The sequence below is a fragment of the Vigna umbellata genome, chromosome 8 (assembly GCF_029865625.1).
Source record: "Vigna umbellata cultivar VRB3 chromosome 8, Vumbellata_1.0, whole genome shotgun sequence".
Lineage (NCBI taxonomy): Eukaryota > Viridiplantae > Streptophyta > Magnoliopsida > Fabales > Fabaceae > Vigna > Vigna umbellata.
Genome location: NC_142172.1, coordinates 37,307,241 through 37,435,456, shown reverse-complemented (window position 1 = coordinate 37,435,456; position 128,216 = coordinate 37,307,241). Strand labels below are relative to the sequence as shown.

Genomic DNA, 128,216 nt, shown 5'->3' with positions numbered 1-128,216 from the left:
ACTACATGTTTTTAAAAAGTATTTTATTTATTTTAGTTAAATATATTTTCATTAATATCGTTCAACTTTAATTCACTTCCGCTTAAAACCAGAACCTTGTCCAATTCTAAAAATATTGTCTTAAACACGCAAAAATAACATCAATTATAGTAATAATTTTAGTAATATTGACGTCTTTTTGTTTTTTTTGTTTTCTTTCACTTTTTTTTTTATAGTTATCATTGTTAGAAATCTAATGCAATATTGCAATAACTTATCACTTTTTTAAGGGTGCCGTGACATAAAAAAAATTAAATTTTTTCCCTTTTATATATTATTTTTCTTAAATTTAAGATAACGATAACTTTTAAGTGTTATCGGTAAAGGAAAGGAGAGCTTCATCAAATTAACTAATATTGAAACGAAAAATTAATTAAATATTATAATAAATCATTTGTATTTAGTCTAATAGTGAGGATCATGTAAAAATTTAAATAGTTTTACACTATTATTTAATAAAAAATATACAGTCGGATGATAATCAAATATATAATTTTTTGAACATGATATCTTAACTTCGGATAAAATAATATTATTTTACTTATATGTATTCTTTATACCAATATAATGTATAATAGAATTTTCTTTATTTAAAATTATTTACTTTTTTAATAAATATTAAAATTTTCAAAGAATGGTCGCATCTACAAAACTATCATCCATTAACCGTGCATTTTATTTCTTTAATGATGAAATCTTTACTAACTCAAAAACCAATTAATAAACATAATTGGGTTTATAGATATTTTTTTCTTAATTGAATTGATTTTTTAATGTTGCATTATGATTTGTGTTATAAAACATTTAAAAGGTGTGAAATATAAATGCCAAAAAATGAAATATATCTTTTCAAAACAAAAAAATTAAACCAATTTTTAATATTTTATGAAGTATATTTAAAAAATCTTCTAAATTAACTCAACTAACTATTATCAGATTTTTAAATTTTTGATATTTTTTAATTCTATGTGTATCAATTAAATGTTTTTTGTAATTTCCATGATTGTCATGGTAATGCATGTTATTTATAATTTTTAATGTTGATAAATGATTGTACAAAGCAAATATGATAAATATTTAATACTTTTTAAGGAAATCTTTTATTGCCCAAAAGGCTCATATAACTTCATTTAAGATAACTAGATAGATATAGTGTGGTCTGCAATAGAAAAAGTTAGTAATTTTCATAAAATTGTATTGCTCTAGCAAGCTAGTGAGCTATCCAATTTGTTTGTATCCAAACAAAACTTATCTCAAAGTTGGGAAATGATTCAGTTTTTATATATACCTAATTCATTTTAAAAAATGGTGAATCTACTTTCATTATCATATACATCAACGTCATAATCAAGTTTATAATTCATATTTTTTTCTCCTTAAAATTCACTATTAAAAAATTTTATATATATATATATATATATATATATATATATATATATATATCCGGATGTTTACTTGAGTATAATGTTGGATTATCAAGCAATGAAAGTGAAAAATTTAGCAATTATATCATTTAATGCCATTTTATCATAATTCAAAATAGCATTTAATGTTTTTTAATCATATTTATACACAATTTAAATAAACGTTTAATGAATTTAAATTTGTATTTGATGAAATTTTATTAAAATGCAAATGCATATTAATGAGAAGAAAGTTAGTTTCTAATGGTGTTTTCGTATTAAATATATTTTTAATTTCAATAAATGTGAGGTACGTTTACTTTTAGTCCTCAAGGAAAGGTGTTACTTTTAATTTAGTTATTTATTAATTTATTTAGTCTACACACTATTACTATTACAGTCAGGGGAAACGATAATGGTTATTTTTTCTCATAGACAGCGGTTCACGAATCGAAGCATATCCAGGCGAGGCAAAAAGTCTCGGGTGCGAATCGAGGCATAAAAAGGTAGGATTTTGTCTCAGTTCAGCCTTAACCGAAATAGTAAATTTTTTGATTTTTTTTCGTAGGACTTTATGCCTCGGTTCAGAGGGAACCGAGGCAGTATGTCTCCCTCTATTGCCTCGGTTGTAACCTGAACCGAGGCAGTAGAGTCCTTTTTTATTTTTTTTTTCATCCGCCAGACTTTCTGCTTCGGGTGTGACCTTAACCGAGGCCATAGGGGGCTTTTCTACCTCGGTTCTGACCTCAACCGAGGCATATGCCCTTGTTTTTTTTTAAATGAGGTCTGTTTCTGCTACATTTCCAACTACAGAAACAGACCTGGATATATATCTACAGCCAGAATAGTTCAGAATAATCCAGAAACATATATTTTGAATGAAAATTATATTAAAACATAAATATATTCAATGGAATCATAAATCAACTTCTTAGAAGCATACATTAATCCAATGTAATCATAAATCAATGCAATGTACAAAGTTAAACTAATAATAATGTAGAAAAACATAAAACAACTTAGAAGCATAAACTTAGAACTTACTATATCATAATATCTACTACATACTATTATATAATTGAATTACATATTTAGTCAGTGTTTTCCTCACGAGTTGAAGTGACTTCTTTAGAATTGGAGCAGTCCTATTGAATATCTGCATAAAACACAATGATTTCAATTAATGTATATGAAATCTAAACTATAGAGAAAATAAAATTCAAACCTAAATATTACAATTTGTCATCCATTGGTGTAATGTGCACGAATAATGGTCATCATCCAAAACATGACGTAGTAACCACATTCATATGACCCCGTTTGTTTATTACACTACAATATATCATCATAATTATAAAATGTTAAGTAACATCATTTCAATGGAACCAAATGTAACAAAGTATGGACTAAAATACCAAACCTTAAGGGCAACCCATGCAAGCATTTTAGTTGTAGCAGTAGATCTCCCAGATAACATCATATGTGTTGTAAGGGAACTATTAAAAAAATTGTTTTAGCATACATTTATATAACAAAGAAAGTTGAAACATTGAGGTTCTTACCAATCTACTACATGTCTAAGAGGGTTGGGAGAAGACTTATGCAATGAACAAAACCAGACAGCAGTGTTCTCCGGTATGGAGATCACAAGTAGCTGCCAATGACACCTGAAAATAGTAATAACTTAATTGTCATATACCAAAATTAATAAATGAAAATTTAAAGTTAACAAACTTCACTTACCCAAGTAGATAAGGGAAAAAATATATCTCCTTCCCCATTCCAAATTAGGTGGTGATGTATGTTTGGATATCATCAAATTTATTTCTTTCATGAGTCACAGAGGGGTCAATGAACCCATATACATCGTTGAACCCCTTCTTGTTACTAACATCAAACATATACCTAAAATGAAGAAATAATCTGATATAAGTAACTTGATAAAAAATAATTATATAAAAAAGTTTTCATAAACTTACATCATCTACAGCTGAATGAGTGTAATATTAATTTCTTCTCTCCCCGACGCAAGCTCCCTAACATCTTGATGATGCGAGTACAATGGGATCTGAGCTTCTCTTCCAAATGTAGTAGAATCCCAGTGTACATTCATCGGCGCATCTGAAATGATTTTAGCAAGCTTGTCTAACGCACCAAGAGGGTCGTCCTCAGATAAATGAGTCTTCTTCGGTGTAGGACTTCCCTCTTGACCTATCTGCTGTTACATGAAAAAATGGTTATGTTATAACGTCAATTAGAAATAAATATTAAAATTGAGAAGTATATAGTACGAGTGTTTACCGGGGGATCAAATACATCATCAACCAAATGTCTAGGTCAGGCGACAAAGGACTTAAATGCCTCTTCCACAGTGAAGAACTCATCTGTAGGCACAAGAAGAACAACATTTGGTAGGACAACTTCATTCACCCTGACCTTGACCTCATCTTCTGCAAGTTGTACACCATGCACTACAGTGGCTGTCTCATAACTGTACCACGAGAGATAAAAATATCAATGATATATTTTTATTTAAAAATAATTATTATGATTGTTTTGTATATTGCTTTTTTATGACATAATTTTGAATTCTTGTTATATAATTTATCTTTTAATTCTTCATAAAATTTTTTAAGTAAAAAGTAATAAATAAATAAATAAAATATGACTTTAAGTATATTAAAAAATACGCCTAATGAAAAAATCAATACTCTTTTAATTTTTCTATCGTTGATCAAAATTAATATAAAATATGTTTTTGCTACTAATAAAAAAAAGATTTAATTAACTTTTTTAAATTATATTTACAATAAAAATACTATTATTTAATAAAATTAATGATAACAACACGATTCAAAAATGTATTAAAAACAAAAAATAAGAAATAATAATATTTACATTAAATTGTAATATATTAAATATTAAAATAATTTTAATATAAGTGATTTAATGTTTTATTTTATTATTTAAAAAATTATAATAGGTATAATTTGTGTATGTTTTGTGAAATATAAATTTTATCTTGAGTTTAGTTTGTAATTTTTTATTTAATTTGTTTTCTAGTAAAATTTTATGTACAAATGATTCATAAACTTTGAAGTATAAGCATAATTAAGATATCAAAATTCATAATATCTAATACAATTCTAAGAAGAAAAGTAATAAAATAAAATAAGAAATTAGAATTTAAAAATGCGTTTATACATTGTGAAGTTATATTAAATGACGGTTAAAAAATATTAAATATGAATTGATCACAATCACGTGTTTAAAATAAAATAAAAAAATCTTATATTTTAATTAAATGGTATGTAAAGTAAAGTGTTTATTAATGAATTTAATATTTCACATATTATATATATGTGTGTGTTGTGTGTGTTCATAACATCCATATGTAATTTATGGACGTGTATATCATAAATATTAATAACTTTCATTATAAAAGATGCATAACAATACATGAATACATTGTTACAAGCATTCGTCACTTGAACTACTTTATCTCTCTTAAACCACCATAAACTAAACCTTCCATAAACACACTAAAATTCCACCCAACAATCCATAGATACAAGGTTCTTTGTTTTCTAACATTTTCTTTGGGATTCTCAGAGCCCAATGGAAAATATCCACCTTTTTCCAAACTTCAACAAATACTCACTTAAAAAAAAATTGTCAACGTTACAAAGGAGATTCTCACATGAAAGGAAAAAGGGAGAGAGAAAGTTTATTTGAGTGGAATTATTGTGTCTACCAAAGAGAATTTGGGTTGGGAATTAAAGAGAAAAAAAAAATAAAATAAGTCACAATGGATCAAGGTTTTGCAAGAAAAAAATTGGTAATATTAATGGGAGACAAAAAAAAGTAGTATAAAAAGGACTGCTATAGTGGAAGAATTTAGGAAGAATATCTTAAGGTTGTATTGTAAGTAAAGTAAGAAGGGTTTATCAAACATGCATTACTTTCTATTCTATTGAGTCCTGACTCCGTGCTTCTAATAATATTTTTCTTTTGCTTATTAAACAAAATGACCATTCTATGCTCTTTGAAAATTGAAACTGAGTCAAATTAAGTAAATGCATTAAAAAAGCAATTTAATGTTTTGGTTTTCTTTTAACTTTGTATTTTCGTTTTTTGCCTTTTTATCATTGTTTGCAATTTTAGTCTTTAAATTTTAGAAAACGTAAAATTTTAGTTTAATAATCATTTTTTTATGTGTTTATCTTATTTCATCTTAATATGAATCATAAATATAATATCTCAGTTTAAGGTATCACCGTTAAATAATCTAATAATATATATATATATATATATATATATATATATATATATATATATATATATATATATATATATATATATATATAATAATTAAAATATATAAAAGAATTTAGGCTTAACTATTATAACTCCTTCAAGAAATTTGCAAAACTATCTCTCGTTGTGTTTTCTTTATTATGTTTTTTGTTTTTACTTTCTTTTCCATCTTTTATGAAAACTTTATCCAATGTCCGTTACGAAAATAAAAAATGTAACATGTTACTTTTAATAGTATTTAACTACCATATAAATCATCACACATTAATAAGAAATAATCAACTCAAAGAAATATATATATATAACACATACATACAAAGATTTTATACCATTCAGAGGTGACATCACAATGAAATAAAAGGTGTAATTGAAATCTTTCAAAAACTGTTATAAAAAGAAACTAATATCTTACTTTATGTTTCAGCACCATCTATCATATACCTAACCAACATTCTCGTTTATTTATACCATTAAGAAAATTATTACAAACAAAAATAAAACGATAAGTTAATGTTCTTTATTCCATGCTCCTCTTACCACATATCTCACTTATTCTTACTTGATTAATAGATTTTTAACATTATATAATGTTTTGTTTTCTTATTTATATCCAATGTAAAGCTTAGACTCACACTTTGAATTCTAATACGTATTAGTGGCGTGTTGGACACCGGTTCAATATTTCAAAGACAATGAACATTTTGTGTCCGACAAGCACTATCATTTATGAACGAGATCAAAGTAAATGAATAATATTTAAATACATGAAAAAAATATAATACTAAACATTTTATAAGAGAGTTCTTATACAACATAGATTTCATAAGTAGTTAAAATAAACGTAGTTGTAAATACAATATGAAAAAAAGAATAACGTACCAAATCTTTATTTATTGATTCTTATAACTCAATTCATCTTGGATAAAACGTATATCAATCATTAACAAAAAAAAATCAATCAATCTATTATAAATTCAATATTTTAGTGCTGTCAAGATGGGTTGAAACCCGTGAGCCAACCCGGCTCACCACGGGTTTGAGCCGGGTTGGATTGGAGAAAAATGCAAAATTTTTTATGCAAGCCAATTTTGACCCGGCTCACATGGATTGAACTCGTGGTGGGTCGGGTTAGCTCAAATTAAATTAATTATTCAAAACGCACAACCTGCGTTTTGGGCTGCTATTTTTCCGAAAGTTCCCCTCTACAAATAAAACCCTAAGATGTTTCAAGAGAGCATGATACTGTGGATTTATCCATTAAGGACTCTAATTTAATAGATGGATAATATTATAGATTGGATAATTCAAGAATGTATCATTTGTTTTATCTTGTTTTTAGACCTATCTACAAGCATGACAGTTTTATCTTATGCTATATATTTTTGTTAACGGCTATATGTAGTTTCTTGGTCAAACGGTTGTGTATGTTTCATTAAACTAAATTGGCAAAATTTCATGCTTGATAGCTTAGAATATATATAACAATATATTTCTTTTGTTTCATTTTCTTTTATATCAACTGGTCCAATTATTACTATTTCAATTTGATCGATCAAAGTAACATGTTATAACTATTTCAGAAGAAGAGGTGAAAAAAAAATTAATTAAGTGAGCCAATGAACCAATCCGTTTAACCCACCAACTCGTGGTGAGTCGAGTCGGGTTTGAATTTTTTCGGCTTGCTAATAAATGAGTCGGGTTGGGTTAACTCACTAAATGACACCTGATGGGTCGGACCAGGTTACCTGTTTTGACAGCTCTATAATATTTGTTATTCTTTTCCAAAAATTAATTGTTTATATATTTAAAGATCGATTGTTTTAAAAAAATATATAATTTAGTTTTATTTCAAATTATTGTAATCCAATTTAATGAAAGGTTTATGTACACTCACAAACACATACTTTGCACGCGCACACACCTACACGTGCACAGTCACAAAGAAGCTTTTGTCATGGATAGAAATCGTATACAAGAAATAAAAATGACACACATTCAAAATTCAACAACTTATAGTAAAGGATTAAAAAAAACCTTTTCCTTTTTGTATAATTTTTGTAATTTAATAGTTGCCCAAATTGTACCTCTTTTGATAGTTGATCATTATTCCTCGCATGTGCATCCCAGGAGAATCTTTTAACAGGTATGCAAAATTTGGATCATACATAATTCCACATTATATATTTAATAGTTGCCCAAATTATAAGTGACTTTTTCATTGCATTAGGCATTTTATTCTTAACAAACATACAAAAGGTCACAACAATAATATTAATATATTTTACATATTTTAATATACAATTACGAGACAATAAAAATTATATATACCTTTTTCAACTGAAATAGAGTTACGATCTTCTGAATAATCTCACTATTTGAGGAAGTTTTCATCATTGAACCACATTTATTTCTTAATTTCATTTTAACCTTAAATTCCAATGTTCATCCATCAATCTTCATATTGACTTTAATTGCAGTAGCAATAGTTACACAACATATTTCCTATCAAAATTAACCAAAAACACCATGTGAATCCTAGTTAGATATCCTTTGCATATATATATATATATATATATATATATATATATATATATATATATATATATATATATATATATATATATATATATTTTTTTTTTTTTTTTCATATCAACATTTTTTAGGCTTGTAACATAAATCTTTCTGGTTTACTATATGTTGATAAATTACCTACTTGACTTGGATGTTGAATCTCACTCGATTTATTTGAAGACGCTGTACAATTGAAGTAATTGTTAACTTAACTTGATAGGATAAGAACTTCAAGTATTTAATTATATATAAGGGTTAAACGTGTAAAAACTAAATAGATATTTGATAAAAAAAAATATATGGATGATTTTTCTTTCATTTCTTCCATCTCTGGTATGTCATCATTCATTAACAAATTTTTTCTTCGTTTCTTCAATATAGATTTACTTGAAGGAGGTTAAGTGTTTTTGCTTGAGTTAAAATAATGACTATCATCTAAGATTTTTGTTCATGGTTTTAATTACTGAAACTTTGGGCCATAACTATCCCACAACATACAACTAATTATACCATAAGTACATATTAACAAGTATATAATCAAAACAATTCAATAACAAAGACTCAATCATATAAATATAAATCAATGTACTCACCTTTGATTTATGACATTAACAACAATATTCCGTGAATGTGACTTTGTTCTATCATTGTCACCACTCAAATTTTATCTAAACATAATAGCATAATAATTACTTAGTATACTATTTTTAAAAAGCATGTGCTTAGACGGTAAATAAGCACATACCAAATAACAGTTTAGGAGAATACTTTTTCATTCTTTATTTTCGTAATGCTTGTAAAGGTGTATATTTTGAAAGACACATTGAAAATTGATTGAGTTTTCATAATAGTTGCACTAATAAACAATAATAATATCCAATAGTTTCGTTATTTCTTTAAGATTTTAAAATTATGCACGACTTAAGTGTTACTCTCTACAACTTATCCTCCCACAAGGCTAAATCTCCCATTTTAATCATAACAAATATCATGTCACTCTACAAATCACACGTATATAATAAGTACATGCAAAATTGACTAATGATAACTTTTTTTTCATATCACATGAAACATGTTTTGAAATATGAATGGTATACATTTCTTGGTCTATCAAAATCATCATAATATGCTTATAGCAATTGGGATTTTCAACAAACCACACATCAATGATTCTAAGACCAAGTTTCTCTTGGAAATTCAAGTGTGAGTCTAAGTCTCACATTGGATATAAATGAAAAAGTAGAGCAGTATATAAAGGTGAAAGACCCATTAACTCATTGCCTTAAGGTTTTGGGTAAAGAGTGATGTCAATCCCTTATATAATTTATTTATATACTTGGTGAATCCAAGTTGAGTTTAAGTCACACATTGAATATAAATGAGAAAGTAAATCAAACAGTTTCAACATCTCCCTCTTACCATCAATATTTTTTTTGATATCAAACTTCTTGATTGTGTTGTACAATGTATATGAGTCTAACAAAAATACACAAATGAGATAAATAAACACTTCTCAATTTCTATCCAAATTTAATTTAAGAAAATAAATAATAGGCAAATATAAGTAACATGTAATATAAAAAAAAAAAAAAACAATGAAATGGAGCAACCAACATATTATGACAAGTTAGACATATTCAGAAATCAAATTAAACTTCAAAAATCACAATTACCAAGTTAAGGTACATAATAACGCAAGTAGTCAGTAAATGCAAGAATTTAACAAACAAATAAAATGCTATGTTAACTTAAATAAAACTGTAGATTAAATAAAGTCTAACGGTAACCATACAGACATGTTTTGAGACACTAACCTGCAGAGTAAAGCAACTAAAGTTGACCGTGACAATAAACACATTGCGAAACATGTTTTCTTATATAAAATGAAAACAAAATTTAATTTATGTCACAATCCTAACAACAGAAACACTAAATTATGTTAAAAAATAACAGGAGTTTTTTTTAACCTGCAATAAAAACAATGAAACAAATTACCTCACGCGTTAAGGTTATTCAATAACCACATATAAAATCATAAGAAAATGAAGCGGTAATATGCAAAAAATGAGAAACTTAAATAATAAAAATAACAATAATGATAAAAATAATCTCTATTCTTACTAGGGCAAACTTATTCTACAAAGTTATATTCTCTTCACGACTTCACGACTTCACGACTTCACGACTTCACGACTTCACCACTACCAGGTGTCTTTTCATCAAGTCTCCTTTTCCTATCATCAAATAGGAAGGCCTGTACAAAAACTCAAATCAACCATTGGTAAACATTTTTGGTCAAATGTGTGTTAAATGTAAAAGTAAAATTAAACTATTATTAAAATAATATTTATAGACTGATTGATTATGAACTTTCATTTGAATGTGTCGCACTTACGAGTTTATTAGTTTGAAGGCCCAATGATAAATTCGCTTGTTTTTGGCTAAGTCACATGAGACTTTGAATGCTTTCAACATGCATTTGGAGATGACGATAGGTGTTATCCTATCTTTGGTCTCCCACCCATGGTCTATGAAATATCTAAGGATTTTCAAGTTTGTTGGGAATCCAAGTATGAGTCTAAGTCTCATATTGAATAAAAATGAAAAAGTAGAACAGTATATAAAGGTGAAAGACCCATTAATCCATTGTCTTAAGGTTTTGAGTAAAAGAACGGTGTCAATCCCTTATATAGTTGGAGAAGACTTAGACATGAATTCGTATACACATATGATATACTTCCAGAAACCTTTTAGAATGGTACCAAAAACATAAAGTATTTCGAGTCTTGAGCCATATGTAATACAATCTGTCCATAAAGTATTAAAATTTTAGAATATAAGCACATGTAAATATAAATAACTTAAAAGACATAAATATATCCAAAAATTTTGACATATAGATTAATAAGCAACTTAAAATAAAATATAAACATATTATAAAACCTATTTTCGATACAAAATTACGACAACAACATTAAGTTGAGCTTAAGGGTTTTAAAAAAAAAACACATGCAATATAGAAAACTCAAAGCATTTTAAACAGAAGTAATATGTTAATATAAATAAACAAGTTAAAATAAAATGTAGACTTAGTATGAAAATAATCCATGTACAAAATAAAGAACATGAAGTTTATTTCTCTTTCTTCTATTTGTATGTTTTTAACATGTTACAAACTGACAAAAACATGTTCTCTTGTGTAAAAAATACGATTTAAAATATTTTACCATAATTTCAATAAAACAATTATTTTTTTTTATCATCCAACAATTTATAAATTAGTTTAAATAAAAAAATTGTATTTCAAAATTAAACTAATGTAACATTAATCGAAATTAAAAATAAACGACTTTTTGTCAAAAAGTAAAATAATTATTTGTCAAATATACTAATTTACATAAAATAGCCTATTGAAATTAAAAAATAAAGTACTTTTGAAAATTTTAAATGAAAACCACATAATAAAAATAATAATAATAATGATAATAGCATATATTTTTCTTAAAAATACAATTTTTATTTATATAATAAAATTTATATCATTTTATTACTCTATATTTGTTGATTGATTTATACAGAATATTTCTAATCGACGAACTAATTAATGGTTAAGAGTTATGAATATTTTCTCTTACTTTAACATGGTAATTCTTATACACATATATTATGGATAGTTTTGAAAGAACTTTTTTATTTTTTTCACTGCATTCCTATAAAAGGCGATAAGATAGAACGTTTGAATAAGATGAGAGTTAGGGTGTAGGAGAAAGGAAAATAAAAATCAGTTGGCGTGACAGCGAGCAGAACAGACGAGGGAATGGAGCAGGAAGAGCATGAAGTATACGGTGCAGACATTCCCGACGAGGAGGTTGACATGGACGCCGACGCCGACCAACAAGACGACCAACTTCCCTCCAATCACACAACCAAGGTCAGCTAGGGTTCGCAGTTAGGTTACGCTGTTTTTCTTTTTTCTCTCTTTCTCCGAAAAGTTGCATCAAGTATTTTCGTCAAATTCTCAGGAATTGGAGGATATGAGGAAGAGGCTGAAGGAGATCGAGGAAGAAGCTAGCGCGCTTCGCGAAATGCAGGCCAAGGTTGAAAAAGAGATGGGAGCTGTTCAAGGTAGGTTTCTTTGTTTTATTCTTTCAGATCTCTCTGATTTTTAGCGCTATTTTTGTGTCTTGACTTCAATTTTTGTATTGTTTGTGGTATTTCGTTTAAAGATTCGTCTGGTCCATCTGCAACTCAAGCTGAAAAGGAAGAAGTGGATGCTCGGTCAATCTATGTTGGTAATGTGAGGGTTTATCTTTTTTGTTCTTCCGCTTTTTTCATTTATACGTTGCTTTTTAATCACTTCGAACACTGTATTTCTTTGTTGGTTTGGCTGTTTGTTGGTCTGTGCTCTTCCATGTTGATGCTCGCTAGTTGTTGGTCCTTTGTTCCAGTGCTTTGATAACTTTAGGGTTTTTAAGGACTTTTGTTTTTTTTTTCGTTGCTAACGAATTCACCTTGTTGATCAAATTCTTTGACATTTGTCTTGTTGATGACGGATTATGAAATTTGGATCTATGAGGTATGGTGATGATAAATGTTGCTTAAGTTGTAGCAGCTTTCCTGCCGCATACTGATAAAAATTTGCGCAGCTTGTTGTCAAATGATGGCAAATTCATGGGGTTGTTTTAACCCATCACAGAAGTCACGGGAGACATATCAATGCATCTGGATCTTAAGGGAAACATATCAGCTATAGTCCTAAAAAATTTCTCAGGATCTCGGTTCTTAATCTAATTTTAGTCTGTAGTAAAGGAAAGAAAATAATAAGCGGAGACCAGTAACTGCACGTTGTGCTGTTTTTTCTTCTTGAAATGCAGGTTATACATTCCTGGATATTAATTGTCTCTTTTAGAAGGTGTGTAAATGGCGATCTAGATCCTTTGTATAAAGGCTTAACATAATCTTGTAATTTCAGTAAATAGTATATTGAGACAAGGATTCATCACCTGCCTCTCTTTTTCTCTCTTTGGATAGTCCCTGCTAAAAGTGAACCACTGTGATAATGGTTGTTAAACTTGAGTTTTGACTGGTAGTATTGCACAAATTTACTAGCTCATTCCCCCAAATTGAGCTAACACAGATGCAAAATCATTTTCAAGTAAGCTTGAGTAAAATCACGTGGATTGTATAGGTTTGCACTAGCTGCAAATTGGAGGACCAGTTGTGTGAGTCCATCAAGGTTCTCTTTTCAGACCAAATGACCATCTTAACTATTTTGAGGAATGAATGAAACTGAACGTGAATGTTTAAAGGCACGGTTCTCTGCTTCATTGCTGTTAAATAGCTGTTATATTGCTATTGTGTTGCAGAATTTCTCAGATTAATGACTGTAATTCAGTCTGCTGTTGTTTCTGTGATAGATGTCTTGGTTGCAGCATGCACCTTATATGCTTTTTCCGTCTGTGGGGCGAATTCTTGGCCTACTGAACTTTTTAGTTAATATTAGGCCATTTTTTGTGCATTTTATTTTTATCTGAATTTTGATCCCAGATTTAAAATACTAGTCAAATTCACTTTCCTCTAAATTTTCAATGAGTACTTAGTCAATTGACATTGCATCTTACTTATTCCCGGCTTGAAGACATGCTAGGGCATGTTGTTCACTTTTGGGTTGTGTGAAGCTCTTCACCCAAGTGCATTATGGTTCATCCATTGTAATTTCCAAGACTTTGTTAATTCCTGTTCCCAAAGCTTGATTCTGTGAATCTATTCAGTGAGTCCATTAATCCAACTACATGCCTTTTTGTTCTCTGTTACCAATGTGTGATATTATGCTCTCGGCCTCTCTCTACTGAGTTTTCTCTATTCTTGGTTATGAAAAAACTGATAAATTTGGTTTTCTGGTTGGACAAAGCATAGTATTTCGAACTTGTAATAGTATTTATAATTATCCCATCTCTTTGCTCTATAGACATGCTGTTAAATCTTTAAATAAATATTTTTTTCAATCCTACTTCTTTGTAGAAGTATAATGTTTTGAGCGCAGGTGTTCAATGTTTATCATTTAGATTTTTTGGCTTTCATGCCAATGACCAGCTGAATTAATGAAATTGATTTCGTCCAAAATTCCATTCATACCGGACTAATATTTTTAGTGATATCAGGTTATACTAACTAGCAAAATAATTGGTATAATTAAGTTATTATTGGCTTTATATATTAGAAATTTTGATGAAAACGAATTAGATTGAAACACTGGGAGTTTGAGTTATTTACAGGAAGGAAAAATGTAATGTAACCTTTAGAAAGTGGACTTTAAGCTTAATTTGTCTTTAACAAAATCGACTTGTTAGATTAAGTTTGCTCTCACTTATTTACTCTAATTTGATCATATCTTTGATTAATGTGGGGTCGTCAATATACACCTTCATGTTGATGACTGGATATCCCAAATGCAGAACTAGGTATTTGTGGACAGTTTGATAGTGGTCTAACGGCAGGTGATACTAGGACATGATATGATAGTATATTATAAAGTGAAGTTTAAATCTAATTCAACCTCATAAAATCACAAAATCGGATTTGTGTGAGGCTTGCATCCTCTTATATATTATAGTTTGACTATATATCTATCTATCTATCTATCTATCTGATGGATGTGAAGTCTTTAATACTAACAAAAAAGAAACAAACAGGAAAAGGTGCAGAAGACATGGTTAACTTAATAATAACCATACCAGAGTACTTATAGTGTGATATAATGTAGAGTCATGAGGCACAGCCTTTTCATGAATGGAGTGCATCACGTTTTTGTTGAGCAGCAATAGCTGCATGAATATGGGCAAATCCTGACCATGCAGCCGCTATGGTTAACAGACCGTTAGTCCTTTTTTTGCAACCAACATTACATTGGTTTGAGTGGAACTGGACCTGAATTTTCTAAGTGATGTTTTGGGTTCGAGTCCTCCAATGAAATAAACATGGTTCGAAGAGTTATTCCATTAAAGCTGGCTAACTAGATTTTTTGGCAGAGATTAATTATTTGTTAAACTTGTTAATATTTTTTCATATAATGTGGAAACAACTAAAATATCCATGTTTTCTCATCATTTTGTTTGATCATACTTAATATTTCTTTGGAACTTTTTGAAATTTCATACTGTTTTCTTCATCAGAGTGAAAAATGGGTTCAAAACCCTTAAGTCCTTAAAAAATGGTTCAATATGCGACTGCTCTGTTCCGCGAACTACTTCTCTTTCGCTGATGACTCATTTTCCAGCAAAGCTTTTGCTTTTTACTTTTGGAAGACCCTTGACTGTATGAAGTTTGTTCCTTCTAGCAGACTATATTCATAGTCCATAAATGTTTGTTTTGCCATCATTTGGTTGATTGTACTTCAGGTTTCTTTAGAATTGTTTTGAAATTTCATAATTTTTTCTGCATCATGTAGAAGAATGATTTCAAAACCCTTTAGTATTCAAAGAATTATGCAGTAGGTCATCAATAATCTCTGATAAATGACTCATTTTCCAGACTTTGTGTTTCTGAGACCCTTAACTTTGTCAATTCCACTTCTTCTCCTAGTATCTCTATCCATAGTTTATACATGCATGTGCTTCCCCCTTCTATTTTCTCTAATATCTCTTCCATGATTCACATCAAACTTCAAACTATAAAGATAATGAGAAGCATTGAACTGAAACCTTGTGTTTCTGTGACATGAGTGGCTTATTTATATTGACAAAAAGAAATCAATACAATAAATATTAGGATATTTGATTTCCTCTAATAGTAAATATACGATCCTAAAATATTATACATTTTATCTCGATATTTCTTATTATAAAGATATTATCCTTATTTCTATAGTTATAACACTTTTCCCCAAGCTAGGACATTTAAGTCGTCCTCAGCTTGCCTCAACTGTGATTGATCCTTGGTCCTTTTAGAGATTTAGTGAATGTCTGCCAACTACATACTAGAATTGACAATTCTAGTAGTGATATCTTCAAACATCATGGGTATCTCTATATCACTCATTAGGGCCATGCAAACCGGCCAATCAGGTCACCCATCTAGTGCCTACCGATGCGTATACATGTATATAGCAATATATCTAGGATCCACCACCCACGAAGAGTCACCCAAGAAGGACATATGTCATGCATCTCAACTTTAATCATATATCTATCCAGAGAATATATAATTAATCTCACCTTTTATACATCATATCATCAATAAAACATGTATAGAAGCATACACCAAATATGCAAACATCAAGCCTGACATAACGTCACACTTGAGCAACCTTAGCAACATACACAAAGCATTAACCATTTTGATTGAGCAAAGGTCTAACCGATTGAGCGAAGTGCAATTTGAGAGCAGCACCCTCCCAAAGCTATCCTTGCTCCAATGGTCGTCTTATCACTTAAGTGTCCATAGCTTGAGTGTTGCAGCTAATGCTTGAATGACATTCATATGTTGAAACATCATCCAACCATTTCCAGAAGGCCATTCACTGTCTTGTAATGTTTGAGTGGCCAACCAATGCTTGAGGACCAAGGCTATGTGTCATGTAGTACTTTATTCTATGACATGTGTACTTTGCCTCATGCCACACGTAAGCATTGAAAAACAATGCTTGAGCCACATGCCACATCGCACAAGTGTCTAGCCTAATGCTTGAGCGATGATCTTTCAGAGAAGAGAAAGTTGTCTTCTACAAGCCCTCACTTTAGCTATATACCATGATGCTTGAATGACCAACCCATCACTTGAGGAACTTAAGGCTGTTAGTCCAATTAATGTACAATGCTTGGCCTCGCCCAAGTGAGAACATGTTGCTGTAGTGATACTTTGCCTGAGAGCAACCCAGACCCAAATTTCACGTGAATTCCTTAATGCAGAGGGAATGTAGTGTGAGGAGTTTTAGAAGACTTAGATGTCAGAATGGACTAAGAAATAACTGTATAACTTTTATTTATGGATGTCACGTCTAATTCATTATAAAATCTAACATTAAAATATTACTGTGTTTTACAATATATTCCTTTTCATACAACAATAGTATTGTCAATGTCAGAAGTGGGTGAACCACAAGTATAATGCATGTGAGTAGTATAAATTTAATATGTATAATATTATCTTCAGTTTAACAGCCATATCTACCTTGTTACAGTGTTGTTGAAGTCAGCCACTATTCATAATTTACAACTCTATGCTTATGACCCTCGTAGCTGAAATGTGATGACCCTAGACATCTCTGAAAAATTAGACCCTTTCCTAGAAAGTTTTAAGGCTGCAAGATTTGGTGAAACCTATATTGTGTAGATTCACTGAAATACTTAAGTAAATTAAAAAAAAAAAACAAATTTATGCATCTTCTTAAGGCTGCAAGACCTATCATTTGCAATTATTATGGAAATCTTATGAATTATAACGGGACCTATTATTGATTATTCAGACCAACCTCATACGGACTTCATGTTGATGCTAATCTTAAAACTTAATCCATTTTCTACTTTTCACAAAATGACATTAATGTATTTGGTAACCTGAATGTGATAGGACTAGTGCTTCTTATGGTCACTTGTCTACCGCATGTTTAACTTTTCTGTTGGATGCTTTTAATTTAATTATAATCTTATATAGCTTTAATAGTGTTTTACTTTTTTTGTCTGGTTTCAAAATTATGTTTCAGGTTGACTATGCATGTACGCCTGAAGAAGTCCAGCAGCATTTTCAGTCCTGTGGAACTGTGAACAGGGTTACCATACTGACAGACAAATTTGGTCAACCAAAAGGGTTTGCTTATGTAGAATTTGTGGAGATTGATGCAGTTCAGAATGCTCTCCTGTTAAATGAATCAGAATTGCATGGTCGACAACTAAAGGTCTTCTTCACCATCAATTAATCTTTGTAAATTCAAATTAATCATTCCCTGTTTCTTTGGCTATACTTGAAATCTGTTTTTCCCTTCAGGTCTCAGCCAAGCGTACAAACGTTCCTGGAATGAAGCAGTATTATGGCAGAAGGCCTACTGGTTTCCGATCTAGGAGGCCTTTCATGCCTGCTCCATTCTTTCCACCGTATAGTTATGGGTAAGCAATTATTAAAAACTGGATAAAATGAATAATTTATCTTTGATCCATTTTCTCTTTCCCGTCTATGTTTTGTGAATTTTGATGACTTAGTAAAAAGTTTTTTCATTTAAATGGTGCCTTATTTCTGTTGTTTCAAAGTAACGAATATATTTGCTTGTAGGTGTTAGGCTATAGGAACCTCATGTTCAATATGCAATCCTAACAGCAAAGCAAATGCTTCGTTTATCTATTTGTTTTTTATTCTTATGGGCACATATACATACGTACACAGAAACATATAAGAAAGTAATACAATTTTTTTAGACTTTTTTTAATTCTATTAGTCTTTTTTTTAGACTTTTTTAACGGGCCCTACCCACATGTTGGGGCAAATTATAATTATTGTGATTCTTTCTCAACATTAACTTACGTATTTCTTACACGAAAGGATGTAAATCCAATTTAAAACTACATAGATTTAAGTTCCATATTAGTGAGCTTTACTACTCAGTACTAGAGTTTGAATACTGCCGACAGCACTTTGGCCAGGATAATGCCATCAGATGCTAAGTGGGGACTAGCTCTGCACCCAAAAGACGTAGCAATACCATGTGAGAGAACACCGCACTCCCAACCCACTGAAAAAAAAACGAAGAAAACCATAGATGCACGCAACACGTTATTGAGTCAAATCTGTTCTCACAATTAGAGGAGAATAAATCATATCATCAAGTGAGAATAGATATCACTTGATTTGAACTCGATAATGTGAAAAGGTTTAATTTAATGACAATGTATGTTTTGATTTCTCTGATCTGTAACTCTTTCTGATTTTTGGATAGAATGCTATTCTTTGTTCCCCGGACCTTGTATAATTTATTATTTTTTTCCTGCAGAAGGGTTCCAAGGTATAGAAGACCCACACGATACAGGCCATACTAGTGCACATTCACAGTTTGATAGGTGATCACATTTATTTATGAGAGCAGGCGTTGTTAATTTGCCATTGTAATAATTTTCGTTGGTGAAGCAAGAACATAAAGCTTCCTTTTCACAGAAGTTTGATGCCCTCGCCAGTTAACGCTGTAGAATGTATGATGCGGATAGTTTGATCACTTCATTACCCCTGTTGAATGTTAAAGCTGTAGAATTTGGCACTCAAGGGATGAAGGCAAATTTCTGTAGTTTATTAGATTGAACATCAAAATTAGATTTAGTGATGTTGGATTTTTGGAAGACTTGATGTTAATTGTGTTGGAATTGGTTATAGCTAGCTTTAAGTATGTGTGCTGTTGCGTGAAATATCCTTATCATGAAATTGAGTTATTAGAAAACGATATTGTTTATGAACTTTCATACGTTGTGCCCTTCTAATGCGTTTGGTTATTGTCGTGATGCAACAGTTTTAAGCTTTCTAATGATCGTCAAATCAGAATATAGCGATCAAAAATTAATTTAACAATAGTTTTGAAAGTCTTTTTCTTTTTTGTTGAGAAACTAAGGATGGGTTCGGGATAATTGCAGAAAGGTGACTTTAAGGTAATTTATTTTGTTTGGACATAAATTTGTTTTTTATACATGATAAAAATGTGTAGTTGTGAAAAGAAAAAAGGAACTGTTAAAAATATTTATGAACGATGATCTTTTAATTCATCAAATGTTATCTAAAGAAAACCTTTCGTAAAATTGTAACAGATGTTTCGAACATTCAGCATATTTTATAAAAGATTATTTCAATTTAAATCAATTGAAAACAATATAGACCTATCCAACAGGTCTTTCTTACACATTTCAAAATAAATGGATGATCTGAGAATATATCTAGTTGTAGAAAGTTGAATACTTCTCCATTTCATCAGTGATAGCATCTAGATGGACCATTTAAAATGTTTGAGAACTGAAAAGTTTTTTAATTTTTATTCCGGTAAAAAACTGTAACCAAATAATTTGTTTCTAATTCGTGCGTCACGTCGTTAAGTTAATCGTATTTACACAATATATCAGTACAGTTTAATAACGAAGTTACAATACAAAATTTAGCAGTGTCAAATTGAAACATCTTCAATTAAAAAGCCCCTTCTTTAGAAGTTTGAAGATTATTGAAACCTAAATATTCTTTTACTTATTATTTAATATTTGATGTTTGAAGGATAAAAATATTCATAATTTTTCAGCAATATTCACCCCCTAATAACATCTCACACATTGTGAGCAATTCTAATTCAGGTACACTCATCTGTTTTCCGTTCCTTAGTTGATTTCGGGAACAGAGTCTCTAGTCGTGATATTTGAGGCGACAATGTTTGCTCAATAAAATAATAAGCCCCTAAAACTTTATGTTCTGTTAAAGAATTGTAATGCTTCACAATAATTAATGTACAACAATCTTCAAAAAATGTCATTGTGAAAACAGCTGGACCCTGTTAACATAGCAAGAAGATGCAGGATCTTGGAGGCAACTACAAAATGCATCCTCATCCTTAGGAAATGACAAAGGCAGAGGATGGTCAGGAATGACGCCAACCTACATGGAAATGGTGGGTATTAGTAGGGGGAAACCATTTTAAGAGGTGTAAAATCAAGGGCAAACCTTGTCAATATCTGTATGTGCAGGTGTCTCATAGCGAGCAACTGTAACAACTAATCCAGAGCCATCTGAGAGCTCAAAAACTGATTGGATCTTCCTGCAATGTGTATAGCTCACATTAGGAAAATGACATAAAATTTAGTTTGTCGGGTTTGAGTTTAACCAAAAGTAGGTACCCTTTTCCATATGTTGGCTCTCCAAACAATATGGCCCGTTTATTGTCTTTCAATGCACCAGCTAATATTTCGCTGGCACTTGCAGTTCCCTTGTTTACCTGAAACAGGCACCAGATATTTAATTACTCTTAACTATACAAATGAGTGAATAACAAATTGGAATTCTGGAGGAATGAACCATGAACACAATAAACAAATTGTTTAGGTAACAATTACGTAATAACTGCATTATGTTTACTCCCTACTTTGACATCTTCATAACGTTTATAAACCTAGCTGACATCAGGTAGAACAACTCCCTAAATATTCCCATGACTGGAAAACAATAATCAAGCCATACTTCACAGTGTAGTCTACAAATAATCCTGACAACTATTTGCCATCCTCAAAATTCAAACCACTCACATCCCTAAAATTCCTACATTATCTCGATCTCGTTCTTTTCTAAAAAGATCCTTAAACTTGTACATTAAATTCTGACAAGATGCAGTCTCAACTTGTACAAAGCACATGTAAGTACAACACAAGCTCTTTGAGTATTTAAGCAACAGGTAGGAACCGTCCAACGTCTCAATTATGGAGGAATCAAGCCTAATGCATGGAAAACTAGTGTACAATATAGATGCATATTGTTAATGATAGAGTTTCAGATGTTGTGCATACTATGTTACAGGAAAAAAAAAATGCAAACAAAACTTAGATAGTTTGAAAAGTTATCTGTCGACCACAATGACATGAGAGAATATTTTAATTGTGATGTAATGAGTCAATGGAATTCTCAAACACCCCAACTAATTATTAGCGTTGCATCTCTGTTCAATGCCACTTGACTCTCTTGAAAGCTCCTTCTCATGCCAGACACAACTAGACCTCAGTACTTGCAAGGTCTGTAAAATCATGTTTAAGAAACTTGCCCATGAAAACCTACGAGACCACAAGAACTATGATATCTCTCTACTATTCATTTTGGCCAACTCTTTACTCGATACTGATGCAACAGAGGAAAGACATACCAGTACAGCCAGGGGTTCTGATGTTGCCAGTGCACTACTTCCATCTGTATCAAGTATATCTCGAACACCACGACTATCACAAATATACACAATTACTCCTTTGTCCAACCTGGTTGATAATATCCATTAGAACTTATCTTTTTTAACTAGAACTCAAAGCTGAACGCAAGATAGTTACGTAAAAGAAAATTTTAAGATAATGCTGGAGGGTGTCTGGATTATTGATAATTTAAAGAATTTCACAACCTATTTTAGTTAGGCAAATAATTTTAAATATTACGAGGTGTTTCTGATAATATTGTTTGAACACTTCTGATCTATAAAAGATAAGAATGATGGAGTGACCTATACAGACATGGAAAGCCTATAACCCGTAGCATCAAGCATATTTTCAAGTGCCACCAAAGAAAAATGATACATAATATAAGGTGTAAATTTGTCAATAGTTGATAATCCTATCTTACCAAATTTTGGCAGTCTCAATTCCTTCTGGGAAAAGACCACCACTGCAACAAATAAAAGGCTTCAGAAAGCTAGTGATTGAAAGTACATAATGGGAAATGTTCATTGCCGAATCACCTATTATCTCTTAGGTCCAAAACAAATGCATTAACATTATCGCTCCTTAATGTATTGATTGCTTCTTTGATAGCACCTGCAGGGAGGCACATCCACCAGAAAGAAAGGAAAAGTAAGATACAGAAACCTTTTTCATCATCAAAGAAAAAAAGAACCAATTATCAATATATTCAATAATGTAAATCATACTTAATCTAAATTGAAAGTGAAGTACAATGCAACTTTATAAGATATCAAACATAAACACAGATAGGATGATGAAAAGCATGCATAGAATGCTCAAGACTAGTTTTGGATATCTTCACATTTATTGCTTCACTTCAGTTCAGTGATGTATACTCCATAAAACAGTGAAAATTCTTATTGATCTTAATTTATGAAAAAAAAAAGTAAATGGTTGAACTGCATATTCCTGAAGGAGAGGAGTACAAATGGTTCACTAGAGACACTTTGTAGCTCTTACCCAGACCAAACTGCTGAGCGTAGTAAGAACTATGCCTTGAAATATTAGGTTCAAACAAATGTCACATGAATAAAGCATATATTAGTTAAAAATGATCCTTTTCCATAGCAGTAAAGAAGCAAGACAAATCGTGCTTAACCCTCCAATTGGTACTTACTTGAAGCCTTTTGATTAAAAGATGTTAGTTTGATATAACCAACTGTCGGGGGATCATTTCCTGAAGCAGGTAGCTTGCACAGTTTTGACTTCACTGGATTCACAGAAACTTTCTCACGCCTGATATGCAGATACTCTGGCGTTAGTTTTTTAATTAGAAATAATTGAAATTTTGGAAGAAAAAGTAAACATTATTTAAGCTTACCACCAGGTACGATACTACAGCTAAAACAGAAAAAAATTTAGGAGGGCTGACAACGGTAACAAAAAAGAGTTAACAATATAAATGTGGCTAATCGTAATAAAGCATTATCAAACTACAAGCCTTCTAAATCATCACAAAAAACAAAAATATGCTCAAAGGCCTACACTTCGAATTTACTTCTGTTTGGAAATGAAACTAACGTTAATTCCAGGTGTTTTATGTCCAAACCACTCCGAATAGTCAAAGCTATAGAGGTTCCTTCCGGTCCCCTGCAATTAATTTTAAAAGGTAAGGCAATCAATTGATAATTTCAAGGCAAATAATGAAAGCTTAAATTTGCATTTTTGTTTCAATCAAGTAACTAAAACCTTACAACTGGCTCTCATATTAGAGTAACAATAAAAAGACAGACAATGAATGAGGGTCAATCTTGTAAAATTAAGATGGCAGTCAGCAGATAAAAAACAGAATACAATATTTATAGTTATATCAACATGGTGCTACAATTTTAACTTGTTGGAAAAGTTTTAAGAACTAAATGCAGTCCTATTTCTCAGTCTTTCTGCACAATATTCACGATAATTTTTTTAATCTTTTTATGCCCCCTCCCATTTGTGGAGGAAAATATTTATTTGAAGGCATAAGTGAAATGTAGAAGAAAAACCCACTGTAAGCGCTCAGCTGCATCATATAGCCCCATGTTTTCTGTGCTTGTATCATCAATTTCCAGAATAACATCTCCAGATGAGACACCAGCTCTATATGCAGGACCTCCTGGAGAAGCTGAAATGACAACAAGTCCACCAGTTTGCACATCAGTCTTTGATGGGTAGCCTATTGATATCCCCACTCCTGTTAAAGCGCCTTGAGTTCCAGACTGCCTTCAATAAAACATTAGTGCTAGAGATTAATGTGTAGGGAAGCATATATTCTGCTAGGTTGGTCAAACGTATTATGCAATATGCAGCCAGGACAGTGAGTAAAATAAGTAAAAGGAAAACTTAAAACGAGAGAATTCTACCCTCAAACTTCTAAGCTTTTCAGGCTCCAAAAATCTGGTGAATGGATCATCCAATGTGGCAAGCATCTTTTTTATTGCCTTATCTGTGTTCAAATGCAATGACATCAATTTGAGGTAAACTGGTGCTACAACGAATGGTGCAATCGTACTAGATTTGAGATATATTATCATAACCATGTATGCAACTTATTAAGAAACAGTGCAACCTTCGTTTATTGAAGATAGAAATCAACATTCAATGGTTAACAAAAATTTCCACAGTTATGTTGATCCATCTGGACAATGAAGGCAAGTCAATAAGTTACCAATTGCGTAATTTTAGTCATTATTCACTCATGTTTGATCCTTCAATTTTACAAGAAATATAAGTTGTTTATCATAATTCACGTATAAGTGGCTTATCTACAATTAGTTCTCAGCATTCAAGAAAATTTTAGTGGCATTATTTTTCATCACTGTGTCCTGAGAACCATTTATTGGAATCAATGGTTAAGCATTCTACCAGTCTTTCTGTTACTTTGTTGGATATATGTGTATAAATTAGAGTTACAAACCTAATTTGCAGACACCAATTAATACAATTTACTGAATTTAGTAATGTAGGAATCAAAACTTGAGGGAGAAAATCAGAAAACATAGATACACATTGTAGGCACTTACAAGAATATAACCTACCAGAGGAGAGAAAACCAGGAACTTGAGTAAAATTCAAGATGAATGTATTTAATATCCATGTTATATAAAACTTCAATTACTCTACTCTGGGTCTAGTTCAAATAAACATCTCATTAAGAACTTACGAGAAAAAAAAATAGGGAGGTGAATTAAACTTCTCCTATAATTTAAAATCAAGTTTCACACCTCATGTTCTGGAAAAGTTAAATCAAGTTTGCAAGATTCCTAGACCTTGGAAAAGAAGGAGATGGAGACCAAGAAGGATATGGAAGGACGTTGTGAAGAGAGATTTCTTCGTATATACTATCCTTGAAGCCTTGATCTTTAACAATAATGAATGACATCATGTGAACCATGTAGTTGACCCTTACCTAATGAGATAAAACTTTATTGTTGCTGCTGTTGTAATGGACTAGTTTGATTTATTAAATTTTCTTATTTTCTTCTCTTATAAGTGTTTATCAATTAGTATCCAAACTGGAACCTAATCAAATTAGGTCTACTTATCTTCAAAACCCAGAATCAATAAAGTGATTGTGTTCATGATGCTATCAGAGCAAAAGTAATTCTGAGCAGTTTACTTGGAGGTTAAATCATCAGATATCAAGTGCATTTCAAAACATGATGTTTATAGATAAGTATAATTTGTATAACTTGAAAACATTTTCAATCAAATTTTCATTGTCTGAGCTAAAATTTCGCCCAAATTTAATTAAAACCTCGTACTACTTATAAAGTAGACACAAAGTTATTCGAAGAAAAGTTAATAACAGGCAAGCATGGCTGATTTCCTATCTCGAAAACAGAAAATTTACCATCACAGAATGTTGTTACTATGCAGCAAGTTGAAAAAATATGAAAAAAGGTTGAGAATGAAAGCTATACATGTTTCTTCTCGATTGTTCATTGGTTCATTGCGAAGTGCATCTTCTCTATACCTAAACCAACTTTGTCCATTAAAACTTTTATCAATATACGCTCGGTCAATTGTTCTCCACGCCTCCAGAAAGAGAAGATTCTCTTCAGACAGCCCCCCTAGAAGAAAGAACCAAAAAAGAAAAATACAAGGTTAAGACAAAACTAAAAAAATTCTATAAAAAACTCACTGTCCAGATATGTTTTGAATTTGAACCGTAGCTCAAAATCAAGGTGACTCACATGATGGCTCAGTAGAAGCCAGAGAAACAGACGTGACCAACATCACTCCAGTAACCAGCCGCACAAATAGAATAGAAGCACGCTGTCTTATGTTTTCTGAACAATCCTTCAGTCTCAGAAGACTATTATATTTCGTCCTTTTGGCAAAGAAACCCCAACTTGATGGAAAATAGCTACACTGAGGATAACAGATGCTGCTTATCCGTGACACAACTCCAACTGAAAATTCTCTTCCAGAATCCCTATTTCTATAACCAACACATTTATTCCTGCTATGTGCCAACGGAAACCGAGATTCCAAAACCCTTAATGAAAAACATTTCCATTGTGACACCTGCAGACAGTACAAATTACAATTCATTATGTACTTGTATTACTCAAATCAAAATAATCATGTCCTCTCATTGATCATATATCTATAAATTGGCTTATTACAGAGACAAATAAGTAAAGGGTAACATTAAAAAACAATTTTTTTATTCTCAGAAACCAAACAGAATGTGGGAATGAAACAGGGAAATGGATTAGAAAAAGTGGTGAAAGTGATGAGAAGATAAGGGAACAGTGAGAAATAGAAAGAGAACCTTAGGAATAGAGATAGCAGGAAAAGGCGTATTATGACAGCAACGAAGAGAAGAAGAAGCATTCACAGAGCTTGCAACAAATTCCATGGAAGACAGAAGGGTGGGTGCCACACCTCTGGTTCAGCCCTACACTTTTTCTTCCTTACATTATCGTTCATTTTGAAATTAAGAAAAAAAAATATATTAAAAATAAACAATTCCTTTTAATAAACAAATTATCCCTTTCTTTAACAGATCTTATTAATTTTATTACTGGAGATGATAATAATAATAATAAAAATATCGTTCGATAAACACGTAGTAACATTTATATCTGAAGCATCTTATATTCATAAAGAAATGACAATTTCTATTGTGAGTTTTTTTATACATATTTTTCTTATAAAAATAAGTAAATTTTAACTTTTTATGTGTTTGTTAAATATGTTTACTTTAGAAATATGTACTTGTTAATAAATAAGTCTTATTTAAAAAATAAAACTATTTTAAAAATTACTTAGTGTAAAAACACTTATTTTAAGTTAATCAAACTAGCTATTTATGGTAAAATGAACAAATAAAAATTGTAGCTTTCCCAAATTCTACTAAATTGTAATAATTTTCTCTATTAATTGTAATAGTTAAAGGGATGTGATCATTTCAGCTGAAAGCAACATTTTGAAATAGTTTCCTTTATTAATTAAAATTACAAGTTATAAATTATTTTTTGAAAGTGACAATTGCATAACTTTTTTTTTCATCCATACTGTTTACACTGCTGCTCAATTTTGTTAACTTCAATAGTTGTATTAAGTTTACAATTTATGTTTTGTCTACAAAAGAAAACTTGGTCAGAAAGAGTTTTTTTATTGAAGATATGTAGTAATCTTTTTCTGATGAAAATCTACTCATATGGAATATATATATATATATATATATATATATATATATATATATATATATATATATATATAATTTTTATCTTCTTAAGTTCAAGTATAACTTTAATCTCTTCTATTAACATTAGATTTGTCTATATCAACTAGAACTTTTATAGATAAAAAATTATAACAAAAAAAATAACTACAAATATGTTTTTACTCCTATTACTTTTACAGTCTATATGTTTTCATTTGGTTTCAAATTAAACCAACAATTTTACATAACATAATCAAATTATATCATTTATAAAAAATATAAATAAATACATAAAAATAAAATATTAGGCTATTTATATTGTATTAAAAGCACATGAAAGCATACTAAGCTTATAATAAAATTCATATTTCATTAAACATAAATAAATTATATTTATTATAAAAATTTAAATAAATACATAAAATAATTATAATACTTATATTATGTTTTATAAATAAAAGCTAAATTATCTAACTTATTTTATTAACTACCAAAATCCACTGACACAGCATTAAACACTTTTAACTACTTTATTATGTAAACATGAAAACTCTAATCTTGAGTGAATGAAGAAAATTACAATGCAGTAGTTCTCCTTGAACAATACTCACCTCATCAAAAGTTAATTTTAATCCAAAAAATAAAATTAAATATGTGGCAACCATGTGCTATTATATCCAATAGATTATATGACATACAGTTAGTCATGTTAAAAAAACATTAACCTTGTATGTTATGGAGAATTACATATGAGATTTTTCAAAAAGAGAAAAATAAAAGTAGATCAAAATTTTGAAGTGAAAAATTAATTTAAGATTTTCTAAAAAGAGAAAATAAAAATAAATCATAATTTTAAAGGAGAAAAACTAAAATCGTAGACAAAAACATGTTTAATCCTAATTTATTTAAAATAAATGATAAAGGAAAATAAGTAGCGATATTTTTTTAATAATGAGTCACGCTGTAATTTAGCCATGTAAAAAAAAAATACTTTTCTTAAACTCATATACTTTAATGGATTTTGTGTTGATACTTATCGTATTGATTATGATTAAAATAACAAAAGAAAGACACAAATGGAGAGAAAAATAAATAAATAAAAAGAAAAATTAAAACAAGAATAGAGTTATTTTAATTAGATTAAAGAAATTTAGTGAAAAAATTGTATATGGAAAGAAATAATAGTAAATTTTGTTTTTTCTGTATAATACCCTCGGGGCCTATATCCTATATATATTATTGAAACTTTTTATCCACAAAGATTGCATTTATATTTGAAGAAAAAATCATTGAAACAAGAAACCAAAAGTAACCGAAGAATGATGCCTCCGTCATCTTCTTCGCCACCAAACTCACCGCTGATGCATCCATCATCTATCATAGAAAAAATGGTGGAAAAAATAAATAAACCAAAGTTTGAAAATGAAATTGGTTTAAAAAATCCAATATTATCCTTTTGTGGTGGACAAAGGTCATGTCATGTCAGAAAATATCTCCTCCTACCTAACTGTTAAATAAAAAGATTCTCTTAATCTACCCAACAAGTTAATAGAAATATAAATTAAATATCAATAAGTTTTTTATTTAAATAAATAAAATTATATTATTTTTACAAAAATTGTTTAATTTTTTATTGGGGTTTTGGTTTTTACTATTAATTTTAATTTTCGTAAAGTGTATATATATATATATATATTTTTTCTGTTAATCACATGTTTTGAAGCCATTTGAAAGGTTTTTCTAAAGGATTAAGGTAATGAAAAATGAAAAAATTGTGAATTAAGAGGTAGCTAACTAAATAGTGTATAAGAAGATTTTAGAAGAGTGGGACGAAAAATGCGATGAGCGAAGAAGAAAGCAGAGATTGGGAATGCCATTGCTCATATCCAATTCCGCCAAAGCCTTCAGCTTCTCCAGGCTAATGTCCTCTCATCCTCCCGCACTCAAAACGCGTCTCAGAGGCGTCGTTTTCGACATGGACGGCACCCTCACTGTCCCTGTCATCGATTTTCCGGCCATGTACAGGGCGGTGCTCGGCGATGCGGAGTACCTCAGGCTGAAGGCGGAAAACCCTTCCGGCATCGACATTTTGGGTCACATCGAGACTTGGCCTCCTCATGAAAAGCACAAGGCCTACGATGCCATCGCCGAGGTCGAGCGTCAGGGTCTCGAACGCCTCCAAATCATGCCTGGTTTGCATCCATTTCTCTTCCTTTCTCTCTTTCACATGAAGTCAGCACAGTTTTCATGCTCGTTCTGCAGGTGCTTCGGAGCTTTGTGCTATTCTTGATTCCAAGAAAATAAGGTTCAGTTAAGCGCACTTTCTTCTTCTTCTTCTTCTTCTTCTTCTTCTTCTGTTCTCTGCTCTTTGCGAATTGAGATTCAGTTAAACGCCATATTGGTTATCGGTCCTGTTTCTTAGGGCATCTCATACAGGAGCAATCTACGAGTTTCTTGCATAAAAGTGGGTCCAACAATAGCATATCGACCTACATTCTATTAGTAGAAGCATTGTCAATAACTCCAACTAACTCGTTACTTAATATATTTTTTCATTTAAACTTGATTATAATATATAATAATATTTATGAAGATAATATTTTTTTATTATAAACAATAATTATTTCTGCAAGGAGCTCAAACTTTTTTTAAGCAATTTTCATTGCTATCTCAACAACCTCCAATCTCTAATGGCAAAGTTGCTCGAAGCAACTCTAAATATACATGTGAACCTAGGCGCATTGTTTAATTTGGACAACTGACGTATTTTTGTGATGAAACTCACTTTTCACGGTTTCCAATAAATAGTTAAAAGTTCAGCTTAGTATGTGTGATGAATATTTGTATTAAAGGTCAAGACAGATTACCGAGTTGTTTTCTCAGTTATGACAAGAGAACAATGCTCAAAATATTTAAGCAATCAGTTTTGTTCTATCTTTTCTTAGGACAGACTTAGATTCAGTTTATGTGAATGTACTTTTGGTAATCTTTTTCCTATTGAAATTAAAACTTTATCTCAGAAGCCTATGCGAATCTTTATTACTGAGGTAAAAATCTAATTCTGACCCAAAAAACTAATACCATAAGCATTTTAGGAACTACATTTAAGTTGTCCTTTTATTTATCCATACTGTATGTCTATGCTAAGATTTGTTGACAACATCTAGACACCAAGGCAATGAGTTGATAAAATCAATTGATTATTTGTTTTTTACTGCAGCACATATCTTCGACCTGTTCTAGAAGATTTTACAATATGAAGTTTATTTTGTGAAAAAAAGTATTTTTTAGCTAACTGTGTTTCCATTTGTTTGAAGTTGTTGTCCCAAGAAGATAAGGATAGTATGATTTTTTTTACAGTAGACATTTTGATCTTGTTTGTTATAAAATGTGAATAAATTACTCATGGTATATAGCTTTTTTTCAATAGGAGGGGTTTGATCACTAGGAACATGAAGTCAGCAGTTGATTTATTCCATGAACGATTTGGGGTGAGTTTGTCAACAAATGCAACTGTGTGTATGTATATATACTAATTTTCTCTGTCTAGGACAGTTGGATTGGATTGATACGGGAAATTATTTGTGAAATTAGGTTGTCCACTTTTCTCCTATTTGATCTTTGTCTTTGGCTTTGCTATGATATTATGCCAATATAAACTAGAAGAGCGTGACAGAGTCAGGGATTTTTCCCTGCTGCTTTCTTTTGTCCGTAGGTATGACATACATCAGTTTGAAAATGAAGTTATATAGTTGCTGGATGGATGCTTGTATAGAATGGTATCTTATTACATTACATTTCCATTATTGTAAAAAAAAGTTGGTGTAACATTATAAAGACAGTTTTAAAAAAACTCCTTTCTAAAATGTGCTATCTATGGTGGTACATCCGTCATAAAGTCACCATTATTGATTGTGACTTGAAGACTGAATTTTTAGTGTAAGGTTAAACCTCTAACTCTTCTTTCTTTTAAAATGTTGAACAACTATATATTATCTCTCAATGCTGCAGATTACATTTTTTCCAGCATTAAGCAGGGAATTTCTTCCTTATAAACCTGATCCAGCTCCACTACTGCATATTTGTTCTCTTTGGGATGTTCAACCGAATGAAGTAATAATGATTGGGGACAGCCTTAAAGATGATGTAAGTGATTATTTTCCTAACGTGAGTATTCAAAGGTCACACTTTTCATTGCAGCTGTGCATTGTACAATTTCAAGTGCAGTGATTCTTATCATCATCATTATTTGGGAAAAATGCTCACGGCTCTTCTTGGTTTCTCTTTTCACATTTGATTACAAATACATAATAGGAATAATTGCAAAATCAAAAGCAGAACATTAAATATTGTGGTAACAAAATCCTGAATCTAGAGAAATAAGAGCATTTCTTCAAATCTCTCATAGTAAAAATATTCAGCATCAGTATGCAAACTAGTCTGTTTGCTTGCAGTATATAAATCCTGTGACTTGGGTCCTTATTTTATTTACCTAGTGGTATTTTAATTTTATCATTATTTTATCTGTAAGTTTTATACCGCTACAAATATCTGCATTTGATCAGTCAAAGAATGAAGATTGTGCTGCATTAGTAAGTGTACACAAGGGGAGTAAGCTATGTATAACAAAAGGATAAATTATATGCTTTTAACATTTCCTTAACTATGGTGAGAGACAAAAGGATTTTCGTATAAGGTAAACACAATAAGTTATATGGTAAATTACATTTCCTTGACTATTCAGTGCCATATGATGTTAATTTACCCATGTTTATAGTCCCCCAAAACTATGATGAATAGAGGAAATTGTATTTACTGTTAAATTTAATAGTAGCAATCTGTTCATGTGGGAGGCAAAGTAGTCTTTGTTTTGTGCGAAAGCCTGCCAAATTTAATTGAGAGTTGTTTTATATTTGTAAAACGAATTACTATTTCCAACACAGCTGCAAACAAATTCCTTTCCATTTATGCTCTATTTTCTTAGTATATTTATCATATTTGAAATTGGCTGCTAATTGATTTATGCTTTATTGCTTGCTTAACCCTTTTACAGGTGGCTTGCGGGAAGCGAGCAGGAGCCTTTACATGCTTGCTTGATCAAAAAGGAATATATGATTCTCCCGAGTATGCTGATGTTGAATTCAAACCAGATTTCAAGGTGTCTTCCCTTGCTGATGTTTACTCAATTCTAGATGTAAATTTTGATCTGTCATCCTGATGATAAGGATCGTTCACGCGAGCCAATTATTGTGGTTTATGCCAAGAAGAGATATATGGAGGTGACATATTTATTAGGGTAGTTTCATTTCTTACCTTTGGTAAGGTCATGAAACAAAAATATCATTGAAAAATTTAGGTTGGAGGGTTTAATTAATAGGTGTCACTTTAATATTAATATTGTAACTTAGCTTGGATCATTTTCATTGTCTTGCATCGGCATGAATGCCATCCAAAATCACTGTTCTGAAAGTTAATGTCAGCAACATGATACATTGGATTGTGCTGTACATGTTACCTCTCTTTGGACTTGCAAGTACTGTAGATGTTACTTCACTTTCTTTGACTCATGGGTTTTGGCACGATATTAGCTCTATTTATTTTGAATATATATATATATATATATATATATATATATATATATATATATATTACATTTGGGGGTTCCAAATTAAATCGAAGATTATTTAAAAAAATTAATAGGGTACTTGTATGTTTAAGACTTACTAAATTAATTTATATGTTACAATAATATTATCAGTATAAGGGAGACTTAGGGTGTGTGTGTACATGCGTTGAACAAATTGATTTTAATTGATGTGAATTTGTAAAATTGATTTTGACTGAGTGATTTAAAAGTAACGTGATTGTTTTTGGATGACATAAAGTGATATGATTTTCATATTAAATGTTGTTTGGAAATTTGTTTTCAAAATTGATTTTGAGTGTATAATTACTAAAATGGGTATTCGTATTTATATATAATTTTCATAGAGACATTACTACTTTTCCTTCCAAAATTGTCATAAGAAATAATTTTTTAAGTGACTACTAAATCAACAAAGATAGAAAAATGTAGGATTGACTTCATATAAAAATGCACTATTATAATGCACTTCACCTATATGCAATTGCTTTACTAATTACATTATGTTAACAAAAAGTGCCTAGAGTATATTAAATGCAAAATTGCGTAGTCTATATGCAAAAAACACAATAAAATATATTATAATAGTAAACTACAATCTAGATTTCTTGCTTAGAATGTATAATATTTTTGTACGGTATCTCGAATACAATCCATTTCAATTAAAGACATTACATTAAAATTTTGGAATTGATACAAGTAACTAAATTGTTATAAGATTGTTCATCTAAGTCATGGATACTGTCTTCATTTTCATATTAACTAAATTGTAAATCAATTTCATGCTGAAGCAGTAACACTCCAGGAAAATACAAATATTCCTATATCCTGTATCCACTTTCATTTATCCTCCTATACAACATCTCATGATCCTGTATTTGATGGAATAGAATTATAATTCACCCAAATAATTATGGTAAACTATCGAAGAAAGCATTCGAACTAACAACCCTGAAAAACTAAAGAATTTGAAACAGTTGATTCACATAATTTTTTCCCGTGGAGGCATGGATTGTTGAATCATGCTATTATATTTGAAACGGAGATCTTTGCCATCCAGGTCGTAAATCAGAATGTGGACCCCATGCGGATCCCCATTTTCCAGTCCCATCATAGTGGGTAGCTATATTTTGACACCAATGCTGCAAAATGGGCTTGTTTTGAAGGAAACGGTTTTTCCTCCCCTCCCCTTTTCTTCTTCACGATGGTAAGGCTGCATGTGAACCTCCATGCATCTCATCTGCATATTGATTAGTTGCTCAGTATCGCGGAAAACGTTTGCACTCACCATGTTCAAAATAAAGTTAACCATATGAACTAAAACCACCTGTAAGTTCGGGCTTTTCTACCGCTTTTGTCACTCAAGTAATGAATTCATCTAGTTGGGTCTTGAAGTATCACAAAGCAGATGGTTTCAGAGATGGCTAAGCTAGAATGGCTGGCCTGGCCAGTTTTCAGTGTCTACCAGCACTTCAAAATTTGCAGCACATCAATACCAGAAGATTCAAATCAGGATATCACTATCAGCACAACCATCTGACATAATTGATACAAGGTCATCAAGCATTCCATATATTAAACTAGACGAAGGATGTGCTTTGTCAGCAACACAAAAAGAATGAGTTTTACCACTAACAGTTATCCAACTGCAACCTGGAATCTTTTTTAAACCTCTTTCTTTCATCGTTGTTCTCACCTCACTTACCACATCCCATCTTCTAGAGGAAGCGTATGTATTTGAAAGGGATATATAATTTGAAGGGTTTTCAGGTTCCAGCTCTAAGAGATGTCTATAAGCCAGGTCTCTTGTCCTTGAATTCCCATGCATTACAGAGGCAGTTAACAGAGATCCCCAAACACTTGGACCAGGATCTAAAGGCATTTCTACGATGAATTCCAAGGCTTGATCAAGCTGGCCTGATCTACCTAACATATCCACAACACAAGCACAAATTTCAACTGTTGGTTTTATATCATACTTAGTTATCAGCGACTTATATATACTAATGCCTTCATCTACCAATCCTGACTTGCTACAAGCAGAAAGAACACCAACCACTGTTATCATGTCTGGTTTGAACCCTTCCTGAAGCATTTTGTGATAAGTAATTACAGCTTCTTCTCCTCTCCCGTGTAATCCATACGCAGAGATCATTGAACTCCAACTTATAGCATCTTTGAGATAGGAATCAGATGCAAATGCCCGTCTTGCATAATCCAAACTCCCACTTTTGGAATACATGTCAATCAAAGCATTGCATAGGGAAACATCATCGTTTAACTCCATTTTAATAGAAAACCCATGTATTTGTTTCCCTCCTGTTAATCCAGCAAGCGAGGCACAAGCGGGAAGTACACTAACAAGTGATACTTTATTGGGTCGTATCCCATCCTTCATTTGCATCTCACGAAGAAGAACCAATGCATCCTCAGGTGCTCCATTCTGCACATAACCATTGATCATTGCCGTCCAAACATACACATTTCTGTTTTTCATTTGGTCAAACACTCTCCTTCCGATAACAACTCTCTTACTCCTAGAATACATATCAATCAAAGAAGACCCCATATGCACCTCTAAACCCATCTTCGAATCAAACCCATTCTTCACCACGAAACAGTGAAGCTCCCTCCCAGAATCGCCACAACACACAGGCAGCAAACTCGCAACGGTAAAAGCATCGGCCATAAACCCCTCACATTGCATTCGTAAAAAAAACTTCCACAAATAATCATGGGAGGGAGAATTACAAATTCCCAAGGCAGCACACCCAGAAATTACAACATTGAACGAACCCACATTCCTCTGAGGCATTTCCTCAAACACCTTCACTGCTAGAGCAAACTCCCCACACCTACTATACATTGCCATCAGAGAATTCGCAACAACAACATCCGACAGAAACCCAACCCTTACACTCTTCCCATGAATCAATCTCCCGGAAACCAAGTCCTCAAGTTCACCAGAAACTTTGAAAACCGTCGCGAGAGTGTAGTCATCGGGCAACACACCATTGCGACCCATTTCTCCAAACAAATCAAAGGCTTGGAGAAAGTTGTGGTTTTTAACGTACCCATTAATCAGTGAGTTCCAGATGTAAACGTTCTTGGCCTCAACGGACTCAAAGACAGACCTTGACGATCTCAACCCGCCACACGTGGCGTATGCAGAGACGAGCCTTGTGGCGAGGAAAACGTTTTGCGCATATCCATTGGCGAGGATCTGAGCGTGAGATTGTTGAGCGAGTTTCTGAGCTCGAAGGTCGATGCAGAGTTGAAGCAGACGGAGGAGACTGTGCTGTGTAAGCGGGAGAGAGGGAATGGCAGAAGTGTAATAACGACAGGTTATTAGGGCAAATGTAAATGCCCTCTTCAGAACCATAAGAACCAGAAGTTGCGTTGAGTTTGAATTTTGGCGGTTTAAGATGAAACAGACATTTGAGATATGTTTCCATTTGCACAACAGGGCAACGTGGTTTTGTACTAGGCTTCCACACCAGCTCCATTAAAATCACCATAAATTCCTAAAATTATAAAATAAATTTATCAACTTGAAACTATAGGGTTCCAGCATTTTCTCATTGTTTCTTCCTTCTTTAACTTTCTTCCTCCCTGATAAAAAAAAAATACTATAAATAAGTAAGTATTCAAAGTAAAAAGGTTTAAAAACAAACTATCGATACAATATTGATTTCAACATGATAATGTCTTTACAAGTATCTCTATCATGTGAAATCGACAATCAAGATCAAAGACAGAAAATAAAAATTAAAAAACTATATATATTAATGCTCTTTGGTAGAGCTGTCAAAGGCTCTTTAATAAGATTTGGCCCTAGCCCATGTGGGTTGGGGCCAAAAAAGCTCACAGGGCCAAAAAAACTCTTTATTAAAAAAGTTCACAGGACTAAAAACCCCTAAAGCCCTATAGGCCAGGGCCAGCCCATGGGCTTTCATTTTTACAAAATTTAACGTCTAGAAACATAATATCATTATACAAGTAATCACAAATCATATGTATTTTTTATCTAGCTTTCATTTTATCTTTGTTAGTAATAACTTATAACCATAATTGATTCATGTATAATTATATTTTTTTACCAATAAAATTAATTTTCTACTTCATAACTGTTTCTATATTAATTAGTTTAATAATAATGCTTTTATACAATTATTTCTTAATTTTCAAATTTTGTTTTGATAATTTTTTCATCTTAATTTTGGTTTCTTAATTTTGGTTTGTAAATTTGACGGTTCAGAGATATCCACATAAAATAGGTTTAAAAGTTAAAAAATTTAATTTAATATGTAAAATTTTGATGGACTAACGAATTTATTTATAGATGGTAATCTATTTTGTCACTAGTTTAAATCAATATCATTCGATTAAGATTTGTGATCAAAATTACATTATTTTTAATTGGTGTGAACATGTTAAAATTTTGACTTAATAACTTTTTAACTTTTTTAATTTTCCAAATTTAATAAAATTAATATTTATTATTTACAAAGTTATATAATTCTTTTAAAAAAAATTTTATGAAACATATTATTTAGTCATTTACATCAATTTATATATTTTTATGTCTTTTTCATATATTTTATATTATATTCATTTGTCTTTTTTATTAGTTTCTTATTAAGAGACATTGATGTAATTTATTTATTATTATAATTTTTATTTATTTTATATGTTAATAATTAAATACAATAATAATTTTAATTTTAGTATTATAAATTATAACATTATATTTATTTAAAAATATTGTATCTATTATTTAATTATTTTTTATTACAATCGGCTCAATTATGATAAATATTTCAATAAAAACGATCTTTGTTGGGTAAAGATAAGTATGATTTTAAAATATTAATTTAATCTAAAAGGTTAGAAAAAAAATATGATTTTATAACCACTAGGATTACATCTAGATCTTGTATACTAACATATATGATATTTATAAGAATTTTGCCTAACAAGGATTTTCACTAAAAAGTTAGTTCTTTTATTACATGAAATTAATTTTAAACTTTACAAAGTTTGTGGTTTAATTTTTTAATGTATATATATCTATACAAAACATTCAACAAAAGAATTTTATATGACAAACTATAAAAAATAAAAATTTTACACCGATATTAAAAATTTATCCAATCAATAGATTTGAATTTAAAATCTATTCATAATTAATATTTCAAATATTTATATAGATATCATAATTCGATTATTGAAAAATCGAATTTTCAACTGTGTTAATTTTATAGTTTATTTTTTGAAATTTTTTTCATTTTCTTTTAAATAAAAAAAATAATAATAATTTTCTTTTTTAACTTTCCAAAATAATAAAATTATATATTTAAAATATACTTATAATTAAAAAATTATTTTAAATAAATTTTTATAAAATTAATATTTATACATTTATATTTAATTAAAAAGATATTAAATATCATGTAAATTTTGAAAATTATTGAACTTGTAAAGTAAATAAAAGAAATAACTAAAAAAACATTAAAAGTGAATTAATTTAGTTTGGGGGCTAGCCCCATCCTAACCCTACCCCAGCCCACTTTATGTGGGGCTTTAGGAGTTGGGGCTTTTAAAAAGCCCCCTATTAAAGGGGCTAGAAAATTGGGGCTTGATTTTAGAAGGGGTTAGGGTCAACCCATGGGCCAGGGGCTGAAATGACATCTCTACTCTTTGGACCAAAGATAAGAAAAAAAAAAAACAAAAGAAACTATAATTTGTTAGTTTTGTGGAATCCATTTGACTTTATAAGATTATGTTCAATATCAGGGATTAATTTTTTTTTTAATATTAGGAATTCAAGACAGGATCTAGGAAGGAAGAAGTTTGAAGAGATTTCAGAGGATTTGAAGATAAATTTTTTTGTCAAAATAAAAATTGTGAGAATTAGTATAGAATTGTATTGACGTGATAAATTAAAAAAATTTATTTATAATTTAATAACAATTTAAAACTTTATTTTTTAATTTTTGTATATTATTTTTTTTTTAAATTTTATTTTCTATTTAAAATTTAATAATAATTTAATTTAATTTAATATTTTAATATAATTTAATATTTATATATATATATTAAATCAGATTTTATATTTTTCTTTATTTTTATTATTATTACTTTTATTTTAATTATTTTAATTTTAACTTTTTGAATATAACTATTATAATAATACAAATTATATTTTAATAATTTTTAAAATATGAAATTATATTAAATAATATTAGATTTTTAAATTAAATTATAAATAAGAAACAAAATTTTAAAATTTTTTATTAAAAGATTACAGAGTTAAAAGGGTGCAAGGTTACTTTAATAAGAAGAGAAAAAGTTAAAAAATATTTATCAAAGAATTTTGTTTTTTGTAAAAGTTGGAGGTGGAAGTGAAGTGTTCGATGTGCAAGATGAAACACCCTCAAAAGTAAGAAACTTAGTTTTAAATAGGTTTAGAGTCAACAAATGGGATATGTGTTAAAATGACAGGTATAACACCATATTTGTGCTACACTAACTTTGTACTTAATATTACTTTACAAATAATTATTTTAATATATTTAATAACGTTTTACATATCATTAGATTAATCTATTTTAATCATTGAATATTTTAATATTAATTAATAATGGCCTAGATTTGGGATGACAAAAATATTGGTGTTGGAGTTAATAAAATCAAACTGTTAGTAATTATTATTTTCAAATAAGAGTATTTTAATATCTATTTATAAAGAAATATTATTATTCTTTTATGTATTAGTTACTCATAAAAAATTAAAATTAAAATTTAATTTATATTTTGTTAAATTATATTTAATTAAAATATTATTTATTTTATTAAATTAAATTAAATTAAAATTAAATTTTAATTTATATCTAATTTATAAATATTTTTTAATTTTGTGTTAAAAAATTATAAAATATTTTTTTAAAATATGTAATTTAAAATAGATATTTATGAATACTCACGAGTTTTAAAATATATGTAAATAATTTTAAACGATGGTTAACAAATAGAACTTTTTTTTATTGCAAATAGACATATCTATGTGACTCGTTGATATCTTTAACTTAGATCCTCACTCTCAATAAAAAAATATGTTAAAATATAACTATTAATGTTATAATTAATATTTGGATGTGTTTTTTTTTTAAGTATATCATACATTACATTCAATTTAACTATTTAGTAGATTTTTAAATATAACTATAAAGATTTGACAATAAATACGAATTAATGATATTTTATATTTATTTATATGCATTCAGTTACTTTCACAGCGTAGCAGCAAGGGTATAATTTTTAGGTTCGAGTGAGTGGAGATTATGCATTAATATTCTCCCTTTGATTAAAAAACTGAGATTATTATGCCATTCTTATGTTTTTAATAGGTACAGGTGTAGAGAATAATAATTTGCATTCATTTTTAAATTTATGATAAATATTTAAAGTTTGTTAAGTAATTGTTTTATAAATTATCGCTACGCACTTTTAAAAAGGGTTAGAAAAAAAAAAGTTATCATAGTTGAATTTCGGTTCCTATGTCGCTTCGGTTGCTTTAGTCCATTTATTTTGAGATTCATATATTTTACCCTTTCTATTTATAAGAATTAAAAAATATCATTTAAATACGCGAAGAAGAAGAAAAAAAAGTAATAATAGCATGAATAGATAATCATTTTTTTTCCTTATATTATTAGTATTTGAAAATTGTTTTGAAACTTAAAGATTATTAAGCTATTTACCACTGAGACTAATAATTAGTTTCAATTACCTTTAAAAAAAATTGCTGTCAAAATTTTATCCTCAAGACTTCTTAGTAGAATGGACTAAACTATTAGTACTCATTATTGACTAATTTATATGTACATTTTCTTTTTCATTTTATCCAACAATGTTTATTTTTAAGTATTGTAAAATATGACAGTTTGATTCGTATCATAAATCGAACTATTTATTTTATCAAGTTTTTTTGTGACAATATAATGTAAAAAGATATTAACATTGACCACTTTTAAGATAAAATCTGATTACCATAATTAATTAAAAGTTTATTTTAAAATTTATAAATATAAATAGAAGGTAAATATGTAAGTGATGGTAATACTACATTAATATTTGAATAACTGAATTTTTATTGATGTTGATATTGAAATTTTTTCTAAAAGTAACCTTTTAATTTACTGAACTAAGTGCAGCTGAAGAACTTGGAATTGAACATTATTTTCAAATTGTTGACCTCAAACCCGAAACACCTTATTGTAATAATCTTTATAAATTATTTTACTTAAATGCAATCTCAGAAACTGTTTAGAAAACTAAATAAATTTTGTAGAAATTAGTTTTTGAATGAAGTAAAAGTGCTTAAGAACGTAAATAATAATTAACACCTAAAATAAATTCTCGGACATAAATTAATTATTTCAGTATTGATTCTTTTATAATCAGTTCTCTAACGTCAATATAATCAACCTGAACCGTACGAATACAAAAATAAAAATAAAAATTCTTACGTTTCTGGTAATATCTCTCCCTCTGTAATTCCAGATTCTGAGATACTTGCAGAATGTCAGAAGCAGAGATCCTTCTTCAAACATGTTCAGGGTGTAATCAACACGTAAAAAGATTATTTGTTAAATAAATGAAATATACTGCGTAAGATGTGTGAGAATTAAAGAATCAAATTCTATCTTGGTTTAAGAAATTTTTATTCACCAATAAATGAAAAAAAAAAGAGAGAATTTGTAGTATGTGTTGGTTAAATAGACGAAAAGAATAAGGTGAGAAAAGATGTGTGAAGAAGCTTTATGTTGAGTTTTACCAATAATACCAAAACTATCTCATCATAATCTATGTTTAAAATTTGCTTATCTACAGAGCTTTATCATCCAAATGAAATGACTCAAAGGGTTTTACTTAGTTTCTTTAATTGCTTTATGTAATGTCTGCTAAATTTTTAAGCTTCTGCTTCCACCTTGGTTTCAGACAATTGCAAGAGGAGAAAATAGCTGAGAAATGAGAATTATTAAGAAAATGTAAAGGGAAATCTAGTTCATTTCTTCCACTTTCCTACAGCAAGAAAAGTTGTTAACTTAAAAGCAAAAAAGCAAACAAATTTGAGACTTTATGAGCAAAATTTGAGACACTTTATTAAGGGGTTATACAATAAAACTCACCTTCAGAAAATCACTCACTAGTCACTACACTGACTTGCACACATTCAAGAAACAATTAATCCTAACTCTGAGCTCCTTGTTTAGGAGCCTTATCAAGCCGCGACTCATATTTGTAGTACAAATCTTTCTAGCAGTTTTCAAGGCTAAATAGATAAAAGAAAAATAACTTTAACTGAAAGGAGTGACTAAATTGTGTAAACTAGTTTTGCTTGTAGCACTTGCTGCATTGAAATTGCAAAGAACATCGTCCAAGTTCCACAGTCCATCCCAGAGAATTTCTTCGTTTGAGGACTCTGGTGCAGAGACATTGTCACTGACATTGAACATAGAGTAGAAGTAACCCTGCTGCTCTGAAGTGTTTGGACACATGTTAACCATTTCTTGTGTCTCTTGAGATGTAGAAGGGACTCTGTGATCATTTTCTTCAAGCAAGTTTATGATCCCTTTTATGTCCAAGTTGAATTGGAATTGCTGCTGCTGCTGAACCTGCTGCTGATGCTTCAACTGCAGTTGTTGCTGTTGAAATTGCTGCCTCCTTGAGGAACGGATTCTAGCCTTCTCAGCAGCATCAGAAGGGCTTTTAGCCTTTTTCTTGAAATGGGTCCTCCAATAGTTCTTGATCTCATTGTCAGTTCTTCCTGGCAAGCTCCTTGCAATTGTTGACCACCTGAAACGTTATTGATTTAGCTTCACACGGTTTTATCATAAACATATATACAAGCTGAGAAAACCTTCAAAAATTACCTGTTTCCCCACCTAGCATGCAGCTCCTGAATTATGCTTTCTTCCTGTGGTGTTATCTGACCCTTCTTTAGGTCTGGTCTCAGGTAATTCACCCATCTCAGTCTGCAGCTCTTTCCATTTCTTTTCAGTCCTGTTCAGAGAATAGGTGTAAAGACAAAACACTAACAAGTACATTTGCTGATAAAAAAGAAAAATTTAGTAGGGACCTGCAAGTCTTGCAACAGAGTTCCATCTGCCTTCACCATGCAATCTGACATACTGAATGAGCAATCTGTCTTCTTCAGCAGTCCAAGGACCCTTCCTCCATCCTTGTTCCTCTATCACACCCCATCCCATGTTGCCTGCCATAACTCCCCAATACATACAAAAAGTCTTCTAAAGTTGTTGTCTTTTGGGAAAGTTTTTGTGTTGTAAATTCTGTGCTACTGATTTGTGTTCAATGTTTGCTGCATATTTATACCTGCAGCTGGACCTCAACTTCATTATGTCAGTCAACCAATGTTATTTTCTTGTAATCCCTGTCCATGTCACTGTTAGAGACACGGTTATGCTGTCTAGAGGGAAAAGACAACATTTTTTTTTACAAGAAATCACATGCTCTAGTTTAATAAAATTGTTATCAATGATCACGTTTGTTTAAGTATTCTTGTGAAATAAGTTTGAAGATAAAATATACTCTCTTAAAAAGAAAACAATTCAAACATAAGTGAGTGTTTGGATCAATGATAAATAATTTGCTTTAATAATTAACACTAAATAATATAACTATTTATTATTATAGGTTAGATGAAATGAAGTTTAATATAATTTAATCATCATTTTTATATTTTTACATTGATAAATTTCGCACTTAAAATTTAAAAAACAATCGGAGCATCATCATGATTTCTTAGAGAAGATAAATTCATTGCACATTTCTCCATTATATGTGATTTTACTATAAAATAGTTTGATGTCCAAGAGTAGAAATTTTAGGAATGACAATATTTAATAAATTAATATATACTTGTTACAATGAAATTAATTGTATTTATACAAGCCTAATCCGAGTTAAAAGAAAAAGAAAAAGAAAACATTCATTTTATAAGGCCAAAACGCACTATGAAAAATATTAGCTCCTTATATTATTTGAAGGCAAAGTGTGATATATTTATTATTCACTATACATATTGAATTATAGTTCCAATTATAAGAAACTGGTTTTATATAAGTTATGTAAATTGAAAAACAACGTGTAGGTAAAATCTTGGTAACTGACGAAAATACCCTTGGGGTTTATTATTTACGTCAGGTTGATATTAGTGAGTGTTTGGGGTTTGAAACGTGATTGCCTAAGAAAAATCGACTTCCTCACCAACAAAATCTTGAGCCGCTGAAAGAGCTTGGAAAATTGCAATCAGCCAATCATGGAATAACATACAAGAGAAGGGTATATTAGAAAATTCAACATTATGTTAAACTATTAGGTGACAAGCTTGGCGAAGATAAAATAAAAGAGAAATTAAATTTTTTAGTTGTTGTGGTGACACGTGTTAAGTAGGGTGATGGATCTGGACACAAAATTACTGTTTAAGAAGCATAATCTAAGGAATGAAACATAAAATATTAACGTTAGTGATGTTTTTTTAAAGTGAAAAGTACAAGATCCCCAATGGGCATTCCCCAGGTGTTGGACTGTTTGCCTCTTTCGGGGATCAATACAGATAATTCTGATTTTTCATTAAAATATTATTTAATTAGATACCATTTTTGGGTATTGGGGCCAATTAAATATTATGGATATGATGGTGTCCAACGTCATCTTGGGACAGCTGGTGTTTTTTTTTCGTCTTTTTAAATTCCAACCATGGTGCTTCGTGAACTGATGCTGGACATGTGAATTTTCCATTTTGTTTTCTTTGGTAGAGAAGAAAAAAACACAATTGATTTTGAACATATTGATGTTAAATTTCACACGTGAGGTTTGAGCTAAATTAGTCGCCACTTGTTTCTATAGAATCAAACTATGTTTAGTTTATAGGCATTTTTTATGAAGAAAAATTTGTACAAGTTATATATCTTATATTACTCGTATAAAAGTTTTATTTTTGACTAATACTTTTCTTTTTTTCTTTGAGATATTTACCGAATTCCATCTTAATATATTATTAGTGAAAGAAAATGAAAATAAATTCATCTTTTTGTTTTTTTATAATTCCGTTACTTTAGCTTAATGAAAACTTAAATTTTAAAGGTGAGAGTCAATAAATAAAAAGATATAGACTTTGATACCATTTTAATTCAATTTATAAAAGATTTTATGAGTTTATTAAGAAATGATTCACAAAAGATACATAAATTCAGATTCATATATAATATTAACACTTTTTTTAACCTAAAATGTTAAAATAATGAATTTATAAATTTTCATATGCTTAATTTTTTTATCTTATCTAATCTAAGATTTAGACAAACACTTAAATTCTCAAAAAAATAAATAAATTGTATTTATATATTGTAACTCAATCTTATTATTATTAATCGATGAGATCTCTAACAAATTTAACAAATTAAATTCTAAAAGTTAAGGTTTTTTTTAGAAAAAATGGGCTTTTGTTGATAAAGAGATATCGTTGTGCTCTTTAATTTGTTCCTTATCTATCGAAAAACAAGGGTCTTTACTCTTTATTCCACATTCCTATATAGTACTTTTTGGTATTTTAATCTGAAAAGGATGTTATGTGGATTGTTGATGAAGTGTTAGAACCCCAGAAATTACATCGAAAGCCGTAGTCATAAATTATGAAATTGGCTTGGTCACTAAAATCTGCAGACCAATTTCAAACTACATGGATGAATCATTTTGAGACATTCATCACTGGAAAAAAGAAGAAGCATGATCAACACAACCAAAACTATTAACATTAAAAATGTATATATATATATATATATATGTAGATACTGCAAGCAATATCCGTGTGTGGTACGGATCGACCATCATCAACATAATATAAATATACTTGTACTACTAAAACACTTTGTTTAACAGCTAAGCATGTGTGCGCACTCAAACCAAATTTTGAAAAATTAAAGGTGAAAAGAGGATCGTATGTGATTTCTTGTGTTTAACATTATTTTTTTTGTGGATACACATGTAATTTGCTCTTTCTTTGCTTGTCCTTTCCACATAGATTAGGATCAAGGTTTTCCCATTGTTGTCGCGGGGACACTTGAGAGTATTTAAATTCGATCATTATTCTATCGAATCTAATTGTTTAACACGACCCACATATATTAATTCTGCTGTGTCTTCTAGAAATCCATTTGTTAATCAGATCAGACTTTCACACTCGCCAATTAACTTTGCACTATCATCAAATTTAAAACTTGTGATACTGTTTACAAGATTGTGTACTCATCATCAACGTAACGTTACTCGTATAATTAATTGCAAGAAGCTTAATTAATTCAATGGTTAATCATGCTTTTAGAATTTTAATTGCAAGATTGTTTTATAGACGATTTGTTTGAATGGAAAATTGGATCTTAAAAAGCAAGGCCTAATCATGATCGCTTTGTGTTTGAAGGAATTACTTACCAGAAAATAAAGCAAGAAAGTGGAGAAAGAGAGATATGAATATTAATTAATTGTAGTAAAGATTAGAGTGAGAATTAATATAGCTAATAGTGTTGGAAACTTGGAATAGAAAAGTGATATCGTTTTTTAATTGAATACCAACATACCACTCTAGAGAACTTGTTAGTGTCCTCAAATCATGAACACAAAGTTAACACTTTTAGAATGATATTATGATCTCTAACAATCGCACAAGCATTAGCTTAACCATAAATAGTATATGCATCAACTTATTTAGACCCTTTTGCACATCCACTCACGCTACCCAACCTTAAGCATAAGATGACAAAACATCAAACTATGGACACTTTTTACCAATAGATTTCATAAATTCTACGAATATTTTCTCTAATATTTTAAAATTGCGTAGCTAATGTGTGTTTTGCCATCTTCAATTCTATTAAATGCAAATTCTGCTGAAAAGGAAGATTTAAAAATTTATAAGGATATAAAGAACATCTTACCACCGCTAAATTAACCAAAATAAAACGGAGATAGAACTTGAGAAAGGAATAAAAGTAGTAGTATATATATATATAAAGTTGATTTTGAAGAGGAAATATATGCTCCCTCGTTCTTGGTTTGGGTTATTTATATACTAGGTTCAGCTTCGATCTTTTTCGATGATATGATTCGAATCTTTTATAGTTGATATGTTTTTCTTGTGTTTGTCTATTTCTTATTCCTCATTGGTCATGATGAGATGAGAAAGAATTTTGCTTCTAACCTTGACGTTTGTTATAAATGGGTTGGACATGTTCATGATTGTTGAGTATCCATGTCTAATAATAAAGAAATTAATCAAGAATATAGGAATGTATTAATATTAAGTAAATATTTAAGTTAGTAAAAGATTACAATAATCAAAATTAGTGGTATATATAAAAGTTTTGTAAAAAGATAACTAAAATACAATTCCTATGTTTCATACTACTGTTAGTTATTTAGGTTATTTATATATATATATATATATATATATATATATATATATATATATATATATATATATAAATTATTAAATATGTTAAAACTATTATATTTTATTAGTTAATTTATTAAAGTGATCTAATTAATTAAATTTAGATTAAAAACATATTATATATATATATATATATATTATATTATGAAAGATTAACTATGTAAATAGCATAAATAATATTTTAATTTACTGATTGATCAAATTAAAATACTGAAATTTAAGAAAAAATAATCAATATAAGTTACATAATCAGATCATGATTCTATTTGTAAGCACGTACAATTTTTAATGTTTCTTTTTTTCTATTTTAAGATGTTTTACAATTGGAAGATTAAATACCAATTTATCTATGTTGTTTGATACATATTCATTTACTAAAAAATTTATAATTGATCTGTCTTAGATTGATAATCCAACAACAATATTTAGATTATATATCACACAACATGAAAAAAAAATAATACCCCTCCCTCAAGCTGAAGAGTACACGTAGAGGTTTGGACAAAAAATTATATGAACTGTGACAAGTTATTGAAAAAATATATGCAAGATGGTTCTAGGAAGTAAAAAAAAGCAGTTAAAAGAGCTACCTTCATTTTTTTTTTTAAACTATATTCAACAATCATCTCAACATGTTTTATATGAAAAGCAACGCTGTGCATCAATTGACTGTCATAAAAAGAGAAGAGTTGGAGTGAAATGACAGGTAAAAAATAACCACTTGCTACTCACAAGTGGTACAGTAGCCACGATTCAATGTTCAATTTCAGAAAGCACTGGGAAATTTGTCACTTGTATCTTCGATTTCCATAAAATGAAAATAAATATAAAATAAAAATACAAGCAACATGCAATAACCAGTGACATAGTACATGTTTTTATGAAGGCACAATCAAAATAATTGAAGGCCTAGATCAAAATGAGTGAGGAAGAATAAATAATGAATGAGATAACTTAATACAATGAATAATTTGAAGGGCAGCCTAACCACTGGTTAAGTTACAATTATAAGAAACATGAGGATGTTGCTGAGCTTGTATCACCAGTCGCGAGATATCTTTGCACATCATGGTGGGTTTTTTTTCATGTTATGATCTTTGGGCTGGATACATATATTAGAAAGTGAGCTTTTAAGTCTAACTCAATCCTACAAAACCGGCTTGTAAGGTAAGGTTTGTACCTCACTTATATATTATAAATAGACATTTTCTCTAGTCGATGTGGGACTTCCAACAACATATATCTTTTAAACTCTATAAATAAAGGTCCTATGATCATTCCAACCGCACGTAATATAGTCTCGAGTTCTTCCTTTCACATAATACCTTTTGAGTTCTCACTCTATCGTTTCTTTGTTCTCTTCTTTCTTTTCTTATACTTATTATAACATTCTAGATTTATTTACCTTCAAAGATATTTACTTATTAGTTTTATTATTTTTAAAGTCTTCAAGAAATTCTTGTTCTATATTGAGAAACTTGCATAATATATCGAAAGTAAGTTTTTAAGAATAATAGATTTATACATTTCAAGAAATTATTATTGATGTTTGGGCTAAAGATTTGGACCATATTTAATTGAAGGAAATTTAATTTAAGGATTGAACTTAGTTTGAATTAGATAACTAGAAGCTTCAAGCGTTCATCGATCAATTTAAGTCACTTAAAAGAACAATATAGGAATTTGAACCCTACAAACTTTATGTTCCTTGACCATCATTTACTTCAAAAATATAAAAAAACATTTAAGTATCGATTAGTCTTAGTCATGGAAACTAAATTCATGTTCTATCAAACACATTTGTTGGTCTAAATAGTTAACTCATTCATTTTAACAAACATCATATAGGCATATGTGGTGTTTTTTAGTATATATCTATATTTTGTTAGTCTAACAGCTGCAATAGCGCGTTGAATGATATACAGCATTTCGTAGAGGTTGATTATCCAATTGAAAGCAGGGAAATTGTGTTATAGTAGGTAAGTTTTAGTGTGGTCTCACAGTTGTAATGACACTGAAAAAACCATTATGGGTGGCTAAATCTGACTAACTGTTCAAGTCTTTGACTACTGCTTTAACAATCAAAGCAGGTGAAAAGTTAAGTAACAATTAGTGACTGTAAGTTAAAGATCAAAAGAACCAAAGTTTTGCAATAAAGAAATGAGACAACTTAGGTCATTACACTATTTCACACATATACCTACCAAAAAGGCGGGTCTTAGAGTACTTTTCAGAATGATTGTAGTTCCTTTGTGAACTAACTTTCAACTTCATAATTCTGAGTATTATCTTCACTTCCTTTTACATAATTCTTCGTTTACTGTTTCAAGAGATGAAGCTTACGAAATCGGTGACCAATCACTAATTCATCTTCAAGCTTTAAACTCCGCAATTTGTTTCCAAAACATAGCACGTTTTCCTTTTCTCTTCTGCGCATATATGTTGTCAAACTGAATAGTACAAGGATTGTTTCATTTGATTTTACGGAGGATTTTAACTAATTAAAATTATTATTTTTTTGTTTATTTTTAATAATTTTAGACTAAATAACCTGATGCATAATATTCTGTTAATTCAATTTAAATACATTAGTGTAATGTGTGTGTGTATATATTACTACAATCTAAATAAACATGTCTCTTCCTTAGCGGTTAATGTACACTAACTGCAGTACAAAAATAAGCTTTCCTTACCTTTTAAAAGTGCTCTAAAAATATATTGTATCATACTATTAGAAAAACTACCTTTCACGTGAATATTCGTACTTATTTTGAACTTTGGATATTTTACATACTTTAAGATAATTGAATAAATATTGGTTATATATGAGGCGGCATGTATTATTCGATTGATACCTACATGGCCATAACGAAATCATATCGGCCAAACATTGATAATCTCCAATTAAGTTATTAAGTTATTAAGTTAAGAAGAGGTTAACTCGAAACAGGTAATTATGTTAGATGGTTGAAATCTATTCAAATAAGAATTGGTGAATAATAATATAAATAATATTTTCTACAACTATATTTATTATGCTTAAATACTTACTTCGTCCACATGTTAAGAAGTGAATTATGTATCTCTTGGATTTGAAAGATGTCTGATCAACATCTATATAAAGGGATTTTGTGCTATATTGAAACAAGAGACTTTTTCTCTACATTTTGTCATTCACTTAACACACAAATCAATTCGTGAGAATTTTATTCTTGTTTGACGTTAATACTAAGAGTGAGTATTATCGTTGTATTTCTTTGTATCTCAAAAGCGAATTTCGTAATCTCATTCACTCTTGTTCTTGAAAAATGTTCCAACAATGATTACTCTGTAATTAAAGTTGGAGTCTATGTAGAATATACGCGACTATGTTAAAAGCTATTCCAAATATGTATTTATCATTAGCTAAATTTCATAACATTAAATTCAAAGTAGCAAGTATATATAATTAAATAATAAAAGTATGAATAAAGACCTTGATAATTTTTTGTAAAGGTTAAATATGCTTTAATTTTTAAACAGGGACGTAAAAATTATAATTTGTTCTTGTCCTAAATTTTGATCCCTAAATTTTAAAAATTGATGAATATACTCCTTTTAATCCAACAACTTTAGATTTTTTTTATGTGTTAAATTGCTTTTCAAGCTGACATTAATATTAAGCTAAAATGTGTAAACAATTTGAAACACACGAAATGTTTAATGCAACTGAGTAACTAATTTGAATTTCACGTCAAAATTTAAAGACTAAAAATATATTTAACATTTATTTTAGAATCATATTATTTAAAACTACTCAAAATAGTAAATCAAAATTCACTCTAACTAGATGATGAAAATGCAAAAACAAATATATTATTATCCGGTATGTATTTGCAATATTATTATTATTTGAGAGACCCTAAAAAGACCCATAACAAAAAGTGTGAAAAGTGTGAGATCCATGTGATATATTAGTTTCTTTGAAATAAGAAAATTATAATATTGATGAAACATATGATATTGTTTATTAAATAAACAGAATATAACACAACTCATTAACTTATTACTCATAGACCAAAAAAAGGATATAAATACATGCTATTATAGGGTGTATATCTCATCTCATAATCATTTTTATTTATACACTCACTCTAAAATCTTTTAATGACTTGAATATCGGAGTTTTTGAAGGTAGACTTTCTCCTTTATGAGAATTAAAATCTCAATTATACATGTAAACAATCATGTTAATTCATTTCAGAGACTAGTCAGTCAAATTCGGTAAAAACAATTAAAAAATAAAACTACAATTACAATACACAAAAATAAAACTAATGTGACAGTAATTCATACATTTTGATATTTTTTATGATTGAAAATACGCGCATGCTTAAGTTTGTTTCGTACCTTAGAATCACCTCATTGTATGTTAGGTCTTTTCCTAAAACATGAAATGAATATTAAACAGACGACTGGTGGAAATGTTGTGTAAACGAAACGTTTTAACTTAGGATAATTTGGTGTATTGAATGGGAGAAAAACAAAGGCACGCGCAAACACATCTATGTCAAAAACTTTAGGACTTGTAGTGCGAACCAAACTAATTGTCGTTGTTGATCTGATCCTGAGTTTGTGTTGGCTGTTAGGCACTACCGACCAATTTAACCAATGCTTTGTTTTATGTGGACAACAATGCTAATCACATCACTTCCAAAATATCATAATAGTTTATCAAACAATTAAGAAAAATAGTGTGTAGCTTGACCCAGATCTTTTGGGTGCACTTTTCTTCTAACTTTTTGACTCAATGAAGATAGAGGATATATATCCATATGCTGAGTCGGTCAACCTTTTTGGATTTTCCTCTTATTCAAAACAAGATAGCCACAGGCTTCGGTAGGCTTACGTAGCCATCATCTTCACCCGTCATCCACCATTTCATTATTTCATGCTTCTCTTTTTTAAGTCCATGCCAACATCATTTCAACCTCTACCAATTCACCATTCCATCTTTCAAATTCTCTCTAGTTTTCATTAACATAGCGTTTAGTGTGAAACACATATTCAGACTATTCCTCCAACTATGCAATCCCTTTCTTCCTCATCTTATGTTAAACATGTAGGAATTCATGATTACGAATTTGACACTCTCACCTATACTTATTATGGTATCAAATCATTTCCTATGGTGATCAGATTTTTAAATCCTTCACCGTATAAGAGAATGTAATTAAATTGAAAGATGTTGAACACAACTTATGTATATATATAAAGAAATTAAATCTATGTAACTCATCAAATACTATATTATTATATATTCTTTTATCATAAGGGAGACTTTCATAAATCAGGTACAAGTTTTAGCAGAAGGCATATACACAGTATAAATCCCTCCAGCCAAAGTGTAATTTCGTATTATCATAATTAGTATGTTAAATTTTGTAATAAATAATAATAATAACACTAATAATGAAGTAATTAAATCATTCGTATATATTATATCACTCTTTATCTGTTTGAAATATTGTTTTATAAACTTATACTTTGTCATATATTTATCCTTAAAAATCATTGATGGATTATGTGAGAATTAATATATAGTGTATAAAATATAATTGGTTTAAACTTTTTAAGCCGTGTAAAACTTTATTAGGTATGCAAAAACTTTTGACCTTGATGATGTTGATTTTGTTGTATTTGATTCGAAATAATATATGTTATGGAAACAGATCAAATTTCATTAGATTAATTTATACTATTAATAACTTTATATGAAAAGTGAATAACAATAGTAAGAATGATCATATATTTTATATTTTAATATATTTTTAAAAATATAATCACATTAAATTTAATATATAAACAAATCACATAAATCTATATGACTCATCATTAATATATATATATATATATATATATATATATATATATATATATATATATATATATATATATTTTGCATATTGCATTAATTAGATGACGTAAGCTAAAATATATATTAAATTTGAAAACAAAATTAAGTGAAACAACAATAAGACTTATATTTTCCCAACGAGTTAAGCTTCACTTAAATAATAATCTATATTTAAGGTGTGTTATTTTGTAAAGATAAATTTGTAAAAAAATGAGTTGATGAATTTGAAAATAAAGTTTGGATTGTTTTTTTAAAGGATCTAGAGATAAAGTTTGGAAATGATTTGACTTATGTGATAGATTAAAAATAAATTTTAATAGATAAAAAAAGAAATTACTAAATTGCTCTCTATATTAAAAATAATATAAAATAATATTTAGATAAATTATAATTATTTAAAAAAAATATTTAATGAATAAAATTAACTTAAATTCACTTAATTCTATTCTTTAAAATCCTACCTAAAAAATTGTATAACTTAAGGTATTCTTGTTAAAAAAAATGAAAGGCTATTTCGTCCACTGCAAATAATTTAAGAAATTGATTTTTTTTTTCAACAATTTTTCATTACAGGTAGACTTAAGACCATGACATCTGTGCAGATGTTTAATGTGCGTTTTTCTTGTAATTCAAAATGGTTTACAAACGTGCCAATGATATAGGAAAAGGAGTTGCATATATTCCATTGATAAGTTTCAATACAAGAAGGAAATCATAAAGCAAACTAAGCATACTTTGTTCTTAAGCATAGAGAAAGCATAAGAAGTTTGAATGCATGGAACCACAAGGAAATCGATTTCCAACACATGGCATCGTCCCTGAAATCGATTCCAAACTTCTTCCAAATTCGATTCTACTTCTTTCACAATGCAAGAATCGATTTTAACTAATCCTGAACCGGTTCTCCGATCCTCAAATGTCCATGGAGGCTGGTTACCATGTAAGTCTGAGCCACCATTCTTACTATCGGTTCTTCATCATGAAGCATGTCTGAATGGCTTCTTTATCATTCCCATACCTCTCGAACTCCTCCAACCAAAAACAACTGCATGCTTCGCATCGCCTCCAAATTTCGCAAAAGAACACAACATTAGAGTTAAATGTAACTTAGCTTGAATTTATAAATGTCATATTCTTTTTTATTAATAGGCATAAATGCCATGTTTAAATAAGTTTGTCTATATTTCTCAAACTTTTCAGTTGATTATCTTAATTTATTAAAAGAAATGTTAGTTTAAATTTCTGTATAAATCTAAATAGGTAAAACCGGCTAAGATTGGCATTTAAATTCTTTCGCTTAATGTGGCGGCTAGCATAAATAATAACGTATAATTAGGTTTTACCTATGCCTGTACCAATATAATCTACATGTTTTAAGATTTCCCCAAACACTTTCATCTCAAGGAAGCCATGATTTAAAAAATCAGTCTATGAATGTTGTTAAATTAATCACTACTCTAAACCTACTTTTAAGATATTTTTTAGAAAATTTTTATAGCAGAAATGTTTTTCTTTCTAAAGTTAAGAATATAAGCCTCAATAAATATAATAATATCAAAACTTCATTCATCAATTTTTTAAATATAATAAAGATAATTTCAGCACTATAATATAAATTACTGACAAAACTTATTATTTTTAATTAATTTTGTTAAAAAGTGTGAAATACTTGAAAGAGAATTATAAATAGAAACAGATTGAGTATATATTAAATTTTGAGGGCAATATACTTTTAACAAGACTACAATTGTGACATTTATAGATTTGTTTTAGATATCTTGCTAAGTATATATTAACACCTCTTAGGTTTTTTTTTTTCCTTTTTAGCGGACAAAGATAGGTATATAATTGGAAACCTAGGTACAATATGTATAATAATCCTTATACAAAATCTCCAAACCTTCCATGATAAAGTTTTAATACAAAACATAAGATTGAAAGACCAAGTTACAAAAACCAATTTCTGATAAGGTTTTTCTCTGTTAAATGAGATATTGCTGTTATATGTAACCAGCATTCTGCAGCAAAATCAAACATAAAATGGTGCTGTAATATCTTCCTAGTTGAAAAAAAATGCAGGAAAACTGATGAATGAAACCAGAAACTAGTTGCATATAGAAGGATGAAGAAAGCAAAGTGAAGTGCATTTATATATATATATATATATATATATATCATTAATGTATATATATAATATGATGTCATCTTCAAGTACAGTTGAAGACGTATATATATACGATACATATTGTGATTGATATGAAATGAACGTAGCATTATATTTATCCAAATACACATAGTAAACATATGCCTCTCATCATCATCATCATCATTATTTATCTTTATTATTATATTCATTATTATTATTATTATCATCATCATAATAAATAATAATAATAATTATTCATATTCATTTATTTATTTTATTTACTGTGATGATGATGGATGAGTTTACAGCATGATCCAACTCACTGGAACTTCACCATCATCGGTGTTCAATCTCAAGTCCTTCCAAACAGTTTCGGAAGCATCAACAATGTTGTTTTTGCAGCCATGGCTTGAGTCACACTCGTCAACCACCTTAGCCACCGTGCTCCTTCCGTTTCTCGCTTTGATTTTGATCATCCTCCCGCACCGTACGCCGTGATTGTACCATCCGCTAGACAGTGCCACCACTCTTTGCGGCAGCGGATGGAACTTGCCGTCGCACTCGGCGGCGCCCCCTCCGTCCCCGCCGCGAGCAAAGTCGTTGACGGTGAGAATGGCGTGCGTTCCAGAGGGTACGTACGCAGGGGAACGATGATGATGTTGATGATGATGTTTGGATTTGTGCTTTGCGTTTGTAAGAGATGGAAGGTGTGTTAATATTGTAAGGAAAAAGAAAAGCATGAATGCACAAATTTTATTCATTTTGAATCGCTATGTGGTGGTTGCAACCAAAGAGATGGTATGATCCTATATATATAATAGAGAAAGCCAAGGGTAATGTAATCTAGGTTTTATCGCTTTATGCACTCCTCAAATTTCTAACCTTTTTCTTTATTCTTTTTTCTTCCAAAACCTTCTTTTAACCACACATAAGACATCAAGTAGAATCGCACTTTACAATTTCAAATCAGACTAATCTCTTCAACTAGATTCCATTGTTTTATTGCATTGTTCTGTCGAAGAGAATGTCATATAAGGTTGTTTTCGATGGAGTTATTTTAAATTAAACATCATTGTTTAACAAGATCTTACGTTAAATAAGTGTCACGACGTTTTGTATTATGTACCATATATTACGATACTCGTATAAGTAGTATATATATCAACACTAGGATAATATATAACACACGTATACCTAATGATAATGTCACGTGATTTATTTTAGTGAAATTTTGTTGTTAAATTAATATTATTAAATTTTCAACAATTCCATCTAAAACGGTCATATGACATATACAACTTTTAAAGGTTAAAATTATATGTACTCCAACACCTTGTGTTTATAAGCATACTATTATAATGTGGATTAGGAATTCGATTTTACTCATTCTAATTCATTTTCAATTCAATTTATAGATCTTAATTAAGTGAAATAGAACATAGTATATTAATTTATTGGCTAAAGCAAATTAAGAAACACAATCCATGTTTTGATGTCGGTTGGAGATTAACAAATTGACCTCTCAAAGCATAGAAAATACTGAAAAGGACAGAAAAAAGATTGTTTTTTAATATGTGTTACTCATTTTATTTTGCATATATACATATTATCTTTTCTTACCAAAAAGAATCATTTAAACATGTTGAAAATTGGGTTGATATGAATTAAGTAACTCCGGAGTAAAGTGATTAGAGGGTGAAGCCTAGATTTATGGCCTAGATGATTTTTAAATTATAATTAAATTATAAAAATAAAATTTTAGAAAAAATGAACACAAAGTATTAATCGTAATAAACTTTCAAGTTCAAAAATCAATTTAAACAACATTCGTCATTTTTTTCTTATACAAATCACTAATTCAATATCTAACAAATTTATTATCGTTTGAAATGATTCTCTTACCTACAAGCTGTTTAGTTGGAAAATTCTCCAAAAAATGATACCAAACAAAATAGTTATATCATCATATAAAAACTTAATCGTTAGTTAAACTATCAAATAAAGGAAAATGAGAGACTTTCATAATAAAAGGTTACTTACTCTAAATTAAAAACTGATTCCTTGATAGTGATCTCAAACTCGCATGTTGCATTATGAGATTTGATTTTAAAAGAGAAGTGAAGTGATAAATTGAGAGAAATCAAGGATAAAAGATAGAGAGAGAAAGGCTTAAAGAGAAGAAAAAATAATTAAGAATATGAAAAAAAAGAAAGAAGAAAAAATATCTTAGATTTTTCTAATTAAACAATAAAGTTTATACTATATATATATATATATATATATTATATATATATATATATATATATATATATATATATCTTAGAGAAATGTTGATATAGTTTATGGTCAATGTAAAAAAGTTGATATTTTATTAATTCTTTGTATAATATATATAATATATTTACCTTTTTTAAAGATTATATATATATATATATATATATATATATATATATATATATATATAGTTTGAGTAAGTTGTTTTTTGTATGTATGTGTTAACATTGATTTCTTTATCTTTATTTTAGTGGTGTTTAAAATTCATCATTGTATGAAATGATTTAATAAGAATAAAAGTTTAATTATTATTATATCCGCAACTTTGTTTATTTTTCAATTTTTGAAATTTATATTGAATTACTATTTAATTACAGTTGGTGATAAGTCCTTATCCTTTTTATCTTTCTCAATCCTATCAACAAGTGTTTTCCTAATTTTACCCAGTTATATCTAAAGTGATAAAATTTGTAAATAATTAAATTAAAAACACACGTGTAATATAATTAAAAATTAAGAGATTAAAATTATGTAAAAAACATAGGTGAATAATTAAAATTAAGTTACTAAAGAAAAAAAATACAGGGACACTAATTTCAAAAACAATTGTAAAATATAGGAGCAAAATTCCGAAGGTCAAGAAATTATTTTAAAATTTACCTTTAAATTTACGTAAAACCGGCCATTAGTAACATGTAAATTATTTGCTTTGTTCTAAACTTGGTTAACATAATTTATAACGTTAATTTAGTTTTGCTTATGCCCAGTGCTGTACATATCGCCGAATCTGTTTAGAATTTATCGAAACTCCCTCATTGAACCATTCATACATTTTTTAAAATATCAAATATTTTTATAGCTTAATCAACCCAATTGTCGATCACAAAATCTTAAGAAAACATGTGGCCCAATTTATATTTTTTATGTGAATTGTCAATATTTAATTAAATTATTATAACTCTTTGTAAATATTTACCTATAACTCTATTCAAGTATTCATTGTTCTTCTGTTTTACATTTTAAATCCGACGGATTACATAGAAATAATAAGTGGGACATAATGTAAAAAAAAATGGATCAATATCGTAAATAATAATTGACGAAGGATATTATAGGAGACATATATATTTAACTAAGCTAAATTCTTCAAAGACAATGATGAAAAAAAAATCATTTTCACTAAAGAAACAATTGATAAAACTAGTTATTCAATAAAAAACAAATATGTAGTTGTTTAGTTGTGAGGTCGAGGTCAATTGACTCGTACACTAGGCTCTTAATAAAATTTAAACTATTTTTAAATCTAAGGCCTTGTTCTTTTGAGTGGATTTGAGGGAATAAATTTGAGGGGATTTGAGAGGATTTGAAGATAATTTTTTTTGTCGTTTTTTTTAGCGAATTTGGAGGTAAATGAAAGTGAATTTGAAAATAAAATTCATGAGAATTAGTATAGAATTGTATTGACGTGACAAATTAAAAAAAATTATTTTCAAATTCATTCTCATTTACCTCCAAATTCGCTCAAAAAAACGACAAAAAAATTATCTTCAAATCCCCTCAAATCCACTCAAAAGAACAAGCCCTAAGTCTTTAAATCTTCACTCATTTAAATTTGTGTGATGAGATTATTTGTAAAAAGTATTTCAATGTTTAAGTTAATAGATAACGGTTTAGTAAGTAAAATTAATTTTTTAACCATATAATAAATATAATTACATGTCTTTTTTATCTTGAACTTGTATTTATAAATGAGTTTTTAATTAATATTTACTTAATATATTATATATGATAGATATTAAACACATTTTGTTAAGATGACCATAAAAAGAATCTATTATAAGTTGAAGAACATTTGTATCCGAGGAGAAAACAAAGCACTATTAACTTTTGTAATGCTAAAATGAAAAAACAGTCAAAATGTATGTTGTCATCACTTTAATATTTCATTTATCTTCTTTTCCTTTCATTTACATTAGTGATCTAATTCTTATAATACTTCATCAAACACTAAAACTTACGTTCCTTTGAATGTATAAAACATCAGAAAATAATTATCTAAGTTGAAAATTGTAGACAATAGCCGAAATTTAAAATAAAAAACTTAAAATCGTATTTAAAATTTTGGTTCGATATTTAATTTTATATTTTCACTAAAATCATATTATAGTTAAATATTATGTATTTACATGTTGTGAGAATGATTTATATAATACGCAACTCATGTTTTTACACGGTGTAAAAATAGTAAAATTGTAAATTTAGTTACAGAATAGATTAGAATTAGTTAAAGTATTGCATTTTGTTTTTATTCAACAGTGTCATATATTAGAGTATTTGTAAGTTATATATAAAATTACGGCAAAAAGAATTAAATCATTAATTTAAACTATTATTTTGTTATTTACTAAATATTTAATTTATTTATAACTATATACAAATTTAAAGTTAAAATATTTAATTGAAGGAAAACTATTGTACCAAAATAGTGCAACAAATCTTGAGATTTACAATGTTGGTTTAGATTATAATGACAGTATGAATTTACAATTGTTTTAAAATTTGACTAGATTTGATGTTGCTTTGGGTTGCAATCTGTATTTGATTCAATTTTACGTTAATTATAATTTTGGGTTGCTGAAGATCATGAGAGTATATGAATTAATATTTCTATTAATAATATATTTATATTAGGCCTAGGCCGTTCAATGCTTCACAAGATGTAGTTATATTTTGAAATGTTCTTATGCTTTATTTGTTGTATTTACAGAGAGGGATATAATTGACATAGTAGACCGTTTGAGAAAATTAATAATTTTTTTTAAAAGTTCATGATAATAAATAATGTTTTTAATTTATATTTGTTGTATTTCGTATAATTTTGATTGATGAAATCTATATTATTCTTTAAATAACATTATTTCAACGCTAACTTGATGAATGAAAACTTCAATTTTAAAGGAAATCTTTAACTGGAATAATAAGAACGAAGGGAAACATTCGTGTGAAATATTATTCATTCAAAGAACAAAAGTAAAATAATGATTTTGTGGAATTTACATAAGGAATAATGAATCATTACCTTATACAATAATTAATTATATTTTGATCGACCCAAGCCTAATTCATAATCATAAGATACAAACCTTATTCTACAGGTTTTTTTAAATTGAGTAGCACCAAAATATATTCTAGTGATATTTTCATTTTATAGTTTATAAGTCACTTTCAACCTAACAATTACTATTTTTTTTATTTTTATAATTCACAGTACATTATTATTATTACTATTATTATTATTATTATTATTATTATTATTATTATTATTATTATTATTATTATTATTATTATGAGTTTTTTCATGCCGTGGTCCAAATAACTGCTACTTCACCGTCATCAGTGTTGAGTCCCAAATCATTCCACACAGTTTCCGACGCATCCACCACGTTGTTCTTGCATGCTCTGGGACAACCATTCACGGAGTCACACTCGTCCACCACCTTCGCCACCGTACTCCTTCCGTTTCTAGCTTTGATTCTGATCATTCTCCCGCACCGTGCGCCGTTGCTGTACCATCCGGTGGACAGCGCCACCACTCTCTGCGGCAACGGATGGAACTTGCCGTCGCACTCGGAGGCGTCCCCTCCGTCTCCGTCGCGACCGAAGTCGTTGAGAGTGAGAATGGCAGGCGTTCCAGAGGGATTGATCTCGGGGGAATGAGCGCCGTTGGATCTGCATGAAGCTGCGTGCGTGAGAAGTGTTGTCACATTCAGTAGGCAAAACAAAATCACGAACGCAACGATATTTGCCATTGCTCTATATGTCGCTTATTTACTTCAGCCGAGTCTCTCATATATATATTAGGCAAAGGTAAGGGTGATTAATCTTGGTTTTATCACTTTAATATTTGATTATTGTGTATTAGTCAGGCTACAAATTATATTACAGTTTCATTTTTACAATCCATGGAAAACTTTTCTAATTTATTACATACACACACTTATCAAATATAGTGAAATTAATAAATAAAATAAAATAAAAATTCAATATGTAAAGAAGTTTAAAGACGGCAAAAACAGAAAAAGAAAAAATCCAGCTAAAACAAAATCTCTCTGCTTGATTCGATTTTGTTAACATTTTTTTTATTCCGAATGACGCAATCTTGGAACCTTCCATTACAATATATTATAAAAATTGGTGATTAGAAAATATCGAAAAGGATTGAAGCTTTAAGAATTTCATTTTTCTCTTGCCGGTCGCAACAAGAACCAAAGAAAACAACAAAGCTATTGCTGTTATAATATATGTTGTTGTTGTTATTAATTATATATCTTCAAGTAAATTGATTCAAGATGTATCTGTACAATCTTGTGTTTATTTACGGCATCAATCACAACATTATCTTATTTAAACTTTGTTTGTTTTATAGTCATGAAGTTAATTTTTTTTACTCACTGAATAATGAAAATACAATAAAGTAAATTTCGAGTTTTATTTATTTTTAATTTCCCCTTATCACGTGTCACTATTTAGAAATTTCCATCTAGTCTTAAAAGATTTACTAAATATTTGTAATATAAATAAATTTCAAGAAGTTAATTTATAAATAAATTAAAAAAATTGTTTTGAGGATGAGATCATCCGTCTGGATTATGTTGTGTCGTGTCCGAAGTCCAAATATTATTCAAAAGTCTAAGTATTAAATCGAACTATTCATCCAAATCATTGATCGCATTTATTGCTTCGGAGAAAGTGAGGATAAATTGTTCAAATTTCCATTTCTGGGTTAGATGCATTTCTGATTTTTTTCGCTTTTAGTTATGTAAAAAACTGATATTTGGGTTTAGAGTTTTGGAGTACCATTTTGCTCCATTTATATCTAATTTATCATAAGGATTAAATAATATTATATATCTTATCTAACCTTTCAGTTTTGTTCATGGGAACAATGTAATTTCTTTCTGTATTCATGGTTTGCTTTATCTGATGTCCTTGTGCAAGACAAAAAAATTCCTTCTGCTTCTATATTCTCTCTGGCTGCTTTGGAGGTCTTATTCAATAGCTTTCCAAAGGAGGAAAGTGAGTTGATATTTTGATCATGAGGATTTCTTCAATTTCAATTTGATCAAAACAAAAGTCGTGTAGAGTACACCGTTTATCTATTCTAATTGTTTCGGTCGGATTTAGAACCCTAATCCAAAACATTTAAAGTTGTCTGCTCCAATATCCAGTTGTGTTGTCTTCGCTCTTCTCCTTGTCTAAGCCGCGTTGACTTTGCGTAATAATTTTGTAATAAGATTTAGTTATCAGAGCTCTAAGTTTTGTTTTAAGTTACCTGTACCCTTTGCGAGACAAATATTTATAAATTATAATGAACTTACCGTTAGGTCTGACTCATTAACTATCAATGAATGACAATATTAATTGTCAATAAATGACAATTATTTTCATTAACTCCCCGACAGTTATTACTGTTAATTGCCTTAACGGCTGATTTAACCGATCGGTTCACTGACCTGAGAGGTATCATCGGTCGGGCTAATTTTACCGATCGGTTTCATTGACCTGAGAGGTATCATCGGTCGGACTGATTTTACCGATTGGTTTATTGACTTCGGAGGTATCATCGGTCGGACGATTCTTCTGCACTGTTACCGTTCGGTCGATTATGAGCTCATATTAACATAAGTAACACTAATAATTTTTTTTTCAAATTTATCTATTGTTGTCATTACTGTGTCAAATTTGTATAACTATTCTAGTAAATTTTTGATATTCTGGAATAACTTTTTCGAGTAAAAATATTAAGAAAATATATGCTATATTTTTATATCAACAATACAAAAGTATATGTTATAAGTAATATCAGTATAGAAAAATTATTATATCAATAAATATATTGATATTATTTTATAAAAGTATTGCTTTTATGGTCCACGTAGTGAATAAATGCAAACATTTTTTTATTGAGCCGAATTTAAACCTTTAAGCTTTTGTTGGAGAGAAAATACTACTTTCATTATTCAAACTATGAAAGACACGTGCATAATTATCACACAGCAAGAGGAAACAAAACAAAAGGCATGGATGCAGTAATATGATATTATGATGAGTTTTCTAAGCCATGGTCCACGTGATTGCTACTTCACCATCATCAGTGTTGAGCCGTAAGTCATTCCACACAGTTTCCGATGCGTCAACGATGTTGGTCTTGCATGGCGATTGATTCGCGTGTTCTTCGTCACACCCTTGCGTCGAGTCGCACTCGTCCACCACCTTCGCCACCGCGCTCCTCCCGTTCTTCGCCGTTATCCTGATCGTTTTCCCACACCGGGAACCGCCATTGTACCATCCGGTGGAGAGCGCCACCACTCTCTGAGGAAGCGGGTGGTAATTCCCATCGCACTCGGAGGGGCCTCCGCCGTCCCCACCGGGACCAAAGTCGTTCACGGTGAGGATAGCCGGCGTTCCCGTGGGGTTGATTGCGGGTGAATGTGCGCCGTTGGATTGGCACGATGCTGCATTTGTAAGGTGAGGAAGAAGGGTTGCAAAGAAACACGTGAATACTAGAGTCATTGTCATGTTCAGAGTTCAACTACTTTTTGCTTAATTTACTAACTTCTGTTACTGCATTATTTGTTCACAAAAGAACTCCTATATAAAGATATCATTTTTCTATAAGAAAAGTACCGTAATTATTTTATTCAATTATAAAATTGTAAGTTATAAAGTAATTTCTCTTTGGCATGTAGTAGTTTAGGTTGAAATTTGATGTGAATAGAATGATGTGATATAATACGTAGAATGACAAAAAACAAAAGCTCACTGTTTTGAATTTTTCATCCTTATACTTCAACCACTGAAACATGATCTATGCCATGTTATTTAGATTTGAATTTTTCCCAAAATGAAAAATATAATCTAATTAATATAGACTCAACTTCATGATAATGATAATAAAATCTTAAATTTGAACTTACATATTTGTATTCGTAATATGATGACCTGGTTTGATTTAGGTTTTTTACTTGTTTGATGGGTTTTAGTTAAAACTTTATACATTATTTTTTAGCAGAGGTTAAGACGATTTGAGCTTGAATGAGGCTTGTGAGACTCAATTTTGTTTCTCTTTTTATAACCTTTTAGCTTAGACGGCAGGAATAATGTAAGTGAAATATATAAAAATTGGTAAGAAAAATAAATAACTCAACCACATTATGTTTTACCTATATATATATTACCATTAATATCCTTTAAGTAAAGTTTAATCTCCTTGTATATAACACAGACTGGATTCAACTAAAGTAATTTTTTTTTCTTTTTCTATAAACAATAAATAAGTCTTATTTCAGTAAAATTTCAATAATTCTATAAAATGGAAAACACGAGACGTGCCAAAGAAACTAATTTTTTTGTTAGAAGACAGAAAATTATAAGCATATTAATTCTTCTATACTTTCTAATAATTTTTTTATTTAATATAAAATAATGTTAATTACTTAACATGTGTTTTTAAAACATCCATTTACAATACCTTTTGGTAATATGAATCGCAATAAAAATCAATTTATATCTTCTGAATTTATATTTGGATTAATACAGAAAGATTCCATACAAGTGATATTTAAGATTAAATCCAAAATATACATAATATAACAATAAATAATTTATTTCGGTTTAAAAAATTTATTTATATTAATATCAGACTGGATTAATTTTATATTAATATAAATATATGTGTTTATAAAAATGAAGAAGATGAGAACATTCTCTCATTCCTAGACCTTTAAGTTGCCCCACCACCTCCCCTATTTCTGGATTAGCATGTCTGATATGAATAATTTACCTTTGGAACCAACTAACACATTAAATTATGAGCTTTTTTTTTACGAGTGTTTAATATATATATATATATATATATATATATATATATATATATATATATATATATATATATATATAAAGATTATACTTCGAGATTACGGATTCATATTTAATAATTTTATATCCAGATGTTTTAAATTCAGATTTTACATAAATAGGTGATGAATGAGAGAATAAAATAAGAGAAATAAGTAAAATTAAGATCCTTGTGTTGCATTTTGTAGATTTATTTCTGTTTCTCTCTTCCTTTTGTGCAAAAAAAAAAGGATGTAGCTTTCTCGCTTTTCTTATATTATTTTGAGGAAACCTCAACTTGTACAGCCTTTGTCTTAATAACTTGTTGGCAGATGTTTGGAACATCAATAATTGAGGATAGGACTCTGTCAATGGCGCATGCAAGAACAAAGGACACCATAACAACAAAATTCCTTTAAATTTGTACATTATTTCTCTATCACTGTTTTTTAGTTTAATTCTAATAGCTCTAATTTTATATTGATTTAGGATTCAGACTCCTTTACTAATTATATTTTTTCATGTGAGGATTTATTAAAAGTATTAGTTTTAAAAGATGATACTTAATTATTTTATTATTTAGAAATCAGATTATAAAAAAAATTCATTAATGGAGTTTCATTTTATAAGAACGGGTATCTTCTAAATATTTTTATAAAGGTTTAATACCTCTTTTGCTCCCTCGAAAGGGGGCAAATGTTCAATTGGGTCCTACTTTTTTTAGAAGTTCAATGTAGTCCCAAATTTTGTAAAAAGTGTGCAATCAAGTCCTTTTTGGAAACGACGTTAATTTTTGAACGGAGCAGCTGACAGGGTGGACTGAAGTTTGCTACGTGACTGTGTGAGGGTAATACGTGGTTTTCCTAATTCGAAAAATCCTAAATTTGAAAATTAAGAACCTAATTAAAATTAGAATTAAGAGGGAAAACTCCCAATCTGAAAGGATTATGAACCCTAAATTGGAAATCCCAATTTCTTTCTACCCTCTTCTTCTTATGTCTGCTTCGTCACGCTCATGTGAGGGAAAGATATAGTTTTCCCTTCTCTTCTTCTCCTTCGGCGCTGCTCTGCAACCATATGGCAGCTTCCTTTCTCTTACGTTGGGACAACTTGCGACAGCTTTGGGGTGGTCTGCGGCGGCGGAGCTTGTGAGCGACACAGCGACAGAATTGCGAAGATCAACGAAACTTCGCCGAGGTTGGTCGCTGGATCTCTGGGTTTTGGTTTTTCTTTTTGGTTCTGGTTTTCTGCAGGTGGAGGGTTGGCCTCGCGGTACTTTTCGAACACGACGAACACCCTTCAGAAGAAGTCATTTGTATCTCAAACACCAATTTCTCTCTAACTCAAACCCTAATTTCTTAACCTCAGTAATATTACCCTCTCACAGCCACGTATCACCCTCACACAGCCACGTATTACCCTCACACAACCACGTAGCTAACTTCAGTCCACCCTGTCAGCTGCTCCGTTAAAAAATCAACGCCGTTTCCAAAAAGGACTTGATTGCACACTTTTTACAAAATTTGGGACCACATTGAACTTCTAAAAAAAAGGTAGGACCCAATTGAACATTTGTCCCCTTTCGAGGGACCAAAAGAGGTATTAAACCTTTTATAAACTATTCTTTTAATTCTATTTATATCTCTGTCTATATATTTTATTTTGAAGATCAGAGTATGTTATAGGATTCCTGTCACTTAAGTCTATAATTCTACTTGATTAAAATCTTCAACCGAGTATGTTCACATTTTGTCATTATGTTTGGTCTTTTAAGAAATTTGTTATATGTGAGGTGTTTTGGGTTTCTATGTGACTTTAAAGGGTTTAAGATGAATCTCTCCTCGATTAAGATTGATATATAAGGTGTGTTATGATAGTTTATCTTATTCATATGTAAGTAAAGCAACTTATGCGAGGTAAAATATCTGTTTATTTGTTATATATAAAGGATAATACAAGTAGAAAGGGTGTGAAGTGGTGAAATTGATGATTGTTTGTTCCCAAATAATGGTTGTATATATGTATATAATGGTTGTATACACTATTTGTATTATATAGATCCTCCCATTTGTTGAAATTTTATATTATAAAAATTTTAATAAAATTTTCATGAAAAACTGTAAATGCACAATATATACTTTTTGTAATTGTTTGTGCTTGACATCAACTAAGCAATGCACTAATTTGTAGTGTGATTGTGCTAATTTAGGTGTTACATTATACATATTATACATAGTTTAATTTTCTTTATTCAATAATCCACTCTTATATTTCTAACCTTTTATATACTCAAAAGTTTTTGTTTTTTACCATTTTATGATGTATATTTGACTGGCATCTAACATTTTTAAAATTATTGAAATTATAATTTTCTAACGTTTTTTACCAACCAATTAATTAAAATCTTTATTTACATAAGAAACTTATGTAATAGACAATTTTTTTTAAGAAAAATCTTTTAAGTGCGTACTATTGATAATCCATGTCGTAACGTGATCATAAATTTTTTGGCCCAGATGTATAGTTTTAGCTGTTACATGTTTACTATGTTCTCTTGTGATTGAATTTGATTTAAGTGTTGAGAGAAACATTGATGATAAAATCCTTTGAACGGCAATAGTTCAATCGATTAAATATGTATACAAGTTGCAGTAAATTTTATATCACGCTTAATTCCTACCTATTAAAAAATTAAATTAAATAGAAATATTATATATATAATAATAATATGAAAATACTAAAGTATTGGAAAAATAGATAATCGTACTTCTTTTGCTTGTTTAGTGTAATTATTTCAAATAATTTTGCTTCTATTTAAATCCAATATTAATTGTTTCTCTATTATTTTTTCTTCTTCACCTAAAATTTAGTTAATTTAAAGTTGAAGACAATATGTATTTCTTGTAATATAAAAATAAAACAACGTAAATTAAAGTCATTCTTTTGTTGCATTTATAGATTTCTTTAAAAGAAAAGTTTAAGCAACAATTAAAAATAAACGAGAAAAAACTTAGAAAGAGGCCTTTATTTTTACAAAAAATTGAAAATTAGGTCACATTTTTTTATACGATTTCAGTTTCATTCCAATAATATGAATTTTGTTATTATAATATATGTTATTATTAGTAATTATTTATATTAGTATTGTTATAGTTGTTATTAATATTAGTATATTTATTTTAAAAAAATGAACTAGTTTTTAACAGTAGGTAAATTATTATATTTTGTTTCAGCGATACAAGTAAAAGAGGAAAAACTAATATAAAAACATTTTTAAATAAGGTTTTAGTTCCTGTAAATACGACATATTTATGTGTAAATGATTATTATTTTTAAATTATAAAGCTTTTCTAACCGTCCATTTTTAGTTTTTACTATTAGTTATATTTAATTCTATTCTAAAATATTTGTTAACATATTTAAGTTAATAATAAAATATTTATATTAAGATAATTATATTTCATTCGATAGCTTTCTTTTAATGTTTTATTTATATTAAAGATAATTACAATTTAGTTTGAGTTTATAATACTAGAACTAATATACAGAAAAGAAATTATAAACATCTAAAAGATATGAGCTTTTTAACAAAAAATATATATTAAAATAAATTATTGAATAAAAATAAAAATTATATATAATTATCTTATTTATAATATATAAGACATATGTTATTTAATTAAACACGTAGGTATTTTAATTTGAATTTTTTTACTTTAATTATATTAATTGACATCTTTCATTTTCATCACTAAAGTAGTTATAATTAGTGAGAAAACTAAAATAAAATATTACAAAAATAAGATAAATTTAAATTCATAATTTTTTTTCGGACATTAAAACAATCATATTTGCAGATATTAAAAACATAATTAAAATGTAAGACCACTAAAATAACAAACAAAATTAAAATGACGAAAATTACTCTTGCTTCTGCTATGTTATTACTTCGTGAGATAAACGCACCCGTCTCACTCGCTTGGTGCCGCTCGCAGGTGCCGCCACCATTTCTGGTACGTTAGTGTTCTTGGGATTTCAGATTATTCATTTTCTTTTATTACGACATACATGTTTTTAATTTTGAATAACTATATTGCGTTCTTGAGTATGAATTTTTAGAATGATTTTGAAGAAGAAAAGAATAGTCTAGTTAAACGTATAAAACTTAGGGTAACAATGAAATCGATATTTTGAAATTGGAATAGAATATCACTGGATGCAATTAGGCCTTAAGTTTTGGCATTTGACTGTGATATTCCGTGTCCCTCCAAAATCTTTGCTTATCATGGTGAGAATTTGGGTTTTTCTGAAATTCCTCTTCTTTAGGGTTTGATTTGATTTCGGGAAAGAAATGGAGTTTGTTAACCGAATAGCGGACATAGCTGCGAGAGCTGCAAACAACAACAAATTGATCAACGTTTGTCTGGTTGCTTCATTTGGAATCCTTGCGGTAAGATCTATGAATCAACAATGGACCATTGAAGCTCTTGAGGCTGAGAAGGAATCTCTAGCCAAATCCAACAAGTCCATTAGAAGGACCATTTGGAACTGGAAGCAGCAGCTTTATGCTGAAGCCTCTACTGATTCTTCGGTGGTTCCTCTGGCAAGGCTCAGAGCCATATATGGTGATGCGCCGCTTCCTCCACATGCCGGACCAGGTAATTCATTTACTTCTCTTACCCTACTCTAGACTCTATCTATTGAGTGAGGCAATGAAATTTGACTTTGTTTATGTGGAAAGTGGTTTGGTGGATTAAAAAGGAAGGAACAAATTTTTTGTTCAAGTTATTTTCACCGTTAGGTTGCTTTATAGATTCCTACAATCATTTTCCCTGTTATATACGGTTTTGTTTTAGCTATGCTTGAACTATTGGTTGGGCATTGTGCATTTGACAACTTAGGGGCCAATTTTGTGCCTTTTCTCCAATTCTTTGTGTTTTAGGAGTATCAATGTGCTTATAACATGATCTGTTGTTCGGGAGGGAATGGACCTTCTTTCTTGTCGTTATGCTTATAGTCTCTCTAGAAAGGGTTTTCCTAACAAATTTCCTGAGGACCTGGTTCAGCTGCATGTAGTACACTCTAAATAGGGCCTATTTGTGTAAAATTCTGCATAAACCTGTCTTGATAAGACAAATAAGAAGAAAAACTGAAATGACTCTCTATAAGTAAAAATTAGCTTATGCAAAAGTTAAGTACAAGAATCTATAAAAGCTATGAGAAACTTTTTACAAATTCGCTTGTACATAAACTAATATGGATAAGCACATTTCTTTTTTTTTCTCTTTTAGAAATGTATATGGAGACATTTGTTCAATTAGGCCTTACATGCTTTGAATTACTTAGGAGAAACAAATATTAAATTATTTCTGTTCTTGTTAGTACATGTTTTATTTTCCATTAAAAACTTTTTTTTCCTTATAATAAATGATTAGCTTGTGCCTTCTCTAAAAGATCTTTCCTTTTGATTAAGCGAGGTTCGATTGTGGAAAAAGTGAACTAAACCTCCTTCACATTCTTTATTAAATGTATATCAAGGAAGTTGATAATGTTACTGTTGGAAGACCATGGATATAATTTGTAACATGCCATGGCCGCTGTATACTTTTTATTTAAAGTTCTGTATTTCATTTTTTTCTCGATATATCTAAATAAAATCAAAAAATAATGGCTTAGACCATAATCAATTGATAAGCCCTGATAAAAAGAAAGTTTATGGTTTTTCTATGTCTCAACGAAACAGAAGAATGTATGTGAATTTATTCTGATTATCTACCAAGGAGAGAATTAGCTTTTGATTTGAAAATTTCCTTTGATAATAGAGAAACAGCGAAGGGGGAAAAGAGAAAGCAGGGCTGGAGGCAAAACGGTTGAGTCAACTGTTAATGTTAATTTTCTGAAAAAGAAGGAAACAGTAGTGGCCGATTTTATTTAGTCAAATTGTAAGAAGATACAAAATGAGAAAATAACGAAAAGACAAAAGTTCAATATAGCAATTTAGTTCTATCTCATAGGGAAACCCCACTAAGTCGTAAAATAGTCAATATTACATCATCATACGGAAGCTAAATGAATGAATACATTTACTCGTAGACACTGCAACCCAAAACTAAGCATTAGAGTTCAAATCAGACTGTATTTCTCTTGAGACTACTTATCCTCTTATATTTCAATTTTGACCTTAGTGTATCCCAGTTTGACTCCATATGTGGCTGCATGGTTAACAGTGACGTAGCATTAAGACACATTTCGTTTACTATGTATGTTTTTGTGTCAAAAATGTTATAACATGGCTATCGTGTAAAGAGCTGTAGTAAAAAGATGATGTTTTTCAATCGTAGTTAGAGATTAATCACACAGGATTAGACGTGGTCAATCTGCTTTATCTATGCATATCAGCGATTGTATTATGTCTTGAGTTTTGGCGTTTAAGTTTTTTTTTTTTTTTTCAGGAGATACTGTGACGAAAGATGCATAGTCATCCGGTACGACCAAAATAATGGCCTGACACTTGTTTAGTATCAGCACTTTCAAAAGTTTTTGGCCTTGGAAAGATGCTAATGAATGTTTTTCAAGAGAACAAAAAGGTATAATCGTTTGGTAATTTGTTGTTCTATTAGCATGTAAATCTTGAACTTGGAAGAAGTTAGAAAGGGTGAAAAAATAATGATTGTAAGGACAAAAACACTCTTATTTTTGTTACACATGATATCCATCAAACAATTTTGGGGGCAGATGAGAACTAAATACAGTTTTGGTAGTGGATAAGGTGCAGTCTTCAAATAGTGTTCCATCAAACTTGTCTGGTTGACTGCCATGATGCGTATAATGGACGACTTCTCGTGAGCAAAAACCTTGCTTCATTCTATCGCCTGTGACTTGTAAATTTTACTTGAGACCGTTATAATATACGATTTTCGTTCATGCTTTCAGTTCAGGAGAGAGAGTTGCAAAAATGCTATTTGTTTGGGATATAAAATGATCACTCTCAGATGTGTTCATGAGTGGGTTCACAAGGTTCGATAATTATGATCCTTGGTTCTTGCATTTTTTTTTTAAAACCAAATGACTCGTGATTTTCTGTAGATCGACAAATTGAATTGTTCTTTAATCAAGTAATGTAGTTTATTCTAACTTGAGGAGCAACATCCCTATGTGAGAGTTATACTATCACATTTTGTGAGCTTTATTATGCCACTCTATTTTTTTAGTATTTTTGTAACTGTTGTTTCAAGGTCTTGGAAAACATACATTTTAATAATATTTACTTACATTTAAATTTTTAGATAAAAGGTTGATTTATTTACTATATCTAAATATTCTTTAAACGTTATTGTGATTAATTAAAGAGATTTGCGTACTCAAGATGTTAATAGGTTAAAATGGTTTTATTGAGATTGAAAATTAATTCTTTTATTCATATGATTCAAAGTTCTAATATCAATATTAATGATGAATCTTAAAGGATTTATTAGGAAGATTTCATATGAATAAAATCTGAATCAAATATAAGAACTTGATATAAATTCTAATCCAAAATCTTTAAGAAAAAGTTTATAAATCTTTCACACTTAATTTTCTCATTTCTCTTTAATGGACTCACAGTTGAGTTCTTTTTTGTTTTTTTAAGTAACATCGAGAAAAGAGAAAACCTACAATTTGATCATTTCAAATTTATTTTTTGTTAATTTTTGTGAAGAGGAATGGGGACAGAGAAAGGGATGCGGATGGTTGAATTAACTGAACTGCTTCCATGTAGCTAAGAACAGATTCAATGTATCATTGAAATCAGGTATCTGCTTTTTGAAAATGGCTTCTATTAACAATTATATCTGGACGACCTTAATGGGCCTTTTGAATGACAACATGTGGTAAAACAAACAGTGTTCAAACTCAGGGCAGAAGAAATTGTTTCCTCTGATTCCTTGTGTGAGGAAGTAAAATTTTGCTATTATTCGTGGAAGTTTTGGGATTGAAAGAAGACAAAATTAATTCCAATCAAAGTTTATCTACCTAATGATTTGACACTCAGCACAATATTTTATATACACACAGTAAAAAAGACGGATAAAATATTCCAACAATACCTTTTATGAAAATAACTATAAAATAATAGCAATTAATTGATAAGACATGCAATTAAACACCAAACTTAAACACCTTGCCGTGGTTAAGGATGTGTTCTGAGCATGAAATGTTCAAATCTAATCAACATTCCAGTGAAAGCTGGACAGATTTGAGCATGAATTAAAGAGTGAAAAAGTGAAAGGATAAATGGAAAGCTAGGGAATTCAATCGTGATTCCAAGTGACACATTATATACGAGAAAGTAAAACATTATATAAAATAAAAGATATTAATTTATTTTTTTAGATTTTTTAATAAAAATTTTGAGTAAAGAATGATGTTTTGTATTATTAGACTATTTTATCGGTGTTTATGTCTTTCCTACGGATCCTCTTGCAAGATCCAACGAAATAATCATTCAGCAAAATTTTTTAGTTGAAAGGGACTTGGATTGCAGCTATAGGCTTGTTTAGTTCAAGGGAAAGTGGCCATAAATTTCACCTTTTTGTTTTCATTTTGTTCTTAAAACTCTCTCTCTCTCTCTCATACACACACACCCCCTAAAACAGAAAAGCAAAATCTGTTTATTGATTTCCCTTTATCATAATTTGATCATGGCATTCATCTCTTCACCTTTAACAACTTGCAAGGTCTTTCCACCAATAAGCTTATATTCCACACACACAAACACTACAACATTAATGTTAATATTCTCTTATTATCATATACTATAACCATTGCTTTCTCAGATTCTGAATTATTCTGATACTTTGTTTCAGAAAGACTTGAGTTTCTCTGCTCTTCCTTCACGATCCTTTACAACAGGGCAAAGACAGACATGCAAGAAAACATCATCAAAGAAGATTGTTTCTGTTGTGTCATCCCAGAACAAACGCAACCCTTCTGCAACTGGCTCAGTTCTGTTCACTTTCTTCCATGTTTTCCAACGACATGCTCAAATTATTATACATAGTGCTAATATTGGTGTGTTGGTTCACTGCAGACCAAAATTCCCATGACTGCAACAGAGAAGATTCTGGCAAGAGCTGCTGAGAAATGTGAAGTGAGACCAGGGGAAAACGCATGGACAGATGTGGATGTTTTGATGATCAATGATATCACTTGTCCAGGGATAACTGGAATCTTCAAGAAACAGTTTGGCAACACTGCAAAGGTATCTCCAACACGTTTTCTTTGGAACATGTTTGAAATTCTAGTTATGAGTAAACTGTTTAGTGATACGTTACTACATTCTTGAATAAATTCTTGAATAATAATAGCGATGTGAAATTTGTACACCAAAAGGTTTGGGACCGTGAAAAGGTTGTGGTTATCCCTGATCACTATATATTTACAAACGATGAACGTGCACACCGCAACGTGGATATTGCAAGAGACTTTTGTGTGGAGCAAGATATCAAGTACTTCTATGATATTCAAGATCGCAGTAATTTCAGGGTACGCTTTCTCTTTAGTCTTTTTTTGTTTTTTAAACATCGGTTGGTTTCGTTTTTATAGTTTGATCCTTTTCCGTTTTAAAGATTTCAAAGAACTTGATATGTATAGAATCTGAGCATAGAAAATGTTTGTTGAAGAAAGATAAAAATTATAACCATAGTTCAATTAATGTCAACCATTATTATATCAAGACCTTAATTCTTTTACACATTGCAGGCTAATCCAGATTATAAAGGTGTTTGTCATATTGCTCTAGCACAAGAGGGTCATTGCAGACCTGGAGAGGTGAGTTCTGTTAAAAAAGCTAAGACATGTTAAAATCTGAAATCTACAGATTTCAGAAATGTTCTTATCACTTCATATGTGACAACAGGTCTTGTTTGGTACTGATTCACACACCACATCAGCTGGAGCATTTGGTCAGTTTGCCACAGGAGTTGGTAACACTGATGCAGCTTTTATATTAGGGACAGGGAAGATCTTACTCAAGGCAAGTAAAAAAGTGTCTTCATTAAAAATACTTGCATTTTGTTGAGGGTGAAGACTTTTCGTTAGGACTATGAGTCTATAAGACTGGCTATTCAATTATCCATAAATATCATTAAAAAGGTGATACATCGTACAGGGAATCCAAGTGTGAGTCTAAGTTCCACATTTGATAGAAATGAGAAAATATAGCTCTCTACAAAGGTGAAATACCTATTAACCCATTGTTTTAAGGTTTTAGGTAAAAAGTAGTGTCAATCTCTTGTATAGTTGGACTCAGATCTCATGTTGTATCTCCCTAGTTAATTTCCTCCTCAACAGACCCAACACCATATATCCATGCACCAAGCCTAATAGTATTTTGGGTGAAGGAGTGTAATGGGAAAATCCAAATTTTTTGTCTTTCTTCCATATGAGCCAACACCATTATTTCTGCTTCTTCTGCATAACATCTTAGTATTTGTTGATATCAACCATGGTTAATGTCTGAAACATGCTTAAACTGCAGGTGCCTCCAACATTAAGATTTGTACTGGATGGTGAAATGCCCAGCTATTTGCTTGCAAAGGATCTAATCTTGAACGTGGGTGATGTTTTCTTCTCACGTGTTTTTCCATTTGAATAAAATGTGGTTAATCAAAACTATTGGGCGCTAGTACATTATAACATTGTTTTCTCTCAAAGGTGTTGCCTTTTGAAACCCTTTACCCTAATTCAGATCATTGGTGAAATATCCATGTCTGGTGCAACATATAAAACGATGGAGTTTGTTGGGACAACAGTTGAAAGTTTAAGTGTATGTATATTTAACTTTTCATTTTTATGTCTAAGCTATGTTATTTGCTCAAGTATGTGACTTTGGAATTGTTGTATCGTAGATGGAAGAAAGGATGACACTGTGCAATATGGTTGTAGAAGCTGGAGGGAAAAATGGTATTGTTGCTGCTGATAGAACCACATACAAATACTTAGAGGTTATTGGAGTTAATCAATGCCCTTAATGCATTCCCTTTCTCTCACTGCCATGGATTTTATATTGTTGAGTGGTTTTGCACAGGATAAGACGTCTTCACCGTATGAACCAGTTTTTAGTGATGAGAATGCAAGGCAAGTTCTGTTTGCTACTCACATATATATATATATATATATATACACACACACACACACACACACATATATACACACACACATACACACACACACATATATATATATATATACACACACACACATATATATATATACACACACATATATATATATGCACACACATATATATATACACACACACACACATGTATATATATATACACACACACACACATATATATAGACATAATTAAAATATAAATCCCCTTTTCTGAATAATTCATATATTTCCACCTTGGTTTTCTTCGTTTTTCTCTTATGTGATCTTTTGAAATCTCTTTTTTTTTATGTGCTAGATTTCTAGCCCAGTATAGATTTGATGTATCAAAGATGGAACCATTGGTTGCGAGGGTACTTTGACTTCAACTCATCATATTCTTTGGCTTCATTTTGCCATAAAAGTGTAAAGAACTTTGTATTGTAAAAAATCATTGTGTTTGATTGCTAATATAGCGTAATATGTTTAAACCACCACACAGCCACATTCCCCTGATAATCGTGCTTTGGCAAGAGAATGCAACCATGTGAAAATTGACAGAGTATACATTGGATCCTGTACTGGTGGAAAGACTGAAGATTTTATGGCTGCAGCAAAAGTTTTCTTAGCGGGTGTATGTCTATTACAATTTCTTATTCTACTTCATATTCTTTATAACATACAAACTGCATATATTTTATGGTGGAGATTGGATTCATTTTGAGGAGGGCTTGAAACAATCACTTCTCTTCATGAAGGATGACAATCCTGTAGTGACTTTCATGTCTATGTTTGGAATCTGTCATGATGATGAATTAGAATCAGGAATTTTGGATTGAGGCAAGCTTGTTATTTTTCATCACACCTGTAGTGGAAGTCTTCAAATTAAAAATCACTATAAATAAGTTTACTTCAATATCTATGTCTGATGTAAATGTGTTACCGTATATAATAACTCTTGCAAATGAGATTGTAAATAATAACACTTACAATGCATACAAGAAAAGCACAGGTTTTATGAAGAGAAGTATATGTGAGACAATAGGATATTTTGATCTTAGTTCTTATTTTTTATTTTTCTTCTTAGTAAACATTAGTAACTGGCACTTCTTTTTATTTCTTTATCATCTTTTGCATGATGAAACTGGTTCCATTGTAGGGAAAAACTGTCAAAGTTCCTACTTTTCTTGTTCCTGCTACACAGAAGGTGGGTGAAGGATTACTGTTTCTATTCAAGTTATGGGGTGTTCTCCTGTTTCATTAGTGTCAATTACCAAAATTGTCAAATTTTCAGGTTTGGATGGACCTGTACACACTTGAGGTACCTGGTTCAGGTGGCAAGACTTGTTCAAAGATATTTGAAGAAGCTGGATGTGATCATCCAGCAAGTCCTAGTTGTGCTGCATGTATGGGTGGTCCAAGAGACACATTTGGACGTTTGAATGAACCCCAGGTAAACCTGCACTTTCTTCAAATCGAACTTACCCTTTATAAAATATTGCTTAAAAAGAAAATTTTAGTGTGTAGCTAAAATAGTTGGATCTCTTGGAAACATCATATGACAAAAATTATTGTTCGGAGCCAAATATAAAACCCACAACGTAGTTGGATCATATTCCAGTTAACTCCACTGCCCTTCTGCTAAAGTCAAATTCCTTAGAAAAGGCTGGTTTGTATTTTCTGGAGCAGCTATAGATAAATGTACAGAAACTTCCTTTATATTTTGAATGTGTTATTGTTTTTGCTTTCGATGTAACCGATGAAAGGACACTCTATGCAGGTTTGTGTCTCAACAACAAATCGAAATTTCCCTGGTCGGATGGGGCACATAGAAGGCCAGATATATCTTGCTTCTCCGTATACTGCAGCAGCATCTGCACTAACTGGTTTCGTAACTGATCCCAGGAAGTTCCTGTAGATAAGCTACCATGTGTAGACAGCAGTTTCTACCTACTTGGAAAAATAAATGATAGAACTGGAAGGATTTATATGCTAGAGACAGAATCATGCATTTGGTAAAAATGAGCTTGTAAGCAGGATTTTTAAAACTACAGCAGTTGGAAAGTTGTCAAGATAGATTGGTATGGTTGATAATGTTTACAGAACAAGATATACATGCAAGGGTTTCTGTTGAAATTCATCTGCTACATTACAACACAAGAATAATACCATGCTTCTTAATCAATCACAGGGTGTGTTTTTCTTCTTCTTATAGTTAATTTCCTCATGTTATCAAGCAAGAATTGTCAATGAGTTGAGGAATCTGAAACTTTTGAAATTTGCCTCATAAATGCTTACTCAAGCATGTTTATTTAAGCACAAAATAGTTGACTTGAGTACTTGACATGTATATCCCATGGAGATTCATATATTCTCCAACGAGTGCATTGATGACATGGAAACAACATTTTGCAATAAGGCACAAGAATATTCCTATGTTGTTGTAGTGGGTTTGGATCCATCAGAGAAGGCTGCTGGTATTGTCGTCCATGGAGGCAGAGCGGCAGCGGCCCTTCTTTCTTTAGAGTCGCTGCCGACGTAGCATTCAACACTGCAGATCTTACTAAAGCATGAAAACAACCCACTCCCACTACGATCCGTACCCTTTACCCCGCCCCCACTCCTATAACCGTCGGTGTGCCTTTGAGAGTGGCGGCTCGTCTTTGTGCTCGACGTCGGGTGGCTAGAGAACCTGATCAATCACTGGTAGCAAGTCTGACCGCCACCTCTCCAATTTCGACTGTAACCCCTCCACGCTCCGGTCCAAGCTCCACCCTCCCGCCCTCTCGTGTTCCCCCTCGTCAATCACTGGCTTTCTCGCTATCGCCGTGGCCACTTCCGACGGAGATGGCCCCAGCTCCGACTCTGTCATCACCATCTGTCCCATGTTCCCCTAGTTTGACCTCCGCGCCGTCATGTACTCAATCCCACCGTTCACCTTTCCGAAAGAATGCATCGGCGCCCCCCTCTTCGGATAGAGATTTGATACCGTCAGCGACGCCCGGAACTGCGCGCCCCCACCGCCGGTGAGTTCTGAAACTGCGGCTTCGGAGACGCTAAATATTGCGGCTTCGAAGATGCCATATATTGCGGCTTCGGAGATGCTATATACTGCGGATTCTGCAAATTCTTAAACTGTGGCGCCGGAGAATTGATTGCGGTGCCAGAGAGTTCTTAAACTGTGGCACCCGAGAATTCATAAACTGCAGTTTCAGAGAATTCTTGAACTAGGGCGCCGGAGAATTCTTGAACTGCGGTGTCGGAGAGCTCATATAATGTGGTGCCGGAGAATTCTTAAACTGCGGCGCCGAAGAGCTCATATAATGTGGTTTAGGAGAATTCTTATACTGCCATGCCGGAGAGTTCATATACAGCGGTGCCGGCGAGCTAGTATGCTGCCTTGCCGGAGAATTCGTGAACTGTGGTGCGGGCGAATTTATATACTGTGGCACTGGAGAGTTTCGGAACTGGTGTTCTGGGGTGGCGCGAGTTTCGTACGTAACGTTGTTAACTAGAATATATTCTTCCTCTATGGCGTCGGTAACGAAGATGTTTTGGCCAATGCTAACGTCGGAATCGGAGTTAGCATCAGAATGCGCGTCGGTGGTCATGGTGCTGGGTTTGAAAATCTTCGTATATTGACATCGTTGTTGTAGTGCTGAAGTGGCGAAATCTCCTCCACGTGGCCATTCATTTCTTTTGAACCCTTCTTCTCATTCTCACTGCTGTTTTCGCTTTCTTTCTTAACCAACTAAAACCACTTAAATCCTATCCATTCCTTTTTTAGACTAAATGGGTAATTAACTATTTTTTTAACTACTCCTTCCTTCTCACATCGCCTAACTATCTATCAATAAATACTATTTTTAATACCCATTTACATGTAATATTATTTTTATTATTTCTCAGATCTAGTAAAATCCAAGCACGTGTCGTTAGTGGAATTTACGTATCAAGAGGGAGGCTCGACACTCAGATGAGGAACGCCAGGTGTCAAGTGAAGGGGATCCGGAAATCAGTTAGTGGAAAACAAGTGTGGACAGATGAGGGGACGTCCGTTTTGAAGTGTGAAGCAAAACTTGGATTTTCAGAAAAACCTACCCCACTCTCTGCATGCACCCTCTTTTCAAAATTTCTGAAGAATCTCATTCTCTCCTCCTTCTCTCTATATCCTCTTCATCTTTTCTCTGAGAAAACACTCATTTTCTCTTCTCCGATCACTGTTCCAGCACCATAGAAGCACTTCCGGCGTCAAGAGCTTCCAGATAAACCGTTCGGTTTGTGAAGCTGGGCTGGTAAGTCCTTCTCTTCGCTCTGTCATTCGTTTTCCTAAACATACAAACCCAGTTCTGGGTTTGTGTGTTGATCACCATTCTTAAAATGAGTGGTTCTGATAGTGTCGGGTCAAGCGTTGGCGGTAGAAGAATCCTGTAGTGGTGAAATTGTATTTCTGCGTCTGGAACGTACGTTCACGCTAGAGGTAAGGGAAGCTTATTTAATTTAATTTGTATGTTGTTGTATTGTATGAACGTTCGTCAGTGACTGAATGATTTTTATGCATGATGGTTGATATGATTGGATTGAATGAACGTTCGTTTATTTAATGAGTGTAACTGAAATATGGCTGAGTTATGTTATAATGTATGAAATATATGAAACTTATATGATATGGATTGTATGAAGTATGAAAGTCGATTATAATATGAATGTATAAAGTTATGAAACTATATGTTAAGAAATGAGACAGATATAAATTAATTCTGAATATGAAATTTCTCACATGAAAGTGTACGTTCGTTATTGAACGGTCTTCGACCGTTCGGTTCTTCTGGTAAACAGAGTTGAAATAGGGTTCTTTCATTTGGAGAGAATTTTAGTTGAGGACGAGCGTCCTCGTGTGGTAATACTATGCTTGAGCGTTCGGCCAAACACAGTTGTATCTAGGTATCCTGTGATAAACTAAATTTATATATATATATATATATGTAATGGTATATTCTCGTTGTTCGTAAACACTACTTCGATAGTATCTTATTCTATTTATCAAGCCTTTTATTATAAGTTTATTAGTGTTCGGTCTTACACCAAGCGCTCGTACTGAGTAGTGCTTGGTCTTACACCAAGCGCTCGTACTCGTTTCTTATATAATCTATATTGATGAAAAATAGCATTCGTCTAACTTCAATAGAATTTTCTTCTCTACCGTGCTCGGTCATTGACTGGCATTCGGATTTCTTGATGTAAACTCACATAAGCTAAATATTCTTAAGCGTTCGTTTTCTTCAGATGAATCCTTCTAAGTATTCTTCTCTGAAAGTCTTGAAGTGTATACGTCCATTTGGTTCCGACTTAGAGCTTTAGTATTTGGCCTAGTTCTTTCTGCGTTCGGTTAGAACTCTCAAGGGTCAGTTCATCTAATTGACTCACTTTGTAAGTAACGTCCGTTCTAGTCATTCTTGCGATATGCAGTTGGCCTCGGTTTCTTTCGTAATCCGATAGTAACCCTCTCGGTCTTATTCTATTCTGGAACTAGAGACCTCTCTGTCTCGTTCCAAGTGTTCGTCCTCGTTCTGAGTGAGGATTGAACGTTCGGTATCTGGTGTCTTTATAAATCTTTGAACAAAGAGGAAATTGAAATGATTGACAATGAAAGATGAAACTAAGATGATTGATAATGGAAGATGAGGAGAATATGATATGAATGAAATGTGTTGGAATTATGAACGAGCGTTCTGGGGAGGAACGACTCATGTTTGAATATTGAATTTGTAAGGTATGACTGTGGGAAGCTAATGCTGGCAGTTCATCCTGATGTTCCGTGAGTACTTGTCCTCACGTAGAGGAGGGTAGGTCATGTGTGGGAACGGCAGGAGGTCCTAGTCCTTAGGGGTACTTTGGACGGAACGGACTAACCTCGGGTGGCAGCTGATGAGAGTATTCCAGTTACTACATCACCCGGGTGCACGAACGCCTGTAGCTACGCAGATTTCATACAGTCCGGACAGTCAGTCTAGTGATAGGCTTGTGTGATACGTACGTTGAAATTTATTTGGTGTTGAATTATTTGAAATGTATGTTTATGCATGAATTAAATTATATAAGCTTACCCTGCGTTTCCTGTCGTGTCTGGTTTTGTATGTCCGTCCTTGTCATTGCAATGATCATCCGTGTGGATGTGAGCAGAAGGAGTCGAGCTGCTGGAAAAGGCGCTGGAAGAAGAAAATTTGGAAGAAATCGAATTTAAGACCGAAGAGTAGGACGTTCGGTCAATAGTCTAGTTATAGTAAGATGGACGTCCGATCACCTTCCCTTTTGTTTAAGTATGAACGATCGGTATTGTTATTTTGTAAACCGGTCGGATAGTTTGGGTAGCAATGTACAGCTTAAATTTGTAACTCTTTCTGTAAGGTCGTTCGGCCATGAGCGTACGCTCAACTCTAGTGCAAGACTAATTTGGATTATTATTAAAGTAATTATTCTATCATATGATTTATTGTTGTATTTTGGGATGTTACATTACTCAACAACAAAACTCATTTAATGTAAATAATATTTTCATTTACATTCTTTTTAAATAGTTTTTTTATTCATAAAAACCATTCAAACTATAAAAAAAAATTAGATTTCATTCATTATTGATTTTGTTTGATAAAAAGTTGTGCAGACATACACATATACAAATACAATAAAATCAACCAATGTAAGTACTTTCATGTGACAATACTCTTTCTTCCTGCGCTTCTTCAGCAGAATCACGTTGGTCTTGCTTCTGGTGGGTGGTCTTTTGACCTTCTTTTCATAACTCCACTTTCAAAACTAAAATCAATTATATTTTTCACTTTAATCTTAATTAATAAATTATTTTTTATCCTTTTAAGCTTTCAATGTTTACCTTCTCAGCCCAAGTTTGTCAAAAAGTTAATAAGAAAGTATTGCTTGTTATATAGAATAAACAAAATTAGACTTTTATTACATTTTTATTTTTATAAATTTGTACAGTTTTTCTAGCTCAATTTTAAAAAAAATTGAGGACGAAGCGCGATCTATTAATATATGAGAACTAAATATACAATTATTGTGGTCATGTTCCTCCTCGTGGTCTAATGAAAGGTGGACTTGGGATCTGGATTTTTGTAACATAAAGCAAGTGAAAAATCTTTCAAAAGCTTGGACCAGAATTAATGCTGATAAACTAGAAACAAACAATTTGCCATTTCTCAATAACTCAGTCTCTTGCCATAATATTGCTAGCAATATTTAACAACCGACCTTGCTTTTTTAGGTTGTGTTTTTCATCCTTGTATTAGTATATCAAGTTTAACATCTCTGAGACTAGCAGCAAACTACAGATATTGGCATATCTTGTTGATAGCACCATGGACAGTTCCAAGTCAGTGATGGAGGATGACTTTGAATCGACAACCTTGTATTCAGCTCCATCATTTGCAATATACAACAACCCTGACGGAGATGATGGCATCACCCCAGAAGATATTTTGAAGAAAACTGTTTTGTTTGGACAGAGTTTGGAAGTCACGGGCAGTGGTGAGTTCAGTTTTGAGAACAAGAGGATGGATTTGATTGAGGAAGCTGAGAATGAGAATGATTGGTCCAATGGGATTCAGAATTTGAGTATTGAAGAGGAAGATGTTGAACCAGCTAGTCCTCCCATGTATCTGGCAACGGGGCTTGGGGTTGATGCTGACATAGGATTTGATAAACTTATGGATGATGATATATTTAATCCCAACTTGCAAGAAAGTGAGGATCTTGAAGGGTATTACAAGAGGATGATTGATGAGTATCCCTGCCACCCTTTGCTTCTTAAAAAGTATGCGCAGTTTTTACAAGTGAGTTGTCAATCATGAATGAAACTGATTGCAAATCTTGCAGATTTTGGATTAGTTTGTGCATTCTTCAATTCAAAAATACATCAGTTTTGAAATTTTGGTTCTGACATGAATAGATGCAGGTCTTAGTTTTAGATTGATATGGGCATAGACATTGAACCTTTCATGTTTGTAGTAAATCCCATGAGGCATGTCTATTTGGACAACTCGTTTTCTGAAAATCATATATAAGTGTTAATTAGGTTTGTAGGAGGCATGCTTGGATGACAAACTAAGGCATATTGTTTAATCATCATCTTTTAGTTTCTTTGAGACTAGCATGAAGTTTCTCATAGTTCTTCTCAGAAGCTTGACATCCAATTTTTTACATCTAATAATGATAGTCTAATGGAGACCTTCAAGGGGCTGAAGAATACTTTCTTCGAGCTACCATGGCAGATCCTAATGACAGTGAAACCTTGACACAGTATGCGAAGCTAGTGTGGGAGAATCATCGTGACAAGGATACAGCATTAGTCTATTTTGAACGTGCAGTTCAAGCTGCACCTCAAGACAGGTAGATTGCCAGAGCCGAAATATCCATGTCATTTAAAATTAAATACAACATGGTCATTGTGCTTTAAAGGCTAAAATTATCATCAGTTAGAGCTTAGTACTGGCCAAAAAGTTGCTCTTCAACCTTACTCCAGCCTGCAGAAATTGAAAGCTTCTATTTAGACAAACCAATTCTTCAGTTTTCCTTGACTAAAAAAATAAGATAACGATAAGCATGTAATATATCCTTTTCAGCCATGTTCTTGCAGCATATGCTAGTTTTCTCTGGAAAGTCGAAGATTTTGAGGATGAAGATGGAAAACATGAAATTCAGGTGCTTTTGCCTTTTCTGATCTTTTCATTCCTTAGGGGTCATTTCTTCTTCTGAATGACACATTGATTATTTAATACTCACGGTTTTTATCTAAGCGCAGAGTGACATGGAAAATCAAAAGACCGAACTTTTGAACTCCTCCAAAGAAACAAGCGATCCAATCAGCCAAGTTTCAGTTCTTTCAAGTAGACAGGAGACTGATGCAGCACAAATTACAGCAGCTAATTGTGGTGAAGAAAGTAATTTTGAAGATTATTTTCAGAAGATGATTGATGAAAATCCAAACAATCCTTTGTTTCTGAAAAAGTATGCTCAGTTTCTGTTGCAGGTGAGGTTTTTCATTTTATTTTAATTTTCAGAGTCAAACAAATCTTTTAGGAAATACGTTAGGCGTATGATTAAACACCAATACATGATTCTTTGTCTAATTTTCTTTTTTGAATGAAGAAAGTCTTCTTACCATTATTCTCTATTCTCTTTCGTTATAAAACATTTTATTTTGGGTTTGCTGGGACGAAATCAGTACACAGAATATTCATTTATGGCTTTAAACAACAACCAGCCTCTTACAAATTGAGGCACAAACTATGACTAGTTACATGAACCTCTCTCTCCAATTATAATGAAGTCTTTAACAAGCAAGGGGCTTTGCACTATAGCCCCTTCATATAATCCATAACTACCATAATAGAATTAAGCATGTCTGATCACTATTCATCATTACAGCTCAAGTGTATATATTAGAAATTACATGAGTGTAAACTTTATATCACTTACTTTATGATTAGAGAATTCTGAGCCTTGTAAAGTTGCGTTCATGCACCTCCACTTTAAATGTACAGTCCAAGAGAGATCATCAAGCAGCAGAGGATTACTACTCACGTGCAATAGTAGCTGATCCCAGTGACGGTGAAATGATATCAGAATATGCCAAACTAGTATGGGAACTTCATCATGATGAGGAAAAAGCTTCATCTTTATTTGAGCAAGCAGTTCAGGCTACTCCTGGGAATAGGTACAGTTTTGAGACACACTTATATAAAACGTTATGCTTCTGAACATGTTTATAATTCTGAAAAATAGGAGAGAAAAATTCATGGTGGCCAGGCTCTTCTTGATCCTTCGTTGAAAGAATTATTGAATCATCTATAACTAGTGCTCAATGCACTATATAAGTGCCCTTAATTCTGAACAAAAGAAAAATAAGTATTTGCATAAATAATTAAGATGCAACTTTTCTTCTTTCAGCAATGTTCTGGCAGCATATACGTCCTTTCTCTGGGAAACAGATGATGGGGAAAGCTGAAATTTAGAGGCAGAGCCATTTTCAAGTGATATTCTGCAGAAAAATGTGCCAAATAAATGCTTGTGGTTGCTGGTGAATAAAGAAACTGCACACAATCAACACATCTAAGCAGAAAGTTTAACTCATCCACAATAAAGAAAATCACATTTATTTACTAACTGCATTTCTTTGGCCTTTATTTTTCTAGAATGGCATGTATGTAATGGTTCAGCAGGAGAATAATAACTTACGAAATGATTTATGATTAAGTTAAAAAAGCTAGTTAAGAAAATTTATTTCCCTAATTAGTATGGCATTCGTTGAGATGTACCCGCTAATTGATGGACCTTGTTTTAATCTATTCTGATACTACTATGCCTATCCTTGTTACGCCAAAGAGCTAGTTAGGGATAAAAAAAGTTCATGCAGAGTCACATGAAAGATTCCATGGAAAACCTACACTTGTTTTTTGTGAAGATGAAGTGATGCTAATAATAATAATGACTGAGACAACGTAATAATATAATTTTTTTTTATTGTGTTCCAATGACTTGTAATGAAAATTCTAGTTTGAAATGCCCAAGCGCACGCAAAATGATCTCATTTGTTTTTAAGAATATATTAACAAATTATACACAATTCACTGGATTTTTAAGAAGTTTCTACAGGAAAATTTTAATGAAAACGCTCATAAATTACACATATTAACAAATGTTACAAAATAACAGACCATACACAATTTGATTTAGAAACAATTAAATTATCTTAACCATTTATTGTTTCGTATATTTCCTCCAAGAAAGTATGTAACAGTTCGTACAACTCTAAATGACCCTGAAACAAAACGGCTCTTACATTAAAAATAAATAAATAAATAAGAATCATATTCCAAGAACATAATTTAAGGCATAAAAATATCAATATTTGGTTCTTAACATCTATTGAAAGTGACTATTTGATACTGAAATCTCAAAAATTGATTCTCTTGTTAAAAAATTATGGTTATTGTTGAACCTTGAAAATCTCAATATCCGCTCTCTTGGCGGGTAGTGGGCCTATAGAAAGCGTTTCCTCTGGTTTTGTTGTACTCCCTTTCACCTCCATCTTGCCCATTTCCCCTGCCATAGCTCCTTGGACCAAAACGCCCTATCTGTGCTTCTGATTGATAGCTACTTCTTCCTCTGCCCCTCCCTGTTGATGATCAAGTCAGAACAACCAAAAATCTGAAAAAGAAAAAATGTTTCTAGAAAATAATCATAAGCTACAAATTTTCAGATTCAAAAAAAACAACTTCTTTACTATTTGAGCTTATGTCCCAAAAGTCCAGTTTATTTAAAAAATAAAAAACAACTTATTTTCAGAAAAACAGCTAAAAATTTGAAGAAAAAAAGCTTCACAAACATGTAAGTTCTCTGAACTTTCATTTTAACCAAGAATTATATGTGTGTGTGTGTGTGTATCTTGAGTCAAGGATATTCATGAACAGAGAAATTTTGCAGAAGAAAAAACACAACAGAGATGAAAACTTAAGAAGACATACTTCCTCCTCGGGAAGGGATGTTACTGTTTGGTCTTCGTTCCTCAATGTATACTTGTCTTCCTGCTACTTCAACAGATCCTGCCTGTAAACATACAAAACAAACATGAGTCTACTTCTTATGAAATTGAAAAAATGTAACTGAACCTGGAAATATACCAAAGATCAGAAACAGTTTAATTTGTTAGATCAGCAATGCAGGTCGAAAACTTGTGTAATCATTGTGAGCAACTAGTATGTTTAACATTGTTTTTTGCTGAAAAGGGGGTGATATTAAAACATGATTTTAATTCCAAAGCAAGTGGATATCATAAATTTATCTAAAACGGAATCCAAACCTTGACTGCATTATGAACCCCATTCATATCTTCAAATTCAACAAATGCATAGCAGACTCCGACATCCTGGAGATAACTGGAAAAATTAGCTCTGTAATGGGATACAAATGAATTAATAAAGTAAAATAGTTATTTAAAACATAGTAGTCATTCCCTAATAGCAGTGCAAAGCCACATAACTGCTAATTTGAAGTTACACATTACATTAACTACAATACAAATACCTAATATTTAAGATGGAGACGTTTTTTATCAATGCAAAGACAACACCAGATTAGAATTTAGAGGAAATAAAAATTATATGGTAGAGCTTAGAAGAACAAGAGAGCACAGAACACTGAATACAAGACCTGTTCTATTACAGACTGAGAGTGGTGAAAGACCAGAGGATAAAACAGAGCAATGTTGTAAGACTGAAGGATTGGTCAGATCAATGCCCAAAGAAAGCTGTGATGTCAGAGATTTCGTGACAAAAAGATGGATGGGGATTCTCTCTGAGTGGGCATGGCATGCAAGCGAGGGAGGAATAGAGATTTTGATCGGATAAAACATCAATTGTACGAAATCCCAACATTTTCCCCATAAAAGAGCACAATATGACACCACTACAGTGCCGGAAGAGGAAGTTTCATTTGCAAACATAGTAAACGAAATTGCTATAATTGCACGTCAAAGCACACAAAATCACACTAATACACAAAAGCTGCAATCCAATGTGCAAAGCTGCTATAGCAGCACCATCACATGTGATTGACTACAATGATTTGATGATGTAAAAACCTACCTTGCGACTTCTTATGACTACACCATTAGGTCGAATCCTACCGAAATTCTTCAATTCCTCTTCAATTTCAGAAGCAGAGACGGTAGGGGACAAGTTTCTCACATAAACAGATTTGATTTCATCTGTAGGCATTTTCAATAAAATAAAATGTTACTAATAAATGAGTAGTTAAAAATAAAACCCACAGATAAGCAAGCAATGATTCTTTTAAGCAAATTAGATTATTGGTGAAAAGATGTAATGAACCGTCATAAACGGGCATCAACACCAGAGTAACTACCTAAAAAAAATAAAAATAAAAATTGAATGAATTAGTCTCAACAAGTACACACAGTAACCTTCATCATCAGCTGTGGGAATGTCCTCCGCTATATCAATCTCAGACCTTTCAAATGCTTTAGTGAATGTAGGTGTTTGCTGACTATTTGTTGGTGTAGAATGCTCCTTATCCAAAGAAGGCGCCTTCTTCAGAGATGGCTGAGAAGCTACAGATAGTGTGACTTGTCCTTTAGCAACCTGTAACTTCCAACAGTTTCATAACATAGTCAGTTCCGAAGTCATAACATAATCACAAAAAGAAAAACATCGTGCAGCAAGTAATCCATTCATTAGTTCACACATACGATGGAAGCATAAGTATGTTTTAGGGGCTCCTCAGGAGGTTCTTCGGCAGAAGAAGGTGCAAGTTCTTGCACATCATTCACAGAAGGTTGAAAAAAACCATGTGACTCTTCAATGATAACATCTTCCTGAACATGTTCAGATTCATGGACTTGTGCAATTTGTTGCTGTGAAAATCCATAGGTATTGACTGCCCCGTTTTCTTTGACCTCATTTCTAGCAACGAAGTCCCTTGCCTGTATATCTCCACCCAACAGGTAGTTGGAAACTGTAAAAGTAAAACTCATAGATCTCAATTACTAGAAAATACTAAATTTTGAAAAAAAAATTGAAATTTTGATGATTTATAAGAACATTTATCGATAATAAATGCAATTTGCAATTAATCTCCCCTTCCCATCTTACAATATAAAATAAAATCACCACCAACCACTTGTTAATGACAAATTCATATGGATATATGGTTCAGATTATAAAGCTAGAAACTCTTGGTTATGGCAATTAATCTTCACTTACCATTTTACACTAAAAAATATCACCACCAACTGCTTGTTATGGCTAAACTCATACGGATATGTGGTTCAGATATATTAAGCTAGAAACTCATTGATAGAAATCTGTGGTTGCCATTTATACTAAGTCCCTATTTGTGTAAAAGAAAACAAAAAACAAATCAAACGTTCTTCTATAAGTTAAATCAAAATATGCAAGTCAATTTTCAGAGAAGTTAAATGAGAGATTTTCACTAAACAGCATAAGTTGATTTTAACTTATGAGAAAAGTTCAGTTTAACTCTCATTTTCTTCTCTGAAAATATTTAGAACATGTTTATCCAAATAGAACCTAGCAGCTAAATTAAAATTTGATAACAGCAACAATACAGTCGTGAATGTGACAATGGCCGGTGACAATGGATAACTGATGGGTGGTGATGATGTAGAGAATAGACAAAATACAACATTTGACTATGCATAAACAATAAATACAGACCTGCAATAATAAGCTACACAGTTATCAGTTGCAGAAGCACCAGATGCAATGCACGTGATGATAATAGCTTAGGAATCCAAATAAGGGAATAAAGTTCAATAACTTACATTTTCTGACTTAACACCTGAAGAACTACCAGATCCTCTGGGACAAGCAATATATAATGAAAATTTGACTACCAGTCTAAGTCGGGTTTTGAACAAAATCAGATAAAAAAAATCCACATAAAAGAACAGGGATCATCCATGACGACAGTAGAAAGTCATAGAGACCTAACTTCTGAGTACATAAAGCAGTAGAAACAATATTGCACTTTTCATTTATCTTCAAATGAAAATAACTAATAAGTGAAGCAATAATTATAAGATTCAATCAAAACTCAAGATCCCAAAGGCTGAAGTAGAACATACCTGGTTTATTAATTGTACTAGTAGCATTTAATTTTGAGTCAAAATTGCTCTGAGCCAAAAATACAGGCTGGAGATTATGAACTGGCTCCTCGTCAACAAAGTGAAAAATATCATTGAGCACAAAGAAGCCCTTTTCTTGGGGTGCAAGGAAGAATAATTGCATAAATTTCCTCCTCACATTGTAGTCCTTAAGTTGCGCAGAACCAAAAACCGATATAAGAACGCCACCACTCCAAGATTCCAGACATTGTACTGTCTTGATTCCAATTCCAGTAAAACTGATTGACATAATAAGCGCGTGGATTTGCTGCCCAGAGAGAAATTTCTTTAATTCTGGAGGAAATAAGAGTTTCACTATAATAATTGGACAAAACCAGAACAGTTCCACTACTAAATAAACTGACTAATATACTAATTCAAAAACAGCGGTCAGAACCTCTTATCAAAAATTGACTAATATCACACAAGAGAAAACCAGAACAAAAAGCTAGAAAGGCTGAAAATGACCTATAACATATTCCAAATAATCAAATTTCCAATAATGCAATTATATTTCAAACCACAATATAAATGCCAAAATATCCTTAAAATAGAAAACAAAAGAAAAAAAAAAACGAACCAGCATTGCAGTGGCAGTGTCCCTGGCGTTGCCATCAATGCGTATCATAGTGCTGGCGTCAGAGTAGAACTGATACACCAACTCGGGCTTGGTCTCAAGAACATGGTAGTACTGCCCCACAAAGTAGGTACCCACCTGAACAAAACAAAATGGTTGCTTTTCAGGTTAATTATCATGGCGGAGAAAAAGGGTGTGTGGTAAAAAGAAATTACACGTGAACCTGAGTAGCGGAGAGGGGAAACGGAAAGGGTGTGGCCATTGTAGAAAACCCTAAAAAGGAGGCGTCTTTCCCCCTCCCCCAATCAAAACCTCACCTCACCTCAGATCCCCCTTGAGATCTGCACCACAGCAAGAGGTGAGATTTGGACACAGAGAGAAAGAGAGAGAGAGAGAGAGAGAGAGATTTATTTTGTTTAGTTAATGTTGTCTGTGTTGTGATATGTTAGAGTTTTGTTTTGTCTGGGTCTGTGTTGTTGATGATATCATATTGCTGGAAGATGGAAGAAGAAGCTTTCCCCTTTTCTTGAGCCTTCACCCACTTCACTGTCTCACTCTTTAGGCTTAATTGTATTTTTTTTTTCTCCATTAATTCCCAATATGAGATATTTTGGTGTTTCAGATTTTAGCGCCTCAAATTAGGCTTTTACCTTTTAAAATTAATGAAATTTGTTCCACCTATTAAAGTTTTATCCCATTTTGTGCATCTAGAATGACATAGATGGCATTTTCTAATACGACAATAACATTACATAACATCATCATTTGTTCAAAATATAAATTTGATTTATTTGATGGTGTTTTCTCTTGTCACAATAGCTTTATTAGATATGTTACTTGTTACATATAATGTGATTCTTTTAACATGTTATTTTGAGTGAATTTGAAGGAGTGGATTTGAGAAAATTTGAAGATAAATTTTTTTGTCGTTTATTTAAGTGAATTTGGAGGTAAATGAGAGTGAATTTGGAAATAAATTTTTTTAATTTGTCACGTCAATACAATTCTATATTAATTCTCACAAATTTCATTTCCAAATTCACTCTCATTTACCTCCAAATTCACTCAAATAAACGACAAAAAAATTTATCTTCAAATCCCCTCAAATCCACTCAAAAGACAAAAAAATTTATCTACAAATCCTGTCAAATCCCCTCAAATCCACTCAAGAACAGGGCTTAAACTGCATGCGATTTGACTTCGTTGTCATTTGTAATCCACCATCTCATGATCTTAATAACTGGACAGTGTTTATTTTAAAAGGTAAAATAACTTAATTAAAATAATAAAAACGACATACATAAAATTCACTTCGGTGTCATCCTCACACTATAACAATTAAGAACACAGATAAACCTAATAATAATAAAGATAAATGATTGGATTTTTTTTCTTTTGACATATTTTTAATTTAATTCAAATATAGTACACAAAATTGTATTATCATTTAATAACATATTATAAAATTATTGTTTTTTGTAAGCATATGTTTTTATTAGTTAACCATATAAATAACTTTATGCAATGAAAATCAAAGTTTAATTTATACATAAGCAAAATATTGTTTAAATAGATATCTAATATTATAACTCTCTCATAACCATATCATTGTTGTACCGTACGGTCCTTCCACACTTTTGTCCTTATGTATGGTTCTTCTATGATTATCCTTCTAGGCCGATCATTCAGGTCAATCATCCAAAACGACCATCCAGGTCGACTGGCCGGTAGAACTGAGTGGGCGACCATCCATGTCGACCACATGGTTAGATTATAAACGATAATGACTTATTAAGTCCCTAATGAAGGTTAAGGTGCGACCGTTATTAGGTCGGCGAAAGGTAAAGGTTCATTACCAACTAGTATAAATAAAAGGTCTCAGGTATGACTTTAGATCACGATGCACAATATACATGCATTACTTGCTCTTCCAACCGCTCTGTTACATTACTAACTTAAGCGTCAGAGTGCCTTTGACAGGCGTCCGCCCACACGGCTTGGACAAAGAGGAGAAAAGATGACCACCAGGAAGTTCGTCCAGCCTACATGCCAACTAGAATAATTAGTGGGCAGCTCATTCGGTCTTAGAGACAATATAGAGTGTTTTGAGCAAGGGACCTCCATATCCCACCGAAACAATTGTAATGAATAGAATATGTAAAAATATTTTACAACAATAATATGTATAGATTTAATTTATTAATGGAGTTAATAAATCAATTCAATCTAACATAATATATATTTAAATATATTTCTTCATAAAAATCAGACTAAAGTTTTATATTCTTTTTTATAAAAACACTATTTGAAATGTTTTTCTGCTTTGGTTATTTTTCTCATAAAATGTCCATAATTTATGAGTCGTTTTCTAAATGCCATAGATAGTTGGCAACATACACTAATAAGTTGATGTGTTTCTTAATAAAAAAAAACAATATTTTTAAATAAAAACAATATTCGAAAGACATTATTTTAAATGTGTTGTTTTTATTACTTTGTTTGTTATTGGTTTCTCGTATATTGTTTTATAGTCACTCTTTTTTTTTTTTTTTCTAAAAACAGGTTTAATTTTTCCCTAATAATTGTTTTAACTAGTCAAGTTATTAGGATTAATCTTTATATACAATAAAAATGTTATAAAATATATTTATAATATACAATTTATACTAAAGACGATACTGATTTTAATATATATTTGTAATTTATAATTGTATTCTTATTAGGGCAAGGTTTTAATAACTGGAATGTGATAACTAGTTTTTTATTGTGTAAACTGTTTTATGTTTACAACATTCTATTACGTAAAAATTAGTTTAAAATAAATCTTTCAAAGTTAGGTTTCCAAACATTCATTAAGAATATTAAAAACAATTTAAGAGAAATGTTATGCTATAAATATTACTTCTATTTACGGTTAAAATATTATTATGGTATTTAATGATACGAGACTATTTGAATTACTATAATATTTCATTTTTAAAATTAAGTCTCCATAAGGATAACGATTCCACACGAATAATGAATAATAAAAAGAAAACTAAATGTATGTCTAAATTATGGCCATGTGTCACGTTTTCAACATTATTATATATGTAAATAAACATGTACAGATTTTTATAATACTTTTTTCCAAAAAGAAAAGGTCTCCAGCATTAATAGGAAGAAATAATAAAACTCATTATTCACTAAATGTTGAGGAGCAATGGTAATTCAGGTTCGACAACATTAGGTGGAGGTTCAAGAACAAAAAAGTTAATAAGGAATGAGAGAAAGGAGTGGTGAAGGAAGGATGACAACAACTTTTGCAAGGATGAAGGTTTGGTACGAGTGTAAAATTTCAGAAAAAATAGTCCTAAACATATATTTAGGCTTCAAATATTAGTAAATTTGAAGCCTGTTTGAAGCCGAAACATCTCTCAAAAAATTAAATAAAAAATATTAGTGGCATTTTTTAAATTAATGAAAACTTTTAGGTATCAATGCTTTGACAACTAAAGTCGAAACATGTATATGTTTTCTTTTTTATTAAAATCGAAGTATGAATATTTTCAATAATTTTAAAAATGTCATTGCATTTTGATAAACTTTGTTTTTGTTAAAACTAAGTTAAATGAGTTCTTTTATTCTAATCCACTCAAATGAGCTACCAAAATTTTATGAATTTTTTTATATTTTATGTGAAAAAGCTAATAAAATATTTATTTACTCATCTAATCAATGTATAAAATGATTTATCAATTTTTTTATATACTCGTTTAATTAGTATATGGACAAATATGTCTAATGTGTATTGTTAGACTCGTATAATGTTTTTCGTTATACTCATACACTGACTGTATAAACAAACTCGTATAATGTGTATTGGAAGATTCATCTAATCAATAAATAAACACACTTGTCTAATATGTATTAATAGACTCTTTTAATTTATGTAAGGAATCACTTGTCTAATGAATATTGTTAGTAGGGATGAGAACAATATTCGCTTTTGTGGTTATCCGCAGATAAAATTTGTGACCGATAGTTGATACCTATATGTAATAAATACATGTGGGTAGCTGATAGTAGATATTTTAATACATTACGTCGAATGCGGATATTATACTATCTATACTTACGGGTATCCATTACTCGCAAAATATTAAAATAAAAATTTAATTTATATTTAACTTATTATATTTTTATATTCGCAAGTATCCACGGTTATGTGCGAGTTTTAAAATATCCACAAATATTTTTAAATGGCTATCTGTTAGGGCTTCACCTGATACAATTTGTAGGGAGGGACAACACACACATACACATAAATATATATTGTCCGCTTTGGACCAAGCCCTCACGGATTTGCTTTTGATATCACTCTAAAAGGTCTCTTAACAATGGAGATATGTTATATGTATATAAACCCATGTTCATCTCTTATTTTTGTTTGTACCCAACAGATTCGACCCGTGTAAAATGATAATAGTAATAAGGAGATTATTGCAATTATGATTATAATTACAGTGATGATAATAAACAATAATGATGGACAGTCAAGATGACGATTGGAGTTGTAGTATAATATTTATAGAAACGATATTGATAATATTTAAATACGTAAGAATTTATGTTTTAGGTAAAAATATCGGTGACAATAAGTCTAACAACGTATGTTTTATGTGATAAATTAGTGGGTGAATTAGTTTTGAAATAATAATTAAATTTAAATTATTTGTATTTTCTTAAAGGTGTAAGTAATGTGGAGATGGAGTTGAAAATAGAAATTAATAGATAGGGGTAGTAAGATAAACATACATTGGCTTTTAAGGTTTGAATGGTAGACAATTCTGGTTGGTAAAACCAGTTGTAATTATGCATAGATTTTAACTCATGAATACGATAATAAACATTTGTATTGCAAAATTGGTAGTAGCAAAATTAAGTTTGAATTAGTCATTAATGTGATTTAAACATTAATTTATCATAAAAAATGTTGGTGTTGAGTTTGTTATATAAAAATGTGTTAGATGCTGTGATTTCTCAATAATCCATTCGGTGTAATAATTTTTTACTCGTCGAAATGTCACACCAGGGTTGATGATTATGCTATAAAATACACCCAATGAGATTGTTATTGTTTAGGAAATTCACCAATGATAACCTCGTGAAATTATGCTAAATAGAGTAATTTTTCAATAAAAATCATATTACAGAAAACTTAATGATGTTTTTTGCTCAACAAAATTTCACTCGCCAAAATGCTTGACTTATTTTAATTATTTAAATCTCATGATTTTATATTTTTCTATAAAAGTTTTAATTTATTTTAAACCTGATTAATTCTATAAATATTATATTATAACATTTTGACTTTATTAACTAAGATTTAATAAAGCGGTGGTTATTAAATAATACTTACTATTTTTATAGAGTGAAAGATTCTTAAGAGTTAGAGTTATATCTATTCCAAACTATTGTGTTCTAAAAATAAGCAAACAAAATTATTGGACCATCAAATTAGTAAGAGTTTAAAAAATCTAAATGATATATAATAGAGAAAATTCAATATAATAATAAATATGAAATGTTTACATTTTCTTATATATGTCGAAACGGGCCACTCCGGACCGACCTACCAAGGGTTGGTTACTTAGTGAGTCAATCCAACCAGACTTATTTATTAATGAGTCAGAAAAATTTGAACTCAACCCGACTCAGCACGGGTTGGTGGGTAAACGGGCTGGCTTACTGACTTACTTAATTTTATAATTCAAATTTAAACAAATTTCACTCCCGGGTGTTTAATTAATTTTGAAAATAAGAAATTGAAATGATTTTTTCAAACAAAAACAAAATAATAAATATTTGTTTATAAAATTAAAATAAAATTAGGTAAGTGGGTTGGTGGGTCAACCCAGCCCACTACGGGTTCAATCCGCATAAGCCGGGTTTAAATGAGCTAGGTTTAAATCTGACCCGCATAAAAAAATATAATTTTTTCAAACCCAACCTAGCTCAAACCCGTGGTGGCCGGATTGACCCGCGGGTTGTGAGCTATACTTTTTCTATTAGAATTACAAAATTTATAAATTTCTTATCATTAACAAGACAAGAACTAAGGCTCTCAAATTGACACTTAAAGTCACATACTAATTTTACATACAAAAATAGTTGGATTAGTTATCTCTTTATATAAAAATTAATGTATTGTAAGCATTAAAAAATGAGCTGATTAGATATATATGCTGTATGATTGCGGGTCAGCTAGAATGGTCCACTGTAAAAGTATTTTAAAGTTTACATTAATTAACTGCTCAGACTCTAAAAATGATTAAACTGTTATAAATATTTAAACATTAAAAATTACTAATAATTAAGTTTATAGGTAAAACATGTTTATTATTTATTGGACTATAACTAAGGCTATACTAATTATAGTCCATGTCAAAATTTATAAATACAAATTTGAAATATGGAGATAAGTAATTATATTTATTTTGAATTTAAAATTTTACTATTACTAATAAATTATTATACTAGTGACTTAAACGTCCAAATAAATGATAATTTTTTAAATGGTCGATAACTTTTATGATGACAACATACTACTACACCCAACTAGTGTGCCACAATTCAATTTTCTTTATGATGTTTTATTATTCTAACATATCCAATTTTAACCTACACACATAGATTATTTCCATTTTCATGCCAATAAACTTTTACTTTAAAAGAATTCACACCTTAAAATATAAATATCATAAGTCATCTTTTATTCTAATAATATATATAGAGATGTATTAAATGTTCTCTTATACTCAACATTGCGGCTCACCATTTCAAATTCAATGAAAAGAAAAGTCACCAATTAAGGAGCGATAGCAAGCTTAGTAGAATTTTAAATTTTGCTTTGGTTGTAGAAAACATATACTTTTTGAAAAGTAACTCAACATATTTTGAATTCCCTCTTCTGTTTTATTTTTTAAAAAATAAAATACAAGGTTGCATTAGCGAAAACATTTTATAAATTCATTTACTGATTTTTTTTTAATTCATGGAAATACGGAACCTAATTCAGTGCTATAAATGTATTCAACTTAAAATTATTGTTTAATTTCGACCATTTATATATAACGTATGAGATTTGCTGAAATATTATGATTGAAGTGAAATTCAGAATATGATGGAAGAACCATTTTTGTAAAAAGAGAAAAAAGAAATTGAGCAACCTTTTACAACAACCTAATAACTGAAAAGGCAACATATACGTAGACATTGAAAGCAAATAAAAGTGATTAAAAGCTATTAAATAGGAAAGGGGAATCGAAAAACAAAAAGGAGGAGTGAAAGGAGAAAAGAAGCGTTGAAATACGTGGTTGAATTGAATAAGGAATCAACTTAGGTGGCGTATTTGTGGACCCCACCATTACCCAGGTGCAGTGAAATGGTGCAGTGAAATGATGCAATGCAACGCAACGCAACGCAACGCAACGCAACGCGGGAACGGACGATCACTCCTTTGACTCAACCTAATCATTCATTTTCCTCACACCAATCACACGCCTTCTTATTCTCTCTTTCTCTTCACGCTTTCTCTTCTCCGATTTTCCATACTTTACTTTCCACCCAAATCAAACAAGTTCGTAATTTCAATCCTTTTTTTTTTCTCCTTTTTCTAGTTTTTGTTTTTACCGTCAGAGTATACTGCTTTTTCTAATATGTGTGTTTGCAACTTTCAGTGTATCCGAAGGTGAAGGTAAGACACGATGACGACGGTGAACTTGGTCTCAAAGCTTTCCTGTCTCTGTATTTGCAGCCATCTTCTCCAGGTATTTCTAATTTGTTTTCGTTTAAATACAATTTTAATCTTTTTTTTATTCAGTTTGCAAATTGCGTGCCCCTGTTTAAATTCTATTATTAGAAACTCTCAATTTTGATCCATTGTTAATTTTGTCTACATATTTTTTCAATATATTTTGATATTAATTTGAATGAATTTTTATTTTCAATTGAACTAAATAAAAGAAAAAGAGTATATATAAAATTAAAGATTAAAAGCGAAATAGACCAATTTCTAAAACGAGAGACCAAATATCTCTATTTTAAAAAGAGACACAATTTGATTAAAATTGTATTTGAACTCTATTATGTGTTTTATTTTGTTTTCTTTTGCTGGTTTTAATTTGCAGCTAAACTGTTACGAATAAAACGTTTATAAGACCCCGAATAGCTTGAGTTTTTTTGTTAGAGTTGGCCTTTATGTGATTGTATATGTTTTACGTTCCTTAATGCACGAATTATCCTGATCTTATCTACATTACTCTTGATGCTTAAATATTTTTGAAGCAATAGTTGGGGTAGTAATCACATGAATGAGTGAGTGATGGTGTTTTCCTTTCCTTTTCCATTTTGTTAGTTTTAATTTGTGATTGGTTTTTCAGTGTAGTTTTGGCCTAAATTTGGAGGTTGGGAGTGTGGTTTGTATTATATATGCAATATGCAATATGCAATATTCGCATTATTACGCTAAACATTTTCATTCGTCCAGTTAGTCAAAATTGTAGTTGGTCATTATTCTCTGTCATATTCATTTTACTAAATATAGAAAGGAATTGCTATTGTCTGATTTTACAGTGACAGACAAGAAAGTTGTCTCCATGCCCTCTGTTGTAAGAGTACCGGAGTGTTATGTTCCACATGTAGCTATTCCAAGAGTACCCCTAACTGAAGATTCTGGAGACTTCAGTGTTTCTTCAGTAACTACAGGATCTGAGAAGGATGGCAGTACTGATGAAAATATAGTAAACATTAGAGTCAGTCCAATTCCTCCACCTCGTGCTGTCATTTCTAGTCCTGGTAAAATCATATACTTTTTATCGGATTTTGTTAGCTAAATTTGTTTGTGTACCAGATGTCTTTTGCAATTTGAATATCTGAGTTTTTTCTGAATCTTAGATTGACAATGAGATCATAAGAACTATCATGATTTATAATATGCATAGCAATATCTCGGGTTTCTTTTGATTGGCTACTAAAATTGAGTGAAGTACTTATTTGTAGATATCCTATTAGAAGATATGAGAGTAATTTTTCTTCTTAATTATCCGTAAAAAGTTCTTCCAAAAGGATGCAATACACATGTTGGCAAAATGGGATTTTCAGATAAAAGCCCAAACCTAGTTTTATGTACTTCAAAGGGAACTGAAACTCATAACTCAACCTTGCATGCAAAGAAACCTTGGATGAAATGAGTTTTTCAGGGAAACTGAATTTGTGAGTGTGATAGTGACATTTAGACCTTCAAGGAATACAGAGCAGTTTTATGTTAATAGGAAGTTGTTTTTGCAGTGTGACCTATGTAAAAGGTGTCGGGGTAATTTTGTAAGTTCTGTATTAATGGGTGCAACCGTCGACAACCATCCTGCGTAACTTAGTTTTCCTACTTTGTGTTCCCTTTTCACACTTTACTTCAATTTTCCCTATAATCAATAATTCTGAACAATTGTGATGATGCACATTATACAATCGCGATAGTTAGGAGAAAGTTAATAGACGTATTTTGAAGTAAACATATATGCAAATAAAACTCCCTTTTGAATCTCACTCGTAATGTCTTATTGGGGATTGCATGAAGATTTCTTCAGGTAAAAAATGAAATCTTCAGATAACAAGGGTTAAACATTTACTAGATTTTTCAATTTAGCATAACGTGATTTTAGTTTTACATTGTTACATAGTGCAATGGAGCCAGCGTTTTCTTGGAATTTCGTAGTCTCCATTTTCCTGTTCTGAACCTGAATAGTGCGAGTTTAGGTTGGTTTTCCACCCTTCTGTTTAAGTCAATACAAATTAATAAAGGGTTTATTTCCAAATTTATTGTGCACAAAAAGTGAGAGCTAAGTCTCTAAAAAGTCCATCACACACTTCTGAACTTTCATTGGAAACCTCAAATACTTCGAAGTAACTTTTACTCCCCTGGCTGTTCGAGAAGAAAAGAAAAACCAATTATTTGTCTCTTGATGCAACAGTACGATTTTTAGCAAAGAAAGTTGGGTAGTTATACTTGTAGAGAGCATCGTTCATTATGTATTTATGTTGATACTGATTCTAGTTTTTATATATGGAGATACGAGATATCTGGGTGCTGGCTAGTTCTTAGTTTCGTACTTGATTTCTTACAGAGCTAACCTTTCGATACTTTTTGTATTTAGATAATGACATAATGATTGGAAATCGAAACAAGACTAGAGATGGAAGACTTTTTACTTCAAAGAATGGTTCTGTGTTGCAAAATCGACATGCACACTGCAAAGTTAGATCGCATGATGTCACTGGTATTCCTTCAGATACAAGAAAACACAGGGAGCCTGGGTCTAAAGAAGAAATTGATTCTGTAGGAAAGAAAAAGACCCATAAAGGTAGCATAAAATTCGAAAAGGTACCTTGGAGATTTTAGTTCTGGTGAAATCTAGCATGACTAGATACAGTTTTTTGGAGATCAAAATGTAGTGTGATATTAATCTAGGATTAGGTTTCCTGCCATAGAAAAAGAGAGAATACAATGGTGCATGCTTTGGTGTTTCATGTAATATAGCCACTTCTGCATGCTATACTTCCCTCAAAGTTTTGATTGACCACTTGATGCGCCCGTGACAGATTCTCTAAGGAAGAAGCCAATGCCTGCAGGGTCATCATATATATTGCGTTTTCCCCCATTTTTAATCTTTTTTTTTAGATTGTTTGAGGGAGCATATCAAATAGTAGCGTTTCATGGTATCTAATGTGTATAAGAAATTAATACCTTGGAGCAAACATGAATTTACGAATTTTGCTACGTATATTGTATGTAGATTATGTTACGCTTAAGTGAATATAAATAAATTTAATGCGAACTACTCATTTTAGCTTTGTTGTCAGTACTCATTTTACCTTCACTATGCACTCAAATAATTTGTATTGCATTTTACATTATGTTTCTTTCTAGTAGTTTTTATTTTTTAGGTACCTTTGCAACTGATGCTAATTTTACAAATTTACTATTTTTATGATCCAATCTTAATATTTTTTATAATGGTTATGGTTTCTATTTTAAGAATAGAAATATTTAACATGTATGTTTATTTTAAGAAATAGCACGAAATGAAAAAAAAAAAAATTACAGCTAATGTCGATTCATACAATTGAAACAATAGTTTCTTCAAAAACAAACCTTTTGATTATGTTATTCAAACAAAAACCCCACTCACTCTACCTTCAACTTCAAAATCACATTAACTAGATCTAAAATCATTTGTATAAAACCATAACGATCTAAAATGGAATAAAATGGCATCGTGCGGTCAAACGGTTCTTAAAAATAACAAATGAAAGGTAAATTTGGATGTTTCGATAGATATTTTAGAATAATGTAGTCATCAAAGTAAAATATGAGATAAATAGATAGTTTGGTCAATTACTTATCCTCTTCATTAATTTTTTCAAAACATTACTAAACTTAATCTTATTTTTTAATTTCTTGTCTACATATGTTAAAATGGATTTAAATTTGTGAATGAACTCAGTTCATTACCAAAAAAATTTAGTTAGAAAAAGTTAATTATTTTAATGTGAATCAAAATGAAATTCTTTTAACCCTAAATTAAATGAATTCGAGACAACGATGGAAGGAGAAGCACTGTGGTTAAACAAGTCGAGTGAGAGTTGCCACAACCAACAACAAGAACTCTCTTCCCTTGAATCTTTCTCCTCATTTATATTCACATGCATGAATAACGTCCCCTTTGAATTCCCTCAACCATTCTATCTCAGGTATCACGCACTCCGCATTCTCTCCGGTGGCCACCACCAGCCACCTACAAATGTACTCAAACTCATTCTTCACATAGCCGCTTGTTTCAACGTACCTAGCACACTGGACACACTGGTTGAATCGTGGGTTTATGTCGAAGTGTCGTGCGTAGGATTCGAGATAGCCTATGAACTGTTTCTTGGAGGGGTATTGGGGGAAGTGTGGTGGGAATGGAAGGTTTGGGAGTTGACAGAAAACTGTTTGGGAAGATGGAGTTTTAATCTGTCGTAGATTCGTTTTTGCCAAAGTGAGGCTATACATTCGGCTCGTTATTTCATAAACAGATTTGATTCCATCTGAAGGCAAAACGTAACAGGACGAAGGTGAAAGGATTGTGAAAGCAATTATCTTCCACCTTTGAATGAGGAGACACTGTGACGCTTCACCAACATGGACGTTCGGAGTATGGGCAATCGTTACTTGGCCCAACTCACCCACACCTCCCTCGCACGTGCCGTCCATGCTCACATCCTCACCTCAGGTTTCAATCCATTCCCTCTCATCATCAACCGTCTCATCGATCATTACTGCAAATCCTCCAACATCCCTTACGCTCGCCACCTGTTCGACAGAATTCCCAAACCAGATATCGTCGCAACTACCACCCTGCTTTCCGCCTACTCTGCTTCTGGCAACATCAAACTCGCCCATCAACTCTTCAACGCCACCCCCTTGACCATTCGTGATACAGTCAGTTACAACGCCATGATCACTGCCTTTTCTCACAGTCACGATGGTCACGCCGCTCTCCAACTCTTCATACAAATGAAAAGGCTCGGTTTTGTTCCCGACCCGTTTTCCTTCTCAAGCGTTCTTGGCGCCCTGTCTCTGATAGCTGATGAAGAGAGGCATTGTCAGCAGTTTCACTGTGAGGTTCTCAAGAGGGGTGTACTCTCTGGGCCTTCTGTTTTGAATGCTTTGATGAGTTGTTATGTTTGTTGCGCCTCTTCGCCTTTGGTGGACTCTTGTTTGTTGATGGCAGCTGCTAGGAAGCTCTTTGATGAGGCACCTCTTGGTCTGAGGGATGAACCTTCTTGGACTACCATCATTGCTGGCTATGTCAGAAATGGCGATCTTTTTGCCGCGCGTGAGCTTCTTGATGGAATGACTGATCACATTGCCGTTGCTTGGAATGCCATGATTTCTGGCTATGTGCACAGGGGTTTTTATGAGGCGGCGTTTGACTTGTTAAGGAAAATGCACTCCTTGGGAATTCAGCTGGATGAGTACACTTACACCAGTGTAATTAGTGCTGCTTCTAATGCTGGGTTGTTCAATATTGGAAGACAGGTGCATGCTTACGTTCTAAGAACAGTGTTGCAGCCATCACAACATTTTTCTTTATCTGTGAATAATGTTTTGATTACTTTCTACACTAGATTTGGTAAACTGGCTGAGGCGAAGCAAGTTTTTGACAGGATGCCTGTGAAAGATCTTGTTTCATGGAATGCAATTTTGTCTGGGTATGTCAATGCTCGGTGCATTGAGGAAGCTAATTCCATTTTCAGGGAAATGCCAGAGAGGAGCCTGTTGACGTGGACTGTGATGATATCAGGCTTGGCACAAAATGGGTTTGGAGAAGACGGTTTGAAGCTATTCAACCAGATGAAGTTAGGGGGATTGGAACCATGTGATTATGCATATGCTGGAGCAGTTGCCTCTTGTTCTGTTCTGGGATCATTAGACAATGGACAACAACTACACTCTCAGATAATACGATTAGGTCATGATTCAAGCCTCTCAGCTGGCAACGCACTGATTACGATGTATGCTAGGTGTGGTCTTGTTGAAGCCGCTGATACAGTGTTTGTTACCATGCCGTATGTGGATTCAGTATCCTGGAATGCCATGATTGCAGCTCTTGCACAACATGGGCACGGTGTCAAAGCCATTCAACTCTATGAACAGATGTTGAGGGAGGATATATTACCTGATCGGATAACTTTTCTCACAATTCTCTCTGCTTGTAGCCATGCAGGTTTGGTCAAAGAGGGACGCCATTATTTTGATACAATGCAGGCTCATTATGGTATAACCCCAGAAGAGGATCATTATTCTCGTTTGATTGATTTGTTATGTCGTGCTGGTATGTTCTCGGAAGCAAAGAATGTCACGGAATCAATGCCTTTTGAGCCCAGCGCACAAATTTGGGAGGCTCTTCTTTCTGGTTGTCGGATTCATGGGAACACGGAATTAGGTATTCAAGCTGCAGAAAAGCTCTTAAAGCTTATGCCACAGCAAGACGGAACCTACATTAGTCTTTCCAATATGTATGCCACTTTAGGTCAGTGGGATGAAGTTGCCAGGGTGAGGAAATTAATGAGGGAGCGAGGGGTTAAGAAGGAACCTGGGTGTAGTTGGATTGAGGTTGAAAACATGGTCCATGTCTTTTTGGTTGATGATGCTGTACACCCTGAGGTGCATGCTGTGTACAAATATCTGGAGCATCTGGTACATGAAATGAGGAAATTAGGTTATGTTCCTGATACGAAGTATGTATTACATGATATGGAATCTGAACAAAAGGAAAATGCTTTGTCTACTCATAGTGAAAAGCTTGCTGTTGTTTACGGAATTATGAAAATTCCTTTAGGAGCTACGATTCGGGTTTTCAAAAATTTGAGGATTTGCGGGGACTGCCATAGTGCATTCAAATTTATCTCCAAAGTGGTAGATCGAGAGATAATTGTCAGAGATAGGAAGAGATTTCACCATTTTAGAAATGGTGAATGTTCTTGTGGCAACTATTGGTAGCAAGAGGTTCTGTTATTTGATTATCATCAAGTGTTAATGTTAACAGCACTCCGATGAATTTTAGAATATATGAAATGCAACCTAAAGCCTTTGCAACGGGGAATTCAGAATGGAGACTGGTATCATATTAGAATGCCCCAAAATAAAAGGGTTGATCACTGGTAATATGATTTTCTTATTACACTTTTTCCCCTTTTATGCCATTTTAGTTTTGTTTTTGCTAAATTGATTCTTAATCTTTCTGTTACTATTTCAATGTTCACCATCCTTTTCATGCTCTTCAGTTTGTTTGTGCACTCTCCAGGATGAAAATTTGTCTTATGCTACTCTACTCCTCCACACTGATACTGAAACCAAATGTGAGAGCATAACAAAAACACGAGGTGACGTGCTGTTTAATCCTCTTGGAAGCAATTACCCTTTGTCTGTATCCTCTCCATAGCAGCAACTTCGATCTGAAAGATGATACATTAGATGGAATTTTGACCGTCCAACTGACCACATTAAGATGCACGGAGAGAGAATTGGACTGTTCATAATTTAGCTTTTGTAGAAAAAACTAACCTGTATCTTAGAAAACTAAACTAAATTAATTATGTATTAAACTGAGATGAAATAAATTTAGTTAATTATTTATACTAAACAACTAAATAGAACTATTATAGCTTCAACTACTAAACCAAATTGAAAAGCAATAGTTTAGTTTAATTAGAATAGTGCGCTGAGTTATTTTTAAAAGTTGTTCTGTTTTAAAAGGAACTAAAAATAGTTTATTTTAATAAGAGGTAATTTAATTTTTTATAGTTTAGTTTAATTAAGTTAGTTTTTCACAACACTCTTATTCAAAGAAAGACGTAATGAAAAAAGGTGTAAAGAGTTTGATTGAAGTGTTTATTAAAATGAAAATTAATGCTATTTATATTTCAACACAATTGTTTTTTTTATTCGAAATAATCAAAACTACAGATATATGAAGAAAATGTTTTTATTTGAATATTATGAATAGAAAGAAAGAAAGAAATGAGTGTTGATGTTCAGACATTCATAACGAACAAAGCTAAATAAAACTAAATAATCAGCACATTTTGTATTGAAAATTAACCCAAATTTTCCATTTAGAATAGACTCTAACACTAAGCTCCAAAAATAATTATACTGACTTTTAACTAAACACTCTTAAAATACATAAATAAACAAATATACTTCCCTATAAATTAAAATTAGTATATATATAATTTACAAAAACCATTTTACATAAGCTCTTTTAATTTAATTTATTTCTAAGCTAATTCTAAATTATGAAAACCAACTTATTTTATCTTTCTTAATTTTTCCTTATTCACAAACAAATTATAATGTTTAATAACTTATCATGTCTTACATCATGTCACCATATACAGATAGGTATTTTCAAATTTACATTAATGAAACCATTTCCCCTAAAAACTTAGGTTGATAATGTTTTCTTAAAAGTTTGGATGTTTTTCTAGGAAACTATCCTTATATTATTTTTAACTTCTAAAATTAAAAATTTCCTTTATTATCATGGACATCATTTGATTCTACCGTGGACTTAATAATCTAGTAAATAAATCCATCAAATATTTAAAATATACATTTTTTAGGTCATATTGCAAGTTTCTTTTAGATCAAAATAAAAATAAATGACTGCTCAAATTAACATGATTATCTAAGTATGGTATTACTATTAAGAAATGTTATAGTCTATGTGACTGTGAATATGTTTACAAATTATAAATAGCACATCTTTTGCTTAAACCCAAGAGTAAGTGAAAATTTATCTTCGTTTCGATGAATTAACTCTGCAAGAAGATTAGGATTGGTGATTTCATCAAAAGAAAAGGTTACAGTGCCATCAAACTTAAGATATAAGAGCTACACTCAACTTCACATCTTATCCATTTTTAATCATATTTATTTGTGAAAACTAAAACATACTAGTTATTAACCAAATTGCTATGAATATGAGAAAGAAAAATGAATTGAATTGGATGAGATACTTGACTTTAGAGAAGAACAAATTTTCCTCTAAATTTTCCTGTGCCAATGTAAATCTTTTTTGGGGGTGAATCATGTACCAGAGTAATCCTTAATATACTAAATGCTGAACTTATGAAGTGTACATGGCAAAACATTAATGTTCCACCAGACAATCTACAATGCTTACCAAAGCATAGAGAGTTTGAGCCATAGCTATGGTGATATTTGCTTTTTCTTCTCAAAGTTTTTGAGAAAAGAAATACTAGTAAGTAGACCACACATGATTATTTTCCCACAACACAACCATGAGGAAAGCAGAAGACACAAAGCACATGCCATGATTCCAAAGCTAAACTTCTTCCGGCCTTTGTTTATAACATAACACAGACTTTTCAGGTTAATGCCACACAGAAACTCCAAATACTGTGCCAACTTTTGCTTCTTCCCTCGGTAACTTAAATGTTTAGTTAATTAGAATTGACTTGAAGTAGTGTATCTGTCATTGTCTACCTAAACACACAAACCAAAACATGTGTTGGAGAGGGGAAGCTTGGAAAAAGGGAAGAGAGAGGATGATGCAACTTTTTTAAAAGTTAAAGTTATTGAGGCAAAATAGAGACTCAATACTGTGGAGAGAAGGGAATAAAGAATCATCTACATGATAAAGAAATAGACACAAAATTTTCACCCATTCAGGATGACAAACATTCATTACTCTAGGTATATTTGATCTTTACCTTGTAATGTAAAAAAATGTCACTTTCATGAGCTAATTACACCCTTCTTCACAACAAAATCATCTTACCTAACTACAAGAAATAGAGTCCCAGATTTAACCGTCCCGGACTATTTTCCTATCTGCTAAAGTCTAATTACCAGAAATTTTCAATCTTTTTCATCCAAAAGCTATATATAGAAACAATCCATTGCATGAAGAATTATCCCTCCTCAATCAATCATCTTCGACTGTCAATAATCTGTGCAGGAAAATGAAGTTGTAAGATGACAGAAGTTGTAAGATGACAGAAGCAGAATATAGAAATATAGAAATATAGAAATCTAATGACAAACTGAACCTAGTAATATTAAAATCCATCCATTCCATATAGTGATGTTTAACACATACCATCATGTTTCTTCTTCAAACTCCTAGCAAACAACAAGCATATAACCACAAAAGCCACTCCAGCTGCCCCTCCTAATATTATAGCCACTGTCTTCGCTGGATTTTGCCCTGCCATTACATCAATTAGCTACAAATAACTTCACAATCCAAATAAGATACACATTGAGGAAGGAAAGTTGAACATTCACCATTGCATTTGAACAATGGAACAAACAAAGAATACTGTCTCAAAATTGAGCTGTGTGTATGTGAAATTAAACAGGGACAAACAAACACGAATTCAATATGACAAGAGAAATTAACACAGTCTCTTCTGTCAATATTATCTCTTTTGGTGTTTAGGTATTAGTTATTACCAGAAGAAGACGAGGAGAAGGAATTAGAGGAAGATGAAGCTGCAGATGAAGAGTGTTTTCCTGGAACCCCATTAGGATAATAGCTATAACTGATGAAGCACTTGTACAAATAGACCTGGCCTGAAATGGAACTTCCACATTCTACCTCAGCCCTCTGTACAGCACTTTTGATACACTCCCCACAATCAGAATCCCCAACATCTCCTTCACACTGTCCCATCACATACAAAGACTGATAGCTTGTTGCATAGAAGCCATGAGCACTCACCACCCCATTTTCCATCACAGAAAAAGCAGTGTCCCTCCTCTCCTCAAACGCTCTTCCAGCCGCATTGGTCGCTCCACAAGTCTTGTACAGAATTTGCATCCCCGATATTTGAGAAAACCCGGTAACCTCGTACAGCATGTAGCAACCTAGGAGCTGGACTCTAGCAGCTGTGGTTTTGCCACACAATTTGTCAGACAAGACTGGGAGTCTGCTCACACAGTTATAGCAATCAGAGTTGGAGAGGTCCCCTCTGCATTGGAAGAGCCCAGTCATGGAGGTTTGGCCACTCCCGGTGGTGGCCTTAAAGAACTTGGTTTTAGTGGATTGTGAGACCAATGAGCCAAACAGGGCTGAAAGGGCTTGGGAGTATACCCCATTTGGATCTGTGAAAGGTTCCTTCGAGCAGCCCTTGTAGACCAAGGTGGTGTAATCAGAAGCAGATTCAGCAAGCTCTGAGGACAAAATCAGAAACAAAAAAAGAAATAGAGACTTTAAAGGAAGACCCATTTGAGTGTGTGGTGTTGAGAGATGGGAGGATCAAATCATGACAGTTTTGGAGGGGAAAGAAAAGAAAAAGGAGAAAACTTCAAGGGTATGAATGTGTGTGTGGTATGGTACGATGTGGTGTGGTGCTATCAGATTCAGAGAGAGTCTGATTAAGGAAATGAGGAATCAAGGGTTGTGATTGAAGGTTGGGTTTTTGTCTGGCCTTTTAGCTGAATCAGTAGGGAAAGAGATTCTGGGTGGTGTGGTGGAGTGACTCTACATTCTGAATTTTGTGTCCTTGGGATTCACTTTCCTTTGGATGGATGGATGGATATTTGATATCATAACATAATGTAGTGCAATGCCTCTGTAGATGTGCATAAGAGCACCAGGTGTATCATATCATATACACTCTCTTTCTCTCTCTATTTCTGGTTTTTTTAAAAGGTGTTTTAATACCACAGAAAATAGGTTTTGAAAAGAGAGTTTAAGTTTTTTGAGAATGGTGAACAGTTTTTTATTATTTGAAGAGAATGAGAACAAAAGTGGTTGAATTAATTAGGCGTTAAAAGTAGTGGGAGAAACATTCACAGTTCTTGGTTTTGGAGTGCATGAAGAGAAAGGAATCTGGTTTTGGTAAGAGAGAACACCATCACACTTTGACCATAACACGTTCTGCTTTATCTAAGATTTCATTTGAATTCAACAATTATTTTTTTAATTCTGCACAAGTGATAAACAATAGAAAAATGAGTATTAACTAAGATATGTATTCCTATTCTAATCATTTCAAAAAGCCAACCCGTCTCACATTTGCAACTCTTAACATCTCTGCAATCTGATAAGATTATTGCAAAACAACAAAGAAGATGAAAATAGTTAAAATGTTTGAAATTTTAGAATCTTTTGAAGAAACGAATATGAAATATAATTTTTGTTTCTTCTTTTGTAAGTCACTGCAGATTCAGTGATTTATTTGTAAGAGAGACTGCACACATCACGAATATATGGCTGGCTGAGATGATAATCTGAGAACAACACGACAAATTAGAAAGAAGAGAATAGCTGGCACGTTTCTGTTTTTAATTGAAGCAGATTGAATTCAGACAACAGTGTGTGCTATTGTTCGAAAGGTGCGGTGAGTTGCAGAAGTTCTGTCATCCTGCACCAGAAAACCTTATATTTCTTTTCTTGATTTTAAACAATTAGATGAAATTCTCAATTTCTATATTTATATCAGACTTAAATAACAAATAATTTGCAACAATTTTTAATTTAATAAATTGCATTTTTGTAATTTGAAGTAAATTAATATTGGCTACCCATGTAACTGAAAAATGATATAAAGTTTATAATGATTACTTTTACTAACTATGGATAATGTATTAAAGTAAACTAAATTTAAAGACTTAAATACCATTTTTTTAGATTTATTTATTTTTATATTATTCTTCCATAAAAAAAATGGAATTTTATACTAATATTAAATGCAGACTTTTAAGGTAAATAGTTATTATAACATAACAAATCAAATGACATTAAATCTAATTTTCTTTTTAATTAAACTCTTAGGATTTATAAGTAAGAGGAAGAAAAATGAAAATATAGAATATATGGGGGAGGAATCCTCTTCTTTGAAAAAGGACAAGTGATGGAATAACATGTTACATAGATTCAAAATGCTTTTCATCTATGTGAGAATCAAATCAGGAAATATTGTTAGCACATGAGCGTGTGAGTGTAATTCTTAAATTTATTGCATCATGATCTTCTAGGTGAATTATTTCATTTAGGAATGATAAAATTTATTAATCACAATCTGAAAGATATAATTGAAAAAAAATTAAAATTTTAAAAAGTATGGATAAAAGAGTTCATGCATGTTTATTGAAATATTTATTTACTGACATATGCTTTTGCAAAATTAAACTATCCTAGAACTATGCTGTACAAAATATAATAATATAAACATTATAAATCCATGATGTGGATTGCATGAAGTTTTGAACTTAGTTACACTTTCAAATGCCAATGTGCGTTAAATCTTTATTAGACTTAATAATTCAAAACTGAAAACGACACATTATCTATCATTTTTATTTCTTCCTATAATCCTTAACAGGTCATTCTTATAATTAATATTTTTTAAATTTTGTAACATGAATTATACATATATATAATTTTATTATTTCTTGATTATACTTTTACAATTTTTATTATCATTATATGTAATTTTAGGTAAAATGTATATAGCTATATAACTTTATAATTTTACAATCAATGTAATTTTATTATTTATATAACTTCATATTGATGATTAATGATATAATTTTAATTTTATAAAATAAATTTAGCATAAGTATGTGACTTAAATTTTTTTAAAAGGCTGGTATAAATTGTAAATATACATGGTTATGTAATATATAACTATATATTTTATATCATTTGTAAACTATATCTATAAATTTAATAACTTGTATACTCCTAAATAATGAGAATCCATTAATAGTGTTCATCATGTTTCTATCTTTGTAGGTTATTATTATATGTAACATCCAATTAAAATAGTGTAAAATACTACCGAGGAAGTTAACATATCAAAAGTATAAAGTATCATTATACTTATCTATACATAATTATAAGTCAAGTTTTATATACAAATTTTCAATCCAAAACTATTTTTAAATTTGGGTTTTTAAAATTATCAAAAGAAAACATCTAAATCAAAGTATCTATGCATCCACATCATCTTCGCCTGGTGCATGTTCCATAGAAACATCATCTACCTTTGTTTTTCACCAATAAGGTGATCATCCAAACATACAGCAAACACAAACAAACAAATAATACAACAAAGATTAATATCAAATAATAAAACATAGCATTTACAAAGTAACATATTCTATTTTCATTTCAAATTAAGCATGACACCTAAACATCTTAGACATTTAGACTTAACATCCGGATAAATGTATTATTGTCAAGTTATGACGGGTTCTGCACTTGCATGGTGAAACAACTGACTCACTCTAAGCTACCACACAAGGTTAGTCTGTTAAACAATGCTCTTTGTCAACTGTACCGGTCCCAAACTATGATCTCTTACTACTCCTCACGACGTAACTCTTCCCTCTTTACTTTAGACTTGATGGTTATTAGAGTGTTAGGATAACCCCCAAGAACAAACTTTTACAATAATACATACACTACTTAAAACATTTACTGAGAATTTTTCCAAAGAGTTTTATGGAATTACGTCACAATTATACATATGCATATCTCAATTAATCACCTTATAACAATTATCAGTATCATCACTTACTCAAAGTATTTCAAACATAAAATCATTTATAATATTCTGGAAACAACAGTCACATAATAACACAATTTTCTTCGTAGCAACTCAATACACTCACTAAGTAGGGGAAACAGCTTGGAAACATTTATCAACACCTTCGAAGGATCCAAAACCTCTAAACCGACCTAATGAACGTTCAAAATTGATGTTTGAAACCCAAATCCGAGATTCCAAAAACTGTAGACTTTCCACTAAACCACAATCTTAAAATTTCACCTATCAAAACCCTCATTTTATGCCAAAAATTCACCCTTCTTCTAATTTATTATTCTAAACCCCTATAAAATACATAAACCCCTATAAAAATAATATAGTTTCATTATTTAAAACACTTTACCATATATAATACTCGATTTTTGAAGATCTTACAATATCACATTGAAAATTAACAACACTAACCTAAAATATAATAATTATATCTTCTACATTTTAGTTATAAAAGAATAATTTTATTATTATAATACAATAAACATTATGACTATATACTTGGATATTAATAATAACATACACACTTAATGTAATTTATATCTTGTATAAAAAATGTCTTACAAATAAATATAAAGAAAATACTAGATTACATTGATACATATTAAATGATATAATAAAGCTTAACTTAATCTTTAAACATTATCTTAGTTAATTGGGATTTATCATTATTTATATTTAGTTTATATGAGATCTTAAACAGGATCACCAGTAAAAATATAAAACATATCATTATTTTGATGAATTTTAAAATTAATATCTCAAATATTAGTTTAAATACGTTCTTTAATTAAATATTCGTATGATTATTAAAATATTTAATTTTTCTCAAAAATAACATCTTAAAGAAACAAAATATGTTTTTTGTTTTTTTGAATATGACAATGATTGACCTTGATCCTTCTAATTATTCTCATTCCAAATGAGAAATCATATTTTTTCATGAAAGATTTTGTTTGAAAATGTTGATGTTTTTATTTTTGAAGTTTTCGCGTTTCTTGACATGAAAAATAAATATAAAAGTAATAAGTTATAGGCCAACTCAAATGGTCAAACAAATACTCAAATCATTAAAACATTGTTTAATTATTTAGAAAAAAAATATTCAACGTGTAAAGATATACACATAAAGAATCAATAGATTTATATAATACTACATTAATTACTAATCTCATCATACATATTCAATATATATTATCCATCAATTATATATATAATCACATATAATTAACATGCAACCTCATGATCATCATAATTAAGTATTTTTTTACACTAAGATACCATTAAACAACATAATTGATTTAGTCCCTTTCTTACTCAAACACTACTTCAAAGTTTGAATGTTCATCCATAAATTGAGCATTTTTCCAATACTTTAAAATTTTTATAGTAGATGTACATTTTTAATAGATGTTCCAATCTTTATTTTATTCGAGCCATAATCTTTGGCTTGAATTATCTTCCTCGTTACTTGAGTAATTGTGAACAATGAAGCCCAATTAATTTAACAAATATCTCGTTAAATTTTTGAAAAAACTTGACAACCATTATTCAAACATATTTTTTTAAAAAAATAATTATTAATAAATCTTTTGATGATATTTACCGACAAACAAGAAACATGTTAGTGATACATTTATCGACAAATTTTAAACAAATTTTAGTATAAAATTGTCAAAGTCTAAAAAAAAACTTTTGTATCGATTTTAGTAAAAAATATCCATGATAATAAAATTTTTAATTTATTTACAAATTTTTTGTTGATAATAAAAAATCTAACATTTATCAACAGTTATTTTTTACCAACATATATGAATTACCTTAACTTAGAGTTAAAAAATTTAATAAAATTATTATTCTTAAACTAAAAATATATATTTTTTATCATATTAAATATAAATACATATTAAACATTTATTTATCATTTTATTATAATATTAGTTCACTGATTAATTTTCATATTCCTGATCACGTTAGAATTGTACCTTCTTATTTAGAAACAAATAGATCTAAATGTGATGGAATAGAAGGAAGTCCATAGACATTTTTTTATATAAATTTGTAATAACTTTAACATTTATGAGCCATTATATTAACTAAGGTTGTAGGGATCTTACAGTGATTTATTTTTACCTTCTATTTGATAAAACCAATAGAAAAAAAATACTCAATTTAAAATTTCTGAAAATGATAATTCTCTTATAAGAAAACAAATGGTTATTAAAAGATATGATTTTTTTTAACAGGTTAAAAAAATTGTGAAAAGTATCAATAAAGTTATTTAGAAATAAAATAATTTATAGTTTTAGTAACATCTTAAATTTATACTTAAGATTATTTAATAAGAGTAATGTATTATTTTTCAAAAAATAATTATTTTAGTTCAAAGAATCACCTTCTACCTCTTTATCATGTTTGTAAAAGTGTAAAAGAATTTTATTAAAAAGTTTGCGTAAAAGGTATTTTTTAAAAATAAAATGAGAAGTGTACTTTCCAATCTGAGATTACTGAAAATGTAAAAAATTATCTCATACTAGAAGCCCCTAAAACATAAATAATATGTATTAATCTAAAATAAACCAAATGGAGCAATCTGTTTATTCAACAAGAACATGTATTTTTAATTTAATCAATAATTTTTTTTTGGAAACACATTTTAAGTGAAGATGTTTTGAAGATATGTTTCGAAGATATTTTGGAAAGGTAGTTTGGGAAATATAATTCTGAAAAAGCTTATTTGGAATAAATTTCATACTTTTTTGAAAATTTTGTCCCAAAAATCTCATTCTAAAATTTTATTTTGAAAATCTTTAAGATTTTAAAAAAGTGTTTTTGAAATATGTGATCCAAAAGACACTTATACTAAAGGTAAAATGGTTATTTTGAAAATATAAGAGGGTGCACGAAGAAGAAATATTGGTAGTGCAGAAAGTAAAAGTCCATTAAACAAACTTTGTTGTGCTGACTAACTGGAGCAAGACTCTACGGTAGGGCTTTGTTATTCTCACTCCCAATTTGTTGCTAAGTTTACGTCTTTGATTATAGTTTTATTCTTTTTAACACACATTAAACAAAAACATGCTTAATTGTTCACCATACAGATTCAATTCTCATTTCTTTTATTTTTGTCCACATTTGTAAAAGTAATAAATATAGAACACTGAATAACACTATTTAAAATTTAACATACATCAAAATAAAACTCTTATTTTAAAAAATAAAATAAAATAAAATTGACAAGAAAATAAGGAGTTTAAAATAAAAAGTACTTTAAAACCAAAAATCTATACTAAATTTTAATTTATATGAAAACAATATTCAAATGAAAACTCACAAATAGTTAAAAAATATATAATGGCACATTCTCACATAATTGATGATTATTATATATAAAAAGATCATTATTGTGATACTGTGTTTTGTACTCTAATTACATTTAAGTGCAATATCATAGGTGACTGAATAAATTTTCTCTTTCTCTTTACATACCATAATTAAACATTTCATAAGGTCACAGTTGCCGAATTTTAATCCTTATGTATAAATGAAAAAAGTTATCAAAATTATTTTAATGGAAATTGAACCCGCAGTATTGGTTTTAATAACTTATCTTAACTACTATAATTAACTGGTGTACTTTTTTAGTATGATATATGCAATTGGTTATTAATCAAAATTGTACATGTGTACATTATCTACTTCTAAATAAACAAATTTATATTTATTATGTATCATTATTAGTAGTATCGTTAACATTCTTAATAGATTATATAGTTACAATTATTAGTAGTATGTTAACATTCTTAATAGATTATATAGTTACAAGTTAATTGATAATTTAGAATACGATACAGTTATGCAATTACTTCTTATCCATATTATTATGTAAAGATATATATATATATATATATATATATATATATATATATATATTTGTCAATTTTCTTTTCTAATTTTATTCTTGAAGTGATTTTTTTAAAATTTAACAATTTTTTTTAAATTTAACTATTTTAAAAGTATAAATAAATAAAAATCATTTATAAAATAAATAAAAATCATTTATAAAATAAATAAAATAATTTATAGCTAAACGTTGAATTTTTTTTTCTTTTTTTATAATTATAATTTCGTTATATTATGTTATTATAAAATAAGTTAACACAATAATTCTAATACTGTTAATATATTTTTGGTTGGAAATAAAATACTAATATTACTAACACCAAAGGAAGGAGATTGTGAGATTTATATATTTTCAATAGCTAAAATTAATAATAGTAATAATAATGGTAAATTGTTTAGCTCCATATATATATATATATATATTTTTTAAAAGAAGTGTATTAATTAATTGGTTAATATGGTCACGCATCAATGTATTTGTGTCTTATATTAGTAGTTTTGTCGTATATTAAGAATATACAAATATAAATAAAAGTCATAATGAATTAGCATTATATAAATATATTTTTAAAGAGCTTAATTTACATAATTTAAACGTATAGGAGCAATATAATGTTGTTAAAAAACCGAGAAGACAGAATAAAATAGTGGAACAACTATTAAAAAAATAAAAAAAATAAAAACATGAAAATGTTGAAAAGATTGGTGATGTTAACAGAAATGAGAAGATTAATATTAATTTAACATTGTCTAGTAAAATAAAATCTTTGTCACAAGACAACCAATCTTACATTTTGGGCTTCTTTCATCTCTTTGTTTGTCATCGTGTTCTGTCACCACCGACTCGCACTCCTATCATTCCCAATTCCTAATTCTCAATTGGCAATTCCCAATTCGCATTCTTTACAATACCATACAAACCCTTTATTTTTCATCACATTTCATGGAATCGCATTCATAATTGGCCTCTTAAAAATGCACTCTTTCAGAGACAAAGTCACGCAGAAGTTCTCTTATCTCTTTCCCAACTCCTCCTCGTCCCAGGTATTTTTTTTTTCCATGATCTGCATTTGCTTATTTGTTATGGTGCATGAAAATCTGAGCTTGGTGTGGTGGACACTCTTATTCTCTCCTTGAACACAAGCTTTGATCGTCTTTGCCCTCGATCTTCAATTTGATCTGTGTGTGTCTGCATAAATCTGAATCCGGGTTAAGTTGGCTTCATTATTTCTCATCACGGTTTTTAGTTTTCCAGAAAATGCGCCAAAGATACCTGGTAGAGAAGGAAGAAAAGGAAATCGTGTTGCTTCATTTCGTTAATAATTGAAAGCTGAATATTGTTTTCAATTTGAATTGTAATAGAGTATATGGGTTTTTTACCGTTTTGTATTCACACGAAGAATTATGTTTAACGGCCTGTGTACATTACTAAGAGTTAGTATTATTCTCTTATCTGTCTTTGGTAGCATGTATTATATATGTGGTATGGCCGTGTGTTCTGTTTGCCTGGCTGCGAGTGCTGGAGAATATAGATTCGGCTTTTGGGCTATTAGTTGGTTATTTTGTTGGGATGGGTAGAAAATGAACCAGGAGAATGATTCCTTCTCTTCTTCTATCTGTAGTATATCATGAAGATAGATTGAATTTTCAAGTGGATAGGAAACTTTATTTGGAGTAGGTTTACTTTATTTAAAAATTTGGGTGCATCACCAGGTTTAATATATTTTTTTCTCATAAATGTCCTATGTAATGTCACTGCTTTATGCTTCCAGTACAAATGCATGTATTATAGGAACATTGTAATAATTTGTCTTACATATCCCAGTACCTTGCTTTTTTTATCTTTTATATCTGAAATGAGGTTTTTATTTGCGCAGGATAGTCCTTATTCTCAAGAGGATAAACCTGTGTCTTCATATTTATCTTACATTATCCCTTCGATCAGCTTTGATGGATCCAATACGAGCAAGTATCAAAATGAGAATAAATCACCTTCTGCTGGATATAATTATGAGAATTTTGACTATCAGGATGTTCCATCTGATAATTATGTTGACTGTAGTCCCGTGTACAATAATATGGACTCTGTGAAAGACAGTAATGATAATAATAATAATGAGGATCATACCTCTAGAAGGAGCAGTAGCAGTTCTGAGGTTTTTGAGGAAGCAAATGAGCAGCAACCCCAGGCTTCAAAGAAGTCTCGACTCAATCTTAGTGATGAATCTACTTTTATATCTCCTGAATTGTATGAATTTTTGGAAATATGCCTCCCTAATATAGTGAAAGGACGCCAATGGGTCTTACTATATAGGTAACTTTTCTCAGTAAGTTTTTGTTTTTTGCTTTGAGAGTGATATGCTATTGCTTTGAAATATTGATTCAACATTTGTTCTTTATATTAAGGGCAGTACGTTAAAACATGGAGTATCACTTCGAACACTTATTCGCAAGAGTTCTGAGCTTTCATGTCCCGGTTTGCTGGTATGTCAACCTTTCAGAACTATTTTCCAGTCATGTTGTACACCTAATATTTCATCTACATATCAAGGTGTGGTTCGTTTGTTAACAATGAATTATTGTCTATTATGCAAAACTATTAGATCGTGGGAGATATGCAAGGTGCTATTTTTGGTGGGCTGCTTGAATGTCCCTTGAAACCTACAGCAAAGCGAAAATATCAAGTATGTCAACTCTCTTTTTTCATGGATAATGCTTCTTTGTGAAGGCACTTTTTCATCTTGAAGTGTGATTTTATTTTGTATACTGTGGTGATAGGGAACAAGTGAAACTTTTGTCTTTACAACTGTATATGGTCAGCCAAGGCTGTTTCTACCTACTGGTAAGGATTCTCATCATTTAAACGGATAATTTTTGGTAGGAATTTTGAAGGAACTTAGGAAAATGTTTTAAATTGATGCATTGTCCGACTTGTGAACAAATGGACAAGTTCATATCAGCTAGAGTGACATTTGCATGTGTTTAAGGTTAAATATCTGAAGTTAATTTTGGTATTGCAGTCATCAATATTCACCAGGACCTGGATTTTATAACGTGGAAGTATGTAAGCTTGATATAGGAATAATCTTTTTGTTAGAAAAATATGGAGGAATCCTATTGAATGAATGGCTCATTGTCACCTAAATGTCCTCTTTTAGTTTAAGTTACAATTGAGAAAGGTTTGGGATCAATGGAATCATTGGGTCTTCTTTAATACGTATTGTAAATATGACTATTCATTGTACTTTGGATCATTGCAAAATTAGTATTTTACAAATATGAGCTCTTTAATGATAATTATGTGCTTTTATGATCATAAAAAGACCTTTTGAATTGTTTCCTTAGAAAAAGTTGTTCTCCCACGAGAATATCAATATGTTTTAATCCTTTTAACCATTGCACTTATAGGGATTTTTGTTAGGTAAACTTAAGTGTCTTAGGAGATTGCAAAGATTGGGAGTTCATTAATTATGGTTTAGGTAGTAGTTATATTTAATGGATGTAGTTGAAAGGCCCTGTCAAAAGGGTCTATAAATAGTCCTTGTACTGCTCAATGTAAACTACAAGTCATAATACTAGTGAGTTATTTAAGAAAGACTTGTTGTCAACAAATTGGCATCAGAGCTAGAGAGCTTGAGTGTTTGAGTGCTTGAGAAAGAGCTAAAGAGCGTGCTTGAGAGCAAGAATGCTTGAGTGAGATGGCCAACCTTGCAAAGGCGGTCAACTATGATAATTGGAGTCTGAAGATGAAGGCTCTTCTTGGCTACTAGGAAAATCGGGAGGTGGTTGAAGATGGTTTCGAAGAACAAATCAACATCACAAATTGGTCTAATGCCCAATTGAAAGCATTGAAAGAAACGTATGTGAAGGACAAGGCAACTCAGTACATCGTGTACCAAGCTATGGATGAGCGTCTTTGATAAGATTGCAAGTGCAAAATTTCAAAAGAAGTGTGGGACATTCTAGAGTAGGTGTGGGGATGATCGATTGAAGCAGGTTCGGCTTCAAACTCTCAGAGGTGAGCTTGAAAGCATCGGGATGAAAAAGGTTGACAAAGTTGTTGAGTACGACTCTCGTGTTGAGACCATGGTGAACCAACTTGGAAGGAATGGAGAAACGTTATCCACTTGTCGAATGGTGGAGAAAATCTTAAGGTTGTAACTAACAACTTTGAGAATATTGTATGCACTATTGAAGAGTTCAAGGACTTGTCAACCTCTTGGTTGAAGAGCTTGCCAAGTCACTTGAGGTGCATGAGCCACTTGATCAACTACTCCAAATAAATTGAGAAGCTAAGAACACTCAAGTCAAAGGACGATATCGAGGAGGTGTAAGAAGCGGTCCTGGTGGTAGAAGCCGTGGACAGGGAGAGGAGAGAGGATAGTCCAACCAACAAAATTGGCGTGGCCTAGGACGAGGTCGAAGGAGAGGAGGTCAGTCAGGCAACTCAAGCGTTGAGTGCTTCAAGTGTGGCAAGTGTGGCAAGTATGACCCTTATGCAAAGGAGTGAAAATTAGTTAAGTGCTTTAGTTGTGGTAAGGTACAACACTTTGCAAAAAGATTGTCGATTTGGGAATGGAAGAAAAGAGTTAACCAACCTTCTTATAGAAGATACTGAAGAGGAAGCGGTATTATTGATGATGGGACATATCTCAAGAGTTGAGCACAAGCAAGGGGAGAACTCGGCAAGAAGGTTGAGTAGCATGGAGAATTCAACAAGAAGGTTGAGTATCGAGGATAACTTGACAAGACAGTTAAGTAGTGTTGAGAGGTTAACAAGACATTCGAATAAATCAATGATGCATTCAGATAGTCCGGTAAGGTGCATTGAGTACTCAGATAGCTTGGTGGGAAGTCCAGATAGCTTGGTGGGAAGTCCAGATAGCTTGGTAAGGTGCATGGAGAACTCAAATAGCTCGGTGGGAAGTCTAAATTGCTTGGTTAAGTTGATCGAGCTAGTGGAGTGCTCGAGTAGCTCAATAGAGTAGGTAAACATCCCGAAGGAGTAGGTAGGAAGGTCAAATAGCTCAAATAAGTTGGTGGATCAAGTGGGAAGCTCAAATAGCTTAGTGTTGCATTTGTATAGCTCAGATGGCTCGAACATGTACGGAGATGAGCTTGTTATCCAAAGGTTAGAGCTTGCTAGAGGCATTTTGCAACATAGAATTGACAAGGAAGTTATAGGCATGCAGAATTACAAGCAAGCTTAGAAAGAATAAAACAGGCTTTGAATAAGCGGTGCTTGGAACTTGAACAAGAAGTTTTAAGATTGCAAGAACAATTACATGCTGAGAAGGATATAAGTTGCATTGGAGGTGCAAGATGAGAAGTAGCGACTTGTAATGGATGAAAAGATTGGTGCTATTGAGTACAACAATACGTGAGAATGGTCTGATCTCTCAAAAGGAGCTTGACCTATTGACAAGAATCCAGTTACTGACAAGTCAGCCACATAGACTATAAAGAACCCAATTAGGGACAAGTTGGTCACAATGAAAGTAAAGTCGGCCATGAAAAAAGCAAATAACCCAACTATTCTTGGAAGGAGCAAATACTGTTTGAGAGGAGTTACTGCATGTAGAAGCCTGGATAGAAGAACCAAGAAAAACATTTAAGTTTATGGGGGATTTTGTTAGGTAAACTTGTGGATAGTTGCATTTAGTAGTGTTGGTAGAATTAAGTGTCTTAGGAGATTGCAAAGATTAGGAGTGCTTCAAGTAATGATTGTGGCATGCAATAGAGTTCATTAATTATGGTTTAGGTAGTAGTTGTATTTAATGGATGTAAAAGGGTCTATAAGTAGTCCTTGTACTGCCCAATGTAAACTACAAAGTTATAATGTTAGAGTGTACTTCCAGAAAGACTTGTTTGTCAACAATTTTCAGTTTACATATAGGGAGAGAAGGTAAAGACAATCAGAAATGTTAGATGTTCTGGTGTCTGAAGTTTTTAGAATTTACAGGTTAGGCTAAATAGGGGATGAAAATTACAACCATTTGGAGTCCTTACTACTTCTATTTCTATAGTAAGAACAATGAAATATCTTTGTTCACAGTATAAGGTTCTCAACTTTTATTATTTGTTCACGATGTTTATTTTTACTCGAGTTTCTCTAAAGTTGTGTTCTAATTGTATGTGCAGGTGTCAACCGATACTACTGCATGTGTATGAATGATTTACTTGCACTTGGTGGTGGGGGTAGTTATGCTTTATGCTTAGAAGAGGATTTGTAAGCATTTAATAATGTCGCTTAGTTTTGTTCCAGTACATTTGATTTGTTCTTGAAGTAGCTCTACTGGATTCTCTTATTGAATGCATCCTTTTGGTTGAAAAGGTTATCTGGGACTAGTGGACCAAGTGAAACATATGGAAACTCCTGTCTTGCTCACAGTCCAGAGTTTCAGTTGAAGAATGTCGAGGTCATACTCTTACCAATAATCTGTTTTCTAGCTTACAATTTGCAATAAATTATTAAGTGGCTTTCATTCCCTGCTGTCTTCTGCTCAATCCTTTTCATATTCTTTTCATTGCCTTTTTGCTGTAACCTTTTCATTGGCTTCATATTGGCAATCTGGACCCGTGGTTTAGACAATGATATACAAAACTTGCGAATTGAAATAAACATTTACTCTACATTCAGTGTGCCCTGTCCACATCCCAACCCCATGAAAATGAGGACAATGCACACAAGTTCCTTTCGTGATGAATGGTATAAATTTGAGTCCAATCCCCTGTCACCATTTGCAAATTAATATTTCTGATAATTAACAAATTGTACTGGAACCAGTTTCACCATATGAAAAAGGTACACATGATACCCAAGTTTGGATGCAGAGGGGGTTGGTTAACTTTTCCAAGTTAGATGAACAACCATGAAATTTCAGAAATTAGATTTCCATCTGTGCTTCATTATATGCCATGCATTGATTTTGTCTATTGCTTATTTCTACTACCCATTGTTCCACATTTATTTGTTTATATGGATTTATTCACTATATCTCTATTATGTGCAGTTGTGGGGTTTTGCACATGCTTCCCCTTTTCAAGGCTAAGATGCTTTTGTTTGATGTCCAAAAGAAGCGTCTCTCTCTTCTACCTTTCTTCTCTGTTTGGATGTAGTTTAGTTTAGCCTTGAGATGTTTATCAATTTGATGTACCTACTCAGACATGCTCCAAATTCTTATAGTAGTGTATTGTTGCTTGAAATTCCATTTTTTTAAAGTTTGGGTTTGTGAAAGCGAAATGGTCTGAAGGTTGTGAAGTAGAATGTGAGGTGAGGAATCCACTCACAAAACTGCCAAAAAACACAAAGCACTAACTAGGCTATTCTACATGCAATATATGCATTAACAAGAAGGCCAGGTATCCAACGTCAAGAGTTTGTACCTCAGTTCGGTAACCACAAATATAACATTGGTTTTACAATTTGATTTGACAAACTAAACAAATTAGAGGCAAGTCCTTTGATGATGGTTTAAAGCAGTGCCACTACGCTCTCGAATATATTCAAAATGAACAAGGATGTCTATCGCTGGAAACTAGCTGGCCACATGACAAAACCGTATCTACAACTATGTAATTTAATTGACTTTGGTTTATGTCTTCTAAACCTTGATTAAGTATATTGAATTATAATTACTCGTGTTTGATCTGTTTATGATGTAATCTTTTTCCTGCTTATTAATACTTGTTTGCACTTTCAACTGTTTAACAATGAGCTTTTGAGCAAATTATACTGATTTCGTTTTATTCTTTGGTGTTGAAAAACTTTTCCCTGATTGCAGTTAAATTATATCTAAGCTCTGGTTCTTCAATTTAATTTTGGGTGGTTAAATGCTGGTAAGCCATTCAAAAGTAAAGTTCCAACATAACAAGGTTTTATTAAAAATGTATTTGAGTAGTACTATATTTACACATTTTTTTTTGTATTTTAGTTTAATATCTTAAAAGGACCAGAATAATAGCTCTTTGTTATATGACATGCTTGTTTTTTTAGCTGAAACCGTTCAAAGGAATTCACAACTTATACTTAGTTGAGTTTAACTTAGGTTTAAACTGCTCCAACTGAAAAACAAACATATTCCGTATATTATAAGGGCGTTGGAAAAATAATGCGATGCTTATTATGTATGAAGTAAAAATATTTGTCTTTGAACATTGAGTTTTGAAGCTACATATTGCATTTCAGAGTAATAAACTTAAGACTCTTAGACTCATAATAAACTTAAGAGTCTTAGACTCATGACAAGACTTTCCATTCAACGCATTGACTACGTGAACAAACGAAGTTTACTTCAACAAGTTCCTTTTATAGCTGTCACTCAAATCTATCATTGGTCGAGCTCAAATGCTCTCTAATCACAACACCAAGACCACGTTACTGTGTTGTTTTCATATGGACCAATGATTGTGATATTCTATCTTATTTTTTTTAGATGTTTCTATGTTTCATTTAGGGTGTATTCATTTGCTTGAGGGTAATGATTTGAGGAAGAGAGATTGGATGAACTTGAATAAATTTGAAAATAAATTATAAGTTGTTTTTTTAAAAGAATTTGGAGATGATTGAGAATAAAATTTATGAAAGTTTGTATAAAATTTCACTGAGGTGATAAATAAAAGAATGTATTAACTGATAGAAAATAAAACTATTAAAATGTCTAGTGTAATATAAAATTTTATTTATTAATAACATATTTATTGATAAAATAAATTTTAAATATTAAAAAATCAAACAATTAATAAAAAAATTAAGTAAAGTGAAATTATTTTTTTTAAACTTCAACCACACAAAAAATAATTACAATATATATATATATATATATATATATATATATATATATATATATATATATATATATATATATATATATATATATATATATATATATATATATATATAATTTTTTCAAAGGTGATATACTTATGTATATATTAATGGAATTGATTTCATATAGCAGAATCGATTCTCAAATGCAGTAGTTTCCACTTAAAGAGCTAATTTCAGCATTCTAAAACGAATTTCAACATCCCATGATCGTCTCCTTTGCCATTGGAATTCTACATAGCACACTCTCTCTTTTATGGTAAGTGATAAATAAGGATAATATTGTAAAATACCATTTTTCACCAACAAATCTTCTCATCCCAAAAGAGATAGGGAGAGAAAGTAATCTTGCAATTTCATTCCTTCGTTATTCCTCACATCCTTTAATACAAACACTACAATCACACGCAAATCCATCTTTGTAAATCCCTTCCAATAGTAAATCATTAGAAACGAACACAACCTTAGTGTTTCATCACACTTAATAAATACAATTCATCTCAACATCTATGCCTCTACATAAGAAAAAATGTATGCACCCAACAATAAACAAAGTGTCTAACTTCGATTT

General features: G+C 31.0%; 16 protein-coding genes and 2 pseudogenes across 21 annotated transcripts; 8 read left to right on the top strand and 10 right to left on the bottom strand.

Moving 5' to 3' along the window:
* The first annotated feature begins 12,065 nt into the window (after positions 1–12,065).
* Positions 12,066–19,768, top strand: PABN1 (polyadenylate-binding protein 1). Its single transcript, XM_047312760.2, has 6 exons — positions 12,066–12,261; positions 12,353–12,455; positions 12,557–12,627; positions 18,031–18,222; positions 18,312–18,430; positions 19,309–19,768. The coding sequence occupies exons 1-6, from the start codon at positions 12,148–12,150 to the stop codon at positions 19,352–19,354; spliced, it is 645 nt and encodes a 214-aa protein (XP_047168716.1). The 5' UTR covers positions 12,066–12,147; the 3' UTR covers positions 19,355–19,768.
* Positions 19,769–20,508: 740 nt separating this feature from the next.
* On the bottom strand, positions 20,509–27,188 carry LOC124837439 (Peptidase S41 family protein). The gene is made up of 13 exons (XM_047312799.2): positions 27,030–27,188; positions 26,446–26,779; positions 26,173–26,322; positions 24,613–24,695; positions 24,260–24,468; positions 23,792–23,860; positions 23,388–23,506; positions 22,768–22,843; positions 22,653–22,694; positions 22,189–22,297; positions 21,176–21,273; positions 21,003–21,096; positions 20,509–20,936 (listed from the first exon to the last, which is right to left on the bottom strand). The coding sequence occupies exons 1-13, from the start codon at positions 27,114–27,116 to the stop codon at positions 20,811–20,813; spliced, it is 1,596 nt and encodes a 531-aa protein (XP_047168755.2). The 5' UTR covers positions 27,117–27,188; the 3' UTR covers positions 20,509–20,810.
* A 2,514-nt stretch (positions 27,189–29,702) lies between these two features.
* On the top strand, positions 29,703–33,508 carry LOC124837443 (Haloacid dehalogenase-like hydrolase (HAD) superfamily protein). Its single transcript, XM_047312807.2, has 5 exons — positions 29,703–30,118; positions 30,189–30,231; positions 31,357–31,417; positions 31,938–32,072; positions 32,980–33,508. The coding sequence occupies exons 1-5, from the start codon at positions 29,797–29,799 to the stop codon at positions 33,142–33,144; spliced, it is 726 nt and encodes a 241-aa protein (XP_047168763.1). The 5' UTR covers positions 29,703–29,796; the 3' UTR covers positions 33,145–33,508.
* An 812-nt stretch (positions 33,509–34,320) lies between these two features.
* Positions 34,321–37,057, bottom strand: LOC124837445 (pentatricopeptide repeat-containing protein At3g57430, chloroplastic-like). The gene is made up of 2 exons (XM_088096126.1): positions 34,898–37,057; positions 34,321–34,810 (listed from the first exon to the last, which is right to left on the bottom strand). The coding sequence occupies exon 1, from the start codon at positions 36,950–36,952 to the stop codon at positions 35,075–35,077; it is 1,878 nt and encodes a 625-aa protein (XP_087952252.1). The 5' UTR covers positions 36,953–37,057; the 3' UTR covers positions 34,321–34,810; positions 34,898–35,074.
* Positions 37,058–42,759: 5,702 nt separating this feature from the next.
* On the bottom strand, positions 42,760–43,908 carry LOC124837434 (uncharacterized). Its single transcript, XM_047312793.2, has 3 exons — positions 43,715–43,908; positions 43,509–43,638; positions 42,760–43,431 (listed from the first exon to the last, which is right to left on the bottom strand). Exons 1-3 carry the CDS (start codon positions 43,869–43,871, stop codon positions 42,933–42,935), a joined length of 786 nt encoding a protein of 261 aa, XP_047168749.1. The 5' UTR covers positions 43,872–43,908; the 3' UTR covers positions 42,760–42,932.
* Positions 43,909–56,447: 12,539 nt separating this feature from the next.
* Positions 56,448–56,906, bottom strand: LOC124837410 (ripening-related protein grip22-like). The gene has a single exon (XM_047312754.2). The coding sequence runs from the start codon at positions 56,904–56,906 to the stop codon at positions 56,448–56,450; it is 459 nt and encodes a 152-aa protein (XP_047168710.1).
* Positions 56,907–61,775: 4,869 nt separating this feature from the next.
* LOC124837411 (ripening-related protein grip22-like) lies at positions 61,776–62,228 on the bottom strand. Its single transcript, XM_047312755.1, has one exon. The coding sequence runs from the start codon at positions 62,226–62,228 to the stop codon at positions 61,776–61,778; it is 453 nt and encodes a 150-aa protein (XP_047168711.1).
* Positions 62,229–64,533: 2,305 nt separating this feature from the next.
* LOC124837449 (ripening-related protein grip22-like) lies at positions 64,534–64,998 on the bottom strand. Its single transcript, XM_047312811.1, has one exon. It carries the CDS (start codon positions 64,996–64,998, stop codon positions 64,534–64,536), a length of 465 nt encoding a protein of 154 aa, XP_047168767.1.
* A 5,218-nt stretch (positions 64,999–70,216) lies between these two features.
* LOC124837440 (uncharacterized) lies at positions 70,217–73,252 on the top strand. Its single transcript, XM_047312800.2, has 3 exons — positions 70,217–70,328; positions 70,642–70,973; positions 72,768–73,252. The coding sequence occupies exons 2-3, from the start codon at positions 70,667–70,669 to the stop codon at positions 72,791–72,793; spliced, it is 333 nt and encodes a 110-aa protein (XP_047168756.1). The 5' UTR covers positions 70,217–70,328; positions 70,642–70,666; the 3' UTR covers positions 72,794–73,252.
* A 1,614-nt stretch (positions 73,253–74,866) lies between these two features.
* LOC124837425 (3-isopropylmalate dehydratase large subunit, chloroplastic-like) lies at positions 74,867–79,662 on the top strand. The gene is made up of 15 exons (XM_047312778.2): positions 74,867–75,032; positions 75,162–75,299; positions 75,386–75,556; positions 75,688–75,840; positions 76,057–76,125; positions 76,214–76,330; positions 76,835–76,909; positions 77,045–77,122; positions 77,205–77,300; positions 77,384–77,433; positions 77,772–77,826; positions 77,955–78,086; positions 78,612–78,659; positions 78,747–78,905; positions 79,233–79,662. Exons 1-15 carry the CDS (start codon positions 74,997–74,999, stop codon positions 79,368–79,370), a joined length of 1,515 nt encoding a protein of 504 aa, XP_047168734.1. The 5' UTR covers positions 74,867–74,996; the 3' UTR covers positions 79,371–79,662.
* Positions 79,510–82,150, bottom strand: LOC148194630 (uncharacterized; annotated as a pseudogene).
* Positions 82,151–84,645: 2,495 nt separating this feature from the next.
* TPR4 (Tetratricopeptide repeat (TPR)-like superfamily protein) lies at positions 84,646–87,760 on the top strand. Of its 2 annotated transcripts, none has more exons than XM_088096244.1 (6): positions 84,646–85,302; positions 85,770–85,858; positions 86,092–86,170; positions 86,271–86,498; positions 87,013–87,185; positions 87,419–87,760. In XM_088096244.1, exons 1-6 carry the CDS (start codon positions 84,829–84,831, stop codon positions 87,474–87,476), a joined length of 1,101 nt encoding a protein of 366 aa, XP_087952370.1. In that variant the 5' UTR covers positions 84,646–84,828; the 3' UTR covers positions 87,477–87,760. The 2 variants fall into 2 exon arrangements, with proteins under 2 accessions (XP_087952370.1, XP_047168741.1); XM_047312785.2 differs by having other exon boundaries at positions 84,649–85,302; positions 85,686–85,858.
* On the bottom strand, positions 87,371–93,348 carry LOC124837426 (nuclear transport factor 2-like). 5 transcript variants are annotated; one of them, XM_047312781.2, is made up of 10 exons: positions 92,975–93,346; positions 92,755–92,889; positions 92,136–92,442; positions 90,738–91,003; positions 90,453–90,636; positions 90,115–90,236; positions 89,331–89,396; positions 88,996–89,077; positions 88,470–88,646; positions 87,371–87,509 (listed from the first exon to the last, which is right to left on the bottom strand). In XM_047312781.2, the coding sequence occupies exons 1-9, from the start codon at positions 93,011–93,013 to the stop codon at positions 88,480–88,482; spliced, it is 1,368 nt and encodes a 455-aa protein (XP_047168737.1). In that variant the 5' UTR covers positions 93,014–93,346; the 3' UTR covers positions 87,371–87,509; positions 88,470–88,479. The 5 variants fall into 5 exon arrangements, with proteins under 5 accessions (XP_047168737.1, XP_047168738.1, XP_047168739.1 ...); XM_047312782.2 differs by lacking the exon at positions 87,371–87,509 and adding an exon at positions 88,195–88,289 and having other exon boundaries at positions 92,975–93,347; XM_047312783.2 differs by lacking the exon at positions 87,371–87,509 and having other exon boundaries at positions 88,285–88,646; positions 90,453–90,630; positions 92,975–93,348.
* A 6,739-nt stretch (positions 93,349–100,087) lies between these two features.
* On the top strand, positions 100,088–103,649 carry LOC124837435 (uncharacterized). Its single transcript, XM_047312794.2, has 4 exons — positions 100,088–100,372; positions 100,473–100,562; positions 101,368–101,589; positions 102,945–103,649. Coding segments are annotated over exons 1-4 (558 nt in total). The 5' UTR covers positions 100,088–100,371; the 3' UTR covers positions 103,190–103,649.
* A 599-nt stretch (positions 103,650–104,248) lies between these two features.
* LOC148194629 (putative indole-3-pyruvate monooxygenase YUCCA8 pseudogene) lies at positions 104,249–104,973 on the bottom strand (annotated as a pseudogene).
* Positions 104,841–108,034, top strand: LOC124837436 (Pentatricopeptide repeat (PPR) superfamily protein). The gene is made up of 2 exons (XM_047312796.2): positions 104,841–107,496; positions 107,640–108,034. Exon 1 carries the CDS (start codon positions 104,972–104,974, stop codon positions 107,333–107,335), a length of 2,364 nt encoding a protein of 787 aa, XP_047168752.1. The 5' UTR covers positions 104,841–104,971; the 3' UTR covers positions 107,336–107,496; positions 107,640–108,034.
* A 1,972-nt stretch (positions 108,035–110,006) lies between these two features.
* Positions 110,007–111,991, bottom strand: PDLP2 (plasmodesmata-located protein 2). Its single transcript, XM_047312747.2, has 3 exons — positions 110,819–111,991; positions 110,463–110,570; positions 110,007–110,313 (listed from the first exon to the last, which is right to left on the bottom strand). Exons 1-3 carry the CDS (start codon positions 111,591–111,593, stop codon positions 110,306–110,308), a joined length of 891 nt encoding a protein of 296 aa, XP_047168703.1. The 5' UTR covers positions 111,594–111,991; the 3' UTR covers positions 110,007–110,305.
* Positions 111,992–119,595: 7,604 nt separating this feature from the next.
* Positions 119,596–126,475, top strand: LOC124837421 (uncharacterized). Its single transcript, XM_047312773.2, has 8 exons — positions 119,596–119,862; positions 120,696–121,132; positions 121,230–121,302; positions 121,422–121,502; positions 121,597–121,660; positions 124,960–125,047; positions 125,153–125,237; positions 125,832–126,475. The coding sequence occupies exons 1-8, from the start codon at positions 119,794–119,796 to the stop codon at positions 125,868–125,870; spliced, it is 936 nt and encodes a 311-aa protein (XP_047168729.1). The 5' UTR covers positions 119,596–119,793; the 3' UTR covers positions 125,871–126,475.
* Positions 126,476–128,216: the final 1,741 nt, after the last annotated feature.

Excerpts from the sequence above, each read along its gene's own strand:
- PABN1 (XM_047312760.2), top strand. The coding sequence starts at position 12,148 with ATGGAGCAGGAAGAGCATGAAGTATACGGTGCAGACATTCCCGACGAG. Across the intron at positions 12,262-12,352 it reads CCTCCAATCACACAACCAAG|GAATTGGAGGATATGAGGAA; the intron begins GTCAGCTAGGGT and ends TCAAATTCTCAG. Across the intron at positions 12,628-18,030 it reads GGTCAATCTATGTTGGTAAT|GTTGACTATGCATGTACGCC; the intron begins GTGAGGGTTTAT and ends ATTATGTTTCAG.
- LOC124837439 (XM_047312799.2), bottom strand. The coding sequence starts at position 27,116 with ATGGAATTTGTTGCAAGCTCTGTGAATGCTTCTTCTTCTCTTCGTTGC. Across the intron at positions 24,469-24,612 it reads AAAAGCTTAGAAGTTTGAGG|TCTGGAACTCAAGGCGCTTT; the intron begins GTAGAATTCTCT and ends TATTGAAGGCAG. Across the intron at positions 22,298-22,652 it reads ATTGAGACTGCCAAAATTTG|GTTGGACAAAGGAGTAATTG; the intron begins GTAAGATAGGAT and ends ATTATCAACCAG.
- LOC124837443 (XM_047312807.2), top strand. The coding sequence starts at position 29,797 with ATGCCATTGCTCATATCCAATTCCGCCAAAGCCTTCAGCTTCTCCAGG. Across the intron at positions 30,119-30,188 it reads ACGCCTCCAAATCATGCCTG|GTGCTTCGGAGCTTTGTGCT; the intron begins GTTTGCATCCAT and ends CTCGTTCTGCAG. Across the intron at positions 31,418-31,937 it reads TATTCCATGAACGATTTGGG|ATTACATTTTTTCCAGCATT; the intron begins GTGAGTTTGTCA and ends TCAATGCTGCAG.
- LOC124837445 (XM_088096126.1), bottom strand. The coding sequence starts at position 36,952 with ATGGTTCTGAAGAGGGCATTTACATTTGCCCTAATAACCTGTCGTTAT.
- LOC124837434 (XM_047312793.2), bottom strand. The coding sequence starts at position 43,871 with ATGTATTGGGGAGTTATGGCAGGCAACATGGGATGGGGTGTGATAGAG. Across the intron at positions 43,639-43,714 it reads CTCTGTTGCAAGACTTGCAG|GACTGAAAAGAAATGGAAAG; the intron begins GTCCCTACTAAA and ends TTCTCTGAACAG. Across the intron at positions 43,432-43,508 it reads CATGCTAGGTGGGGAAACAG|GTGGTCAACAATTGCAAGGA; the intron begins GTAATTTTTGAA and ends ATAACGTTTCAG.
- LOC124837410 (XM_047312754.2), bottom strand. The coding sequence starts at position 56,906 with ATGAATAAAATTTGTGCATTCATGCTTTTCTTTTTCCTTACAATATTA.
- LOC124837411 (XM_047312755.1), bottom strand. The coding sequence starts at position 62,228 with ATGGCAAATATCGTTGCGTTCGTGATTTTGTTTTGCCTACTGAATGTG.
- LOC124837449 (XM_047312811.1), bottom strand. The coding sequence starts at position 64,998 with ATGACAATGACTCTAGTATTCACGTGTTTCTTTGCAACCCTTCTTCCT.
- LOC124837440 (XM_047312800.2), top strand. The coding sequence starts at position 70,667 with ATGGAGTTTGTTAACCGAATAGCGGACATAGCTGCGAGAGCTGCAAAC. Across the intron at positions 70,974-72,767 it reads TCCTCCACATGCCGGACCAG|GAGATACTGTGACGAAAGAT; the intron begins GTAATTCATTTA and ends TTTTTTTTTCAG.
- LOC124837425 (XM_047312778.2), top strand. The coding sequence starts at position 74,997 with ATGGCATTCATCTCTTCACCTTTAACAACTTGCAAG. Across the intron at positions 76,126-76,213 it reads GTCATTGCAGACCTGGAGAG|GTCTTGTTTGGTACTGATTC; the intron begins GTGAGTTCTGTT and ends ATGTGACAACAG. Across the intron at positions 78,660-78,746 it reads TTGTTCCTGCTACACAGAAG|GTTTGGATGGACCTGTACAC; the intron begins GTGGGTGAAGGA and ends TCAAATTTTCAG.
- TPR4 (XM_047312785.2), top strand. The coding sequence starts at position 84,829 with ATGGACAGTTCCAAGTCAGTGATGGAGGATGACTTTGAATCGACAACC. Across the intron at positions 85,303-85,685 it reads AGTATGCGCAGTTTTTACAA|TCTAATGGAGACCTTCAAGG; the intron begins GTGAGTTGTCAA and ends TAATAATGATAG. Across the intron at positions 85,859-86,091 it reads CAAGCTGCACCTCAAGACAG|CCATGTTCTTGCAGCATATG; the intron begins GTAGATTGCCAG and ends TATCCTTTTCAG.
- LOC124837426 (XM_047312782.2), bottom strand. The coding sequence starts at position 93,013 with ATGGCCACACCCTTTCCGTTTCCCCTCTCCGCTACTCAG. Across the intron at positions 92,890-92,974 it reads TTCCCCTCTCCGCTACTCAG|GTGGGTACCTACTTTGTGGG; the intron begins GTTCACGTGTAA and ends TGTTTTGTTCAG. Across the intron at positions 91,004-92,135 it reads TAGTACAATTAATAAACCAG|TTTCCAACTACCTGTTGGGT; the intron begins GTATGTTCTACT and ends TTACTTTTACAG.
- LOC124837435 (XM_047312794.2), top strand. Across the intron at positions 100,563-101,367 it reads TTTGCAGCCATCTTCTCCAG|TGACAGACAAGAAAGTTGTC; the intron begins GTATTTCTAATT and ends CTGATTTTACAG. Across the intron at positions 101,590-102,944 it reads TGCTGTCATTTCTAGTCCTG|ATAATGACATAATGATTGGA; the intron begins GTAAAATCATAT and ends TTTTGTATTTAG.
- LOC124837436 (XM_047312796.2), top strand. The coding sequence starts at position 104,972 with ATGGACGTTCGGAGTATGGGCAATCGTTACTTGGCCCAACTCACCCAC.
- PDLP2 (XM_047312747.2), bottom strand. The coding sequence starts at position 111,593 with ATGGGTCTTCCTTTAAAGTCTCTATTTCTTTTTTTGTTTCTGATTTTG. Across the intron at positions 110,571-110,818 it reads CTTCTCCTCGTCTTCTTCTG|GGCAAAATCCAGCGAAGACA; the intron begins GTAATAACTAAT and ends ATGTAATGGCAG.
- LOC124837421 (XM_047312773.2), top strand. The coding sequence starts at position 119,794 with ATGCACTCTTTCAGAGACAAAGTCACGCAGAAGTTCTCTTATCTCTTT. Across the intron at positions 121,303-121,421 it reads TTTCATGTCCCGGTTTGCTG|ATCGTGGGAGATATGCAAGG; the intron begins GTATGTCAACCT and ends CAAAACTATTAG. Across the intron at positions 121,661-124,959 it reads AAGGCTGTTTCTACCTACTG|GTGTCAACCGATACTACTGC; the intron begins GTAAGGATTCTC and ends TTGTATGTGCAG.